Here is a 144,179-nt window from a genome sequence, read left to right as displayed (position 1 = left end):
GACCATAGAGACTAATTGGGTTGAGTTGAGTACTGCCGAAGAGGTCTTGCCTGTGAAGGGAAGCAGAGTATCTGATAGAAACCGGGCTAGTTTGTAAGTAGGAGAGTTTATCGTCGACACGATGGGTTGTAGCGGGGTGCCTTCTTTATGGATCTTGGGAAGGCCATAGAGTCTGGGAGGTCTTGCCGCCGATGGTTTTAGAGAGGGACGTTTGCTTGGTTCGATTAGGGAAGTCGAACTTGTGATGATGCTGTTGGTTTTTGTCGTTAGGCTTTTAGTGGGATCGTTTTTAATTTTGGAGTAACTCCCATCATTAAGTAGGTCCAGGATTTTGTTGTTGTATGAATGTTTATCCATGATGACCGTGGCATTGTCCTTGTCTGCCGAGAGGATGACTATATCATTTCTCTTTTTTAGGTCCGCGAGTTCCGAGCGTTCGTTTTTGCTGATGTTACTAGTGGGTTTCTTAGCATTCTTAAGAATAGTAGCTATTTCAGCTCTTGCTACATCCGCATGGATGTGTCCTATGCCTCTGAGGGCTACATCAATCTGAGAAATCACATCCTCTACTGGTATATATTTAGGGGTGATGGCGAAATTTAGTCCTTTGGCCAGTATCGTTTTTAGATTGTCAGAAATTGGGATGTTACTCTGATTAATCACGGTCTTGTTAACATCCAGCTTTGTAATGTGTGGCTCTGGTTTCTTTTTTGATAGGAGGTTGAATTTAGAAATCAGGTTAGCTTTTCATTTGGCTGACATTGAGTCAGCAGAAGCAGAAGTCATGCTATCAACATGGTTCCAATCGGAAGGTGACATTTTTTGTGTTAACATTAAATGTGTTTGTAAGAGAGTCTTGTCTAAATTATCGAGTTCAGATCGGAGCAACCTTATTCTCTCCGAGATTAGTGATAGGCTAGCTTTAAATAAGATCTGTTTAGAGTTCGGTGAGGACACAGCAGCGGATGTGAGTGTGAAAGCGATGGGTATTACCTTGTTATCTCGGCATCTCTTGAGGAAGGCCAGCGTCTCGAGAAGCTGTGACTTCTTGTCTCGTTGTCTGTGAAGTACCGGTGAAGACGCTTGACGCCGAGGTTGAGGCACACGTATATTTATTTCACAATACGACAGTGGGCATATACACACTCGAGGGGGTATCGGCCCCCTCACCCGTATAACTCGGGATACACCCCTAGCTAACTCTGTCCTAGCCCCGAATCCTCCACTAATGGGCTAGGGTAGGCTAACTGGCCCGACACTGGTAAGTCGGGCCCGGTACCCGGAGTTCCAGACCAGCTCTTACAAGAGCACCGGCTCTGGCTTTCGGGACCACGCCGCTGGCTCAGTCCTGTCCGGCCCTGAAAAGGACATCGAACTAGGGGAGTCCAGGGCTCTATCTAAGACGTCTTCAGTCTTCTTCCCTTAGCTTAAACATAACTGACTCGAGCCCTTTGAACATCCCCTTTTATACCCAACCCCTCCCTGAGGGGTGGGGCCCCGGGGGATCATAACGTTCGAACCAGCCCCCCCCAGGGTGTCTGGCTCGGACGTCGTAGAGGGCACCTCCTCGTGCACTTACGTAGCCCCGCCCACTGTGTTTGTTTTCCATAGGCTGCCATGCATAACGGGCCCTCTCTTTAACACCCCTACATCTGTTAAAAACTCTAACAGATAGGTGGAATTCCTCCCCATAGAGGGCAATAAAACCTTCGCCATTGTGACTATTGTCAGCACTGTATTACAATAGAACGTGTCCAATGCCCACAAACTCAATAGAGCCTCATCATCATCATCACCACGATCCATGGGCAGATCACCGGTAGGTGCCCACTACACATTTCGTCATTTGTTTTCAATCTGCTGTGTCTTGTGCTAATATGCTCAAGTAATGCACACCATTCTGGCACTAATAGTTCATGTCGTCAAGTCATTGTCTGTTTGGTCATCTTTACATTCCACTTTCTTACATTTTTCCGAACAACACACTTTTTAAATTCCTGTTGTTGTCCATCCTACATATGTGTCCAAATAGTGGCAGTTCCTCCCTTCTGGTCACTGCTTTGCATCTTGTCTTCTTCTATGTGCAACCGTTTTTCTTACTACTTACGTTGGTCACTCTTCGGGCCTCATTATCTTGCATTTAAATTCACTCACGAATGAGCACACGGCGCGATGAACGTGACAACCTGAGTCTTGATTCCTAACATCGGTGGCGAGTGATATCGGAACAGGACCCTGGGTAACCCCCTTTGTTCATCACCCTGCAGCGATTGGTCCAGTCTTGTGAAGTATGGTCAAACAATACAACCCCCACGACTGATACGGAATAGGGAGTACTTATTTCACCAGTGGCAAAACAACGAGTTATAAATTAAGATCTCTCCAGAAAAGAAAAATGAATAAATAAACTCTCCATTCCGATGGAAAAACGCCAAGCCCCAACCACTGTCCTTCCCCGCATTCTGATTAGTACGGTGCAAAATAAGTTCAACATACCATTGGAACCTCATTTGCCAGTAAAAATTATGATAATTGGTTTTGTACCCTTTTATCTGGCAATAAAACTGACACCTTATTTTTTTTTAGGTTCCAATGGTGTAAATGCATTTTCTTTGAGTTGTGCGCCTTTTGGCGTCATCTGGTCCAACACCATGTGAAACTAGGCTCTAAGGAAAGCTGTCTCTGGTGTGGACCAATCAACTTCAAGGACAGTGCATACATTATCAGAGTTATGTTTTTTGTTTGCATTATGACTGCAGGCATTGTGGTCTATGCAAACATGACTCCTTGTAAAAAAGGTGTCAGTTTTGTTGCCAGATAAAAGGGTTAAAAAACAATTATCAAGTTCAACATACATACATGATCCTTCAATATGCATACACTGTAAATACATCTGCATTTCGTTAAGATAATCGTACACGTTACTATTTAATTTTCAACAGTCAGCAATCCATGAGCTGAGCAACTGACATTCAGAATCACAAATATGCATTGCGATGGCAATGGTATTCACGTGAAGCAACAACAATAACATACATCGCTTTTGAAATGTTATACCGGCGAACGCGATATCGGCATTGTGTGCAAGATAAACAACGGGAGAAAATGTTTGGTTAATATTGCATTCGAACTAAGTTGTTGACAGTCCTTTAGAGGCAAAGCTATATGGCAAACCATTGGAACCATGTGACCGTGTTCCACAGGAGTCGTTTGTTATTACTGCCTGCGTTGGCTCCCACTACCCCCCTACCAGTCAACATTGCTTCTGGCTCAGTTCGAGTACACGTACGTGATTAAGAGCGGTCCAGTTTCTCTTCCCTGAAGCCTTGGAATGCATTCTTGAAATTGGAAATGCAACGTGCTGTTTAATTATCCACCCTCTGTGCAAGATTAAGATTTCAGAAAAATAAAAGTGTACTCAAGCTTCCCTTCACAATACATCCTCATTCTTGCATCATCATCATCGTCGTCGGATGAAGGCCTCTCCAAGCCGCCACTGTCTCTTACGGTGCTACGATGAAGAAAGCCACCCAGCGCTTGGACACGAGCTGATTTCCTATCCAGCGTTTCCCTTGGGTTTCTGGCCGACGTAAATATGTACGTAGACAAGTTCACAGACTTGCTTACAATTCAAAGTAACCGTTTGCAATTGTAGAAAGGCGTCCGATGTGAGATCGTCTGATACGCTGTGTGACCATGCCTTATATTTATTTGTTTGCATGAAGACGAAATGGGAATAACTGCATTTTTAGTCGGGTAAAATGTGTGTCGTGTAGCATTAATTTCAGCGCTTCCTGCCATCGGAATGGGTTGGGGTTTTCTTCTTCTTCATGGAGAGGCCTTAAGTATGTGGCAAAGCGAGGCAAGGCAGCAGAGAGACATTGGCAAATTGCGAGGCGGCGAGCACAATGAAAACGCACCCCCGTTTCTGCTACATCAGTTCCGATCTGTTGAAAGTATTGGTTTCCCTTTGCCTCGGGCTGCATGGAGTCCGCTTCCCATTGATGACAGCTGATCTGCGTGAACACTTAGTGCGTCTTTAAAAAAAATACCCCGAGAGGAAGAGACAGGCACACAGTTGGTGACTCGCGTTGAAACGCCAAGCCCAAGCCACTGTACAAAGCGTGCCAGGCAGCAGTTTGGTTTCTGAGCGGTGCTGTGGTTAAACCCGACAAGATTCGGCATTAAAATCACTCGGGGCTCACGGTTTAGCATACGTGCTGTTTCTGTATTAAAGTGCATGCAGTACAATAAAATGTAACTATTAATTTTTTTACCAGGTAAGGCCCACTGAGCTATGTAGCTCTTTTCCAGAAGCGACCTGACCACAACTGATAGCTCAACGAAGTGGTTTATCACGTGGAATTTCCAACAGCCAAATACTCTCAATGTAGGTTTCTAAATGTGGAGGGAAAGCCGGACGTCCCGGAGAAATATCCACTCGACCACGAGGAGAACATGCAAAAACTCAAAATATACAGGCGTCAGGAGTCGGTATCCAGCCCTCGCTCTCCTGTATACCAGGCGAGGTAGTTAACATCTCGCCACCGTGGCGCCCATTATTCTATCTCGGTAGCTGCAAGCTAATATCGCTCGGTTGACGCTGCTTTGGAAAAAAAAGTAAGCTACAGGCACTTGCTTAATACACAGTCTTGGTCAGGGTTTATAGGTCACGTCCAGTGTCTCCAGAGACGGTACATAGGAAAGAGTCGGAATTTGAAACATTTAAATATACAAATAGACTTTTAATACGATTCATTGAATATTTAATTTCAATAAATATATATGACCCAACATGCAAATCCGGAAAGTAATCATGCATGCTTTAGTAAAAATAAAAAAATTTGAATTAAAAGCAATAATTAATTGTGAAAGTTTTTACATATTTACAATATTTTCACATTGTTGTCATTATGAGTACAATAGGTCATCCATATACATAAATACTACATTTCCTATGTCATCTTAAAATATATATTGGGATGTTTTTAATTTTATATATTGTCTTTTTCATAAAAGGTATGAAGCTGTCAGTCAGTGATAGCTTGGGCATGGTGCCTGCATTATAAGTTACCTGAGAATTGCTTCATAATGACTCTCCTGCTGTCACTCAAAAGAGATAGAAATAGATTTCAAAATCTAGGTCAGATCCCAAGCGGAATGGCTCAGTCGGATTATCTTACAAAAATAAATAAAGAAGGGGTAAGTCTGAGATAGTTTACTGACCTTTCGGAAGGAGTTTGAAAACTGATCAAATAGTTCGGAATACATTTATTGCCTAAAACTTTCATCGAACTTTAGCACAAGACGGAGGGTTTATGGGGGGTGTTTTTATTGCAAATTTGTTTTATTTCAATCGAGGCAGAACTTTAACCGATGACAAATGAACGTTGCACAATTGTCTTACCATTTGTGATGGGGTGAAATGAACCGTAATGGGATTTGTTTGTCGGAAAACTTATAATATTTGCCCAAAGCTAAATATATGGAAAACACCCGTCTTTAAGTGTTGCTGTTGGATTTAAGCATGGACCTAATGCATCTCAGTGGGACATGTGATTTTTTTCTTGCGAACAGCTTTTCCGTTTTCCGATGGAAATGCCATTTATGTTTGTGCTTACTTGGTGCTTACTCATTCTGCAGAGAGTGGGGGCAACGCACAGAAATGAACCTCTTTACAAAACCTAATGGCTAATATGCGTCACAGAGTAATTAGAACACATGCGATGCCTCTCCCCTCCAGCGATTCAATGAATTGTCACATTCACAACCGTTATTCTATTCAATAAGTATTTCTTTTGTGTGCTTTCCTTTCCATCTCGTTTGTATTGTTATCTCTTGGGCTGTTTTTGTTTGTTTTTGTCTTATTTGTTTAGTGTCATTAGCTCTATTGGCCCATGTGTGATATTAAGTGCCACGGTGGCGAGATGTTAACTGCCTCGCCGGGTATACAGGTGGTCGTGGCTTTGATCACGACACCTTACACCTGCTGTATATTTGTAGTTTGTATGTCTCTCTACCCGTGGTCGCGTGGACCTTTCTCCGGGTCCTCCATTGTGTTTAACCTTCACATTTAGAAACATGCGTTTGGAGTATTTGGTTGCTATAAATTTCAACACCATAAGCCGCTTCATTGAGCCATCATTTGTGGCCAGGTCGCTTCTGAAAATTAGCTATATAGCTCAGTATATAGCTTAGTTTAGTTTATAACAGCATTTACACACAACTCGCATAACTGATGCACAATTTGATGCAAGTGTCATGGACATACAAATCGAGTTTAATCGATGGATTAATTGCTACGTGCCTACTACTTTGCATCTTGTATGTCCACGGCAAAGTTTTGAGGTAAATTTGATCAATCGACGAAAACCTAGTAGAAGTTTCCCTCGGCCTATGCGGGTTCCGTTCGTGCGATTTTGTGCTGTATTACCCGGCTAAGCTCTTCCTAAACACCCCCCCCCCCCTATATTACGCGGTTTGAATTCACTCTACATGCCCCTATGTAGTCGGACGTGGAATAACATTGCGTGTACTGTATACGCACTGTCTACTGTATACGTCGTGTGCACTGCGTGTACTGTACACACTTCGTGTGTGCAGTATGCAAGATGCACTGTTTGTACTGTATGCACTATGTGTACTGTATGCACTGTATATACTGAATGCATCGTGTGTGTACTGTATGCGATATTCGTTCGGTTTCACTTTACGTGCCATTTATTTGTAACACATCTACTCCTACATCTACTACTACCACCGCATCTACTACCACATCTACTACTACTATCACCACATCTATTACCACATCTACTACTACTACCACCGCATAGAGCGAGCAAGGGAAACCTGGAAATAATTTCTGGTTTAAACCGCATGAATGTCCACACTTTGTTGTCCAGCTGCCTAAAGCCATTTTGTTAAATTTTTCTCCATCCTCCTACTCGCCTCATCTTAAGTCAATTCCCTTACCAGAAATTACGTTGTATATATTTATTGTATATTTAAACACCAAAAGGTGCAAATTTACCTCTGTCACTTAGCCTTCCTCGAACTTTGCATTCAATAATTGTTAAACGTAAGTCGAGATTAATGGCACATGTTAATATGTCCCTTGTACTCATAAGGTCTTGATGTGACCTCAGGGGTCGCCCTTGCAACAAGGGGGTCAAACGCTTCACGTGTTTACGCGCGTCTCATCTTCTGGTTAAATAAAGGCACCCGGAATGACTTTAGCTAAAAGGGGGCATCACTCCGTGAGCCCAGTGGCACGGCTTGAAGCTTAGCAAGTGCAGGCGATAATGTGGAAAAATTCACTTTTGCTCCTCGGCTTTGTCAGGCATCAGCTCTGTCGGCTTTCCACATTCTCTCCATTTCACTTTAGGCATCAAGTCCACTGGGTACACCAACACAATGCGCCTCTTGAAATTTGCGTACATATTAGAGGCAAAGCAACTAATTAATTACAGTGCAAAGCAAATGGCTAGAAATGCTTAAACGGAGGCGGAATCCACTTTGCGACGCAACAACGACGTTGGATTTACATAGGCGTCTGAAATTAACCGCCATCACAATGGGCCCATCACAAGGAAGAAACACAAACAAATATACAAAAAAAATGTTTTGCCCGTATTGAAACGGCTATACGCCGTATAGACCTGAAAACTCAATTCCCCTGTACAAGATTACTGTACAGGCAAACCGTATGGGTGGACAGGTATGGGACTCTAACAGAGGCAGTGAGTGGGTAGCAAGGGAAAGGGAATTCCAGACTACACGTAGGTCAGCAGGGAAATACGACATTGCACTAAGTGCACAATTTTGTCTGTTTAACAATGGCAAAAATCCACCGTTGGTTTATGTTTTGTAACGTGCAAGCAATGTCAGGAGACATTGGCAGAACATCCACAACCGCCCTCCACGTACACACTGGAAACCACACTTGTGCGTGCACACCAAATAGAAAGATCCCCGTATAGCCTGGACAGAATGTTGGGGCAATTGCTGTTCGTGAGCACCTATGAAGGCCGGCACGACACACGAGGGGGTGAGTGGCCGACACCACGCGCAGCCGCCTTTGTCTCCCTAGTGGCGATATTTACACACCATACTAGGTACTCATTTTAGGCTGAGTCGACTTAGGGGAGGCCCAGGACCGGTTCAGATAATTTTCAATGGTGTCGTCCGTGAGCAGGAATCTAACTCGGCTCGCCAGGTTCATAGCGCAGCGCGCTAACCGCGACACTACCGCACCACACACACATAGTCAATTACTAGCTGACCAGGATATTTCCAAACAAAAATAATCGCAGTACTAATTAGATGAGATGAGGCGTGTGAAGGACGGGTCTGGTTCATTCATATACCTCACATAAAGCGTGACTAATAATTATTATAATCAGGGCAGAGGATGATGTTTGTCTGTAGTGATATCTGAATAGCATTTTATTTTTATATTCAGTGTATGTGAAAAGTGTCATATATTATTTCGTATGGGGTTGCAATGTTTGACGTGAGTTTTCCTCGTCAAAGTCCATGCAGTAATTTAGAAGTGAGCATTAGATGGATTGATACATGTGTAGTGACTGTGAATGTCACTGTGTGGTGCCGGGCTTGCGAGGCCACGGCAGATAATATGTCATTATGTGCAGCCGGGTTACTGGGCCGTAGTACCAGCCCTAGCGGGGCTTGGGTGAGCGCTGGTTAGCGCAGAGGCACCACGTATAGTGTGCGGTGCGGGCTCCCGGTGAAGGAGCGAGAGAGTGTCAGCAAGCCAGGGTTACGTTGGGGCATGATACACTAGTTGACCTGCCGACACGTGATTGGATGATATTGGAGGGGGGTCACCGGTGGACCGGGCCCACTGGGTGGTCACGTGGTATAGAGGAGCTCTCGGGAGCCTTCGGGAAAGAGCTCGAGAGATCTAGAAGGTGGGCGGGGCGAGGGGCGGAGCCAGCCCCAGCTCAGGCCGACATAACGGGGGCCCCATGAGGGGCTCATGGTTCTTCGGGTTGTTGCTGAAGAAGATCCACGTCGGGTTGAAGAAGCCTCTAGCCATGCGGTCCGGGACTCAGGACCCGGATAGCGAACTGTGTCTAGTTTTGCTGTAGCGTGGTTAGATGAGCGTTCAACACCCGAGTGTAGGTTATGTTATGTTGTGTTGAGTTGATGTCATAAATAGTGTTGCTCCCAAGACAACGTCTGCGACTCAGTTGGACTAACTACACATGGGTAACGACATAAATGGGCCCTTTTATGGCGACAGTGGGTGTACTATACCCAAGGGCTCACTAGAGGGCAGATTCCGGATGTCATGGAGGTCGGGTCAGGATATGACATTCTGGGTGAACCCGTGAGATCACGTGACCGGATGAGGGGGCACGCACGGGGGCCCCCAGAAGGGGGTGAGCGGGCCAGGTGATGTGGACCCAGACTCTTCACGAAGGATCGAGAAGGGAAATATAAGCCGAGCTCTGAGAGGGAGTGTGGCTGTTCAACCCGAGTAAGAAGTCATCTTCTTTGATCTTCGCTCTTCAGTCTCCGTACACGACGACACAACGGCGTGTCAGCTGTTCTAGCTCAACCATTTCGGGATTTCGTTCAAGTGATTAGGAACGGTGGCCACCACCTTACATAGTTAACCTGTAATGTACATAGTCGCTCGGAATGTACATAGTTAACCTTGAAACGTTGAATAGTGTTGGTTGTATTAAAGAATAAAATGTGTTGCCTCCCAGTCTTGGTGTGCGCCTGATTAGAACTACTGTAGTGGCATCGTGGGATGCCACTGCATGTGGTGTGAGCCGGCCTGTGTGAGGTACGAGATATACAGCGTGCACAGTACCGTCAGCCCTGCACTGTGGATGCAGTGCCGGCCCTAGCGGGGGCCAGCTGAGATCAATTGTCAGGGATGGATGGCACTGCACTCCACGTGCAGTGCCAGCCCACAGAGGTTAGGGGGCGGTGCGGGGTTCACAAGGGGCCATGGCACTCTGAGTGAACCCGCGGCACACGTGACCGGAGGTACCGACTGGGGGGGCCTCCAAAGAGGGAGATCCTTCTGGGAGCTTCCAGAAGGTGGGCGTGGCTAGTGGCAGAACGAGCCCGCCACTGACAATGTAAGCCGGAGCCCTGCTGTTGTACGAATGAAGACTCCAAGTCGTCACCCGGGAGAAGAGCCCTAACTACAATACCCGGACCGGGGTCCGGTCTAATATAGCCTCCCCAGTGTGTGTTAGGGTTTGGCTATCCCAGAGGGACTACCTCCCTAGCATATCTGTTAAAGGGGAGCCCTTTGTGTTTAGGGCGGAATTGTTAAATAAACTTGTGCTGCCTCCAAAGAAGCCTTCGTCTCCCTTGTGTGAACCACTACACTACTACACATGTATTTTTTTTTATTTGAAGCTTTCGTGACTATAGGAATCCATATTCTTTGGTTCTTTCGGTAAAGTCACGTAGGTATAAAATGAAATAAAATAAATTACGACGTTTCGGGTGCAACACAAGCGTCCGTCATCAGGTGGGAAAGCATAGTCTGGTGCTGAGGCAGACTGTTTTTAAAGGTATGAAATGGGTGTAGCTGAAGGGTTATAAAGAAGTGGCTGGGGCTAGTGATGTTAATGTGAGAAATTAGCATGTAACTGTAAGAAAGAAGAGCGGCCTCCTAAACGAGGGCACGAAAGTGGATATGTTAATGTGAGGGATTATCATGATGTTAAAGTGAGAAATAAGCATGTAACTGTAGAAATGAAGAAGAAGTAGAGTGGCCTCCTCGACGAGGATTTTGCTGTTTCTCCAACCATGGAGAAACAACCCCTTGAGATTCCGATCAAAACCATCACGTTACCATACATAGCAGGCGTTACCAAAAAAGATTTCCAAAATCCTAAACAAACACAAGATCCTTGTCCGATTCAGTACAGTACACAAAATCCGTGATCTGATCCCATCCGTAAAGGATGTCATTCCTGACTTTCAGTACCCTGGAGTCTACAAACTGAGTTGCATTTGTGGTGATTGTTACATTGGGGAAACGAAACGACATGTATCTGACCGCATTCGCGAGGACAAGTCAGATATGAAACACGGCAGGATGAACTCCTCTGCCGTGGCTGACCACTGCTACAACGCGGTGGGCTCTCATGATATTGTTTTCTCCGATACCAAAGTGCTCTGCAAGCCGTCTGGATACCACCAAAGATTTGTCCATGAAGCCATCCAGATATACAAACATAGACGTAACTTCAACCGAGAAGATGGATTCAAATTGAGCAATCATTGGAAGGATGTTATTAACCAAGTTAAACCTTAGCTGCCTTATAGTTTATATTCATACCCACATCTCCAGTCTTTTACTCCCAGTCTTGCACACTACCATCAATAGGAAATTTGACGTGCAGTGTTTCGATCGTGCAGATTTTCCGCCCCCCCCCCCCACCCAACGTACGAGCACAGCTTTAGTTCGAACATCCTTGCCGCTCTCCCCGCTCCCACACTCACCCTGGCTCCCCCCCCCCCGCCCCCTCAGCTATATAATCTTTTGTTACAGCCATCTCTTTGACATACTTCAGCGATTGTTTTCGCTGTGGTGGTCCCCACCTGATGAAGGACGCTTGTGTTGTGTCCAAAACGTTGTGATTTAATTTAGTTGTTTTCATTTTTATTTTATTATTTTCACCTACGTGACTTTACCGAAAGAACCAAAGAGTATGATTCATGTATCATAGTTTGATTCCTCTCAATATATCCTGATATTCAAATTCAAACGACTAGTTCATTTAAAATTTCCATAGTTGTTGTTGGATAACTGTCTGCGAAAACAACACTGCAACTGTCCAATCTTACCGAAGCTAATGACGACACTTAAATTTCTTTACGTTACACTGTGTAACAAAAAAATGCTTTGTTCCTGGGTAGTAAGTGTTATTTCCTAATTGCTTATGCCTCAAAAGTACAGAACATGGCTATTATTCCTCACAAACTTTGCTTTTGTGACCAGGACAGTGATATTTTGAAATTTACCTAATTTCAATGAGAAAAAACGTATGCATTTGTGTCATTCCTTCACATAAAGTCCTGGTCACAAAAGCAACGTTTGTTGGGAATAATAGCCATTTTCTATACTTTTGAGGCAAAAGCAATGAGAAAATAACACTACTCAAGAACAAAAATCGTGTTACATAGTGAATTATAATCAGCCGTGAATAATCCTGAACAAAGAACTCTGTAAAACGATTGGGCAATGAATGATGAGAAGAATATTATAATAACACCACACAAAAATTACCGAGGTCACCAGGTTTAAAGTGTCATTTGTGTAACCGGGTGAGACATCAAGAGGCCCGGATGAATCTCATATTCGAGAGAGGGCTGGGGTATTATTAGTCCTCTGTGAGTAGGGGGCGATGCCTCGCTGTGCATGATCTCACTTGAGTAACTTGGCGGGACATTTTCGAATTTGTAAAATGTGGAAACTGACTCCGGCACCCAATGGCCTAACTCTTGCGAATGACGCCAGGCGATCTTTAACGCGTAATGCGAAGCGTGGCATTGCACACTGTGTACGTATGTTGTACTTGTAGTGTTAGCACCGTACCTTTGCCATGGTTAACAATCAGGGCGGCCGCTGGATTCGAAGCGTGAGCCTCTGCAACACCAGCGGCGAAAGTGGCGCCGCCGCTACGTCTGATCACTGCCGCAGAAGGGCGATTGATTGGCAATGCAGGCATCAATTCTAGATTTGAAGCTTTCGTGACTGCAAGGATTCATACTGATAATTGTTTTTTTACCCTTCTATCTGGCAACAAAACTGACACCTTTTTACAAGGAGTCATGTTTGCATAGACCGCAATATCTGCAGTCATAATACAAACAAAAGACATAACTCTGATAATATGCACTGTCCTTGAAGTTTATTGGTCCACACCCGAGACAGCTTTCCTTAGTGCCTAGTCTCACATGGGTTGGACCAGATGACGCCAAAAGGCGCACTTTTGGCGTCATCTGGTCGACGACTTGGTGACGCGCAGTTGACAGCCCCCCCCCCCCCAACACCCCCCAACACCACCCTCAACACCACCCCTCCCACCAGCCCTCACCACCCCCCCACCACCCCCCACCACCACCCAACCCCACCACCACCCCACCACCCCCCACCACCACCTTCTAGGCCTCGCGAAGCCTCCCGCACTAAGCCTCGCGAAGCCTGCCGCACTAGGCCTCGCGAAGCCTGCTGCAGTAGGCCTCGCGAAGCCTTCTGCACTAGGCCTCGCGAAGCCTTCTCTGCAGTAGGCCTCGCGAAGCCTTCTCTGCAGTAGGCCTCGCGATGCCTTCTCTGCAGTAGGCCTCGCGAAGCCTGCCGCACTAGGCCTCGCGAAGCCTTCTCTGCAGTAGGCCTCGCGAAGCCTTCCCTGCAGTAGGCATCGCGAAGCCTTCTCTGCAGTAGGCCTCGCGATGCCTTTTCTGCAGTAGGCTTCGCGAAGCCTGCCGCACTAGGCCTCGCGAAGCCTGCTGCACTAGGCCTCGTGCAGCCTTCTGCACTAGGCCTCGCGAAGCCTTCTCTGCACTAGGCCTCGTGAAGCCTTCTCTGCAGTAGGCCTCGCCATGCCTTTTCTGCAGTAGGCCTCGCAAAGCCTTCTCTGCAGTAGACCTAGCGAAGCCTTCTGCACTAGGCCTCGCGAAGCCTTCTCTGCAGTAGGCCTCGCGAAGCCTTCCCTGCAGTAGGCCTCGCGAAGCCTTCTCTGCAGTAGGCCTCGCGATGCCTTTTCTGCAGTAGGCCTCGCAAATAAGGCGATTAAATGTATCTCGTGTCTGTGTTAATATAAATGTATCTTTTCTCTGTGTTAAAAAAACGTGCTGCGTCTCAGTAAAGTAAATTTGAAGCGAAGTTTAAAGTTTCGCCGTGAGGCGCCGGAAGCGACGGCCATCTTGTTTAGTTCACAGATCACAGGGGGAGCGGGCGGCCATCTTGTCGGACAGACGGATGGACAGACGGACGGACGGACACATTAATCTATTGGTGGTCTGGTCCACTTCGTTCCTACCAGTAAAATGTAGCTTCACTGCATTAGCTGCACAGCCAAGAAGGGTTTTGCGCGCGCGCGAGCACATACACAGACACGCGCGCACGCGCGCATTGTTTAATTCGAAATATGTAAAACTATTCAAAATGTACTTACAAGGCTTGCATCCATTCTAGTTTCCCTCCCCTTCCTTCAGCTGTTAACATGTCTCCTTCCCAGAGTGAGCAGTAGCAGTTATAGAAAACGTCCATCTGAAGAGAGGTTCACAGGGGCTGCCTATACATCTAACGCTGTTCCAACTCCTTCCTACCCTTGTTTCAAGCGTTTTAGGTTTTTGACTTCTTACTAATTTAGTTAATTCTATTCTAATTACAGCCCCGGGCAAGTGTATCTGAGGCGCAGGCAAGCCGGCTAGACAGCTATTGTCAGAAGTTTCAGGGCCATGCTCCAGGCAATATTCTTGCATAAGCCTCTGCCATAAGAGATGGGAGTTTCCCAAATTCGCTTTCCTCTCATTAATCGAGAAGCCTGAAAAAGATGGGAAGTTTTTTTTATTCCTTTTAAAAACCCTTCAGCAGCACATTGTTATTTTTATTGCCACCTTGTTCCGTACCATCCATTTTCATAAAAAAGAAAGTTTAACTGTGTGAGCACCGTGTGATTAAATAGTCGCCGTTGCTGTTTTTTCTGATATGATTATCATTGTTGCCATCATCTCAATCGCGCGATGGACATAGCTGGCTACGTGGAAATGGAGCTGGGGTTTTCATTTAATTTCGGTCAACGAAAGTAATATCACAGACGTAATACACGGACTAGAGCACGTTAGTGAGACTTTTGAAATTAAAACGAAACTTTCTGAATAGATATGACTTTCTCTCTATGTTTAGTTTGTCCTTCCACCGCACCACCGATTACCGTGGTTAGCGACGTACGTTGTGAAGGAAGTTCAACATACATACGTACAACTTCATACCATTTTGAAGTTAGGTTGGCTGGCTGGCTGGCCGACTGCCCAGCTGGCAATCGACTAACTGTGGTGTCCACTTACTGTTGGGTGGACGGAGGCGGGCCGGAATTTATTAAACTTGCACTATTTTTTCAACTGCTACGCCACGAGGTCGAAACGAACCGGCGGCGACCTCTAGATCAACTTGTCCATCAGGAACACGTGTGCACAGTATTTAATTCCTTACATCAGACGTGGCATTGCATTAGCTACACAAATATGAAATGCATAACTCTTGAATACTAAACGCATTATTTTACATGTACTGTAACATACATAACAAGACGCATTTTACACGGTTATGTTTATTAAACAGTGATTATGGCTTTTTACTAACAGCTGACCTAGTAAGTCAAGATTAGGTTTGTTACCCTTCATAAAGAGGCCCATGATCAGATTACCCGGAATGCCCCCCCTCCCCGTCTCATCAGATGTCAAAAGCTAAGCTGATCTGAGCCTGGTCCATCCTAAGCCGCATCCGCACAAACCATGGCAGTAGATGCTTAATACCTGATGTACAAATGGAAAATGGAAAACTCTCCATTGTGCGACTGTGCTCATCCAGAACAGAGCGTACCAACATATAACCACGCAATTCCCGATCCACAAATACAAAGGAGACATCACAGCGATGATACACTCCGCTGCTCCTGATACGGTGATCTGGCTTGACCACCTGAATGTGAAATCGTGGTTGTTTCTCTGCATCACATTTCGCCATACGAAAAAAGAAGAATTATACATATTAAAAATAATGGAATGACAAAAGAGGCATCCTATCAATTCATGGAGAAGGGGAAATGTTGAGATGCGTGGCGAACTGCGAATGAAAGGTACAGCTCAGATGTTCCCACTTCATTCCCCATTCATTCATTCATTCCAATCATCATTTACTGTCATCAATTTCGTATTCACCGAATTCACACATCACACATTTGTCCCCATTGCTTCCTCTCATCTATTTCAATCACCTCATCTCCCCACATTACATGCATACGTTGTACCGTTAATGCTTTGGAAAGCGCGCCTTAGTTCAGGCGCTACCTACATTCCGCTAAGATAAGATGGCTCACTTGAGCGTGAGACAAAGCTGCAAACTCCCCCACCACCCTCGTGTTTCGCAAAAAGCATTGATGAAGCCACCAAGCCGTGGCAGGATGAGCGCCGTCAATTTGTTAAGTACGCAGTTAGGGCGAGCAAAAAAGAAAGCGGTGGACAACATTCGAAGTCGTCTGCATTCCTCGTAATAGACCGCACGCTCAGAAAAAAGTCGTTATCAAATGCCATCGATTGCAGAGCCCCCACTCGTTGCCTCAAGCGCTCATTTCTCCCACTCTCTCTCTCTCTGTTTGGGCAAATGGAGCTTGCTTCACGCTGGTTTTAATTTGGATCGGCCCGCACCTAACCCATTGCCGTATTGGCCCGAGTAAATGCTTATTGACCAGCGTTGCGGTGGAATGAGAGGGGAGCAAGGAGGAGGGGGGGCTTTGCCTGCGGGATGTGGAAGCTGCTGTTGCAGTGCACAGGGGTTCTCCTCTGTCTAATGGACTAACAAGTGCTCGCCGTCCTTCGGGCAAATTCTACGTTTGGGAAGGGGGAAAACTAAAAAAGATTGTAACCGAAAAAAAGAGGCGCAAGCTCTGTAGCCAATTACAATTAAAAAAATATTGGTGAAAGCTACTCTTTAACCCTTCTGTGGATGTGCTCTGCCTCGAGCGGTGCGAGTGGCGGTGCTGCTTAAAGAGGTATCTGCGCCGCCGTTCGCTAAGAAACGTCTCCTGGACATCTGTGGGGGGGGGGGGGGGGAAGAGCTTTATAGCTCATCGGATTCCTCCTGTATAAATAAAGATTCAGATGTAACTAACCACTCTCTGATATAACATTCACAAACGTACCAAAATGAGCACGCGCGGTCTGTCTCCAGTCATTCATAATAAAGGTTGCTTTGGTTAGATCGCGTTCTAACCCAAAAACCTTTATTATGAATAATGCTGGTCGCGAAAGCCTCCGTGTTAAACTGCCTCTAGTCAGCACCGGCAGTTGGTGTCGTCGTTGTGTTTGGCAAACGCCAAGAATGAACACGAAAAAATGATACAACAATAGCAATAATAATAATAATACATCCCCGCGCAGGGTTATTCGAGGAAACCGCTTAGGGCCGTGGATGCGCGTAAGTGTCCGTCCACGATGCGGGCCACGCGCCGGGTTAAAGCGGGCGGATGGACGAGCGGGCGAGCGGGTGGGTGGATGAGCGAGCGGGTGGGTGGATGAGCGAGCGGGTGGGTGGATAGACGAGCCAGCGGGCGAGCGAGCGGGCGAGCGGGAAGGTGGACGGGCGAGCGAGCGGTGCTGGGAGTGTACGGGCCCGTCCGTGTCAGCTCGGCTCGCCGTCACCAGCGCACGCCTGCCACATCGTATCTGCGGGCGCTGCCCCACGCCCGCAATCCCGCGTCAGCCCCTGCCACTTTCCGCCCCGTTACTCATGCTGCACGCGCAGTGCGAGTTGAGAGTAGTAGGGTGGCGGTGGGGTGAGCCGGTGTGTGGATCTGTGGGTTCGGGTAAAGGGGTGTGGGGGAGCGGTAGTGTAGTCGCGGTTAGCGCTACGCCTCGCTACGAACCCCGGCGACCCGAATTCGATTCCCGCTCATGGCCAACACCAGTGACGATTATCTGAACCGTTCCTGCGCCTCCCCTCGGACGTCTCAGTCTCGAATGAATACTTGGTGCAGTGTGTAAAATAAAAAAAACATCGCCACTGGAGAGACAAAGGCGGGCGTGGCACTGACTGCTCACCCACCGCCTCGTGTGCCGTGCCGACCTTCATAGGTCATATTCGCTAACAGCACTTGCCCAAACAGTATGTTAAGGCTATACGGGGGATCTTTGTCTTTTTGGGTTCGGGTATAGAAAGGGGGCTGGAGTTGTTTGAGGGGTAGGAGGATGGCAAAGGGGGGTGGGGGACACACACAAAAAGTCACGTGTGTGTTTTGTCGAGCGCATGGTTACAATGTGGGACAAGCGGAATACGCGGCGGTGGCGGTTCCAATTTTTTTTACGTGGGCCACGACTGAAACGGCCGGGGCTTTAAAGTCGTCGTTGCTGCACGCTGCTGTGCGCTGACGCTGACAATTTACCCTCAGGACAGAAGTTACGCTCTGGTGTTAAAGAGTAGCCCAGCTTTACCATGCAAAACAATGTGTGTCTGTGTCTACATATCGAATGCACGATTGTGGGGGAGAGGTAGTGTGGCGGTTAGTGCACTGCGCTTCGAACCCGGCGACCCGAGTTCGATCCCTCGCTCGCGAACCAATACCAGTGGCGAATATTTTAACTGAACATCCTCAAATGGGGTAGCTTCTGAAACATAATCTGTGGGCTCTACCAGGTGAAATAAAATATAGTTTAGTTTCATTTTGTTCGTTATTTTCTTACCTTTCCTATACGTTGCTCTCATATCGTGTTTTGTATTATTTGTTAGTTGTAACTTTATGACCCGCCCCTACTGGACATCGGTGAAAAATAACTTTAGAGCTCAAAGGATTGTTTCAGTATAAACACCGATGATTCTGCTACACATATGATTAGCCAGATTCAGGTATCCTGTGAGGCTCGCGTAACGTGGTTTCGGTTATGGCTCAGCTCTGGAAATAAAAAAAAACATCCGTGCCACTTGACCCCGTGCTGGCACGGCTTGGTTGTGGCAGTGGAAACGCGGTATTAGTGTGCCGAGCGAGCGGTAGAGTGTTGAGACATTTGCAGGCCAACGCAATAGGTGAGACAATCTGTAAGACGAACGACGGCTGCGAGATTCTCCAGGGTACTCTTCGCCCCGCCCCCTCGCATCCTCCAGTGAGCTGGAAGTTAGGGTTTATCCATTATTCGGAGAAGCATTGTGTGCATTGAAATTTAGGCATGTTTAATAAAGTAAAAATGTGTTGTCTGTGGCTTAGTAATTTCATGCAAAACATTATATTAAAACTAGCTTCTTTGCCCATCCTAGGACGGAAGCTGGAATATTTACGAAAAAACTGAGCAGAGTGTCACTGTATCTTGTGTAAATTTAATGGCAGTGAATCTTGCACGAAAGTATGTCATCAAACACTTCACTGCAGTTAACTGTAGCACTGTATTCATGGCAGTGAATCTTCCACGAAACTAATTCATTAAACACTTTACTGCAGTTCACTGTAGCACTGCATTAATGGCAGTGATTCTTGCACAAAACTACTTGACAAAACACTTCACTGCAGTTCACTGTAGCACTTTATATAACTGACCTTCAATTTGTTCAAATTCACTGCTCTGATACTTTCTTCTCTTCTGCTTTCGGTCGCTGGGGTTGAAATAAATTAGAAATCGAACCGAGAAATGTCTATTTTACCATTATGTAGAAGCATAAATTAGACTTATCTTTTGTCTCAAGTGCTGAAGAAATAAATAACGACACCAAATCCACTTTTTTGCTGCGTATAATTATTTATTGGATTCACTTTCAATAAAGAAACGTCAAACTTAAAGCGAATTTGCGAAAAAAAATATTTCCGCTCGACCTTCTGCGTGAGCGTAAAAATCCATCCGCTCATGAATATTAATGACGGGGGGGGGGGGGGTGCGGCATTTGGAGTGACGTCACGCGCGGGACACACAAACATAAATTCTTGGCTCATTATAGTAGTAATATAAAAAGCTGTTTCTAAATAATGCAAACACTTGCATATACTGTATTAATATCTGTGGGTTTTTTTCTTCTCGCTCTGAATAATGTTTTTTTCTCATCCTTTGCTGAGAACTTATTTTTAAGCAGAGGCCTGCTCAGGAATGCTTTATGAGTTCAACTTTGTAGGTTTTGTGGAAGTGCCAGATAACTCGTTGATGTATTTTCAGGTTGCACCGCGTGTTGTTTGGCAAGACGTCACTCACGGCACAACACGAAATCACACCCCCCGAAACAAAAGAAAAATACTAAACATTCCGGCAACCTGTCACAAACCTCTCTACTTTCATGCGTCCGACACCGTTATCTCATTGCCCATTCACGCAGGCCAGTTTGTATGACGCCAGCTCCATCTCTGTGTGATCCACCAATTTCAACCTTCCGAGTTGCTGATTTGAAACCTATTGCAAAACGCATGCAGGGGCCTACGATAATGCCATTGTAGGACGAGGAAAACTCAACGTATATCCACTGCAACCGCGACGCAAGCGGAAGGAAACAGAGGCAAAGGGCGACTCAGGAAAAGATAGACTGATTGCGTTAGGAGGAGGCACCGGAGCAGAGATGGATGACGATGGAAACATCAGCAACAGATGGATTATGATGGCGAAGACCTCCAACAGTTAATCAGGATCAGAATATTTATCAATTCTGGAGGAATCCGATGAGCAAAACAGCTTTTTTTCCACAGATGTCCAGTAGGGACAGGTCAGCAAGTCACAACAACAAACAGTACCAAAAAACACATTAGGAGTGCAAAGTATAGTAAAGGTAAACCAATCGCTTAAAATATATATACAAATACACCTAAACTATGTTTTATGTTACCAGGTAAAGTCCACTGAGCTATTAGCTTATTGTTTTTGCAGACGCGACCTGGCCACTAATGATAGCTCAACGAAGTGCCCTGCTTAGCATGTGGATATTGAATAACTACTGCTGCTGCTGACAGAAGTTAATGGACCCCGGCAACCTCCGTGATGTGGCTGGACGAGGGAGAGAGACATCGACTGCTAGTGCTCCCACAACTTGAGCTCATGTCCACTTTGGAGTCTGACCTGCGTCTGTGGCTATTGCTCGGCCAAATGGGGTGCGTGCGATGTGACTGTCTGGCGAAACCCTGAAAAACCGGTGACCAGTGCCGCAGGGAGGCACCACTCGCACTGGATAAGAGGAGTGTTTTCCCGTGTACCTCTGCCAGAGAAGCAGGTTAATGTCTTGATGTGAGCGATTATTGCTTTACCCATCAGGCTGCCTCTGGCATTCTAGCCAAACCGCTTAGATGTGATGATTTTTTAAATGTACCTCCATCTTTTGGGAGCCCCATAGAGCAAAAGGCAAGGCTGATCCTTCCGCATGCTGACTATCCATGGTCTACCACTTAAGCTGCTTCTTTTAAAAAATTAAGGCTATCATTACGGCTTTTAAAGTTTAGACGAGCGAGTTGGTGTTCTGAGCCATAGCCTTCAGGCCTCTTAACCACTGTGTGGAAGGTCTGGAGGTTTCATTGACCCTGAGTCTGCTGTGAAGCCATAATATAAGCAGGGTTTTTTGGCTTTTTGGTCCTGTTGTTTGCTTGTGAGTTTATATTACGCAGAAGCAACACATTAAATTGCAAACGTGTGCAGCGAGGAAAGGCACATGGAACCGTTACATTTACGGCGACAATAATAACACACAACGGCTTCTGCAAAATAAATTTAGAATTGTATACTCTGCAGAATCCTCTGAATAATGAAGCGAATGATCAAACACATTTGGCTTCAAAGAAATTCCCTTGAAAGAGAGAAGAGAAAAAGCCTGTACCTGGAAGGCTGCAACCTACACTCCCATGTACTGCTCCCATGGGTTGAAAATCCCTCTTTTTTCTCAAAATAGACATTAATTTTCCAAAACGATGGTATACAAAGCACATCAAGAATACCCTTTAACACCATTCATTATGCGCTTTATTTTATCCGGTTTAAGAATGCCGAGGAAATCGACCCAGTTTTTTTATGTTTATAAATATTCGCATATGCCTGCTTCGTAATTTGTGTCGCTAAATAATTAATTTGCATATAATCTATAGCCGAGATGCATAAGTGAGAGATAGGACATGCTTTTCATTTTTATACAGACACGATGAAAAATATAAAACACCTGCAACGGCTCACAGTAAGTGTGAGAACGGCAGTTTTTTTTATTCTGGCAATTACTAAGATTGGTATAAAATATTGGTGCAAAATCTTATTTGGCAATAAAAAAAGCGTTTCCATTACCGGAGGAATGGTTTCCACTCGAGGAAGCTCAAGAGAGGCTCCTGTAGAGGGGAATTTGGCCTACTCTTCCATGCTGGCAGGATATCACACTTCAGAATCAGAAATTGTATTCATACTGGAGAAATCCGATTATCTTATAAGCTTGTTTTCACAGATGTCTAGCAGAGGCAAGTCAGAACGTTGCAACAGCAAACAATAGAAAACACGACAGGAGTGGAAAGTATAGCAAAGGTAAACAAATCACTTAAAAATATACAAATGGAACTAAATGATGTTTTATCTCACCAGCTAAACCCACTGAGCTATCTGCTTATTTTTCCAAAAGCGACCTGGCTATCACAAATTATCGCTCAACTACGTGGATATGTATAGCAACAAAATAATTTAAATAATCTAAACTGCCGATGGAATAACTCAGGCGTACCCACGCATACTGCTGGGTGGACAGAGTTACAGGAGACTCAAGAAAATGTTTCCACTGCCACACGGGAAGATGGAAATGTACCCATTAATCTGCGTTCACTATTAAGATAACAGTCGCTTTGCTTTGTTAAAGAGAGAGTGAGAGGCCAAAGTGGGAGATAATATTTAATGGGGAGCTTTACTTGAAAAGTCTAAAATAATGTCATGGTTTCAGTACGTTGGCTTAAGGCAGTGGTAATATCATACGCACTTGACTATTCCCCTGCTGCCTGCTAAGAACATATTTTGTTTTAAGTAACCATTATTTTCTTCGGGAAAAAAATCCACATCGGCTGGATATGACAGACAAAATTTGTGCAAATTTTATTAATATCTGATTGCTTCGACAAAAATAATGTGTACTTAGTGATCAACATATATGGATTATATATAAGCTTAATGTCCTCCAACCGACAACCGATTAGCATTGCAGGATTGTGAGAGATGACAGCAGCTTGGGGAAAGGCTTTAATCCAGCAGTGCATTGACCATGGCTGATGATGGTGATAATGCCCCAAGTGGAATATTATCTATGCATGATCCCAGCCTGTTTTGTACTTCACAATTAAATCGGGAATTGTTTGCCACTTGTCAGGGATATTTTGATCGATTATTGCATTGATGCAAATTTTTTTTCTCGCTCGGAGGCTTAATTGAGGGGGTAGAAATGCTGAAAAAACTCGCAAATTACTCAAGCTTTCATGCAAACAATGCAAAATCGCTATAATATTGTACACCAACGGGGTTTTCTACCATTATAAATTCAAGATTGATTCGTCGATTTGGTAAATTAGGTTGGGTGAACAGACTTGTAATTTTTTTTAAAACCCTCATTTGTATAAAAAAAACATGCATGTGAGAGATTCCCAGAAGCTCGGAATTAAATAACGTTATTCTTTTTCTTGGTTCTTTCGGTAAAATCACATAGAAGGGAAATAATTAAATAATAAAAATACAACATAATAATAAAATAAATATTTTTAAGAAGATGAATCTCTGCAGTCACGAAAGCTTTAAATCGAAAGTTATTCTTTTTTTCAGCACTTCATCTATCCAGTGTCATCCTCATAACTGTGGCTTGCAATTCAATGACAGACGCGCTGGAGAACCCCATTCAATTGCTCACACTGCCCTACCAGACGAACAAACCATGTCCATCCCTCTTGCCTTCCATCGTATGCTTGTTAATTCCCAAGTATCAAGCCGCCTGTCACTAATTTGACAGCCCTGCCAGGAGAGCGCCGGTCTAAATTAAACAACTGCACTCGTCTGCACACCTTGAATAACCCCCCCCCCTATTGACCCACCCCCACCCCGACCATTTGCTGCAACGTTCTTTGTGCAGCAACGCTTAAAAAAATCTCCGAAACATGCAAAACGATTCCTTTTTCTTATTATCAGATTTGACCAGGGGGCACAATTACGACTTCAGGTATAAATATCTTTGAAGTGAAGTGTGGCGTTCGGCAAAATGGAGGGGCTTATACGTTAGCTTTGTGTCGTGCCTCGGGCACCGTGTGCATTTGAATGCTCTAATTGCGTGGTCTTTGCGTGAGGTTTTAACAAAAAAAATACATCAAGATCCTGACCCTCCCCGAAACGTGTGCGAAGAGCAGCAACAAGAACAACAAAACAAAGACGGACGCATTAACGTTATAAACACGCGCCAATTAAAATGAAGGTGTCTTCCCTCGCCGTGCTCTGACGATGCTTTTGTTTGCTCTGGATTTCATTTATGTGCGATACTCCCTCTGTTGCATCTGCATGCAGTTTCAGCGGAGCGGTCTCATAGGCCCTCAATTATTTCTCACCGATGGCCTGGTAGTTTATATTCAGCACGGATGCCGAGGCATGTTCTTCAATACCGATGCGTTTGTGTTTTTGGTGTCGAGCATGTGGCACAACACTAATGCCATGGTGCAAACCTTGAAGCGCGTCTTGCACAAACCGTGGCCGGGTGCACAAATGGAACAAAAGAAAACGTGCCGGAGTCGCGGTGACTGTGATCACCCAGAATAGAACCATGGGATATAATTTGGAGCGACTCGATGCCCGATTCACAAATACGAAGGTAGTAGGGACGTCATCACGGCGATGATGCACCACTCCCGCTACTCCTGACGCAATTACCTGGCTCAACCACCTCAATGTTAAATTATAGTTGTTGATCTACCTCGATATCAGCCAACCGAAGACGAATGCGATGGATTTTATTCTAAAACCACAACAACCAGCATATACACATTTGGTTATTTATTTACATGCCATGGTTTTACTTACGTAATCGTCATAATCCGTTCCGTTTACGGATTTTCTGCAAGGCCTGACATTTAAATTTGTTTTATCCTACATCCACTTCTGTTGTCTTTTAAACACATTTCTCCATTAGCAGCAACAGTGTAATATAAATAAAAAAGATACACATTTAATTTACGTGAAATGTATTGCGGATGCTTTCCAAAATGTGAATCGTGCATGCTTTAAATGCATTGTAGAAAATAACCACTGTTTTTATTTTAGAACATTAAAGATTTAATTTGTGGATATTAGCCTAGTTGCGTCTCAGTGGCAATTCCCATTGCTGTTTAGTCAGGGTATAAGCCATTGTCTAGCAGCTGCACGTCACACATTTAGGACATTTAATATAGAGTACGGTGGCCATGAATAGTTAAAAGGTTATATTGGATATTAATTTAAAATAGAGGTATTCGTGGCCAATGGAATAATCCGTGTTTGTTTCTGCGTTGGGCCACGTGGTGGTAGTTTTATGCCAACGTTTATGTCATGCACCCTCCACCACCCGACAGGATTATCACGTTTACACAGATATCAGAATTTTGAATTAGCCTGGAGGAATCTGATGAGCTCTGAAGCTCTTTTGCACAGATGTCCAGTAGGGGCGGGTCAGCAAGTTACAACAACCAACAATACAACAAACGATACAGTGAGGGAAAAAAGTATTTGATCCCCTAGTGATTTTGTACGTTTGCCCACTGACAAAAAAATGATCAGTCTATAATATTAATGGTAGGTTTATTTGAACAGTGAGAGACAGAATAACAACAACAAAATCCAGAAAAACGCATGTCAAAAATTAAAAAAATTGATTTGCATTTTAATGAGGGACATACGTATTTGACCCCCTCTCAATCAGAAAGATTTCTGGCTCCAAGGTGTCGTTTATACAGGTAACGAGCTGAGATTAGGAGCACACTCTTAAAGGGAGTGTTCCTAATCTCAGCTTGTTACCTATATAAAAGACACCTGTTCACAGAAGCAATCTATCAATCAATCAGATTACAAACTCTCCACCATGGCCAAGACCAAAGAGCTCTCCAAGGTTGTCAGAGAAAAGATTGTAGACCTACACAAGGCTGGAATGGGCTACAAGACCATCGCCAAGCAGCTTGGTGAGAAGGTGACAACAGTTGGTGCGATTATTCGCAAATGGAAGAAACACAAAAGAACTGTCAATTTCCCTCGGCCTGGGGCTCCATGCAAGATCTCACCTCGTAGAGTTGCAATGATCATGAGAACGGTGAGGAATCAGCCCAGAACTACACGGGAGGATCTTGTCAATGATCTCAAGGCAGCTGGGACCATAGTCACCAAGAAAACAGTTGGTAACACACTACGCCGTGAAGGACTGAAATCCTGCAGCGCCCGCAAGGCCCCCCTGCTCAAGAAAGCACATATACATGCCCGTCTGAAGTTTTCCAATGAACATCTGAATGATTCAGAGGACAACTGGGTGAAAGTGTTGTGGTCAGATGAGACCAAAATGGAGCTCTTTGGCATCAACTCAACTCGCCGTGTTTGGAGGAGGAGGAATGCTGCCTATGACCCCAAGAACACCATCCCCACCGTCAAACATGGAGGTGGAAACATTATGCTTTGGGGGTGTTTTTCTGCTAAGGGGACAGGACAACTTCACCGCATCAAAGGGGCGATGGACGGGGCGATGTACCGTCAAATCTTGGGTGAGAACCTCCTTCCCTCAGCCAGGGCATTGAAAATGGGTCGTGGATGGGTATTCCAGCATGACAATGACCCAAAACACACGGCCAAGGCAACAGAGGAGTGGCTCAAGAAGAATCACATTAAGGTCCTGGAGTGGCCTAGCCAGTCTCCAGACCTTAATCCCATAGAAAATCTGTGGAGGGAGCTGAAGGTTCGAGTTGCCAAACGTCAGCCTCGAAACCTTAATGACGTGCAGAAGATCTGCAAAGAGGAGTGGGACAAAATCCCTCCTGAGATGTGTGCAAACCTGGTGGCCAACTACAAGAAACGTCTGACCTCTGTTATTGGCAACAAGGGGTTTGCCACCAAGTACTAAGTCATGTTTTGCAGACGGGTCAAATACTTATTTCCCTCATTAAAATGCAAATCAACTTATAACATTTTTGACATGCGTTTTTCTGGATTTTTTGTTGTTGCTATTCTCTCTCACTGTTCAAATAAACCTACCATTAACATTATAGACTGATCATTTTTTTGTCAGTGGGCAAACGTACAAAATCAGCAGGGGATCAAATACTTTTTCCTTCAATGTAGGTGTGGAAAATAAGGAAAAGGTAAGTCACTAAGAATAAATAAATACGAATTGCATTCATTGATAGTTCTTGGATGGGTGAAATCCATCCACCGCAGGTGGACTGTACTCTATCTTTGTGCCGTGCATATGTATGTTGAACTTCTTTCGCACTGTACGTAGCTAACCGTGCTAATTGGAAGTACGGGGGAAGGAGAACCAACTAAACACAAAAAGCTGTTCTTTAAAAATTAGTGTGCAATATAAATGATTTAAAAGTATACAGCTCAAGTGGCTTCCTGTACTCTATGCTCCCACGCCTATACCAAACTCACACTGTCCGGCGTGGTGAAGATTGGTCAATTAAGCGTCAAGACCTGCACGGAATGGTGTTCCTCACTCAGCAGAAGATTTACAACTGTCCTGTACACCTACATCAGTACTACTACTACTCTTATGAAATGGTATACTGCCATATGGTATTGGCTTTATTGTGTCTACGGGGATGGTAATATATCATTGTTGCTGCGATTCCTCATATTTTGCATTCCAAACACTGTTTTCTCGTTAGTTGCACACACACGTCTGGGCGGGTGCAGAGAGGGAGGGAGAGAGAGACTTGGCTGCATAGCTAAATACTGCCTGGGAGCAGTAGGGGATTTTAACCAATTCCTGCCCATCTGGCGCTAAACCGTTCCTTGTTTTCTATCTGCCTTAGCACCCACAGTGTGTCTCTCGTGGTGCATTATTAAACAGTGGGCAACATGCTGGGAGAGCTGCATAACAATAATAACAACGTGGGCAGTGAGTGATTCAAGTCGCTAGCCGTAGTTGCGTCTGTATCTTTCGCGGGCACGAAAGCACAAATTATTAATACAATGCCAAATTGAGAAGCGGCGTCGTGAAATACATGCTTATGTAGACGCCAAATTTACGTTTGGACGTATCTCAAACTTTATCTTTATTTACGCTATATTGTGCTGCACCCATTGAATTATAATAATGATTCGCTGTATGCACTGAATTAAATGCCACCTTGACTCCCAAAACAGGGCTTCTCGAATATCTCCTCGTGAGCACTTCGTATAGCGTCCGCCACCCAAAGGCTTCCGCTAAACCTGTTAATTTACCACTCAAGAGTTGAACAAGCTTCGCGGGACCCGGATAAGCTCTCATTTTGCAAAAGAATAAAGGGTTAAATCATTTGCAAAGCATTGCTCCTGAAGGCTGCTTTCACTGCGCAGACAAAGGGTACTCTCGCAATATAAATTCAGGGTTCATCTCCTCTCTCTCCCCCTCCCCTCTTTCTCCCAGCAGATACCCCCCCCCTTCTTCTTAAGCTCAAAACCCCGAGGGGCCGGGGGGTGCATGGGTAGGGGAGGGATGGTTTGGGGGATGAGGGAGCCGCGTGTGAGGGGAGGTGGCTCGGGCTGCAGCACCGTAGATGTTAAGAGGGCGCCGCGCGACTGTGGGGGCCATAAGAATTTCATGAGTTCCACAGATGATCAGAATTTATTTTATTTTTTTACAAAAAAGACAAAAATCCCCCGTGTAGCCTTAACAGACTGTTGGGGAAAGTGCTGTTAGCGAGCACCTATAAAGGCCGACATGGCACACGAGTGGCCAACACCACGGCCGGCCGCCTTTGTCTCCCTAGTGACGATGTTTACACACCGCACCAGGTACTAATTTGAGGCTGAGTCGACCTAGGGGAGGCCCTGGACCGGTTCAGATAATCGTCACTGTTATTGGCCGTGAGCGGGAATCGAACCTGGGTCGCTAGGGTTCGTAGCGCAGCGCCCGTCAGAAGAAGCGCGCAGCTGAGACAGCCGTGGAAGTTGTGGGGGCTGGGTGAGTGAAGGGCCGGTGGGACAATGAGCTCCCCCCCATCACTCTCGTGGAGGATGCCACCGCGGTCACAACCACCTAAAGCCACGGGATGAGACCCGCGGCAGTTGCTGCGGCGGGCACTTGGATCGGGGGACCCGGGACTGGGGCTGGGCACGCGGAATCCGGGGATGAAAGTGTGCGCTTGGAGAGTAGGGGAGAGACGTTGTCGAGCAACACAATCACACATACATCTATAGTGTTGCAGATTATTTGCTTATTTAACAGTATATACACAAATGAATTGCAGCAATGTGTAATCCATTATTTAATAGGTCTGTGCTTGGTTGATTCTGATGGGGGGGGGGGGGGGAGCAGGGGAGGGCGGGGATTTCACAAATATGATTCAAGGTGTTGTTGATGTGTCTGCGTGTGTGTGTGTGTGTCTGTGTGTGTGTACGTGTGTGTGTGTGTGTACGTGCGTGTGTGTCTGTGTGTGTGTGTGTACGTGTGTGTGTGTCTGTGTGTGTGCGTGCGTGTGTGGTGGGGAGCGGTGGTGCAGCGGTAAGCGCCACGCTGCGCTACAGACCCGAGTTCGATTCCCGCTCACGGCCAACAGGTGTGACGATTAACTGAACCGGTCACGAGCCTCCCCAAGGTCGACTCAGCCTCAAATGAGTCACTGGTACGGTGTGTATAAAATCGCGACTCGAAACACAAAAGCGGCCGGACGTGGCACTAGTCACCTACCCCCTCGCGTGCCGTGCCGGCCTTCACAGGTGCTACTCGCTCACAGCACTTGCCTCAACACTCTGTTTAGGGTATACGGGGGATCTTTGCGCAGTGCGCACGTGTGTGTGTGTGTGTAGCGGTGACTTAATAATTAGCGTACTTGCCCTACTAAGGGGCCGTCCATAAATGACGTCACGCGATTTTGGAAGATTTTTGACCCCCCCCTCGTCACACGGCGTCACGAAGTCAGACCCCTCCCCCCTCAAATATGACGTCACAAAGCTCTGCCCCCCCCCAAATAAAATATGCTTCTAATCGCTTTAAACTATTGTCATTGTAGTACGTATGTAATGTGCCGCTGCACTCTGATGTTGTAGGAGAAACATTTATTAAAAAGTCTATTTCATTAAGTAGAACGTGTTGTCTATATTTATTTAAAGTTGCGCATTTTGATGTGACGTCACATTTCTCAAACCGCCCCCCTCGTCACACATCGTCACAAATGACTGCCCCCCCCCCTAGGTGCGTGATTACAGGCCATGACTAACATCAGTGGGGCCTTGCGTAGATTGACTCAGCCTTCAATGAGTGCCTGGTACGATGTGTAAACATTGCGAAGACAAAGGCAGTTGGATGTGGTACTGGACACAATGACCCCTCATGTACCATTACAATGCTACTATGGGCTCAGACCTATCTTATTTTATCTTACTACATATGTCTGCATGATATCTACTTTTAACAATATTACATTTTTAGTGACTGGGAATGTCACTGTGTGGTGCCGGGCCTGCGAGGCCACGGCGGGATGTATACTGCTGTGTGTACACCCCGGACATGGGGTGTAGTACCAGCCCTAGTGGGGGCTTGGGTGAGCACTGGTTAAGCGCGATGGCACCACGCACAGCTCTCGTTGAGAGAGCCAGAGAGTGTCAGCCAGCTAGGGTTATGTTGGGGGCATGATAATCTGGCTGACCTGTGGACATGTGACCGAATGATACTGGAGGGGGACCACCAGTGGAGGGGGCCAATGGGTGGTCACATGGTTCAAGAATAACTCTCGAGAGTCTTTGGGCAAGGACGAGAGAGATCGAGAAGGTGGGCGGGGTGAGAGGTGGAGCCAGCCCCAGCCTTGCCCGAAAAAGGGGGGCCCTGAGAGGGGCTCGGGGTTCTTACTGTTGGAGAGGCAGGAGATCCATGTCAAGCTTGAGAGAAGCCTCCAGCCACGTGGTCCGGGAACCCAGGTTGTGGTCCGGACCGGGATAGCGGAACCGTGTCTAGTTCTGCCGTAGCGTGGTTAGTTGGGTGGTCACCACCCGAGAATATATTGTGTTAATAGCTTGGAGTATGTTGTGCTAAGAGTTTAATAAAACGTGTTGCTCCCAAGACAATGTCTGCGACTTAGTTGGACTTACTACACATGTTATAACTTAAAGCAAACGTTATATAACCCTTATTTAGTATTATAACTTCATATTATACTTACGATGAAAATTCATTATATGTTTCATGTATCTATAGAATGATTGTTTAAAAAAAGATTACATGTGAAAAAGAGCTTTATAGCTCGTCGGATTCCTCCAGTATAAATAAATATTCAGATTTTGAAAAAATTCACAGCATTCATCCAGTATCATCATAAGCCATGATCAATCCACTGCTGCGTGAAGGCCTCCCAAAAGCCACCACCATCATTTATTGCGATCCTGCGATGAATGATTCCACCCAGCACCTTCACGCCAGCTGATTCTATTGCTCCACCTCCCGAGAGTACTTTTTTCTCCAACATTTATGTGTATTGTTTATACCCGTTAGAAATTAGAAAATCAAGTACGCTCGTTACGAGGACGCAGTTGGTTCTATATATCTTCTGGGCTAGGTTCATAATGGGTCTCTCATGCACGTGGTACGTGTGTACACATAGTGACCTATGTATGTTTAGTGACATCAGGGATGTTACTGTATGGTGCCGGCCCGGGAGGGCCGTGGCGTGCGATGTACTTATGTCGCGGACAGCACCGTGTGTGTTCCTGTGTGAGGCCGGCTCTAGCACAGCATGGCGTGCGATGCACCGTCATCGCATACACCTCCTAGGGGGGTGTAGTACCAGCCCTAGCGGGGCTTGGTGAGCGCTGGGATAGCATGGGCACCACGCATGGCGTGTAGTGCGGGCTCCCACAAGGGGGAGCGGGAGAGTGTCCGCCCAGGGACAGGGTTGCCCCAGGCCATGGCACTCTGGTTGACCCCGTAGACACGTGATCTGGAGTGTTCACAGAGAAGGCCTCAGGTGGGGGGGGGCTAGGGAGTGATCACGTGTCCAGGGAGAGCTCTCGAGAGGGATCGAGAGGGAGCTAGAATGCTCGAGAAGGTGGGCGGGGCCAAGGGTGGAGCCGGCCCCGCCCGGGAGGATATAAAGTGGGTCCCTGAGAGGGACCGGGGTCGCTTCGTTCTACAAGCTGGAAGCTCCACATCTACAAGCTGGAAGCTCCACGTCTACAAGCTGGAAGCTCCACGTCTACAAGCTGGAAGCTCCACATCTACAAGCTGGAAGCTCCACATCTACAAGCTGGAAGCTCCACGTCTACAAGCTGGAAGCTCTACGTCTACAAGCTGGAAGCTCCACGTCTACAAGCTGGAAGCTCCACATCTACAAGCTGGAAGCTCCACATCTACAAGCTGGAAGCTCCACGTCTACAAGCTGGAAGCTCCACGTCTACAAGCTGGAAGCTCCACATCTACAAGCTGGAAGCTCCACGTCTACAAGCTGGAAGCTCTACGTCTACAAGCTGGAAGCTCCACGTCTACAAGCTGGAAGCTCCACATCTACAAGCTGGAAGCTCCACATCTACAAGCTGGAAGCTCCACGTCTACAAGCTGGAAGCTCCACGTCTACAAGCTGGAAGCTCTACGTCTACAAGCTGGAAGCTCCACGTCTACAAGCTGGAAGCTCCACATCTACAAGCTGGAAGCTCCACATCTACAAGCTGGAAGCTCCACGTCTACAAGCTGGAAGCTCCACGTCTACAAGCTGGAAGCTCCACATCTACAAGCTGGAAGCTCCACATCTACAAGCTGGAAGCTCCACGTCTACAAGCTGGAAGCTCCACGTCTACAAGCTGGAAGCTCCACATCTACAAGCTGGAAGCTCCACATCTACAAGCTGGAAGCTCTACGTCCTACGAGGCATCAACATGTGGCTGGGAATTCGAGTGAGGGTCTGACCTTTCGTAGCTGTAACTCCTACCTATAGTGTAGTTAGCTGGGTGGTCACCATCCCAGGCTGTATCTGGTAAAGGGGCAGTTACCCCTTTGTATATACGTGTTACAATAAAAGTGTTGCCTCTAAAGAAAAACGTCTGCGACTCAGTTGGACTCACTACATATGCATCGTGTTGCATACAAATTAATGCAGTATGTATGTTGAACTTCCTTTGCACCGTACGTCACCAACCGTGCTAATCGGAGGTGGTGATGATGAAAGTCCCCCATGTTTTCGCCAATCTCATGGCTTTGTCTTTCGTCCCGATGTGCGTACCCAATTACACAATATTAACTATGGGCAGATTAGATATTTATTTGCTTGTGCATACTTTTATTATACAATGTCTTGATAAATAATCATAATCAACGGGGGGGGGGGGCGGTATATATAATATACTTTTTGCTCAGCAGCAGAACTTTTCCCAACAGCCTACTCAGGCTAATGTACCCGCGCCTACGTAAATGTGTGGGTACAAGTACATTTATATATGTATGTTGAACTTCTTTCGCACCGTACGCAGTCAACCATGCTAATCGGAGGTGCGGGGGAAGGACAACAAACTGCATCACATCTACAGTCGTTTGGGCTGAAGGAAATACCAAAAAATGTAAGCATTATTTTCTCCTGTTTCGTTTGCTGTTGTTGTGCTGGTCAACGTCTGCGGTCATGCTCATCGACTGTGAATGGCGCTGCGGTGGCGAGATGTTAACTACTTCGCCTGGTATACAGGAGGTCGTGGGTCCGACCCCGACCCTGACGACGCCTGTATATTTGGAGTTTGCATGTTCTCTCTCTCCCCGTGGTCGCGTGAGATTTTTTTTCTCCGGATCCTCCAGTTGTTATTCCCTCCACATTCAGAATCAACATCAGGCGGTTGGAAAATATGGCTGCTATAAATGTCCACACGATAAGTCACTTCGTTGGGCTGTGGCCAGGTCGCTTCTAAACAGAACAAAACAAATTCTTGCATAGCTCAGTGGGCCTTATACCTCGTCAAATAATAATAATAATACGAAAAAAATAGTTCAGTTGAGTGAATCCGAGCAGTGGGTACTGGGGCCCATGCTGCACGACTCTCTGGGTAACTCCACCAGGTCCGAGCGTCGGACGCCCTTCTCTGCCTGTACCTCCAAACCCAGGCCGCCCTTGCCAGCTCGCATCCTTCACCGCCACCCGCAAAGCCCCGCGCCCTTCCCCTTGGCAAGCCTTCACAACCGATAGGGCCTCCAATGGATTTACTTGAACTGAGCCAAGGCTTTTATACTGGAGGCAAACAGCCCGAGGCGCCGAGCTACCCTGCCGGCCTGTGTTCGGCCCACGCCGCCGAAAATGGGATGTGACAACGCCAGGGGAGGGTACGAGAGGCATGAAAGGATGGAGAAAGAGAGAGGGGGGAGGGGGGTGCTGTCACGTCTTGCTGTCACCGGCTCGGCGGGCCGGGGGTGCCGCGGCATCTCCGCTCAGTCATTTTGAGGATTGATTTCAAAGGCTTATTGGTCCCTACCCAACGCGTTTTAGCCCCCCCTACCCCCCCCCCCCTCAAAGCCGGCTCCTGCTTATTTTTCACAGCCAGATGTTGCGCACACGCTCGGCGAAACAGGCCGCAATTGTAAAAGTTGAGAGGTGACGTTTCGCGGTAACGGCGCAGGCTCCAGCGCGTGGGAGAAGGACCGCGTGCGAGATGGTAGGCAGATAGAGAGAGAGACGACAGCCAAGAGGACTTGTGCTGTTCATCGCTATATGACTTGAGGCCAACGTGAACACTCATTGGGACTCATTTGAGCCGTGCGGATGACAGTGATCGTAAATAGTAAATCTGATAACCGGGCTTAACGGTCGCCGGCGACGTGTCGTGCACAGTGGCTGTTCGTCCGGCATCGTGGCCAGAGCATCGGGGGCGGTGCTCATCTGTTTGCAGCGCCGAGACGTTCGGTGGAAATTCCACATCACTATGCTGAGGACGAGTCCAGCCATATATGCGCAAACTACCGTTCACTCGTGCCGACAAAAGTGATGATTCATTATGTCAATCCTGCAGGAATGATGGGGCTTAGTCAACCGCCAGCGAGGATTTCAACTTCCAACCTACTAACCACTCGAACATTGAGCCACTTGGATAAAACAAACAAAAAACATACACATACAATACATCAAAACATAAACATGGAACCCATGTTCTGCAGGTGTGTTTTGATGAAATGTAACGCTGTTGCCATGTTCCAATGGGCATGCAAGATTGATATTTGAACTTAGAAATAACACAGCTGGAAGTAACTTCCCATTTACATATGCTGCTGATTATACCGCACAGCCACAGTCAAGGTAGACACGCTCTCACAGTTATCAGTGAGAGAGTTCCATCGAACATCGATTAAAAAACGTATGCATGCAGTACTACAGCTGTGTTTATTAGACAAATGTATACGTTTAAAATAAAACTAAATGTTACAACGTGAAGATAAATATTCAAAAACGATAACAAAAACCCATTTGAAAGGCTCTTTGAAGGCAATTAATTTTTTTAATAGTTATACTTGCCTATTTATAATAGTTATACTTGCCTATTTTGTAATAGTTATACTTGCCTATTTATTTTAGCGTTGCTCGAAGACGCAGATGGCCTGGCAAAAGGTTATAACCTCTAATGATTCTTTTGACTAGCCATTTCATGCTTGGAAAGGAAAAGAATAATCACCAGTGCAATATCCCTTTCAAAATGTAAGTCTGGAAAATGCATAGCGAAAACAAAATAAAAACTTTCACCAATGATACAGAAAAAATCTCAGGTTAAAGTTTAATGCTCAGCGCACCTGTAAACCCCAAGCAGAAACAACTTCAAAGAGGAATTGCAGATTCAGAGAACACAAGGAATCGTGAAAAAATATGAATACATTTTGTTACTGACGCTCGGAAAAATACACTACAACGTTGGAGAACGACTCCAACTCTGTTTTTTTACATTCCATGACAACTTCCCTGCCCCAACACGCACCTCCATGTAAACAGAGTCATAATTATGCTAATTTACTGCAATTCTTAAGACATTTACCCCCCCCCCCCAACCTAGCAGCGTGGTTAAATATGGTCAAATATCCCCTGTGACTCACATAACATATGGAGGCCGGTATTCGTTGCTTGCTTAAATTAACGGTTACGTAGATAGGTTCAAAGAAAATAACAAAAAATAACGACGTTTCAATGGCAACACAAGTGGTCGTCATCAGGAAAAGGGAGGGTTTGCTTCTAAAGACAACTGCTTATAAAGGCTTGAAATGGGCGTAGCCCAAATGTTAGTAGCCAATGCCAATGCAAGTGGTGGGCAGCGACCGCAGTGGTGGTGGGCTTTCCACCAATCAAAGGGCTGCCAGGCAACAATTAGCATGTCAATGCAAGATCGCCGAGCATCCTTCATGGCGAGCGTGCCAAGGTGGCTATATTAATGTAAGAGATTAGCATGTTAATGCAAGATTGTGAAGTAGCAGCCTCGAGGATGGCGTGCAAGGTAGCTGTGTTAGTGAGAAATTTAATCTGTAAATGTAAAAAATCAGAGAGCCAAAAATAACAACTAACATCGGAATGTGTTAGGCTGGGAACATCACAGCCAGTTATGATTTAAACTGGTTAATAATGTCATTCCAATGATTGCTCAGTTTGTACCCATCTTATCAGTTGAAATTATGTCTGTGTCTATATATATGTATGGCTTCATGAACGAATCTTTGTTGATAGCCAGTGGGTTTGCAAAGTACCTTCGTCTTAATTTTTTTTTACTTCGTATGAGCCCACCGCATTAAAACAATGATCAGCCACGGCCGAGGTATTGGTCCTACGGTGTTTCAGATGTGCCTTATATTCACAAACACGGTCCGAGACATGTCACTTCATTTCCCAAATGTAACTACTGCCACAGACACAGCTTAGTTTGTAGACGCCGGGGTATTGCATGTCAGGGATCACATCCTTCACAGATGGAATCAGATCACAAATGTTATGTACTGTGTTAAATCGAACCTGGATCTTGTGCTTATTCATGGTTTTGGAAATATTTTGGTGACCCCAGCTATGTATGGAAAGGTGATGGTTTTGATTGGGTCCTCAGATGGTTCTTTCCCACTGGTTGGGGTGATAGCTTTACGGATTGTGTATTCTGAATATCTATTCATCTTGAGAGCTTGGTGTATGCGTTCCAATTCACTGGCTAGGTGATGATGGTCAGAAATACATTGAGCTCTATAGTGTAGAGTTTTGATGAAGGAATTCTTCTGGGATGGATGGTGGTGGGAGTCAGGTTTTAGGTAGGCATCTGTATGGGTGGCTTTCCTGTAGACAGAGTGTTCCATTGTACCATATAATCTCTTTAAGATTAAAACATCCAAGAATGGTAACATGCCATCGTTTTCCACCTCCATGGTGAACTTGATTGCTTGGTGTAAGGAATTAATGTGGTTGAGAAATTGTTTCAGAGCTGGTCGACCATGTGGCCAGATGACGAATGTGTCATCTACGTACCTCTTCCACAAGGACGAACGTAGAGTGGATGCCTGGATGGCATCTGTCTCAAAAATTTCCATTTAAACATTGGCTACAACTGGAGATAAGGGAGAACCCATTGGGGTACCTTCAACTTCTTTGTAGAATGTTGCATTCTATGTTAAGTATGTGTTGGTGAGGCAGTGTCTCACCAGGGCCGTGCATCAGCATTCAGTCCTTGTTGGACCAAATCTTCAATGATTGCAATGGTGTCAGGCACAGGAACTTTGGTAAATAAAAAGACCACATCGAAACTAACGAGCAAATCACCTGAGATAGTGAGATGTTCTTAATTAACGATACCAAGTGATTTGAAGCTTTCGTAACTGCAGGAATTACTCTTTCGTTCTTTCGTTAAAGTCACGTAAAAAGAAAAGAAATTAAATAGTAGGATACGACATTTCGATTGCAACACAAGCCGTCGTCATCAGATAGAAATACATTTGAGAGAGAGACAAAACACAGACACGGAGACACAACAACAACAACTGCCATTCGCCACTAAGTGGCGGTGACGTCACCATGATGCTTGTGCCAGGCTATGTGCACCTTGAGGCCACGTGAAGGGTTGAACGCCCACTGGCAGGAGGTCACGGGACAGACCCAGGTGCCACGGGTCGACTGAATGAGATGACTGGCTGATGCACCACCTGTGCCCCCTATTGTGCCAACTTGCTGTGCTTTAGCCACCCGGCGCTCTGCTCGTTGTTGTGAGCATCGCTCCTCCGCCCTCCGTTGTTGTTTGAGGGCGACTGCCTCCAACTGCCCAGTAGCATCCTTCACAAGCCTCCTCAACAGAGGCCGATTTTGACACCGCTGGCACCAGTCATCAGCAAGTCCACTCAGCTCCACATCCTCCTGTACCACATCACTCCATCTCTTTTTTAGCCCATGCCGCGCCCGTTTAGCCCCCTCGATCCGGCCAAACAAAAGCTGTTTGGGCATGCTGTGATTGGGCATGCGAGCTACATGGCCCAGCCAACGCAGCCTTGTCTGCTGGAGGAGCTCACCGATGGGACTTTGTCTAGATCTTTCGAGTATTTGTTAGCTCTTCACACAATCCAGCCTGGTTAAACCCAGGATTCATTGTAGGCAGGCCAGCCTAAATGTTTCTAACCGACGAAGATGTTCCATTAGGGGGGTTCACGTTTTGCAAGCATAGAAAAGGGAGGGAATGACTGTGGCCGAGAAGACCCGAAGCTTCGTGCGGAGCGACAGACCAGGTAGCTTCCACACAGCGTTACGCAACCGATGAAAAGATAATGCCGCTCGACTGATTCGGAGTGAGACCTCTGCTGTTAAACCGGAGCTGGTCATGAGCACACTTCCAAGGTATGGGAAACTCTCCATTTTCTCCACAACTGCCCTATCACCAATTGGGAGTTGTGGGGGTAGAGTGTCCGATGGTACAAAATACCCAGGCTGGTGCTTAGTTTTGGTGAGGCTGATGGTAAGGCCCCACCTCTTGGTGGCAAGCTCCATGCTCAGCAGCAGCGCCTCCAACTCCTCCTCTGTGTGAGCAGCGATTACCAGATCATCGGCATACATAACGTTGTTGAGCAATAGGGAGCGATCCCTTGCCCACATCCAGGCATCGATTAGCCTCCCATTATATCTGTACCAAATGGAAATTCCTCCAGTACAGCTATTGAAGGCTTCACTAACTACGTGGTCAAAATAGATGTTAAATAATGTGGGAGCCAGAGGACATCCCTGTCGCCCGGGTAGTTTTACCCGGGCTCGCTCACCATCATGAAGGTACTTATAGAGCATGAGCAAAGGTTCAGGGACTCAGAAAGCACGAAGAACAACCCAGAGCACAGGCCTACTGATGGTATCATAGGCCTTGACCAGGTCAATAAAGCAGAGATGTAGGTCTTGTTGGAATTCCCTACACCTGTGCTGTAGCAGACGGATAGAAAATATGGCATCTGTACAGGACCGCCCTTTCCTGAAACCGCATTCGGGCTCCGCAAGCCTCTTCTCAGCGTGCCTATCCTGGCGATGTTGAATAATCCTTGCCAGGACCTTTCCCGGCACACTGAGGAGTGAGATGCCCTTGTAGTTGTTACAGTCTGTGCGGTCCCCCTTCCTAAAGAGGGGGACCACCAGGGCATCCTTCCAATCCTGCGGAACCCGTCCAGTGGCCCAGACTGGTGCTATGATGTCATGTAGGGCAGTCTGCACACAAACGCCACCCTCCCTCAGCATTTTGCTTGGGAGATCATCTCTGCCCTGTGCCTTTCCTGGTCTCAGACTCTGGATCGCCTTCAGTACTTCTTCAACAGATGGCACCTCAGCCAGCCACTCACAGGGGGCGACTTCCTCCTCCAATATTTGAGCCACCGCAGCCCCAGCAGGGTCATCCCCACTTTGTCCCATGATGTTTTCCTGGCTGAGGGATTTCCCCTCCCCCAGGACCTCACAAAATTGCTCAGTAAATCCGTAAACCTGTTCCTGGGGGTCGGAGATTGGATCACCGTTTTTTCTCCTAATGATGGTAATAGGTGTGGCGCTGCAGGTTACTTTTTTGATGGAGTTAAATAGGGATATGTGATCATGGGCCATTGAGGCAGACTCCATCTCCTCAGCAACCCGCTACCACCACCCATCCTGGCAGCGCCTCACAGCTCTCCAAACCTCTGAGCGAAGGCTGCGGTAAGCTTCCTCATTCTCTGATGTGGGATGCTGTAGACGATTAGAGTGGGCCTGTCGCTTTTTTCAACCATCCTGAACACCTCTGTCAGCCAGGGTCTCTGGTGAGGTCTGGGCCGCGTACCCAAAGCAGCCATTGTAGCTGCATGAGTCACAGTCCCAAACCTCGCCCATTTACACTCGACATCAGGAGTAGTGGAGGGACGATGCCAACCCCAGCCGCAAGCGATGATGAAATTCTCACTTGCAACTTTCATCAGCTAGCTGAGACCAGGCCACCGGAGGTTGGAATGGGGTCCTGGGTGTACACCCACCACCGGAGTGGAAGAATGGCAGGTGCATCTTACAGATGACAAGACGATGGTCAGAGGGCAGATCAGCTCCACGGTAGGTCCTGGTGTCAAAGGCATTGGCTCGCATCCGCTGGTCCGTCACTATGTAGTCCAGTAGATGTTCTTGCTTGGACCCAGCATGCATCCATGATGTTGTGTGAATGTGCCGATGCCGGAACAGCATGTTGGTAATTACAAGCCCATGGGCTGCACAAAAATCTAGCAGCCTCCTACCGTTGTTATTTAGCTGATCTGGCCCATGCCTTCCAATCACTCCAGACCAGGTGCCAGCATCATGACCAACTCGGGCATTGAAGTCACCCAACAAGATGACTCTATTCCAAGGGGCCACTTTAGCCAGTACCTGTGACAGGAGGTCATATAATCCATCTGACTCATCGGCTTTGCCTGCATCCCTCCACAGATGTTCGTCTTCAGTGGGGTCATAAGTAACCATGACCACTACTCCTCGCCTCTGGTTGATGGGAAGGCGAGCCCAAAGTAGCCTGGGGCTTACAGCTTGCCACACCTCACCGCCATGCTCCCACGCCCCCTTCATTCTTTTGTTCAGAAAAAGAGCCACACCCTGTTGTTTGGCAGTCTCCTGCCCTGAGTAGAGGACTGTCCACTCCTCATGGTGGCAGGAGCCAGAACCGGTCCACCGGACCTCCTGAATGCCACAGAGATCCAGGCGGTACTGGTCCAGCTCCTGACAGAGGAGTGGCAGCCTCTCATCCACAGTGAGCGTTCGAATATTACCAAAAGAACCAACGAGTATGGATCCTTGCAGTCACGAAAACTTCAAATCTAGAATTAAGGACTGAATGCTAATGTACCGGCCCTGGTGAGACACTGCCTCCCCAACACTTACTTCACCTGGAATGGAACATTCTACAAACAAGTTGAAGGTACCCCAATGGGTTCTCCCTTATCTCCAGTTGGAGCCAATGTTTTCATGGACATTTTTTAGACAAATGCCATCCAGGCATCCACTCTACGTCCGTCCTTGTGGAAGAGGTACGTAGATGACACATTCGTCATCTGGCCACATGGCCGACCAGCTCTAAACCAATTCCTCAACCACATCAATTCCATACACCCAGTCATCAAATTCACCATGGAGGTGGAAAAGGATGGCAAGTTACCATTCATGGATGTTTTAATCTTAAAGAGACTATATAGCACAATGGAACACTCTGTCTACAGGAAAGCCACCCATACAGATGCCTACCTAAAACCTGACTCCCACCACCATCCATCCCAGAAGAATTCCTTCATCAAAACTTTACACTATAGAGCTCGATGTATGTCTGACCATCATCACCTAGCCCGTGAACTGGAACACGTACGCCAAGCTCTCAAGATGAATGGATATTAAGACTACATAATCCATAAAGCTATCACCCCAACCAATGGGAAAGAACCATCTGAGGACCCAATCAAAACCATCACCTTGCCATACATAACAGGGGTCACCAAAAGATTTCCAAAATCATGAACAAGCACAAGATCCAGGTTCGATTTAATACAGTACATAAAATTTGTGATCTGATCCCATCTGTGAAGGATGTGATCCCTGACATGCAATACCCCGGTGTCTACAAACTAAGCTGTGTCTGTGGCAGTAGTTACATCGGGGAAATGAAGTTACATGTCTCGGACCGTGTTCATGAAAATAAGGCACATCTGTAACACGGTAGGACCAATTCCTCGGCCATGGCTGATCATTGTTTTAATGCGGTGCGCTCACACGAAATAGATTTCTCTATGACGAAGGTACTTTGCAAACCCACTGGCTGTCAACAAATATTCGTTCATGAAGCCATCCATATATATAGACACAGACACAATTTCAACCGAGAAGGGTACAAACTGAGCAATCATTGGAAGGATGTTATTAACCAGTTTAAGTCATAACTGGCTGTGATGTTCCCAGCCTAACACCTTCCTATGTTAGTAGTTATTTTCGGCTCTCTGATTTTTTTACATTAACAGATTAAATTTCTCACTAACACAGCTACCTCGCGCGCCATTCTCGAGGCTGCTGTTTCACGATCTCCCATTAACATGCTAATCTCTTACATTAACATAGCCACCTTGGCATGCTCGCCCCGGAGGATGGTCGGCGATCTGCCATTAACATGCTAATCTGTCACATTAACATAGCCACGTTGGCGCACTCTGCGCGGCGATCTTGCATTGATATGCTATTTTTTGCCTGCCAGCCCTTTGATTGGTGGAAAGCCCACCACCTGCTGCGGTCCCTGCCCACCACTTGCATTGGCATTGGCTGTTGACATTTGGGCTACGCCCATATGAAACCTTTATAAGCAGTTGGCTTTAGAAACTAACCCCCCCTTTTTCTGATGACGACCGCTTGTGCTATGATCGAAACGTCATAGTTTTTTGTTATTTTGTTTGAACCTATCTACGTGAATTTACCGAAAGACCCAATAATACACCATTATCGTGATTAATACATCATCGTCTTTGCGTTGTTTGAGATGCCATCCAATAGTGATAGTGATGGGGGTGTCCTGCAGAGTACCCATAGGCTGTATCCTGATTGTGGCTTCTTGGAGGTCTCAGACCTCAGTGTATTGAGACAAAAGTTACGTTTTCTGAGTACATATTTCCATATTATAAATAACTGACATAGCATACGCCTTTCATTTTGTCACAGACAATATGAGATCGTCTCAACCCTGCAGTGATTTGGAAAATATCATGTATTGTTATCTTGTCCACCCTGAGACCGAGGGCCCAAGATCTTGGTCGTGGTGGCTCAGTACTCATTGTCTGGAGAGCCACAAAACCACCACCGTTACGATGTGCCACGTGGGACTGCCCTGAACTGATGAAATTCTCCACGAGTGTGAAGAGCAAGGTCAAACTAATTTGAGATTTCACAAAAGATGTGCCAGATATCTGCACACACTTAATTCCCCCAAAACCTGCCGAATTCACACCATTATTCTGACAATGTGCAGGTTATTTTATGTAGGTCGGCTGGATTTTGATTGACAATTTCAACAAAAAAATCTATGCAAAGATACCCTCCCCCCACACACACATATTGATTCAGAGAAGAACTGTGCATATGCCAACTGGGATTAAATGCTGGGTTTTTATTCTACAAAAGCCATAGTGCTAAGATGTTCGTTTGCAGCTGATGCCCAGAGGGATCATCCTGCTCTCCGTGTCATCCTGTACAATATGAGACGCTGCAAATTAAATAACCGGTACCTGCCCGCCTGAAGAAATAAGGCAGAGAACAGGGGTCACCGATGCTGTGGTTAAAGCAAAATAAATTAAGTGGGACTGGGCAGGACGCGTCGCAAGAACAACTGACAAAGAGATGAGAGAGGGAATTAACTCCGACAGACGAAAACCAACGGAGGTCAGCGCAGCACTGGCCGAGAGCAAACTACAGCGAAGGAAGGAAGCCGAAAAAAATTAGGGAGGCATTTGCCCAGCGGTGGAAAGTGGCAGACTGACAACAACCCGCCTGCATAAAGCAGCACACGGCGGCGCATGTGTGGGATATTTAATTTAGTGTGCTGCGTGTCACGCAGGGCGGCTACAACAGGATCTCAGTCCTCCCCCCCTCTGGGTACGTACGGGGTTGCTTTTCCATGCAACCTCCATGCGTTCACACTGCCCGTCACTTGTCAACGGTTACTTATCGAAGCCCGCGGGTTGCGGGCGCATTGCCGCGGCGTCACAGCGCCCGCGACATTGATGAACGGTCACCACAAACACTGTATTTACTTGGAACAATACGTTTTGAACAAATAATGTCTACTTATTTATGCAGGGAGACACACTGAGTTGTCGGATTCTTTTTCATCAGGTCCCTCTTGCATTGCGGTTTAAAACATGTTCATGGGGTTGTAAGACTGTATAGTTTTGATTATTACTGGTAGGCGTACCTTTGTACTCTGGTGGTAGTGCCTTACGCTGACAATCCATACTCCAAGCTGACTTAGTCGCGTTCCGGGACATATCGAGCGAGAACTTTACTTAGTACTTCTTTATCCAGGATAGCCACGCCCAGTAGGGTCATGTATTCGATTTTTTTAAATATTTTAAAATGTTCTCAGCCAATTAATGAGCATTTACACCACATGAGAGGAAAGCTGAACAGCCGGATAAACCCCACCCATACAGAGGGAAACAGATGACGATTAGTCCACTTGAGAATAGGGTTCCCCCTCTTTTCTGGCAACAAAACAGGTGTTAAGATGTTAAAACACCAAAATGAAACCTTTTACAAGGAATCATGTCTGCATTAACCACGATACATACTCTGATAGTATACTATCATATCGTATACTATCAGAGTATGCTTTTTTTGCATTTTGACCACAAGTATTGTGGTTAATGCAGACATGATTCCTTGTAAAAGATTTCAGATTGGTGTTTTAACATCTTAACACCTGTTTTGTTGCCAGAAAAAAGGGGAAAACCTATTATCATATTTTGGTACTGGCAAAGGAGGTCCTATGATTAGTCAACTTGCTATACTACCTTCTCCTGGCTTATATCTTTTGAACACCATCATAGTCAGCAAAAGCAGCAGACGTGGTCAATCCACTGGTGGATCAAGGCCTTCGCAAGCCGTCACCGCCTCTCACGATTCTGCCATGTAATAATAATGCACCCTGCACCTGCACACTGAATTATATATTTACTCTATGTCCTCCACGGACGTAATCTTGGACACGTTCCCACTGCTTGCATATTTTGTTGGTACCCTTAATTCTGTGCATCGTGATGTTAGGGAAACCTGGCAACAGCAGCGAGTGAATCGTGCACAGTAATAATTGACATTGTCATTGTGAGCCCTCTATCAATCCACTGCTGGGTGGTAGCCTTCTGACACCATGTCGTTTGGCCATACTTCACCCGGCTGGTCAGTATAGGTTGGTGAACGAAGGAGAGCTCAATCCCGGGTTCATCCAGATACCCGCCTACTCGCCGCTGATGTTAACTGTGGCCGGGAAATCACACTCAGGTTCGTCAAGCTCATAGAGCCTTCGCATTGTAACTCTACATTCACGCTGGAGGCAAGGCTTGGTGTCAAGTCAATGAGCCGATCAATCACTGACCCTTTTACAGACTTTAGTGTTAGCCCAATGAGACAAGCATCCTTTGTTTCACCAGAACCTCCAGCTACAGCGTATCATTGCTGAATAAAACGATGACATGATGCATATAATATGTGAAGTTTCTCCCGTGGCAAAAAAACACGTTTAAACGCGATCATTATTTGATACGATGTTCGGCCAGCCTCTGTGTGTTCCTGTAAAAGCGGGTTAGGGTGCCCCCGTGTGGCTGCGACGGGACGTGCGCGGCCTGGCGTCGACTCCCCGGCCCCCCCATCAAGCAGTTGCAATGAATTGGCTCAAACCCTCGGGGCAACAACATCTGAATTTGGTTTGTTGTGGATATGTGTGACAACTCCGATTAAGATGCTAAATGATGGTAATGTACGCACATTTATATTTTTTGAGAGTACATGTTTTCATTTGTGGACCTTGTTTTTTTTTAGTTAATAATAATAAGTATTCGTCAAAATCCACTTTTATTAGATTACGGCCCTTTTTTGGGCGTGGGAATGTATAAAACCCCAAGGTGATGGCCTTCCCAGGCCTCATTTGAAAATGAACTAGGTCGTACCGATTGGTATAAACATATAAAAGAAAAATATAAAATAAAAACAAGAGGATTTCACGCTCCGATGCTGTACAAATTTGGACAAATCTTGAAATAAAAATAAGCATGGGAATTGCATAATCCCTTATTAACTGCTTTAATTTATGTAAAGCACAATAACGTATCAGAATAGAATATAATTTAGATTAATGAGGCGTCTAAATGTAAACACGTTAAGACGCTGATGCGAAACAATGGGAATATTTATTTGATAAAAAAAAACAGGCAGAGGAGAAGAGGAAGGTTCTGGCCGTGGACCTGAACAGGGGCAGGTAGTCGACAGCACAGATGCCTTTCTTTGCCAGCGCAATGTCAAACATTCAGGAGGTGCAAACAAGCACTGGAGCTTTATGGATGCTGTAAGGGGTTTTTTTTGCTGACGAGGACTTCCGTTTTTGTCAACATTTCGCCGGAGGAAGGCATAACCAGTGTAAGAAGAGACCAGATCAAGCCAGGATGTGAGAGTGGACAGCGATGTTGGGTTCTTGGAGTCGATGGTATGTCAATCAACAACATATAACTGAGGTTCGGCGTTCAAACTGCAAATTATCTTGCCAGGAGAAGATATGTTGAGAAAAGCAGGAAGGGGGGGGGGGTGTAATGATGAAGTCTTGCATGACACCATAGCATAGGGGTTTCTGAGCTGATGGCGACTCCGGTTATCTTTTTAGCAGCGGTTTTCGGCTGGCCATCGAACAAAGACGGTCACCGCACGCTTTTAGATGCGCTTCTGTGGCCGTCTGGAAGGCTCTTCCTTTTGATATTAGGAAGCCACTGGATGACTTTTAAATCTATATTGAAAACTCGTTTCTTTAGAAGTATTTTTTGTGTTTAGTTTGTTGTCCTTCCCCCGCACTTCCGATTAGCACGGTTAACTACGTACAGTGCGAAAGAAGTTCAACAGTCCTAGTATGACAATGTGGAAGCAACTGGTTGAGAGAAAAACTGTGTTGGAGACGACTACACAGTCACAGAGAAGCTCACGAAGGATGGAGTGACTGCTTTTTGATTCTGAGTTGTGTCAGTGACTCGCTGCATACATTTTCTGTCGGTTATAAATCCAACATTATTATAATTGTTATGGTGTTAACAGCAATGGAAAGGTCTACGATAATTAAATGGCTGATGATCAAGACTGACCAGCCCCTACTGGGCATCTGTGAAAAACAGCTTCATAGCTCATCGGATTCCTCTTACAGCCTAAATAAAGATTCTGACTCTTAATAACGGAAGTGGCAGCTGAGGGAGGTAACGCGCCTGAAAGGAGTGACTGCCGCGGAGATGGAGCCACACCATCAGCCTATATGATGGTGCCGGGTGGAGTGTTACACCGCAGGGTACGTGACAGATGGCGGTGGCTTGGGGAGGCCTTCATCCGCAGCAGTGGACCGATGATGGCTGATGATGATTATTATTAATATTAGATTCATTCGTGTCGTAGGAATGTGGAGAGGAACATTATTCCATGATCAGTTGAACCAGAAACCACTTTGAACGAGTTTGAATGTTTTTTTAAGCCCACAAGGCAATGAGCCACTATGTACGCAGGATAACGCAGCACACAACTTGTGCATTTGTTTTCGCCCAATTGCAAAATGCGCGAGTTGCGCATGAAAAACCACCCGCTTTTTTCAAGCACTTGTGTGCTGCTCTTTTGAGCGCTTCAAAGAAAGGACAAAGTGAATGCACTTAAAGGCATGGCTTATGTTTAATGAAGTACTATAGAGCTATTGGGAAACTCTTGCTGGCATGAGAACAGTTGATATACATTTACAGTATATCCATTTACTCAGTGAACGCGACAATCCATCGAGTTTGTCCTTTTAAATATATATTTTAAAAACATGTTCCATAGGTTTATGGGAATATAGGGTAAACGTATTATTGATAGGCATACCATGTACTTTCGTGTTAGTGCCTTACACTGCTAATCTCTACTCCAAGCCAGCCTAGTGGCGTTACGGAAAATATCGAGTGAGAACTTCACTTTTTATTGTTTATCCAGAAGAGCCACGCTGGCAGTTTTCGAGGAGGGTCCTGCTACGTTTGTTGTGTTTGTTGTGTTTGTTGTGTTTGTTTCATGTTTGAGAGATGTTCTCAGCCAATCAGTGCTGAGTTGTGTTCATTATTCAAGTCGGAGGAAACCGGAGCAGGTGGGGGAAAAACCCACGCCTTGCGCAAAGAGGGCAACAACACTCTATTCCAGTACGGATGGAAACAAGAAGGCGATTTGGCCACTTGCTGTACTGCCTTCTGCTGGGCGAGCCAGGGTATGGCACCACCTCCTCCACGCCTATGGGAAGGTAGCTTCACCACATTTCTGCGATTATCCACCAAAGCCTCACCGCCTCCTCTACGCAGTGCTGGATTACAGGCCATGTGCATACCCACCACCACCAGAAAAATCGAACCCTGGCTAGCCCACTAAACTAATGTCTCCTACTAATGTCAATATGCGTGCTAAAATCTTCAAACACTCTCCTCTGCGAACTGTGGGGCAGACGCTGTTATAACATTATTTCACAAGAGGGCCACTTTGAAATGATCTGGGTATCTATAGCCGGCAGTGGCTTTCTTGTGTGTACTGTATGTTTGCTGAACTTCTTTCGCACCGTACGTAGCCAACCATGCTAATCGGAGGGGCGAGAGGACAACAAACTAAGCATAAAAACGCAGTTCTAAATAAATGAGTTTAAATCTGTGCTAAAACACATGGAGGGTACTCGTAGGGAACCTATGGGGAAGAAACACGAAATATTGTTCTCGAGTAAGGCTGCCAATTTGGCACAGAGGTCACTGTAGTCACGGATATCGTGAACTTCAACTAAGTTTGGGAAATCTTGGAAATGTGTTGGGGGAGGAGGCGGGGAGCATACCCCCACCATATTTCGTGATCATTCTGTGAATGATTTTTCCCACACCTTGACCATGAAGTTTACGAGCAACACAAAAATTCGTTAAGTTGATTTATCTTATTCATGAGCATAGCTGAGAATGTTACCTAGGTTCACTGGAAATCGACAGATATTACTCTATTCTTCGAGTCGGACATTCATGCCAATCTGAATGGAGGCCATCTCACACCATGTCTGGCATGAAGGAAGGAGGGGGGGTTGACCATACTTCACCATATTGATCAGTGTGAGTATGTTAAGTTGGGAGCCAGGACCGGTTTAGAAATCACCCACCATTGATGTTAGCCGTGACTGATATCAAACTCAAGTTTTTTCTTATGTAACAGGTGAGGCCCACTGAGCTGCTATGTAGCTCATTTTCAGAAGCGACATGGCCACAAATGATAGCTCATCGAAGTGGCTTATCACGGGGAAATCTTCGCAGCCAGAGACTCTAAATGCGTCTTTTTAAATGTGTAGGAAAACACTGGAGTTTAATCCACGCCACCACAATCAAGTTGACAGGTGCAGCGCACTTACCATTGTGCCACCACTGCATGTATGTAGGGCCTGAACCACTATATTTCACCTTCTTGTTTTATATAGCATTTGGCAAACATTTCACTTCGGTTTCATGTTTTTAAGGCGTATTATTATAAATATCTGAACTTTAGGAAAGGGGTAAGAATGTGCCCAAAATCTTGACTGCTGCAGAGATGGAGAGATTAGATTGGTAGATGTGCAGGAGTGAGATGGAGTATGGCATTACAGGATCATGATCGGTGGCAATTGTGTAGGGAGACTTACATCTAGCAGTGGATAAACAATGGTGGATGATGACGATGTTTTGCATTACGTTTTTGTAACGAAATTAAAGCTTACAGCGAAAAATACAATTTGACTTGGCTGAATAATAATAAAAAGTGCATAATATTATATGGTAATACTGTAATTGAGATACACAAGGAATGAATAACTTAAACCAGCTGCTTGTTGAAACTCACTTTTATGGTTTAAACTGTAAAAAATTAATCCGTAAAAACAAAGTTTTTCACTATAAATCCTTTATATGCGTGCATCGGTTTTATTTTATTATTCTTTTCTGTTTTTCTTGAGTAAGAGTTTCATTTTTATCACATTGGTATTTCAAATTAAATATGAAAAAAAATTCCCTAAAAAGTGGAATTTTTTTATCACGAAAATAAATTGTCACGCACGAGTCTGTGTGCAAAATGTCAGCTCGATTGGATCACGGGAAGTGGGTTAAAAAACGACCAAAAGATTTGCACAGTCAAAAGTGCGCAAGCAAGCAAGCAAGTGAACTTAATATAAAGGATTTAATAAATTACAGTACGTGTTCAATGGGCCACAACCCAGCCCACATTGGTCTTTGAAACGGGCGGCTAGAGTCCTCTCGTCCTCTGGCTTGAGATGGCTGCCACCTATGGGTCAGATGATTGCCTGCCACCATTAAGCAATTGGTAATTAAATATAAAAATAAATTTCCTAAAATGTTGAAAATTTTGGAAAAAAAATTCACGAAAAGAAATTGTAACGCACAACGAGTCTGTGTGCAAAATGTCAGCTCGATTGGATCACGGGAAGTGGGTTAAAAAACGACCGAAAGATTTGCACGGTCGTAAGCGCGCAAGCAAGTGAACTTAATATAAAGGATTTAAAAATATCCACTACTGACTTAAAACTTTCGTGACTGCAGGAATTAATATTCTTTGGTTCTTTCAGTAAAGTCACCTAGATAGGAAAATAAAAAAAAATTAACCTATAAAAACAAAGTTTTTCACTATAAATCCTTTATATGCGTGGCGGCTAGAGTCCTCTCGTCCTCTGGCTTGAGATGGCTGCCACCTATGGGTCAGATGATTGCCTGCCACCATTAAGCAATTGGTAATTAAATATAAAAAAAAATCCTAAAAAGTGTAAAATTTAGGAATTTTTTTTTCACGAAAATACATTGTCACGCACAACGAGTCTGTGTGCAAAATGTCAGCTCGATTGGATCACGGGAAGTGGGTTAAAAAACGACCGAAAGATTTGCACGGTCGTAAGCGCGCAAGCAAGTGGACTTAATATAAAGGATTTAATAACAAAGCACATGCTGCTGACACACTTAGGCTACGCCCATCCCTAAACCTTCATAAACAGTTTGCCTTTAGAGGCTAACCCCCTTTTTCCTGATGACGACCGCTTGTGTTGCGATCGAAACGTCGTGGTTTTTCTTTTTACTTTTATTCTTCTTTTTATTACTGAAAGAACCAGAATAAGTCTACATTATAGACTTCCAGTGCGCTCACTCAGGTTAAGAACCAGGCTCCAGTCGACATTATAGACTGACAATACGCTCACCAGCTTAAAAAAAACAGGCTACAGTCTACATTATAGACTGCCAGTACATTCACCAAACTTAATAACCAGGCTACAGTCCACACGAGAGATTGCCAGTGCACCCACTCCGATTAAGAACCAGGCTGTAGTCTACAGTGTTTTTAAAAAATATATATTTTATTGTTTTTTATTAACTTAATAAAACAAAAAATTGCTATCTACATGTACGTGACTTTACCGAAAGAACCAAAGAATATATCCATAACTGGGCCTCTGCAGAATATATTATTCGCTTCCAAAATAATGATCTTCCACAAACATTGTTCAGTTGGCACTCATTCACATGCCCATATATATAGGTGACATAAACAGGTCCGTTCGCTCGAACCCATGCTGGTACGAAACCCAGTGCCTGGATAACACGCACCCGTGGAAAGTAACGTCATTCGCCAACGCTTCTGGCCATTGCTCAGCGCTGTAATGTGATAAACTTGAAAAAAAAATGGGATTTGCGGCCGTGGAACATAAAACACCTTTTGTACTCCACCACAAGCTGGCCATAAACCGCCCGCGCAGTCTGGCCGGCGATGGCCGCGAACACCGCAGGTTTTTTTTTATTGAAGTCCACTCTCGTGAATGCGCATATAAATGCGGCTCGGGAGAAGCCGAACGGAAGAAAGTGAAGGAGCGGGCAGAGTGAATGGGAGCTCTCTCCTGCAGCAGTAGGCGAAATAATGGGATTAAAATGTAGCGGCTTAGCAGATCTGGTCACATCAGAGATTTGTCAGATTTCCACGGGCTTCACACTTGAACGTGAGTCTGAGCCCCTGGACGGTATTTCAATGGGGCTTGTCACGGTCAATTTAGGAGACAGTGCAGATTAAAACAAAAAAAATAATGAGGGAAGGAGTGGCCAATCTGGCTTCCCCCCCCCCCCCCCAGCTCTCTGATTAACGCTTAACGCGTCGCCTGAAATGAAAGGCCTGTAATCCTCCCCAGGTGCCGAGGCCAAGGCCGGCCGGGTAAACGGGAGGCCATTGTGTGGGACGCGTCTGCCCGTCTCTTTGTTGCCCACTCGGCCCCGTCGTCTGGCGGTCAGGCCCGAGAGGTCTCCAGCACGCTTAGGGTCAGCGGTAGGCCCAGGCGAATTAGCTTTGTAACAAACGACAACAAAATACAAAAAAAATCTTGACACACTTCTGTTGGCTCAAACTTTGGCGGAGGGTTTTTTTCTTTGCAGGCCGCCTCGCGTGGGGCACGATTAGCTTTCCGCCGCGCTCGTTTTTTTGCTTTTGTGGCCGTGGGTGGCGTTAAGCCAATCTGTCACGGAGCAAAGTAGGAAACGCTTCCAATGGGGGGGAAGAAAAGTGGCCCTCTGTCGCTGGAGAATGACCGCGTGCGCGCCATGCCGGCTCGCGCTGCAGTAGCAGCAGCAGCGACTATCGACGTTGTCACGTGACACAGGACAACGACGACGAGACCGTCGCCGTCACGTGACACAGGACAACGACGACGAGATCGTCACGTGACACGCGGGTGCGTGGCCGGGTGCGTGCGCGCGGCCCAAGTTGAGAGATGTGTCGGTTTCTCTTCTTCTCGGGCAAAATCTCTCAAGGTGGGGGGGGGGGATTCAGGTGCAGAGATTTATTTATTTATTTGGCGAACGCCTTTTTTTTGTTACGCGTGACTTCTGGACAGTTAAAGCATCCGATGCAACAAGGGAGAGACGTAATTAAAGGAATGCATATGTATGTATGGGTGCTGTAGTTGTCGTGGTTAGCGCGCTGCGCTACGAACCCGGCGACCCGAGTTCGATTCACATTCACGGCCAACGCCAGTGACGATTATATTTATTTAAACCGGTCATGGGCTTCCCCTAGATCAACTCCGTCTCAAATGAGTACCTGGTGCGGTGTGTAAACATCGCCACTAGGGAGTTAAAGGCCGCCAGGCGTGGTGTTGGCCACCAGCCCCCTCGTGTCCCGTGCCTGCCGTCATAGGTGCTCGCTAACAGCACTTGCCCCCGACAGTCTGTTCAGGCTACACGGGGGACCTTTGTATTTTGTCTTTGTTACGCGAGTGGACGTGAAGCTCACGTAGCCACAGAGCCAGGTACAGCGATACCGAACGTGTTACACAACTTGGAAATTATGTTTGGATTGTATTTTGTGTGTGCGTTGTATTTACTCTGGCGTAGCACGTGTAGAAATGCGTAACAATTAATTGCAGCTCCGTCAAAAACTTGACCAACAACGCTGACAATGCACCCCCCTTTGCCGTTGACCTATTGAGTGGCCGTCCTAATAGCTTTGCACCAGACGAGAAAGTCGTGTGGGTTAAACTTTTATCGAAGCTCTCTTTTTAAATCCTTTATATTAAGTTTGCTTGCTTGCTTGCTTACGACCGCGTAAATCTTGCGGTCGTTTTTTAACCCACTTCCCGTGATCCAATCGAGCTGACATTTTCCACACAGACTCGTGCGTGACAATGTTCGTGAATTTTTTTTTCCAAAATTTAACACTTTTTAGGCAAAAAAATTTTATTTGACATTTATTCAAATAACAGGACCCTGCAGGGTGGGCTGGTAGGAATAATACTTAGTACCGGTACAGGGATATCGACCGGGTATAGAGGAGTTAAATAAAAAATTACTGTATTCTAGTGTAACGTTAATTAAAAGTGTTTGTTTTGACAAGAAACGCTGTGAGATTTAAAGACCCCCCAACACCACCCTCAACACCACCCCTCCCACCAGCCCTCACCACCCCCCACCACCACCCCCACCACCACCCCACCACCCCCCACCACCACCTTCTGCACTAGGCCTCGCGAAGCCTGCCGCACTAGGCCTCGCGAAGCCTGCCGCACTAGGCCTCGCGAAGCCTGCCGCACTAGGCCTCGCGCCGTGCTTTTCGTGCACAAATAAGGCGATTAAATGTATCTCGTCTCTGTGTTAATAAATGTTTCTTGTCTCTGTGTTAAAAAAACGTGCTGCGTTTCAGTAAAGTAATTTTTTTTTAATAAACGTGCTTCGTTTCATCGCTGTGTTAATAAGCCTGCCGCACTAGGCCTCGTGAAACCTGCCGCACTAGGCCTCGCGCCGTGCTTTTCGTGCACAAATAAGGCGATTAAATGCATCTCGTCTCTGTGTTAATAAATGTTTCTTGTCTCTGTGTTAAAAAAACGTGCTGCGTTTCAGTAAAGTAATTTTTTTAAAAAACGTGCTGCGTTTCAGTAAAGTAATTTTGAAGCGAAGTTTAAAGTTTTGCCGTGATGCGCCGGAAGCGACGGCCATCTTGTTTAATTCACAGATCGCAGGGGGAGCGGGCGGCCATCTTGTCGGACAGGGTCATGCCAAGTGTTTGCAGTAGGGGGCGATGTTGATACACGGACGGACGGACGGACAGTCGGACGGACGGACGGACACATTAATCTATTGGTGGTCTGGTCCACTTCGTTCCTACCAGTATAACTCATTCATGGCTTTGGCTGAACGTCACAGTGTAGGAGCCCAGAGCGTTACACCTCCACAGGCCCTGGCGGAGTAGCGCAGTTGGTAGCGCCCTCGCTTCCCATGCCAAAGGTCGCGGGATCGATCCCCGCATCCTCCACAGGCGAATATATTTTTAAATCCTTTATATTAAGTTAACTTGCTTGCTTGCTTAGGACCGTGCAAATCTTTCGGTCGTTTTTAACCCACTTCCCGTGATCCAATCGAGCTGACATTTTCCACACAGACTCGTTGTGCGTGACAATGTTCGTGAAATTTTTTTTCCAAAATTTTACTTTTAGGACAAAAATATTATATTTAATTACCAATTGCTTAATGCTGCCATGCAATCATCTGACCCATAGGTGGCAGCCATCTCAAGCCAGAGGACGAGAGGACTCTAGCCGCCACGCATATAAAGGATTTATAGTGAAAAACTTTGTTTTTACGGGTTACATTTTTTTTTATTTCTGATTATAATTCACGCAACCGCTTTTTTATATCCAACTTCCTTTGGCAAACGTTCAACGCGTAGAATGATCTAAGTTGTTATACGTGTACGTTACGTGCTGGGTGCCTTTGTCTGCGTCTCCGCATGTCCTGCAGGTCGTTGGGGCACGCTGTCACACGCACTGCTTGGCCACGGCGACTGTGCATTGAAGGCACCAAGCCACATCACGTGTCCTGTTGTTGTTATTTTTCTCTCTCATATCACTGTTTGTTATTGTTTGGGGATGTCACGGTGGCGAGATGTTAACTGCCTCGCCTGGTATGCAAGAGGTCGTCGGTCCTGATCCTTACCCTGACGATGTCTTTGATATTTGGAGTTTGCATTTGACCATACTTCAGTGCGGGTCGGTGAAGGCGGGCAGCGTGGGCACATGGATGTAGAGTACAACGATGGACTTTGCTGCACTGCCATCTCCTGCCCACAACTATTTGCACGTATTTTCTGTTTCATATTTTGTTTTTGTATTTAAATAGGAGCCCGGTACAGAGCACAAATCGCGACGTAGGAGGCGGAGGGGGGGGTACTGACACTCCGCGAACACAAAGTCCCAAACGCAGTGCACCTGAATGAGACAACTGGGTGGGTGGTGGGGTGGTGATTGGGCTCGCTGCCCCGTCGAGTGGGGACGGCGAGCGGGCGATGTGAACTTTTGTACGTGGGAAGTGGAGGGCGAGGGTTACAAACTACTTTAGAAAGAAAGAGGGAGTGGGGGGAAGAAAAAAACAATCCATCTCTTCTCACTCGCCCATCATCCCGATACTCCCTGCCCCCGACCCCCAGCTACAAACAGAACTACCACTACCCCTATCACTACCACTACCCCATCACTACCCCTATCACTACCCCTACCACTACCCCAATCCCTATCACTACCCCTACCACTACTCTTATCACTACCACTACCCCTATCACTACCCCTACCACTACCCGAATCCCTATCCCTACCCCAACACCTCCTAAACCACTCCCACCTGTCCCCCTGTCACCATAACTACAACCATCACTTTGAATAACCACAAACTCTTTATTTTAACCACTGTCATCTTATGTACAATGTTATAATTGTTGTAAAGCGGCTTGGATTAAGGCGCTACATAAATCTATATAAGATCAAGTTCGACAATGCCTCATGGCCAAAGTGGTAGATGCCACCACACCTCGCTACCTATGCGTTTCACCCTCTTTCAGATCCCGCAGCTTCTGCACTGTCAATGCCACACAATGAAGATTACTTAACGTAATACCGTACTGTTAAAATATGGATAGCATTTTAATGTACATTCCATAGGCCCCTGGCTTGCACGTATGGTATATAGATACAATAAATGTACATTATTATTATTTTATATAGGTGAGGACTGTGGATTTAATTCCCTGCATCGGACAACTTAAGACTTCAAGGTGGTGATTGAATAACATTTTGCTGAATGGTGGCACTTTCAGTGGGTGTCGGGGTCACGTGAACCCATCGCAATACATTTACGAATCGAAAAATATTGATTGTTTCGGATATTTGATGCGTGCATTATCTTGAGAATGAACATTAATTGATGTAAATATATGCATTGTTCCACCGCTACCTCGAATATCCATGAGGGGTGAGATTAGCACTGCCTTATTACTCATTGCACATGGGGATAAGACGAAGCGACCTGGCCACATAAGATATCTCTCACGAAGTGGCTCATCACGTGAAAATGGATAGCAGCCAAATACACTGAACGCGTGTTTCTAAATGCGGAGGGGAAAAACCGGAGGATCCAGGAGAAAAGACATCCACGCGACCACGGGGAGAGAGAGAGAACATGCAAACTCCAAATATACAGCAGGCGTCAGGATCGTGGATCGAACGAAGGACCTCCCTGCATACAAGCCGAGGTCGGTCACATTTCGCCACTGCGGCGCCCGAAGACGAGGAGGACGCGAAGCGCGCACGCAGAGCCCCGCGTGTTCCGCCTGCGGCGCGCAAACGGCTACCGCTTCTACCGCTGCCGGTCGGACGGACAGATCAGAGGTGCCAAGGTGGCAGGCTTCTTGCGACGTCTGCATGCATCGGCGAGCTCCACAGCTCGCTTCCGGGTCCGTGACAAGCGGGGCGACCGGCGTTGCCTCCCTCGCCCCAGCCCTCCTCTCTCGCAGCTGTCAACGCTACGAGGCAGTTTGTTGCGCGGCTTGGAGCACCGCCCGCTCGCATCAGCGCACTCGGGCAAAAAAACCCATCGCTTTGCGAGGATCAGGCACGCTGTCACATGCACTGCTTGGCCACGGCGACTGTGCATTGAAGGCACCAAGCAGCATCACGTGCCCTGTTTGTTGTCGTTATTTTTTTTCTCATATCACTGTTTGTTACTGTTTGGCAATGCCACGGTGGCGAGATGTTAATTGCCTCGCCTGGTATGCAAGAGGTCGTCGGTCCGATCCCTACCCTGACGATGTTTGTCATATTTGGAGTTTGCATGTTCTCTCTCCCCCGTGGTCGCGTGGATTTTCTCCGGATCCTCCGACTTTTCCCTCCACATTTACAAGCACGCACTTAAGAGTATATGTACATTTCCACGTGACAGGCCACTTCGTTGAGCTATCATGTGTGGCCAAGTCGCTTCTGAAAAAGAGAGTTATCTTGATCATCAGCCATTCAATTCTCCCATGTTGCTGTTGACACCATAACAACGATGATAATAATAAAATGTTGGATTTATAACAGAAACAAAATGTACGCGGCGAGTCACTAGCTTACAAGTCAGAATCATAGAGCACTCACTCCATCCTCCGTGAGCTTCTCTCTGACTGTGTAGTCGTCTCCGGCACAGATCCGTCCTCATTCCGCTCTTTCCTCTCAACCCGCTGCTTCCACGTTGACATACACGGACTGTTTGTATGCCCGTACGTTGAACTTCTTTCGCACCGTACGTAGCCAACCGTGCTCATCAGAGGTGCGTGGTAAGGACAACATACTAAACGCAAAAAGCAGTTCAGAAGAAATTATATTTAAATCTGGATTGTGTGTGTGACCTCAAAGTGCACCCAGCATGGCACAAGCGTCGTGGTTGACGTCACGGCCACTTCGTGATGAACGACGGCTGCCGTCGTTGTTGTTGTGTGCGCGCTGCACTACGAAGCCGGTGACCCGAGGTCGATTCCCGCGCACGGTCACCACCAGTGATGATTACATGAACCGGTCCTGGTCCTCCCCTAGGTCGACTCAGCTTCAAATTAGTACCTGGTGTCACTGGGGAGACAAAGGCGGCTGGGCGTGATATTGGCCACCCACCCTTTCATGTACCATGCTGGCCTTCATAGGTGCTCGCTAACAGCACTTGCCCCAACAGCCTGTTTAAGCTATATGGGGGATCTTTGACTTGTCTTCATCTTTTTATTGCAAATTAAAGCACAAACCACATGGATTCCTTCCTAGAAACACCCAAATTAATAATTGTCTCCTCCATATTTAGCTCGATTTTATTTAATCGTTGAAAAAAAGTAAAACCAATCGTTTTCTTTCCCTGTAAATGAGTTTCTCACTCTGCTGCAATAAAGACGAAGGGGAAAGATGAATGCGTTGGTGAAACTTGCTAAAATGCATCATCCCATCGGCAACTTTGCTCCACTGTTGCAGCTAATGGAGAGGTTGAGAATAGTTTTTGGGGCCAAATTCAGACATATAAGGACGAATTCTTCCAACACGTTTAATCGCACCCTCGACACACACACATATATAGACACACTTGACGTTTGGTGCCTACTTGGCATTGTTACTTTACATTGTTACTGGCTAATCAAAGGAACAATATAGTCGGGTGCTGTGAAAACGACGTGAGGATTTGTTCCATGTTGCTCAAACCTGCGAGTGAGCAGATGGAAAACATCACCAATAAAGATTTTTGTGTTCAGTGAGGCTAAAGATATGCCCCTTGTAGCGAGACTCTCACAACTTGTGTTGTGCTCTGTGTGTTGGGAGAAATTTACGAGTTGCCTGCAATTGTAGACAACGCAACTATTTTAGGTGTGTCTTGATGGAAAACAATTTGCCAAGTGTTTTAAGTCAGATTCAATATGATTCAATATCATCCTCCGAGCTCATGGCTTTTAAAAGCCATGCAAGAATTCTCACGATTTAATTTGTAGTTCAGAATCACCTTTCGGCAAGACCAGCGCTCTGAAACTTTGTTGTGCTTAAATGTTTAAAATAAATACATATTGTATAGTTTAAGACAACACTGCATCATCAAGTTCCGATATATTATACTCAATCAAAAACATGTTTGCAATGAAATTAGCTTCCGTTTAAAGATAGGTGTATGTTGGTGCCTAGTAATACATTCATTTACAACTTTTTCAAACTACAGCGGTTTGTACACTATTAGTTACACCCAGGGCTTAACGTCTCACAAAGTATTTTCAGTGGCGACAAAGGGAATGGGGAAGCGAGAGGCAGCAGTGGCAGGAAGGCGGTGGGGGGGGGGGGGCAGCGCGGGAGGGCACTAACCAGCGTGGTGAAGTATGGCCAAACACCCCCACGAACACTGCCGACACGGCGTGGGCTAGAGAGGCCTTTGTTCGGTATTGTGGCCCAAAGACAACGCGTATATCATTGTAGGGGCACGCGTGTTTGCATGTTTTGCCACAAGTACGTGAGTTTAATGCAGACTAGATGCCTAGCAAAAAGGTATCTATTTGGTGTTTGAATATCTTTAACAGTTCCTGTCTTATTTACAGGAAGGGTAAAGCCTATTATTATTGTAATGTAGCTCTCAGAGACACCGTCTTGTCTTTCTGTATATTTATTCTGAATAAAGTCCACTGACAACTCAACGAGTAACCACGAGTGACTATATACACTTGGGAAGTTAGACGACTCTATTCTGACACAACATAGCTTCTAGTCTCAAGAATTCTCGAAGACGACGAAGACGACGGCGATTCCCCACACCAACAGCCCCCAGGTCCGGTTCGCGCCGCCTCTTATACCTCGCCCGCTCCGGTCACGCCCCTTTTCTCGAACTCTCCTCGCCCACCTGCCTCGGTCACTCATCTCCCTTTCCCGTGCTCCCCCTCACGTGACCCTGTCAACGCTTGTTCCGTCAATCATCATCAGCACGTCCATTAGTAACTAACCATGGTCCCGGGGAACCAGACTGTCCCGCTATCGCTCCGGGCTGTCTTTACGTCATTGTTGTTGGTGTTGTTTCACCATTGTGGCCCAGGTAGCCGGTGAGCGACCCGGACACGAGTTCAGCCCCGGGACAGTTACAAGGTAAATTAATCTCTGGTTTCGCAAATAATGGATTACTTACTGTTGCTGCTGCTGCAGGTAGCCTGCTGCTGCTGCTGCAAGTAGCCTGCTGCTACTGCTGCAAGTAGCCTGCTGCTGCTGCTGCTGCAGGTAGCCTGCTGCTGCTGTTGCTGCAAGTAGCCTGCTGCTGCTGTTGCTGCAAGTAGCCTGCTGCTGCTGTTGCTGCAGGTAGCCTGCTGCTGCTGCAGGTAGCCTGCTGCTGCAGGTAGCCTGCTGCTGCAGGTAGCCTGCTGCTGCTGCAGGTAGCCTGCTGCTGCTACAAGTAGCCTGCTGCTGCTGCAGGTAGCCTGCTGTTGCTGCAAGTAGCCTGCTGCTGCTGCAAGTAGCCTGCTGTTGCTGCAAGTAGCCTGCTGCTGCTGCAAGTAGCCTGCTGTTGCTGCAAGTAGCCTGCTGCTGCAGGTAGCCTGCTGCTGCAGGTAGCCTGCTGCTGCTGCAGGTAGCCTGCTGCTGCAGGTAGCCTGCTGCTGCTGCAGGTAGCCTGCTGCTGCTGCAAGTAGCCTGCTACTGCTGCTGCTGCAGGTAGCCTGCTGCTGCTGCAGGTAGCCTGCTGCTGAAGGTAGCCTGCTGCTGCTGCAGGTAGCCTGCTGCTGCAGGTAGCCTGCTGCTGCTGCAGGTAGCCTGCTGCTGCTGCAAGTAGCCTGCTACTGCTGCTGCTGCAGGTAGCCTGCTGCTGCTGCAGGTAGCCTGCTGCTGCAGGTAGCCTGCTGCTGCTGCAGGTAGCCTGCTGCTGCTGCAGGTAGCCTGCTGCTGCTGCAGGTAGCCTGCTGCTGCAGGTAGCCTGCTGCTGCTGCTGCAAGTAGCCTGCTACTGCTGCTGCTGCAGGTAGCCTGCTGCTGCTGCAGGTAGCCTGCTGCTGCAGGTAGCCTGCTGCTGCAGGTAGCCTGCTGCTGCTGCAGGTAGCCTGCTGCTGCTGCAAGTAGCCTGCTACTGCTGCTGCTGCAGGTAGCCTGCTGCTGCTGCAAGTAGCCTGCTGCTGCAGGTAGCCTGCTGCTGCTACAAGTAGCCTGCTGCTGTTGCTGCAAGTAGCCCGCTGCTGCTGCAAGTAGCCTGCTGCTGCTGAAAGTAGCCTGCTGCTGCTGTTGCTGCAAGTAGCCTGCTACTGCTGCTGCTGCAGGTAGCCTGCTGCTACTGCTGTTGCTGCAAGTAGCCTGCTGCTGCTGCAGGTAGCCTGCTGCTGCTGCTGCAGGTAGCCTGCTGCTGCTGCTGCTGCAGGTAGCTCGCTGCAGCTGCCGTGGCTGCTAGTTCGGACTGTGCGCGCTCTGCTGTGCATGCAGTCTGATGCACTCGTCCGATGTCGATCCCGTCACCCCGAAACAACCACACAATTAATTTACTTTAACCCGCACAAAAGTTGAGCAATCGTTGAAAAATGGCCCACAGCATTCTTCGGCATCGTCATTGATTTTCCTTTCCGTTGTGATTTGTTTCGATGTACGGTTATTGGACACTTGGATATGAACGGTTCCGCCAATACACGGCTATCAAAAAAATAAAGACTCGTCCATCGCGTTTCTTGTCAGCCAATTAACTATTGCCCAGAGTGGTGAAGTTGCGGTTCCTCTTTGTATAACCACAACACAATGCGGATTCTCTCACGGCGTCTGGCAAGAAGCGAGACGATCGTACACATACAGTCGCGTTTTCCATGCCCACTGTTGTATGACGGCCTCCTTTTTGAGCATACTTCACCAGGCTGGTAAGTGCGGGTTTATGAACGGAGCGTAGACGTAGTATGCAAGTGCAGCACAACTTGAGATTGTGCTCCAATGCCCTCTGCTGCCCACAAAATTGCCCGTAGTCCTGCACCATACAATATTTATATTCTATCCAGATCACGTGGAATGTGCACACTATCACAAATATCCAACGCAGGTATATATATATATGTGTGCATTGTACACACATTGCGATGTGCAGAATAATCACATTCCTGCGGAGGGAGCTGGTAGGAACGTTGGTCAATGGCCAGGGTCAACGGCGGCGTGGAGTATTCCGCAAATATGGCCGACTGTGAGGGCGGGCACAAGCCGGCGTGAGTAGGTTAAACGTTGAGTTTTATAAGGGCACCACGGGGTGACCAGCCCCTCTCCACCCTCCCCACCCAGCCCCTCCCCACCCTCCCCACCCAGCCGCTCCCCACCCAGCCCCTGCACGACGGACGGACACAATAATTCCCTGTCGGCTGGTGTAACCAGGAGGTTCCTACCAGTACAATTGTGATGACCTACGTAAGACGTCTGTATGGGTGTGCCAACCCTTAGGGGCCGTCCATAAATGACGTCACGCACCTAGGGGGGGGGGTCAGACATTTGTGACGATGTGTGATGAGGAGGGGGGGGTTTGAGAAATGTGACGTCACATCAAAATGCGCAACTTTAAATAAATATAGATAACACGTTCTACTTAATTAAATAGACTTTTGAATACATGTTTTCTCCTACAACATCAGAGTACAGCGTCACATAAAATACACACTACAATGACAATAGTTTAAAGCGATTTGAAGCATGTGTTTTTTTTTTGGGGGGGGGGGCGCACAGCTTTGTGACGTCATATGTGAGGGGGGGTCTGACTTTTTGTGACGCCGTGTGACGAGTGAGGGGTCAAAAATTGTCCAAAATCGCGTGACGTCATTTATGGACGGTCCCTTAGTAAAACAAAGCAAACGCGTTGGAGTTAGGGGGTGACAGTTGCAAGTTTGAGCACGTGTGCTTGGGAGCGGTGGCACAGTGGTTAGGTGCCGCACTGCGCTGCGAAACCGCCGACCCCCGAGTTCGATTGCCGCTCACGGCCAATGGCAGTGGCGAATATATGAACCGGTCCTTAGGCCTCTCCTTGGTCGACTCAGCCTTAAATGGGTACGTGCTGGACACGGCGCATGAACATCAGTACTGTGGAGACAAAGGCGGACGGGGCGTTGTGCTGGTCACCCACCCCCTTGAGTGCCGTGTCGGCTTTCACAAGTGCTCGGTAAACAGGACTTGTCCCAACAGTATGTTAACGCTATACGGGGTATCTTAGTATTTTGTGTGCGTGATTAATATTTACCTGCACACTAGCTCGTGTAGTATATGTAGTCTAGAATGCACGACAGTGGGTTTAAATAATGCGCGGTGTTTAAACTGTTTGCGATGTTGACAAAGATCGGGGGTATGCTTGTATCACGAAAACAAATGTGGAGCGGTGGCGCAGTGGTTAGGGGCCGTCCATAAATGACGTCACGCACCTAGGGGGGGGGGGGGTCAGACATTTGTGACGATGTGTGACGAGGGGAGGGGGGGTTGAGAAATGTGACGTCACATCAAAATGCGCAACTTTAAATGGATATCGACAACACGTTCTACTTTATTAAATATACTTTTTTAAATAAATGTTTTCTCCTACAACATCAGAGTGCAGCGCCACATTAAATACGCACTACAATGACAATAGTTTCAAGCGATTTGAAGCATATTTCGATTTAAAGCTTTCGTGACTGCAGGGATTCATCTTCTTGGTTCTTTCGGTAAAGTCGCGTAGAAGGGAAGTAATAAAATAATAAAAATAAGATGAAACCAGGTCACCTGAGGACGGCTGTTTGCGTTGTGGCCGAAACGTCGTGAGAATTATTTTATTATTTTTATTATTTTATTACTTCCCTTCTACGTGACTTTACCGAAAGAACCAAGAAGATCGATTTGAAGCATGTTTAAAAAAAAATTTTGGGGGGGGGGGGGGGCAGAGCTTTCTGACGTCATATTTCAGGGGGGGGGTCTGACTTTTCGTGACGCCGTGTGACGAGGGGGGTGGGGTAAAAAATCGTGTGACGTCATTTATGGACGGCCCCTTAACGCACTGCGTTCGGAGTGTCACAGCGCACTGCGTTCCCGCTGCGCGCTGTTCAACTCGGCGACATGAGTACAGCAGTTGCAGAGCACGGCTGGAATTGTCCAAAATGTTACGTCCCGCGAAATGAGGTGGCGTCAGAGGTATTTATCACCGATACGTTAACTGGCGTAATTTTGCACAATGCGTTACGTCACTGTTGTTTACATTATTTTTTTATGTGAATTTTTTGTAGCATTAAACATTTTACATTTACCGATTTAATATTCAGTTCCAAATGTCAAAAAAGAACATCACAACGAGTTATTCCAATTTCATGAAAGTGCGTTTAGTAAATAAATACGGAGTAAAATCCGAAATGAGTCCTAACAGTCCGACGAAGTTATATCCGAAGTCATCCCTAGAGTAGGATACTATTGTGTTGTATATTGCGTGCATACATTCCAAATGTTTGTATGTGCATCCAAAAGTCCCCTTGGGCGCTCTTGGCATGTCACATTTGTGTCCTTACAATTGTAATATACAACCGCATTACAGCACGGCGTATTCCCCGCAACTTTTAGTTGTTTATATTGTGAATTATTTAGCCTTAATTACAACCACGTATTAAACATTTATTGGGACAATTTAACGTATATATGTAAAATAAAAGGAAATTGCATATAATGCAAACGACAGGAGCTACAAATATGCATACGGTTCATATAATTGAGGCGGTGTTAACTTAATAGAATGTCAATAGCAATGCCATCAATGTATGCATGGAGGCTGATACAGTACTATGGATGGTTTGCAGTACACCGTGGCCGATAAGGCAAACTCATCACGAAGCGTCGTTGTGGAAGTGTTAATATCAAGAACAAATAACGGCTTCGCACGTACAACGGAGAATAATCGCCCAACCCATTGGCCACACAGCATTCTGCGATGTTCATCTCGGTGCATTTCATCAGCAGCATTGGTTCAATGCAAGCAACACTGCGGACCTCGGCTGCAACGTTCAGCATATCGTCACAAGCATCGGGCTTGTTTCGACCACATCTCCGGTGAACTGCGCGATGTTTATAGACGAAGGCATTTTTCTGTGATAAATGGGCCCTAGGTCGAGGCATGTTGCACAACAAGTACGTTGAACTTCCTTCACACCGTACGTAGCCAACCGTGCTAATTAGAGATGCGGGGGAAGGACAACAAACTAGACACGAAAATGATGTTCTAAAGCAATGAGTGTTCACTATAATCATTGCAGCGTCGTTGCGGAGATTGTTAATAGCAAAAATAAATAGCGGAGCCTTCGTGTATCCCCGCGTCTCGCCACGGTTGACTGAGCAGTAGGTACAGAACCATAACGGGGTGGGGAAAAAATACCCATTGGCCAATGTGAACAGTTCACACGTTCAGTGTGTCATTGCTTTCTTCAGAATAGAACACGGGTCATTATAATTATCTTTATATATAATACAGCCCTTTCTCAATCCACTGCTGGCATTATATTCTGCACTGTAAATCATGCAAATTTGTTGTGATGTTTAAGAGATAAACAATGAGGAGATTCTGGTAGAGCGATTTTATCACTCCACTGCTGGACGACGGCTTCCCCAAGCTGTATAGATCGAGGGGCTTGTTTGACCATACTTCACCACACTGGTAACGTGCGAGATGGCGGCACATTGGGGTGGGATCTTCACTCCGCTCGATACCAGAAATCTTCCAGAGCAAGGTCGGTCACCTGTGGCTCCAGAGCCGCATGCGGCTCTTTAAGCGACTCTGCTTCGTGACACCGTTATTTATTTATTTAAGCCCCACCGTCTCGTATTGACGCGCATTGCGGCTCTTGGAATATTGGTGGTTGTTTTGCCGAAATCGACAAACACATATCTTCTTGTTATTTTGGCTGTCGACCGCTGTTCTAAAGCGTTTATCTTTCGAGCGTGACAAGTGCCGTATCTTCACATGAACTTCCGATTAGCGCGGTTGGTTACGGACGGTGCGAAAGAAGTTCAATATACGTATATACATGAGTTATAACCCAGCATAAACTCATCATAATCCCAGCCATGGTCTATCCACTGCTGGATGAGGAGGGCCTTCCTCCAAGCCGTCGCCACCATCCCGTTAGGATTCTCCCACCGACCCAGCCTCCCACCTCCCACCCAAGCCACTACATATGTCGCCGTCTCGACACATGTCGCCGTCTCGACATATGTAGCCGTCCGTTCGCTGCGGGCGTGTGCGTGCTCGCGAGTGAGTGCGTGCGTGCGTATGTGTTGGCCACCCGCCCCCTCGTGTACCGTGCCGGCCTTCGTTGGTGCTCGCTCACAGCATTTGCCACCCCCCTGTAGTCTGTTAAGCTATAAGGGGGATCTTTGCCTTTGTGTATGTACACACACACTCTCCTCTCTGTACACGTGTGATTGTGCCACTGCAGCAACAGCTTGAAGGGCGCGCGCCACGCCAAACCCCTCTGTTTTCGCCCTCTTCCGAAATGAAGCAATTCCCACAACCAGACAGAACCACGAGTCCGTTGATCAACTGACTCTCTCGCCCCCCCCCCCCCCCCGCGTCTCCTGAGCGGAGTTTTCTTGTGTGACGCGCGACAGACCGCCTGCCCTGCGCCGGTATAGACGATGTTAATGATTGACCGTTGCTGCTGCTGCTACTTGTTTCTCTTACAGATTGACAGCGATGGGCAGACGGCATTTTTCCCGAGTAACTCCGTTGTTATTAACGATAACGGCGCTTCATAATCATCATCGTCATTATCATCATCATCTATTGCTTTGTCGGTCGACAATCGTCCAATCTTATAATAGTAGTTAAATATATCTATATATTAATATGCAGAGTCTCAATTCTTACATATGACAAAGGCCTCCAAGTGTAATGTGGGTTAATCAGGGATTTGTTTTTTCTATCCATACTTCACCACGCCGGTCAGAGCGGATTGCCAAAAAGGATAACCCAAGGGCAGGTGTTGACATAGCTTGCTCAGCGGTGTTGGCCGTGGTCAGGAGTCGAACTCAGGTAGCCGGGCTTATAGCACAGCGCGCTAACCACGGTACCACCGATCCATCTCCATCCAGTCACATATACAGTCTATACTATACATATACTGTATTTAGTCAGTGAAAATAATTGAATTAATTGCATCACCCACGTGAGCGCATTATGTCACAGTACAGGAATCTATTAATTGTAATTCATTACAGCTGCGTGCCTTGAGAAGGGATGAGGTGATGTTTTGTATTCAATATTTAATGTGACGGTTCGAGCGGTGGTGCTGCGGTTAGCGTACTGCGCTACGAACCCGGCCTAATCCGAGTTCGATTCCAGGCCACGGCTCGCATAAGCCGCGAGTGAAATGTGAACCGACCCCGGTCCTGGGTAACCAGATTAACCAATAACCCACAATGACCGGCGTGGTGAAGTATGTTCAAACAATCCACACAGGTTGACACGGCGTGAGTGGGGGGGGGGATTTCAAGCGGTGAATTTACACAGGTCTGTAAATTATATTATCATTGATATCACTGTATAAATATCTAACTTTGTAGACAAATCATTGTGAATATTCTGAATCATGATTTGTAAATGTATATACAAACGAAAACAATTCAGATATACATTTGGCCATTATAGTAGCGTTATTGCATTGCGCTTATGAAACTTTATGAAATGACATACGTGCATGAATGAAATTATATCTCACTTTAAATACACTACTCGTGCCAATAGTATACAACTGTTGTAATATACAGACAATATGGATGTGTATACGACGTTTAAATAAACATAAGCGCAGACAACCCTATTGTATCGTTATAAGCAAATGACCCATCAAGTGTGTAAATGGACTGTAATTAAATAGAGTGAAAACAGAATAATACACATTAACATTAGCTGCGAGAACGTACAGTTAAAATGTATGTTCAGAGCTAATCTGGTGGGTTATTATTTTCTTTCGTAGGCGACACGATGCGTTTTTGCGTATAAGCTACATCAGATGAGGAACTTCACTCAGGTAATTAACTACAGGCTGAGCTCGCTGTTGCTCCTAATTAGGAACGTAGCAAGCACGTGGCGCGAAGAGAAGCGATGCTTAAACATCATACCGTTTATACCAATTAACATGATTGCATTTGCGCAAATGCTTTGCTCTTATACAGAATATATATAGAGATTTCCCATATCTGCATTGCAAACGATCTTTTAAAATTGCGTTATTGCATAGTTGGTGCATACAAAAAAAATCTGCAGTACAATACAATATACAATGAATCACTGGAAATTGAAGGCCTTCGCTCCAAAAGCGTGTCCGGCTATGTTGCGTCATCTATTTCGATTCCTGATCTTTGAGCGTCGAAGCTACTACGCAATCGCCCCCCCGAAATGGAAGTAACATTTGTTTAATTAATGTAGAGGGGTATTTGGAAAAGTCCAGCCTAATGATAAGATCATAGTTTTAACTTGCGCAGTATTCGCTCGCTCGGAAACATAAGGGTTCGTAGGCGTGAGGAACCACAGACAAGCCGGCGCAGACGATTGCCCAAGCTCAGAAGATGTTTTCAGCCAATGCGTGGCGACTAGAGGTAATCTTGCGTGTTATATACAATTGTAAGCGTCGCTGTGGGAAAATGTAAGCAGAACTGCGTTCTGCCGTGCACACAACTAAAAGTCCATCAGATGATCGGCCTTCAGGACCAATACTATGAAAGTAACATTTATCCGAGCAAGTAACATTCTGGACCGGTTTGGATCCACTGGATCTCATCGGCTTATAGTCAGGCTCGTTATAAACAAATGCTGCTGAATTAGAAAAAAAAATATGGTAGTGGTAAGAGCACTCCGTTTAAAATATACCGGGGGAGGGGACGTGACCGTGGGTGGATCGCGTCTCGCCCCCCTCCTCGTTTACCATCGCGGCGTTGAACGCAAGTGCACACAATGATACCTACCCTCGCTGCTACGATACCACGCACCCACAACTGTCTACGACCGCACAGTGAAATGCCATTGGCAATGTAGCGTGGTAAATGTGCCCCCCCTCCTACTTGCCTTGCTGCACTTATTCCTTCGCCCCCATCCCTCGCCACACTTGTGTACCCCAGGTTGCCCGTGGCATCATCCACCACCACCACCCACCCACTTATAACCCAACCGGCTCTCAATGCGTGGCGTGCGGGCACGGCAAAACAGCGCACATCATCCAACGTAACACATGCACCACGGCTTGGTAAAAGCGTGTGCCGTGTATCGTGTACGTATGCTGTGTTTTTAGTGGAATTCGCTTAGAATGCTGTACTGTGTACACGTTGTGTTATCAGTTGGGATATGTGGATCGGTGGGCCTCGGCAACAACGTGTATGGGTGCCCGTGGTCACTTCAATGACACACAGGCGTGATCGCGCAGTATATGTATATATACATACGCACGCATATGTACGGCTAATCTCGTATAACTCGGCGCTAATGTTTTTTTGTTTTTGAGAAAGAAAGCAATGTATTTAACGAAATTATTGACCACAGCGTATTCTTCGTAATGCTCTTCGGCTGCCAAAATGTGTTTTGCTCGTCCGAGTGAATGCGACGCCCGATGCTGCACAAATAATCCACAGCGATGCTACGGGGATGTGCGGAGCTTTTGCCGAATGCTTCGTTGACGTTGCGGTTTGTAAACGAAAGATGTTCCCTTCGTTAACGCGTTGTCTTGGCCGAACGCGTTAAAAACAACTCGTTCCGATAACGATACACGTGGACAAATACCACAATCCGGCGAAAGCCTCTATCGACTAAGAAGACGGCACGCTGCAACGCATGTGGGCATTTGGAGAGCAATCGTTCATAAATAGCTCACCCCCCACCCCTCTCGCACGTGCTTTTATAACAAACGAAACAAGCCGGAACAATCTTTTAAAAAAATAGAATCAACACAAACACCGTCAAAAATCCACGAGCGGCGGACGTGGCAACGGCTCGCTGGCTCTCTGGCTCGCTGGCTCTCTCGGCTCTCTCGGCTCGCTGGCTCTCTCGGCTCTCTGGCTCTGGCTCTCTCGGCTCGCTTGCTCGCTGGCTCTCTCGGCTCGCTTGCTCGCTGGCTCTCTGCTCGCTGGCTCGCTGGCTCGCTGGTTCTCTGGCTCGCTGGCTCTCTGGCTCTCTGGCTCTCTGGCTCTCTGGCTCGCTGGCTCGCTGGCTCGCTGGCTCGCTGGCTCGCTGGCTCGCTGGCTCTCTAGCTCGCTGGCTCTCTGGCTCGCTGGTTCTCTGGCTCGCTGGCTCGCTGGCTCGCTGGCTCGCTGGCTCGCTGGCTCGCTGGCTCGCTGGCTCTCTAGCTCGCTGGTTCTCTAGCTCGCTGGCTCGCTGGCTCGCTGGCTCTCTGGCTCTCTGGCTCGCTGGCTCGCTAGCTCTCTAGCTCGCTGCCCCTCTTCTTTATTCCGAGCGGGGAGCTCCGGAGCGCCGCTATTGCCAAGGGACCTCGCGCATCACAAGACGCCTCCCCGACAGGTGCAGCCGCGAGCGCAGAAGAGGCTCGGCACGGGCAGAGCAACAGACACGACCGCGGCTGCGCAGGCCACTCCCGAATACAAAACAACACAAAGCCTCCTCCTCCTCCAACCTCCTCCTCCTCCTCAATTTGTTCTTTCCTCCCCTTCGCATCTCGTCCCCTGCAGGCACGCGTGAGGCGGCAGGCAGGCCACGATGTCAGCGCCTTTTCCGGGGCTCATGCATGAGGCTGAGGTAGGCGAGAGCAATTGCTCGGTGCTTTTGTGGTTGTGGAGGGGTTTTATTATTTTGGAGCGATGCGGAGGGCGAGTGTTGCGAGGAGAGAGAGAGAGAGTAGGGGGGGGGGGTGTTTGACCGTCAGAGTTGACGAGATGGGCTCGGGCTTGTGCTCTCGTGCATCGTGAGACGTCTGTCGCCCGCGGGAGGAGTCCGTTGCGCCGACTCCCGCACCGCAACAACACAAAACCACCCGAGTCGCTGCTAACATCTTGGGTCTTTATTTTCCCTGACAAACCCATCCTCCAATTACCTCCCAGATTAACGCAAACTGCGAGTTTTCATTAAGCTCTCGTGCACCGGCTGAACGAGCCACTGACGCGGATGTCTGTTAGTAATTTATTTTTCTTCTTCTTCTTGTTCTTCACAGTTTCCACTTTTGAGCCGAGTCATTTTGTTTAAAAGCTCCCCTCCCAATTGCCCCTCTAGGCGAGGCGTTTAATGTGGCGGGCGCGGCGGCAGCGGCTCCAAGTCTCTCCCCCCCCCACCACCAGCACCACCGCAACCTCACGAACACCACCATCACCTCCCCCCACCACCACCACCTCTTTTAACCCCCCCACCACCACCGCTCGCAACCCCGACCCAGATGCGAGCTGACGGCTCCAACAGCTACCGACTGATGCAGCTGGGCTGCCTCGAGTCATCGCCGTCTCCCCTCGCCTATCCGGCCGCGGCGGCGGCGGCGGCGGCGCCTGACTTCGGATCGGCCTACTTCTCGGGCACGCCGCAGTACAATGCCCTGCACCACCACCACCACGCGCAAGCCTTCCACTACGACTTCCACCACCAGGGCGCCGCGGCGCACACGGCGGCCGTGGCTGCCGACGCGTACCCGCTCACGCCTCTGCATCCGTCGCAGCAGTACTACCCCCAGTTACACCACGGGCACTCGTCGAGCGAGCAGGCGACGGAGCTCCACGCGGGTCTCCACGCCGGGCTGGCCGGGGCGTGCAGGGCCCTCAAGCCCGCGTCGGGGCTCGAGGAGCAGCAGAGGCGCGACCTGGCATGCTTCGAGGCGTACCACCGCCGCCACGACATCTCGCTCATGGGCCACGCGGGAGGACAGTTCGGGGTGCACCCCGATCAGCTGTTTCTGCCGGGTCCCCCCCTCGGCCTGGCCGCGCACGGAGGAGAAGACAGCCCGGTAAGATGCCTCCACTGGCGATCGGAACTTCCTTCCCCTCCACGCGACTCCCACCGCCCCTCAACAACAGCAGCAGCAGCCCCCCATCCTCGTGCCCACAACTTCCTCTAGCCCTCCTTGTACTTGGCGATGGGGGGAATGTTCTTGTGAAGTGTGGCGAGTTGAGCGGGCGAGGTTGTTGTTGTTGTTGTAGATCGTGTAAATTGTATTGAGAGTTTAGACGACCACCGAGTTGAGCCGTCTGACCAATGCGGCGTCACTATTTGTTAAGTGGCCAATTAGCAAAGCAGTAATTGTGATCGCTGAACTGTGTCCTGAAAGTGAGCCCGGAAAACAATATAGCGTAAAGTGTGTACGTGAAGTATTATGTACAGGTAAAATAAAAACTAGAGCGATTGTTGAAGGAAACGTTCCTTGAAGGCTAGTTAACTGAAACGTCGAACGTTTTTTCTTTCTCAATACCAGGAAAAAACCCGTATTTAAATGGACTTATGTTGTGTATAGAGCAATTTCAATAAAGCAGCAACTTGATAATCTAGTGTTAAATATTGAGATTATTATCGGGAGTAGGTTTTGATTGTTTAGTTTTATCGGTAATGACATTGAACTTATTTTTACACACCTACATCAATGGGGGACTGCATATAGCATAGTTTTTATGCAAAGTGTCCAATGTAATACAACGCTATCAAAATCACAATACAACACAAATATGTTTTGCATTGAACAGCTATAATTCGGATGTAAAGTGGAGCAGATACGACACATTCGGCAAACTGGTCTTATTCAGAAAATATTTAGGCTTACAAGGAGAGATAATTTTGTAGTTTGGTACATATTTGCATTGGTCTATTGCATTTTTGAATCTGTATATCGGTGACCGCAATATTTTATTCGCTTATAATGTTATAAATATTGTACAGTTTTAACGTAACGATACAAATCCATAATTTGTAACGGAATGAACCAATTTAGAAAAAAAATTAACTACGTTTGACATTGCGTTGGCACATGGTGCATAAGCACAAATGACAAACTCAACATTAGTCAAAATTGTCCAACGTTTCGGGAAATCACCCTTCAAATTTGCATTTCTTCGTGATCTCTCGTACGAGGAGTTATTGCTTGAATATATCGTCTTTAAGAGAAGCGTCGAGTTTTTATAATGAATTTAGCAATCGCTAGCAGTTCATTTTGAAGTAAATGCATTTGTTGAACAACTTGCAACGTGAAGATTCAACGAGCATTTAGGTACACGCGCAAGTTAACAGATCGTGATTTAATTTAGTGCTAGCGAAGCATTCAGCAGAAATCAATGTAAAGGGTTGCCTCGCTTTACGCGGTAGTAGATGCGTTCCAAAAAAGGGGGGGGGGCGCACAAAGCGAAATCGCACGAGCAGCGCACACAGTACACGAACAATGTTCTCCCACGTCTGACCACAAAAGCCGCATATGAGAGAATTCACACCGCATATAGCGATTTTTTGGTATAAAAGGGTTAGCCGCATATATGGGGCGAAATTGTTCAAACGGAACCCGCATAGTGCGAGGGAAACCTGCAATCCGTATCTGTGACCCGCGCCTCTGCAATCGCACAGATTTAACGACGAGTTAAATTATCACGCTAACTGAGCAATTGGGTTAAATCGTGTTTGTCTGTGTAACTCGATTTGCACGAGTCCTCTGTGAATGCATCCAGCAGCAGTAACATTGACTCGCATTATTAGAGTAACATTAACTCCGACGCGTGATTGCCACAGCTTGTGAACAACACAATGTGAGTACTCTGTGTCCTAACACACACACACGCGTTGTGTATTTTCAATGCTGCAAGCAATGTTGTGTAGTAATCAGTACTGTAATACAGTATGCATTTCTCCGTAGTATATTCATCGTAATTAAATCACGAGCAAAATGTGTTTTTTTTCTTCAAATTAATTAATGCGAGGATTTATTTTTAATTTGTCGAGCGCTAAGATAAAGTACAAAGGTAGCCGATCGTTAATTTGGTACAAATGCGGCGCATTGTTAATTGTTTACAGTTAAACATTTGAATCGCTCACGACTCGAGGTGGGGTGGTTTGGAATTAAAATGCAATAAAGCATTATAATTGTCGTGTTTTGCCTCGCATGCAAAGCGGCACATTTTGTAATGCGAAATATTTAATGTGCACTCGACAATTCACGCAATAATTTAGTTCATTACAACACGAGCAAAATAAACGAGCGTTAATTATAGCGCGATGCATGAGAGAGCTGACGACCCCACTCGCTCTATATTACGTGTGTGTGTGATACTCTCTCTGTACGCGCATGCCGTGGGTGATGTACGTGCATACAATGGTGCTGTTGTAATTAATTAACCTAATTTAACTGCAGACTCGGTTCTCACAGGTGTGTAGATTTTATCCAAAGAGAAACCGAAAAACACAATTAGATCTTGCTCACAAAAAAACACAAATACTGTACGGACTTTTTTATGGCTCTCAATCTTGTGGGTCATCTGATCTGCATTAGAGTATGTAGTCAGCTCGGCAGACTACAACAACTACTACTACCACGTGGTACGTGTGTACACGTTCAGACTACAACTACCACGTGGTACGTGTGTACATTTTCAGACTACAACTACCACGTGGTACGTGTGTACACGTTCAGACGACAACTACTACTACCACCACGTGGTACGTGTGTACACGTTCAGAGTCCAAACGATTTGATTCTCTGGTAGGCGGGTGGAAATGCTTTGAACTATTTCGTGGGCAGCCTGTCGTACGAACGGGGTGACGTGCCACTCGTAATATATAGACACACACAAAATACGTTTAATAATTTCATTTCAAAGCCGTGTTAAAGCACATCGGCGTGTAACACTCCGTTATATCGCACAGGCTGAACGCTGCTGTCCCACCGCAGCTGACGCGTGCGGAGCGGCCCTACGATGCGGCTATGCCCGCTGATCATGGCAGCGACTCGCGTGCCATGTAAACACGCGCCACTTACACTTCCTAAACAATGCGAACGGGATCATATTCGCAAAGATATCAGGATGCAAAGAACCCCCCTCCCCCGTAGAGCCTTAACTGTCTGTAGAAGTAAGTGCTGTTCGCGAACACCTATCAAGGGCGGAACAGCACACGATGAGATGGGCCGCCAGCGCCGGGCCGCCTTTGTCTCCCTAGTGGCGATGTTTACACACCACACCAAGTACTCATTTGAGGCCGAGTCGACCTAGGGGAGACCCAGGACCGGTTCAGATAATCGTCACTGGCGTGGACCGTGAGTGAGAATCGAACCTGGGTCGCTGGGACCGTGGCGCAGTGCGCTAACCGTGACGCCACCGCTCCCCGACAATAGACAATCGTCAACACACGAAATAGGCCCCGTGATAGCTGATTACCAGGCTGGTGGGACACCCTTTATTAAATTGTGTAGCTATGAATGCCGGAACGACGCACGTTGGTGCGAGTGGTGTGGAAAGCTCCGCGGCCGGCCGTCTTTGTCTTCCCAGTGCTGCTGTTTACACACCGTGCACACACAACATATACGCGCGCGTATGTTGCTGACGTAACTTCATCGATCTGAATTTGTTCAATATTTTGTGTAATTGCATATACAGTATTTAATACAATGAAACAATTCAAATGAGTACACAATTTGAACTGTCGAGATTAGTAATTGGGTTTGGGCAGTTTAACACGTCGGCTTTCGCGACCAATATTATCCATAATAAAGGTATTTTTTGGGGTTAGATCGCGTAAATATAAATTGCGTCGTTAAAACCGCCACCACCCGACGCAGGCAATTGCTTGGTTTGTCACGTAAAACAAAAGATGACAATTGAGTTATTACTTCAGCACATCGCTTGTGTGTTGGAGAGTAAACCCACGCTGGAAGGGACGATGATGATGGTGGTGATGGTCGAGAGTAGTGCGGAGTGGCAGCGCAAGGAATGGAAGGAATGTGGCCGTGGGGGAAATCACCACGCGTTACACCAACAACAACCACAACAACAACAACCACAGATGATGCTGCTGCTGCGTGGATCGTTACTACATCGCGTGGGATGGCGGTGGATATGGAAATTCGTTTTCATCCAGCAGTGGATTGACCATGACGGTGAAAATAACTTTTTTTTTAAACAACGATACAGTATATCGTACTGTGTATAGAATTAAATTCCGAGGAGGATACTTCGACGCATCCGCAAACCGAATAGCCTGTGTTGGTGATGGACATACGCGAACTATGAGGATGCCTTCAATATATTTTTTGAGTGCAGTATTTATTTTAATAAAAATATGTATGTACTTATGCTGCGATAGGATTATTGTTTGTATCGGTGTCACAATCTGGAACGTGTCTCCAGAAACGTATAATAATTATTATGATTATCAATGTCTGCAACCGTCTTACTGTTGCTTGTAAAAAAATCCACAATTAACCATTATTCAGAGGCTCATTAAAAAAAGGCCACTATACACGCAGGAGAAATCGAACCACTGTTTGCTTGCTTAGACGAATGCTGTTGAATGATATTGATCTCGAAAGCCGTTGGAATAAAACTAAGTTTGTATTTATAGATGGGGATTATAGAACGGAGTTCTACATATATATTATAATGAACCTTTAAAACAGGGTCACAATTCGACATCGAAAATGTTACCTTCCGTCCAGTTTTATTCAAATACCGCAACAATGTTTATATCAAACTCCGCTTATCAACAACGACAAAAAACATTATCATTTAAATAAGTCACAATAAAAAAAACGGAGGAGTGGGGGGATTTGGTGGGTCGAAACATAAAACAAGAATAGTTGAGAACATTATTCGGTGGTGACCTTTCGCATCTGCCACGAGTGACTCTGGCTCAACCACTCGATCGCATTGACGCCGTGAAGTCCACACAGATGTGGGGGGAGTGGCGCGTATGGGGGTTGGGGGGCACATCTTTTACGCCCCCCACCCCCCAAAATCTAGCGACCAGCCGCTGCTTGTGATTGCGTGCGAGTGCAGTCTGATTAATCTGGGTCGAGCCGAATGTACCACTGACACACACATATACTGCACGTGCCAGAGAGTGCGTGTGGTCGTATGTGTGCCATGCCGGCCTTCATCGGTGCTCGCTAGCAGCACTTTCCCCAACACTCTGTTGAGGCTTTCGGGGAGATATTTGTATTTGCTTGTGCAGCAGTTGGCACGCTGCGATTCGAACTCGGCGATTCGAATTCCGATTTTCGTTGTCCGTCCTGGGCCTCCCCTAGGTCGACTCAGCCTAAGTTGAGCACCTGGTGCGATGTGTGAACATCAGCACTGGGGGGGGATACAAAGGCGGCCGGGCATGGTGCTGACCACCTACCCCCTCGTGTGCTCGCAAACAGCACGCGCTCCAACAGTCTGTTAAAGGCTATAAGGGGGGGGGGGTCTTTGTGTGTGTTACTTACAATTAGCATCAAGTGTGCAAAATCGTGCGTGAGCACGCCCGTAGGTTGACACCTCGCACACACGCGTACTGTGCGTCTGTCGGCAATGTCGTTTGAAAAGGCTTCAATATCTCGGTGTGACCTTATGTGATTTTATATCTGTGCGTAATTATACTTTTCGCGGTGAAGTATGGTCAAACAACCCTCACCCCATGATAATTTTTCAGTGTGGAGGGGGGGAGACTTAAAACCCAATCCAGCAGTGGGTTTATGAAAGGTTGTGAATTATTACTACTGTAACAATTATTAGCCGACGTAAGAGTCAAGGAATGGGAACGCGTTCGAGGATGAAATCGATCCGTTATCGGTGCAAGGTGCCAATGTGGATTCTTCTTATCACATCGCAGGATCGTGCAGGTGGTGACGTGGTGGGGTAAGGGAGTGGTGGGAGGGCGGGAGGACGGGGGCTTCATCCAGCAGTGGAATTACAAGGCCCTTGTAAAGCATTAACATTTTACATTGTGTTGCTATTAAAATGATGATGACGATGATGGAGTGCTCGCGCACACTCCCAACTGGTCCAGCATTGTCCGTGGAGCTGATCCCTCTTGGAACAAAACTAGGGGGTGGGGGGGGGGGCTCTCGGACGAGCCGATCAGCCTCGCCGATTAAAAGTAACGCTTCAGAGTTTATCCAATTGTGCGACTTTAACGCCGTTATTGTACAGCGACACCAGCAGCAACAGACGCCGTCGGGGTTTTTTTGTTTTCTTCTTCGTCTTCCTCTTCCTCCTCCTCCTCCTTTAACTCTTCCCGCATTTCGTAAGGCCACCACCGACAAAAGGCGGACTGGGGGCGGCAGACGACGGATTTAAGTGCTTCAGAGCTTATAAAATTAGCGGCAGAGAAAGGGCGAGTTAAAACACGAACAAAAAAACCCCGGCGAGCTCGCCTGGCTCAATAAAGAAATAAATTAATAGGCAGCTCGCTAAAAACGGGGGCACCTCAAAGCAAACACTTTGTTGGGATAATGGATATGTTAAGGAAGGGGAAAACGTGGTGGTGGGTTGGCGCTTTACTTTAAACGCTTTATTCACCTTCCACCCTGCAGTCTACTTCGCGTGGTGGGTGTTTAAAAGATATATAAAGCTTTCTTGGCACTGGCAGATGGATGCGAGAGGAGGAAGCGGCCTCCTCCCCCCCCCCCATTTTTTTGTACAGCCACAGCACCTACGGAGCAGCGGCTCTGGCGCTGAAACTCCTCGAGAGCGTGCGGCCCTATGAAGAGATTTGCCGTGGCGGATAATGGGAGCTGTCACAACCTCTGCTCGCCGTCACGCGCCCACAGCCTCGAGTGTCAGTCACCGGGCACCCACCCACCCCGGTCCCTGCTTAAAAGCCCGAATCACAGGAGGCGGCGCTGACAAGGCTGACGGAGAGAGGCGCACTTTCATTTTGCTTACAACAGTTGCCCCCCACCCCCCACACACATTTCGCTCGCTCGCTAGATCGTGCTAAAAAAAAAATCCCATCCCACTGGCGTGTCTTTTAACCGTGTCACGCACCGACAAAAATAGAAAGATCTCTCCCGTGTGTAGCCTTTAACATACTTTTTGGGGCAAGTGCTGCTGTTAGCGAAGGCCTGCACGACACACTCACACTTCAGACAACTGTACCATACACACATATATATATATACGCCCACGTACACCTATATAGTCCACGCATACGTGTGTTTATATGTAAATTCGTCATTTATTGTGAGTCTTGGTCAATCCAAAGTTGGTCGAAGGCCTCTCCCCGATGCCGCCGCTACCTGCGACGATCCTGTGAAAGTAATAACAACGATCCCATCGATCGCCACCTTGCACGCGAGCTGATTTCATTGTTCCGTTTGCCCGGTGGATGCTGGATAATGCAGATTATAAATTCGTATTGTGCTTAGCCCCATTACCTTCACCATGAAACAAAACGAGGCCTTGCCTCTGAATGCGCATCCTTCGTGTGTACCAGCTAATGTGCTCACAGAAGGACATTTACTTAGATCCTACAGATTCGCCTCTACCGATGGATGTGCATTCATTGTGTTCAGCTTCACGGGCTCAAACAATTAATTTGTGTCAATTAGGTTTCACATGTTTTCCCCCCTACACATTTGCAACGTGGGCATGTGTTTTTTTGTTGTAATTTTAGTCCAATCATCAAATCGTGGTTGTAAATTGCGCGCGCTCGTTTGGTGTAATGTGGATAACACGTGGTGGTGGCGACGATGATTTATTACGCTAATGGGATGCAGAGGAATCGTGAAAAGGCCCTTAATCTTTGCATAAAGGGATCGCATAAGGCGACGCAACCGCTGTGCACAATGTGTTTTTTGTAAAAAAAAAAAATCTCCCTTCGTGTTTCCATTTGCCCAGGGCTGCCTTGAAGGACCAAGTGGATTGCTCATCAATGGCCCAGGCGGTGTCATAAGGAGGGGTAAGACATTCGGGACCATGGCTGTGCACACATTGCCAAAGTGTGTCACGTCTGCACACGAGTTTTGTTTGTTTGTTTATACAGCTGCTTGACTGCTTAAAATGTATACGCATATATATAGCGTGCAGGCATACAGCAGCATACAAGCCCTACACATATGCACACACAAGCAACAAAGTACATGTACTGCATATACTGTAGGCTATACACAATGCAGTAGTGGTGAGCTTCGACCAGCGGTGGGATCGCTGCATGTTTTGTTGAGCTCAGGACACAGTAAAAACACCTCGGTCATAAACAAATAGGTTTCCTTCTTGGCTGATGGTAAACATTGTCGTTCATAATGGAGCAATGACCAAAGTGTAGCCGAGGGTTGTTGTTGGTCACTGCTGACTTTGATCATAGTTCGTGCACTGAGCGATCGATTTGTAAGGTACCTCGCTTTAAATCGTATGGAGGAATTGGAGAGAAACGAAACATTTTATTTTGAATCTCCACACGTCGACCCACCGATCTCAATACACGTATTATGATTGTTACTGTTGTTTCAACACGTTGTAAGATAAGGAGCCATCACTTCCACAGTAATTAAATCGTCTGAGGAAAGTAAATGGTGGTTAGATGTCCGTGGGGAATTTCTAAATGCATCACCCTCTATATAACGAGGCTGACTGTCGTGTATTAAGTATGAATTAATCATTAAATGCTTGCAGTGATTTACTGCGTCAGTGTAACCATCCAATTGTACAATTTCTTTGACTGCCACCTATCATGCACTGAATAATAATACGATGTGAATTATCGAGAATACATTTGTGTACCAGTTGTTATGTACATGACCTTACACTATGGGAAAAATATATTAATTGCTTGATATTGTTAATGTAATCCACGTGCCCAACCCATTGACAATCCACTATTGTGCAAGGTTAATTGATATAAATAAGTACACATATTTTTACAGATACTATACATCTTTAAACACTGCCTTGCACCGTCGTTCCGTTACGATACCATTGGGTCTTTAATGTCCCATTTTAGAGATAGTTGCGCACTTTGGTAATCACCATGGAAAATCACGTGGCATAGGTGCGCTGTGCCGTATATTAATTAAGCGCAATGCCAAAAACGTTAAGATTCGCATTCCTGTCATAATCCATTGGCGCATGTATTTGTTTAAATGTTATTAAATTTATAAACTTGTAGCAATCATTAATTTACAATTGATGATTTTTTTATGAATGTGAAATAATTACAGTAACGATCTACGGTACTTTGCAAGAGAGATGTGCAGACCTGCTACGTGTATGCAAAGAATAACAAAACACATTCTTGTTTTTTTTCAATCTCAATTCAGTTGTGGATATATTAGGGACTTGGCATTTGGGCCACGTAATCTGTGTAACTGATTCTTTAAAACCCACTTTGTCTGGCTAATAATAATACAATCTTAAAACCCCTGCTGAAACAGGCAGCATGTTCTGTCTAATACCCAGTAGCGTTTTTTTTTACGGAGCCCAGGTGAGAATCATTCAAATACAGCATAAAATGGCCCAGAGGCAAACATGCAGGAGTGAACGTGTACCAATCCTGCATTGTATAATCTGAATATGTGTACATATATACACACTGAGCAATCGCTTTCACAGGAGTCAATCGCCTGTTGAGGGCAATTATGGTCATTCGAAATCGGTGGGGGTATCCGTTGGCCCACGTGATTTCCTGTATAGGTATTCAAGCCTCCCGTTAGTCCATTAATAGTCTATCGTGACAGAAGATCTCACTGCTGAGCTCGGTTGTACTGTAAACCGATGGTTCGATTTCGGCTTAGAGCTATCACCAGCTGCAGTATTGTATTCGTCAAATTATAGCGGGCGCTGTAGATTGTAGTGTAGTTTGTAAGAGCAAGATAATGGTGTGCCATTATCACAAACCTCTAACCCGCTTTCAGAAACTTTACCCCGTGTGTCGAAGTAAGTGTTTGCTAAATGTGACTAGAGTACCGGTACATTCTATCTACAACGGGAGTAATCAGAGTGGCGGAGCGGTGGCCCAGTGGTTAGTGCACTGCACACTAAAAACCCGACGACAGGATTTTGATTCACGGCAACAGCTGCTCACATCAGTGGCGACTGATATCTGAACCGATCTCAAGTACCTCTACCCCCACACTTCTTCCCGGTCTTGACCAACCTGCATTGGCCAAAGCAACGTGGTGAAGTTTGTTAAAACAGCTCCCACGACCCGTGTGGAAACGGCTTGGTTGATGCCTTTCATCAAGCAGTGGATTGACCATGGACTGTTATTCTGCGAAATAACACATTTCAATTTACAATGGAGAAACAAAGGCAGTTTGACGTGGCGGTGGATTCCCCCGCCGGTGAATGTCCGGTGTCTATTGGACATCTGTGAAAAAGAGCTTTACAGTCCATCGGATTCCTCCAGCATGAATACATATTCTGATTGGTGCTCGCTAACAGCACTTGCCCCAACAGTGTGATGAGGCTATATGGGGGATATTTGTATCTGTGTATTGCGTGTGTGGGGAGCGGTAGTGTAGCTGTTAGCGCGGCGAACCTGAGTTCGAGTCCCGCTTACGGCCAACAACAGTTACGATTGATTGAATCTGTCCTGGGCCTCCCCTAGGTCGACTCGGCCTCAAATGAGTACCTGGTGCACTGGGGAGACAAAGGACGGGCGGACGTGATGCTGGCCACAGACCCCCTCGTGTGCCGTGATGGCCTTTATAGGTGCTGGCTTTATTGCACTTTTGCCAAAACATGATATACGGGTGGGGGGGGGGAGATTTTTGTCTTTCTGTGTGTACGAGTGAGAGATTGTTAAAGTCCTTTCCCTGCACCTTCGATTATTATCACGGTTGGCTATGTACGGTGCTAAAGAAGTTAAACATACATACAAAGTGTTTGAGTTATAATCTCACATTCGCGCACACCCCAAGACAAAGATTCGGCCCATATATCCAGAACAGACTGGTGGGGCAAGTGCCGTTAGCGAGCACCTATGAAGGCTACCATGGCACACGAAGGGGTGGGTGGCCAACACCACGCCCGGCCGCCTTTGTCTCCCGAGTGGCGATGTTTACACACACACATCGCCACCAGGTACTCCATTGAAGCCGAACTCGAACAGGCTCATGACCGGTTCAGATAATCGTCACTGGTGTTGGCCGTGAGCGGCAATCGAACCCGGATTGCCGGGTTCGGAGCGCAGTGCGCTGACCGCTATATTACCACTACCTCACACACACACAACACACTATCATACTCTCACTTAACACACGGCCAAGCGCTATCGACACGCGTGGTCTGTGAGCGGTGGAGAAGGCGGAGGCGGCGCGCGCGCGCGCGCATCGCTGCTCGCTCAGCGCGTCGCCGTCTGACGTTGCGTGTGATCCGCTCCTCCGCTCGCCGCGGGCGACCCCCACAGCCTAACCGAGACTTTCGCCCAGGGCGCAAAAAAAGAGGGGAGGAGGAGGGGGGAGAGAAGTATAGCTGGGGGAGGGATGGTGGGGTGGTGGGTGGAGGGGAGGGTGTATTGTAGACGGGCGCTCTCTCTCTTTTTTTTTGCGGATTCCACCCTCGCTTTTTTTTTGCCGTCGGCGACAGAAACTACAAACTGCTTTTGAATCAAAACATTTTCAACATTAATATGAACGAAACGGCACCGCACATATCGCTTTGCTTGTAACGTTGCCTGCCCCCCCCCCAACCGATCTCGGCGCGTCGAGAGGCGCCTTCATGAGATAATTTGTATATGTCACAACCCTAAAAGGGCTAGAGCCCCTCTCGCCAATCGTAGCCAAAGCCCCAATTAGCATCTTTTATAGCGAATTCTCTCCCTACCCCACCACACCACCAAACAAAAGCCACGTGGCACGGAGGAGATGCGTGCCATCGTGCGAAGCGTGCGCGCCTAGGTATTCGCCGAATCGGAATTCTTTTTTTTGTTGTCCTGGAGAAATCCGACGGGCTACGAAGCTCTTCGTAGCCCGTGTCCAGTAAACGGCAGTTCGCATTGACGCAAGAACGCCCACCGTATTGCCACCTATTATCAGCGCCCTGTGTGTCGTGTATTACCATGCATGTGTCGGTAGTTAGAAGGAGAACGGTGGTTAGCGCACTGCGGCTGACAAACCCCAGGTGGCGATTGCAGCTTGCGGACGACACCACTAACGTATAAATGAATCAGCCTTGGGCCTTCCCCTAGGTGGACTAAGCCTGAAATGAGTACCTGATGTATGCATAAGCAGTGGGGAGACAAAGGCAGCCGGGCGTGGTCTCTTGTCACTCGGCCCCTCGTGTGTCGCGTCGGCTTTAATTTGTTTTCACTAACAGCATTTGCCCAAACAGTCTGCTGGCTATATCGGGGGGTCTTTGTTATACAGTGATCCCTCGTTTATCGCGGTTAATGGGGACCGGAACCCCTCGCGATAGGTGAAAATCCGCGAAGTAGGATTGGCCCCCTAGGAATTTCCGTATATGTGTGTGTGGGTACCAGAATGTTTAAAATATGTATATTTATACTTTATATATATATTTTGCTTAAATCTATTTAATTATAAAACCTTAATATTATACATTCACTCTCTCTCATACAATACGTATTATGGTGTTCTACACTCACCAATGACAGTAGTATCTTGAGACTTGACTCCAGTAATGACGACGACGACGATAACAATGATGATGACAATGACGACGATGACAGACCTGTGCAGTTCGATGAATGTGATGATGAATGATGATGATGATGGTGTTACTGCACAGGTATAATGAGGCCTTTAAATCAGTTCAAAAAATCCGCGATACACTGAGGCCGCGAAACTTGAACCGCGAAGTGGCGAGGGATTACTGTATATCTCTTACCCATAAAATGAAATTTTTGTCTGTCTGTCTGTCCGTCTGTCTCTGTCTGCGCAATTGCGCTTGCGAGTGATTTGGCTCTCAAATGGTGGGGTTTACGTTAAATAAAATTTGCCTGGTACCACGCCGCAAGCATCGCGGTGGGCAAGCACTATTCAGTTTTCCCGTCACTCACCTTTAAAATAGTTAAAATAACGTATTTTCTGCGATTTATTTTTATGAAAAGATGTAGTTCCGCTATTATATATTTATTTCCCTTCGCCGGTCGGGGCGGGACAACGCGCACAGCTGCACATGTGCACAACGCTCATCACGGTTAGCCCCCACAAACTCTCACGCACCATCGCCGGAGGTGTGCCGGCTTTTTTATTCTCCTTCACACTCTACAAGGTACGTTGCACACATTACTATTATATGCATTTGTAAAATTACACTTTGCACTGCTGACAGGGGTTGCCCCTAGCAACGCACACACGATCGGCACACATTGGCATTCGCGTTAAAAATGCAACAAAACACACAACGCTGAGCTTAATTCTTCATAGTGAGATGTCTTCTTCTCCCCACTCCACCCCAATGTGTCCTGTTGCTACTATAGAGTCCGTAGATATTAATATTACTGCGCTTAGATAGTATTATTGTAGCACGGCCGGGGGGAGCGGCCCAGCCCACACCCTGCCAAGGTGACACCTCGCTGGCTGGGCAATCTAGGTGAGGCCAGGGGCCACAGGTCGCAATCGGGCAACCGATACCCATACCCTACCCGATACCCGGCTACCCGGCTACCCATACCCGGCCGGGTACGGGTACGGGTAGCCGTTCGCGACCCTGGTACGGCCAGGTACGGGTACCCATTTGCGACCCTGGTGCGGCCGGGTACGGGTAAGGAATCAAAACCCGTTTGCGACGTCTGCAAGGGGCTCTGCATGGGACTAGGCCTCACCACGGCAATGTTAAGTACTATTTCCTTGCTTCTTTACTTATATTCACGTTTATAGAAACCCATTTTTTATATTCACCTTGCTAATATTACATTAACTATGTTTGTGTGCAGACAACTATTTTTTTTGTCTGCTCACAACTAATATTTTTAAATTACCATGGTCATTTATAATATTATTATTATTGTGTCAACTCACGCTGATAGAAACCTGATTTTTAAAGACTTACCTTGCAAATATTACATTCATAATGTTTGTGTGTTCACAACAAAGATTTCTAAATTTACTTGGTGAATGTTATTATCTTTTTTATTGTGTCTACGGCCTTGTGTGCGTGCGAGTCCATGTGTGTGTCTTCCACTATGTGTGGGTGTCTACGTCCATGTGTGTGTGTGTATCAGTCCATGTGTGTGCGAGTCGATGTGTGTGTGCATGAGTTGATATATCTGTGTGTCCGTCGATGTGTGTGCGTGGTCTGTGTCTGTAGACAACTAATTATTTTTAAAAAAATTTGACATTTCCTAATATATATGTGTGTGTCTAAGTCCATGTGTGCGTGTGAGTTGATGTGTCTGTGTGTGTGAGTCGATGTGTGTGTGTGAGTCCATGTGTGAGTCCATGTGTGTGTGTCAGTCGATGTGTGTGCATGTCTCCATGTGAGTGTGTACGTCCATTTCTTTGTGTGTGTAGGTGCATGTGTCTGTGTGAGTCGATGTATGTATGTGTGTAAGTGCAACTAAAAAATCTATTGCGTGTGCGTGCAAATCTATGTGTGTGAGTCTATGTATGTGTGTAAGTCCACGTGTGTGTGTGTGTGAGTCGCTGTGTCTTTGTAATTCGATATGTGTGGGTGTAAGTCTTTGTGCGTGTGTGTAAGTCGATATGTGTGTGTGTGAGTCCGTTCGTGTGTGTATATGAGTCGATATGTGTATTTGTCCGTCGATGCGTGTGTGTTAGTCAATGTGTGTGCATAGTCTGTGTGTGTGCATAGACAACTAAAATTTGGAAATTAAGTTAGTATTTTTTAATTTATTTACGTGTGTGTCTAAGTCCATGTGTGCATGTGATTTTATGTGCCTGTCTGTGTCGATGTGTGTGTGTGAGTCGACGTGTTTGTGTGTGTGAGTCGATGTATGTGTGAGTCGATATGTGTGTGTTAGTCAATGTGTGTGCGTGGTGTGTGTGCATACACAACTAACATTGTACAAATCAGTACATTTCTAAATTTTATGTCTGTGTCTAACTACATGTGTGCGTGCGAGTCGATGTGCGTGTCTGCATCGATTTGTGTGCAAGTCGATGTATGTGTGTGTGAGGGTACCTGTCTGTGTGTGTGAGTCGATGTGTGTGTGTGTGTATGTGGCTCCATGTGAGTGTGTAAGTCAATTTCTTTGTGTGTGTGTGTAGGTGCATGTGTGTGTGTGTGGCCACGTGGAATGTTCGAATGCTCCCTGCGGAGGAGAGGCTGCCACTCCTCTGTCGGGAGCTGGCCCGGTACCGCCTGGATCTCTGTGGCATTCAGGAGGTCCGGTGGACCGGTTCTGGCTCCTGCCACCATGAGGGGTGGACAGTCCTCTACTCGGGGCAGGAGACTGCCAAACAACAGGGTGTGGCTCTTCTTCTGAACAAAATAATGAAGGGGGCGTGGGAGCGTGGTGGTGAGGTGTGAGAAGCTTTAAGCCCCAGGCTACTTTGGGCTCGCCTTCTCATCAACCGGAGGCGAGGAGTGGTGGTCATTGTTACTTATGCCCCCACCGAAGACGAACATCTGTGGAGGGATGCAGGCAACGCCGATGAGTCAGATGCCTTCTATGACCTCCTGTCACAGGTGCTGGCTAAAGTGGCCACTCGGGATAGAGTCATCTTGTTGGGTGACTTCAATTCCCGAGTTGGTCATGATGCTGGCACCTGGTCTGGAGTGATTGGAGGGCATGGGCCAGATCAGCTCAATAACAACGGTAGGAGGCTGCTAGATTTTTGTGCAGCCCATGGGCTTGTAATTACCAACACGCTCTTCTGGCATCAGAGCATCCACACAACATCATGGATGCATGCCGGGTCCAAGCAAGAACATCTTCTGGACTACATAGTGACGGACCAGCGGATGCGAGCCCATGTCCTTGACACCAAGACCTACCGTGGAGTTGATCTGCCCTCTGACCATCGACTAGTCATCTGTAAGATGCGCCTGCCATTCTTCTACTCCGGTGGTGGGTGTACACCCAGGACCCCATTCCAACCTAAAGTGGCCTAGTCTCAGTTAGCTGATGAAAGTTGCAAGCGAGAATTTCATCATCGCTTGCGGCTGGGGTTGGCATCGTCCCCCACTCCTCCTGATGTCGAGGGTAAACGGGCGAGGTTTAGGACTGTGACTCATGTAGTTGCAATGGCTGCTTTGGGTATGCGGTCCAGACCTCCCCAGAGACCCTGGCTGACAGAGGAGGTGTTCAGGATAGTTGAGAAAAAGCGACAGGCCCACTCTCATCGGCTACAGCATCCCACGTCAGAGAATGAAGTGGCTTACCGCAGCCTTCGCTCGGAGGTTCGGAGAGCCGTAAGGCGCTGCAAGGATGGGTGGTGGTCGCGGGTTGCTGAGGAGATGGAGTCTGCCTCAGTGGACAACTATTTAACTCCATCAAAAAAGTAACCTGCAGCGCCACACCTATTACCATCATTAGGGGAAAAAACGGTGATCCAATCTCCGACCCCCAGGAACAGGTTTGCAGATTTGCTGAGCATATCTGTGAGGTCCTGGGGGAGGGGAAATCCCTCAGCCAGGAAAACATCATGGCACAAAGTGGTGATGACCCTGCTGAGGCTGCGGTGCCTCATATATTGGAAGAAGTCACCCCCTGTGAGTGGCTGGCTGAGGTGCCATCTGTTGAGGAAGTACTGAAAGCGATCCAGAGTCTGAGACCAGAAAAGGCACCGGGCAGAGATGATCTCCCAAGCGAAATGCTCAGGGAGGGTGGCGTTTGTGCACAAACTGCCCTATATGACATCATAACAACAGTCTGGACCACTGGACGGGTTCCGCAGGATTGGAAGGATGCTCTGGTGGTCCCCCTCTTTAAGAAGGGGGACCGCACAGACTGTAACAACTACAGGGGCATCTCACTCCTCAGTGTGCCGGGAAAGGTCCTGGCAAGGATTATTCAACATCACCTTGCTAGGCACGCTGAGGAGCGGCTTGCGGAGCCCCAATGCGGTTTCAGGAAAGGGCGGTCCTGCACAGATGCCATATTTTCTGTACGTCTGCTATAGCAGAGGTGTAGGGAATTCCTACAAGACCTACATCTCTGCTTTATTGACCTGGTCAAGGCCGATGATACCATCAGTAGGCCTGGGCTCTGGGTTGTTCTTCGTGCTTTCAGAGTCCCTGACCATCTGCTCACGATCATTAAGGGCCTTCATGATGGTAAGCGGGCCCGGGTAAAACTACGTGGCCGGGAGTCGGAGCCATTCCCTGTACACCTTGGGGTGCAACAGAGATGTCCTCTGGCTCCCACATTATTTAACATCTATTTTGACCACGTAGTTCGTGAAGCCTTCAATAGCTGTACCGGGGAGAATTTCCATTTGGTACAGATATAATGGGAGGCTGATCGATGCCCGGGTGCGATTAAGGGATGGCTCTCTATTGGTCAACCACGTTATGTATGCCGATGATTTGGTAATATCTGCTCATTCAGAGGAGGAGTTGGAGATGCTGCTAAGAACTGGAGCGTGCCACTAAGAGGGTGGGGCCTTACCATCAGCCCCACTAAAACTAAGCACCTGCCTGGGTATTTTGTGCCATTGAACACTCCACCCCCACAACTCCCAATCGGTGATGGGGCAATTGTGGAGACAGTGGAGAGTTTCCCATACCTGGGCAGTGTGCTTATGACCGGCTCCAGTTTAACAGCAGAGGTCTCACTCCGAATCAGTCGAGCGGCAATATCTTTTCATTGGTTGCGTAACGCTGTGTGGGCGCTACCTGGTCTGTCGCTCCACACGAAGCTGCAGGTCTTCTTGGCCATAGTCATTCCCTCCCTTCTCTACGCTTGCGAAACGTGTACCCCCCTAATGGAGCATCTTCGCCGGTTAGATACATTTAGGCTGGCCTGCCTACAATCCATCCTGGGTTTAACCAGGCTGGATTGTGTGAGGAGCTCACAAATCCTTGAAAGATCTGGGCAAGTCCCATCGGTGAGCTTCTCCGGCAGGCAAGGCTGCGTTGGCTGGGTCATGTAGCCCGCATGCCCAGCCACCGCATGCCTAAACAGCTTTTGTTCGGCCAGATCGAGGGGGCTAAACGCGCGCAGTATGGGCTAGAGAAGAGATGGAGTGATGTGGTACAGGAGGACGTGGAGCTGAGTGGACTTGCCGATGACTGGTACCAGCGGTGTCAAGATCGGCCTCTGTGGAGGAGGCTCGTGAAGGACGCTACTGGGCAGTTGGAGGCAGTCACCCTCCAACAACAACGGAGGGCGGAGGAGCGATGCTCACAACAACGAGCGGAGCACCGGCTGGCTAAAGCACAGCAAGTTGGCACAGTAGGGGGCACAGGTGGTGCATCAGCCGGTCATCTCGGTCATCTCAGTCAGTCGACCCGTGGCACCTGGGTCTGCCCCGTCACCTCCTGCCAGCGGGCGTTCGCCACTTTACGTGGCCTCAAGGTGCACATGGCCTGGCACAAGCGTCGTGGTGACGTCACCGCCACTTAGTGGTGAATGGCGGTTGTTGTGAGTCGATGTGTCTGTCTGTGTCAGTCGATGTGTTTTGTGTGGGGGTCCATGTGCGTGTGTGTCAGAGTCGATATGTCTGTGTGTGGCTCCATGTGTGTGTATCTAAAGTCGATGTCTGTGTGTGTGAGTCCATATGTGTGTGTGTGTAAGTCGATGTCTTTGTGTGTGTGTGGGTCAATGTCTGTAAGTGTGTATAGGTCGATGTGTGTGTCTGTATTTTTTTCCCGGGAAACGCCGGGTACTTCCCGCTAGTACAGTATATTTAGCAGGATACATATGTAATAAAGGACTCTTTAGGCGATGTAGGTCTCCGTTTGTCCTTTATTGGGTTCTTGTCTCGCACCCCGCGATGTCCGCGTGTTGGACCCGTGCGCCTCGGGCACGCATCGTGTGCTCCGCACACACCCCGCAGCCACACCGCTGTTCCGTGTGCCCCACACACCCTGCAGCCACACCACTACTCCGTGTGCCCCGCACACTCTGCAGCCACACCGCTGCCCCCTGTGTGCCCCGCACACGCTTCTATCTCCTCACACCCCGCTAGCTCCACACACTCCGCTAGCTACTGCTATCCCACGTACACCGCTGGCCGACGGTGCCATGACTCCGACCACGTGGCAAATGGCGCCACTCTTCCGCCACCACCCAGCGTGGCTCTCCCCTATTTCCACGCTCTCCCAACTCCCAGATCTCTTCCGGCTCTCTCCCTATATCTTTCTTCTCACGTGACCCTGACTCCTCCTTCCCGCACTGCCCCTGTCTCCGCCCCCACTCACCCCGACTCCCATTGGAGCCGAGGTGAGCAGTGGCTCCTCCCACACGCCCCGTCGACCAGGCTCCGCCTCTCCAATACTCCGGCCCGTGTGAGTGGTGCGGAGGCAGCGCCCACCCTGTCCTTGCTCGCATTACACATACAAACGAACCTCAATTAGTTTACTGCACACCTAAGCACCCTTATTGTTTTACTCAAGGGAGTAGACATACTCTCAAATTTCGTCCTACAACCCGCACTGACCAGCATGGTTAAGTATGGCCAAATAACCGCCACGACCCTGCACGACAGAGGCAGGCCATCATCCAGCAGCAGATTGACATGCCACACGATATTATACAATCCTCTGATATTCTTTGGGTCTTTCGTTAAAGTCACGTAGATAGGTTCAAATTAATAAAAATAACATAAACAAAAACCACGACGTTTCTATCACAACACGAGCGATCGTCATCATTATTAATTTGAACCTATCTACATGACTTTACGTCACGAAAGCTTTAAGTCAAAATCCTCTGATAATTAGCATCTGTTGAGAATAATTCCAACCAATGGCTGCAATTGTTCACACACAATGTGATCACGATTTGCATCATCTTGGAATATTGCTCCATCGCAGAACATGCACGTGGGGAAAAAAAAGAAACCACTTTACAAACTCGCGGTCAACAACACACTGCCTTAACAGAAAATGTATAATAATCGTTGGCAACGTTTCGGGCAATGGACCTACTTTCATAGCACATGTTGCGGCAGTGTGAGTGCGGTTCTTGTTTTTGGTAATTGTGCTTGTGCACGACTGGCAACGAATCGTCGTAATAATCAAATCCTGTTTTTTAACTTGGAATTTCAGACACGGGTAGACGCAGGTGATGACAATTGGAAATATTTTGGCACTGGGAGCAAATATTCACCTTCATCCTCCTCCCCGAGAATTGATGAAATCGTGATGCCAGGCCGCGATTATTTTATATATATTTATAAATGGAATTTTTTTGGCCTCGCTTTATCCGCCTCCTTTAGCCCATTTTGCATTGCAAACTGTTTCGCTTGAGCAGTGTTTTGTACATTTCTCTCTCACACTTACCTTCAAAGTAACTTTGGCATGTTTGCTCGCATCGATCAAATATTATCGATTCTTACACACTTAAGTGATTCGGTGCTTGATGCAGGCCTCACATATATGAAAATATATCTGACTAGCTGTACTACCCGGCTTCGCCCGGGACTTGTATCTACCACGGCCGGCCGCCTTTGTCTCCCCAGTGGCGATGTTAATACGCTACAGTAGTTAAGTTACTCGTTTGAGGCAGAGTCGACCTAGGGGAGGTTCAAATAATCGTCACCGGTGGTGGCCGTGAGCGGGAATCGAACTGGGTTTGCCGGGTTGGTAGCGCAGCGTAGCGTTAAGCACTACACCCACCGCTCCTCACACACCACACACGCACAGACACACACACAGACACACACACAGACACACGCAGACACACACAGACAGAAACACACACACAGACAGCACGCTAACCACTACACTACCGCTCCCCACACACCACACACGCACACACACAGACACACACACAGACACACACACACAGACACAGGCAGCACGCTAAGCACTACACTACCGTTCCCCCTACACAACACACGCGCGCGCGTCCATTGCTGCAGACACACACGACTTTCAGGGTGCATACGGCAGTAAACGACTGAAATAATAAAGCGGCAATGCTGTGTAAGGAACGCCTTAGACCCGCATTATACATTTGTGTAATGCGAGCGTAAACACACAAACACACACAAACACATACACAATACACACACACATACATGCAGACACACAGACAGACACATAACACACATACACATGACCCGGCTTCGCCCGGGACTTGGATCCACCACGGCGGCAAAACCGACATACATACACACACAGACATACACACAAACACATACACACACATACATACACACATGCATACAGACACACAGACATACACATAAACACATACACATGACCCGGCTTCGCCCGGGACTTGGATCTACCACGCCCAGCCGCCTTTGTCTCCCAAGTGCCGATGTTAATACGCCACACCAGTTACTCGTTTGAGGCTGAGTGGACCTAGGGGAGGTTCAAATAATCGTCACCGGTGGTGGCCGTGAGCGGGAATGGAACTGGGTTCGCCGGGTTGGTAGCGCAGCGTAGCGTTAAGCACTACACCCACCGCTCCTCACACACCACACACGCACAGACACACACACAGACACACGCAGACACACACAGACAGACACAGACAGACACACACACACACAGACACACAGACAGCACGCTAAGCACTACACTACCGCTCCCCACACACCACACACGCACACACACAGACACACACACAGACACACGCAGACACACACAGACAGACACAGACAGACACACACACACACACACAGACACAGACAGCACGCTAAGCACTACACTACCGTTCCCCCTACACAACACACGCGCGCGCGTCCATAGGTACACATACACGCGCTTGCTGCAGACACACACGACTTTCAGGGTGCGTAAGGCAGTAAACGACTGAAATAATAAAGTGGCAATGCTGTGCGAGGAACGCCTTAGACCAGCAACACATTTGTGTAATGCGAGCGTAAACACACAAACACATACAAACACATACACACACATACATACACACACATACACACACATACACACAAACACATACACACAGACATACACATACACACAAACACACACATACATGCACACAAACACATACACAATACACACACACATACATGCAGACACAGACAGACACATAACACACATACATACACACACATACACACACATACATAGACACACACATACATAGACACACACATACATACACACAAACACATGCACACACGTACATACACACATACATAGAGACACGCAGACATACACATAAAGACATAAAAAAAACCCACATACATACAGACACACATACACACAAACACATACATACACATACATACACACATACATAGAGACACACAGACATACACATAAACACAAACACACATACACATGACCCGGCTTCGCCCGGGACTTGGATCCACGATGCCCCGCCGCCTTTGTCTCCCCAGTGACGATGTTCACACACGACAGCAGTTACGCTTTTGAGGCTGAGTGGACCTAGGGGAGGGCCAGGTCCGTTTCAAATAATCGTCAGCGGTGGTGGGCGTGAGTTGGAATCGAACTGGGGTCGCTCAAGCAGCTTAATGACTGTTTGTACAAAGAACATATAAAGAATCGATTATAATAACCAGGCAAGAGTCCACATTATAGACTGCCAGTACACGCACTCAGCTTCATAAGCAGGCTAGAGTGTACATGATAGAGTGGCAGTACGCTCACCGAGCTTAATAAGCAGGCTACAGTGTACATGATAGACTGGCAGTACGCTCACCCAGCTTAATGAGTATTTGTACAGTGAACATTAAAGTAATCGATTGTTGGCGCGTTGGGTTTAAAAGTAATATTAATAGCACACATTGTGGTGGGGGTATAGTGAAGAGTAGGAAAAACTTTGATGAATTTACCTCAGAGTGGCGTTGTGGGTGTCGAGGCCTAGTAGCGTGCAAAGCCTGCGGCCTCGCCTAAAATTGTCGGCTTGGAAGAGGCAGGGTACGGGTGGCGTTTCTTCCCCCCCCCCTAGCGCTCCAACAATACTGTGTAATGGCTATTATTTAATTAAATACGGAGCTTATGAAAGTGGCGAAGGCGTGGCTAGCCGTTGGCAGGGGCAACCGCCGTCCAATGAAACTGCAGCCCTTGGCGAAGGCGTGGCTAGCCGTTGCCAGGTCCAATGAAAGCGGCGAAGGCGTGGCTAGCCGTTGCCAGGGGCAACCGCCGTCCAATGAAAGTGCGTATGGGCCAAAGTCCACACACACACACACACAGACAGACAGACATGAACGATTTTATATATATAGATTACACGCATATTTTTTGCTCACGCTGCATTTATATTATACTTCAGTAAATTCAGTCATTAACATACCAAATATAGTGTTAGTCGTATATGCTCAGTCAACGCTTTGTTCATCCAGTGCTGAATAAAACGCCTCCCCCCCGACTCCATGCGGGTCTTACGGAGTATTCGACCATACTTCACCACATTGGTCAGTGGGGGGAAATTAAGGTGGGGAGCATATACGTTGAAGCATAGTAGAGTTCAACAAAGCAATGAAGCCAACACGTAAATATGCAGGTTAAATACATGCTTCGAATTGTACAAAAGAAGTGGATTTATAGGCAGAACACACCACTCAGGAATAATGGTCGGTGTGCACAAGTGTTAGAGGTGGTTTGTTGAGAGATGCAACGACTTGGGGGGAGGCCTTCATCCAGCAGTGGATTGATTATGCCTCGTAATGATATGGAAATATCGAACCTGTTTGATTGAAGATCCCGATAACAATGTTAGAGGAATCAAAGGCGATACTAGTTGGTTCTATAATATATATCTGCACTATGTTAGGGGCACAGCTGACCGATATCGCTTGGGCTTAGCATCAGAGCGCTCCGGAGGCTTTCTCCATGCTCATTGTCTCTAAAGGCCCTCAACCTCGCTCATTAGGGTTACAACCGAGCGCGCGAGCCACTTGGCAGACGAACCGCGCGACCCCCCCCCCCCCCCCCCGTGTGCACTCCATCAACGAGTGCGGCGGATGAATCCCTTCCCCGTGCGAGTGACGCGTCAGAACCAGGTGGCTGGGCGCTCTCCCACTCCGTGCGGTTCACCGCGGGTCAAATCTTACCTCGCGGTGGGGGGCGGTGGTGGGGGGGAGCGATGGCACAGTGGTAGGCGCGCTATGCCACGGAACAGAACAATTTAGAAGAGTTTCTTTAGAAATGCCCTGTGAGCTAAACCGGTCCTGGGCCCTCTCCTAGGACAACTCGGCCGCAAAATGAGTGCCCGGTGTGGTGTGTAAGCATCGCTACTGGGGAGGGCAAAGGCGGCCGGGCGTGGTACTGGCCACCCACCCGCCCTCCTCGTTTGCCGTGGCGGTGCTGCGCCGGCCTTCATAGGTGCTGCTCTCTTACAGCACTTGCCCCTATAGTCTGTTACGGGTGGTTCTTTGTAGCCTCATGCCAGTCGTGCTATGAAGAAGGGCCCATTGGCAGACACGTTGCCTATTTATATGTTTAAATTCTTAGGTAAGGGTTATTGATGCATGGTCAATATTTTGATAAGCGTGCCTATTCACCACTGCCAACACAGTATCACAAAAAAGAGTTTAACCTTAGAGTACTCAGTGCATCTTCCCTTAAAGAACGTTATTAATACTTATTTTATGGGCCTTTGTCAATCCACTGCTGGATGAGTTTCTCCCGACTCCGAGCGCGATAGCCTCCTCTCACGATCCTGCAAAGTAAAACACCCACCTCTAGCTCCTGCACAACAGCCGATTTCGCTCCATGTCCTTGAACGTACTCTTGGACAATGTTCCGTTCCTCGGCTGCCATTCCGCCATCCTGCTTGATCAATCGGCCATCGTTCATCCCTTCCAGCGACGTTTCTTACCCTCGCTTTACATTTCGGGAGCCGATAAGATCGTTCTAACAATTGCCACATTCTCTAGTCCAGTGTTCTTCACTAATTTTCAGAGGGGGCACTTTCACCGATAAGATAGCATCGGTGCGAGGGCCGCCACAGACTTTTAAACCATTGTGGGGTTTGACAGCAGCACGACGACGATGATGATGATGGGTGGAGTGTTTTTACGTGCCGTGTATTGACGGGGGCTGGACATCAGGGGCCGCACGGAATGCCAGCAGGGGCCGCCAGTGGCCCGCGGGCCTTGCAATGAAGGACACTGCTCTAGTCCAGTGTTAATTTTGATCTCACTTTTCAATAATAGGATTAATACTAATAGTTGACGTCCCATTGCCATCCCCATGCTGACTGAACACCTCCCCACGTGGCAATCGTGGGGGTTTGTTTGACCATACTTCACCAGGCTGGTCAGTGCGGGTTTATGAAGATGGGGAGCATAGCTGTGGGTGCATACAAGTACAGTACAGTATACAGTACAACAATGGCTTTTGCTGCGCTCTCCTCTGCTGTAAAACAAAGCCCACTGCAGTAACCTATTATAGCACCTGTTATATACCGTGGTTTCCTACCCAAGCATGATCTATATATATTACACGTGTAATTAATTACCTGGTAGTGTAGGCTTTTTAAATGAGTGGCTTAACGCATTTGACACGTGGTTTAGAGAACAAACAAAAGTTAGGGACGTCATATTGACAAATCATTCGCTAGAAGGGAAAGAGTGATGGTCTGTAGTCAAACTTACCGCCGGAGTGGCAGCCAAATGTACCGTTTTAGACGTTCAGCGAATATCGAGTGAGCCTCTTTTCTCTCCACCTGAAGAAGACCGCTTGTGTTGCGATCGAAACGTCGTGGTGTTTTTTGCTTTTAATTTAGATTTTTGTTTTCTATCTACGTGACTTTACTGAAAGAACCAAGAATATGAATTCTTGCAGTCACGAAAGTTTTAAGTCTAAATTTGAGCCTGTTTGCGTTGAACTAGGACTCGTGTCTTTGTCTCTAAACATTTGGTAGTTCACCAGCAAGCCTCTTACACCGCTGATGAGACACTGACCAGAATCGTCAAAATCTTTATTTATCCTGAAGAAATCTGACGAGTTGTGAACCTCTTCCCCCCCCCCCCACACGTCCAGTAAGGGGGACAGGTCATAAAGGTACGACAACAAACAAACAAAAACGATAGGAGTGCAAAGTTTCGGAAAGCCCAAAACCGGTCCAGAGTTTGCTTCTGTTGAACCAATGCTGCAGTGGTGTGTGTGTGTGCGTGTGGCCGATGGGACGTGCATTAACGTGGAGGGTCAGATGCGTGAAGGAGGCGCGTGTGCGGGCCCAGCTTTTGCAGCGCCTAATCGTGCGCCGTGCCTCCCCATGCGGTTTGCAGGTGGATCCGCAGCGGTCAACCCCACTGACCTCTTCTGCTCGGTGCCCGGCCGGCTGTCCCTCCTCAGCTCGACGTCCAAGTACAAGGTGACCATCGCAGAGGTGAAGCGGCGTCTGTCTCCCCCAGAATGTCTCAACGCGTCCCTCCTGGGCGGCATCCTCAGGAGGTGAGCGACTTCGCCCGCTACTGCTGCGCTTTGTCAAGGGGTGCCGTGGTGGCGAGATATTAACTACCTCGCCTGGTGTACATAGAGGTCGTGGGGTTCGATCCCGACCCTGATGGCTGTATACAGTAGTCCCTCGGTTAACGTTTTTTTATCCGTTCCACAAAAAAAAAACTACTGTTAATCGAAATAACTGTTAATAGAATATAGGAATTCCATTTTAAAAGCATTAATCCAAAACAGAAAACGTAATGTAAACAAAGCCAGTTGAGGTCTTAACGGCTCATAAATGGGCGTCCCTGATTGGCTGAGGGCATGGCTCAGCCTCACTTACGAGTACTCGGATTGGCCGAAATTGCATAACATAAATGTACCGTTAATAAAAATGTTAACGTTAGTCAAAACAATGGGGGTCCTATTGGAGGCGGAACGTTAACCGAAAAATCGTTAACCGATGTCACTGTTAACCGAGGAACTACTGTATTTGGAGTTTGCATGTTTTTCCCGTGGTCGCGTGGATTTTTATCCGGGTCTCCGGTTTTTCCTTTTTACATTTAGAATCAACATACCTTTAGAGAATTTGGCTGCTGTACATTTCCACGTGATAAGCTACTTCGTTCTGCTATCATTTGTGGCCTGGTCGCTTCTGAAAAAGAGCTATGTAGCTCAGTGGGCCTTACCTGGTAAATAAAAATAATTTTATAGAAGGTGAGGTGTGGTGTGAGGGGAGGCAGGGGGTAGATGCTGAGGTGGAACCATGGATTAATTTCAGCTGGGGCTCAGCCCGTAGCTGGAGGGTGTCCTGGTAAATATTGTCCCACCTGGTACACTGCATCAACCATTATACCTGAATACATAGCACGGAATTATGATGAGCGTCGTTGTGGAGAAGATAAATAAGCAGACTCTACCTCGTTAACTACTTTATATATCTGTCCCTCTACGTCAACAAAATGAAAGTATGTTTGTTTGTGCTCCCCGTGTTCAAATATATGAAGGGGATATGGTGTTCGCTTATTTATTTTGTTGCTTGCGTCCTCCACAACTACGCTAATTAATACTTAGCGGTATGCATTTTTATGACGTTGCATAAAAAAGGATCCATATATTAAAGAGAGGGCCCTTGCCTAAAATATCTGGAAAGTTCTGCAGCATTAGTTCAAGCAAGTCTGAATCTGTTGATGGGACATTGTATGTCGAAACCGGTCCAGAGTTTGATTGCATTGAGCCAATGCTGTTGAAATCATGCACTCCCACGAGAAGTTCTTGTAATTGACGGGAAGTCTCATACATACCACGAGAAGGGCTTGTAATTGACGGGAAGTCTCATACATACCTGTGTTGTTTTACGTGGAGGGATAGATATTGACACCAGTCAGCATTGATTTATGATCCAGCACTCAGTGATTGACTCCAGTCACTGACTTACTGGTGGTCAGTCTCCTCATCACTCTTAAATCGCTACTACTATGGCTACTATTCCTATGAATTTCCCTCATTGATTTCTTCTAAAAGCATCGATGAGATTAAACTGATCCATTTCATCTCATCCACCCTGGGTTCAACCACCACATTGCAGGTCACAACACTAAACTAAAATATATATTTTTTTAACAGGTAAGGCCCACTGAACTACACAGCTTTTTTTCAGAAGCGACCTGGCCTCACGTGATGGTAGCTGGACGAAGTGGCTTATCACGTGGGCATTTCTAGTAGCCAAATATGCTAAACACGTGCCGATTGAAAATGTGGGGAGATAAAAATGGAGGACCCGGAGGGAAATTCCACGTGACCACGGGGAGCGAACACGTGAACTCCAAATATACAGGTGTCAGGGTCAAGATCGAACCCACGACCTCCTTGTATACCGGGCGAGCTAGTTGACATCTCGCCACTATGGCACCCCCCTACTTTCCTCTGTCTTCTCACATTACTCGACACTGTCATTCTCTCCCACCGTCTCGTTTTCCCAAAACCTTATATCATTGCCCAATTAAAGAAACATGGACTTTGGTCTATTACACATTCTTCAACAGTGCGGTCTGTTAAAGTCCACTTGGCTACTCAGGTTTTGAATGTAAGCCTATATACATGCCTATTCAACAAAACATATGCTATTTTAGGTACCACATTTCCAAAGCTATATGTGAAACATACATTCACGTTAAATGAACCAAACCTGACATGGCACTTAACCCAAAACCAACTGTAAACTAATCTTAATCCTAACCTAATCTTAACCTTAACCTCACAATAACCTAATGGTATCTCTTACCATACCACTAGCCTACCTAACCCTCCAACTTACCGAATCAAAACCGTAACCTAACCCAACGCGAACCTTAATCATCAATCTAACCATGCTTGCTGGTTAGAACAACAATCCATTATCCCTGTGGGTACCAATATTCAGGGGAACAAAGGAGGTGTTTTACAATGTCTCGTCGTTCTGGTATTAGTCCCCCCCCCCCCCACCGGAGCCGGCTGGCTGTGCCTGTGTAGCGCAAGTTTGTCGTGTCTCTTGGGAGGTCGTCGCAGCGCACGTTGCGTAACGGCACGCGTTTGTCCGCTCCGTCGCCACATCTCGCACCGGGCCGTGACGAGTGGCGTGCAGCCCCGTGGACTGCGTGCAGCTACACGCACACACACACGCGCGGAGGCTAATGTGACATCCCCATTCAAGTTGTAACTGTGGGAAGCTTAAAATACATTTCCACATCGCCTAGAGGAGCAATTACACGATTTTATTGTCGACTTGTGCAGTAATTACCGTATTAGAACATCGAACACACACAAAAATAATCACACTGATAATGCTGACATTTTGTGTCACAATGTGTTGCTCATATTCCCTCTACAGAGTTGTTTGTTTCGTGGAAGTCAAACGTTTGTTTTATACTGGGTAGCTTTAATAAGTAAAATAAATTACGAATGGAGTTTAATACTAAGATTTTTTCAAACGAAATCTCTTTTTTTTACCAGGTAAGGCCCATTGAGCTATATAGCTCTTTTATCAGAAGTGACCTGGCCACAAATGATTGCTCAATGAGAAGTGGCTTTTCGCGTGGAAATCCATATCAGCCAAATACTCAACTCATGCGTGCAGTCGTTGGTGACTCTACTGAGACCATCAATACATGGCACTTGAGAACCCGCTTAAAATCATGAGTGGCTCTCAAACCTGAATTTGAACCTCGGATCTCAACAGCGCAGGCATGAGGACCGTGAGAGATGAGAACGTTTCAGGGTGGCCTTCATCCAGCAGTGGCTTGATCATGGCTGACGATGACGATGATGGACAGCGCATTGCGTAAAGCAGCATTTGTCCCCAAAATGTGTGACCATATTTACAGTGTGGGGAAAGAAAAAAACGATTTGTGAAAACCTGTTGTTTTATTTAGCTGCAGGGATGTTAAGTAGCATATTTGAGTTTGACATTTCTGACATCGCTAAACCCGCAGTCTACACGCGCGGTCAACTCGCTCACCGCTGAACGTGTTTGTGCAGAGCCACTGCACGGAATCTCTTGCCCACCTGGTAATTTTTTTCTTGTTGGGTATAAACAAAGCGCATGAAGTAAAAATGTTGAAGACCCTTTGGCACTATTCGCAAGATGGAAGGTTTTTTTTTTGCGTGTCATCGGCAAAATCTCAAATTAGATTTCACTTTGACAGAGTGCCCTGCTTTTTTAGTGGGCCTCCAACTGACCATAAAGGTCACCTGTCTACTGGTCCAGAAATTTTAACTCATGTCACTAACAACAACAGCAATGACACCAATGTCCCTAGCTAAGGAAATAATGCAAAGATACTGTAATTGCTTCTCACCCTACTTTAATCACAGGTTTAAGGATTGATTCGGTTGATAGAGCTTTGCAAATAGCGGCCGTGTTTATTTTTTTGACAACTAGGCTCGCGACCGGGCGTGCTGAGCACAATTAGTCCAACACCTTTTCTTAAATAGGTCACGCCGGCGAAATGCGTGCGGCATCCCGCGCACTCTCACGCGGAGCGGCGTTTGACGGTAACGTCGGTAGAATGCTTGCCGTCTTGTTAATGGTATTGTCTTGTAACTCTTTACATATTTATATGTTAATCACTCGTAAAAAGCCGCACATTTCGGCGCAAGAATGCGCTTGCGTTCAGACTTTGCTCAGCACATTTTACTGAAGGCTACGATCAAATTAAACACGCGTACATATTTCGGATGGGTTGGGTGTCTCGGGGAGGGAAAGGCAAGGATGAGCAGAGAAGTTCAGACTCTTATAGAAGGGGGGACCATGCGCGGGGGAGAGATATACAGGGTGTTTTAAAAAGATGGACCCGATTTGAAATCGCTATATCTCTGCAACCACGAACCGCCCATGAATGAAACTCTTAACACTTGAAAGGGCAGGGAATAACGTTTCAAATGATTACTGCTAGATGCCTCTCCCAGCGCACAAACAGCCCCTAGCCTCAGTCATTCGCAAGATGGCAACCCCGCAACACAAGGCGTTTTGCGTTCTGCAGCTCAGCAAGACTGAATCCGTAATTACGGTGCAGCATGCGTTTCAACGGAGTTTTGGCATTGATCATCCAATGTCAAAGAGCATTCGTCGTTGGTACCGACAATTTGAGGAAACAGGCTGTTTATATAAGGGGAAGAGAACAGGGCGACCACACACCTCAGAGGAAAACGTGAGAAGAGAGGCGTTTGGGACGAACTCAACTATCGTCTCGATGTTGTCCGTACAGCAGGTGGAGGACACATAGAGCATTTTTCAAATGGTTAGTAAAACTTGAGAACTCATTAAACCGTTTGTAACTTTTCGTGTAATTGTAACATGTGCCATCGTTAAGTATACTGCTTAAAAATTGGGTCCATTATTTTAAAACTTCCTGTATATTTGAATGGTAATTCATGCGAGATGAGGGTGCTCCATCTGACATTCATTCCTTTGTAAAGTTCACGTGGTATCGCAGTAATACGCCTGACCTTCTTCTACACATCGCTGTTGAAGCTCTGCAGCCCTTAGCTTGTTGCTAATGCCGGTGAGGCTAAGTGACTGTGAGAGTGTTTGTTTTGCTTGGGATGCGCTTGTTCTCGCTGTGGTTTAGGCGAGATGTTAACTACCTCGCCTGGTATGCAGGAGTTGCAGGCGTTCGATCCTGACCCTGATGCCAATATATTTTCTCCTCGTGGTCACGTATAATTTTTCTCCGGGGCATTCGGTTTTTCCCTCCACATTTAGAAAGTGCAGTTAGAGTATTTGGCTGCTGAATATTTCCATGTGATAAGCCACTTCGTTGAGTTATCATTTGTGGCGAGGTCACTACTGAAAAGAGCTATAATGCTCAGTCGACCTTACCTGGTAAATAGGTTTAATTTTAGTTTAGTAAATAGGTTAACATCTCACTCGATATTTTCCGCAACGCGGCTAGGCCAGCTTGGAGCAGGTTTTGTTGGTGGAAAGCACTACCACTAGAGCACAAAGTACTATCCATAATCATTATTTACTACATTCCTATAACTCTATGAACAGGATTATACAAATTAAATGGTGGTGGCTCACGGTTGTCGTAAAAAAATCTAGGCGAGATGGATGGATGGATGGATGTAGGATAGCCAAAATAATTTTCGGAACTGCGTTCTCGATGGTTCCAGCACAAAGTTAAGCAAGGGGAATCGATACGGCATAGTGAGTAGTGCACGTTTGTGGTTGTTGTTGGTCAGAGAGTGGCTTTCCGTTTCACTTAAACATTTTTTTTAACAAGTAGTGTGTATTCAAATAAAAGTTGTTGTGGAAAAATCAATAGGATAGGTATGAATGTATCTACATATACACATCCCACATGGCAATCTAGTGCTGGATGAGGGCCTCTCCACACCACGCAGGCCATGAGGGTTACCTGCCCATGCCTCACCACATTGGTCAGATTGGTGAAGGTTGCAGGGAATACAGAATCACGGTGGATTTTGCCACAATGCCCTCTGTTTCTCACTGCCTAGTTATGCTCTTTTTTTGGACAAGGTGGCCACCCATCTAAGGTACTCTCTAGGCCCAAATCAGCTTAACTAGCAAGGCCCAACAGAATCAAGTGCATTATGGGTGATTTGGTCATAGGCAAAAAATGTATGTCCTTCCAACAATGTTATCCTTCTCACAAGCGCTGTAATGAATCCTTGATGAAGCCTATGATAACCTGACTGAAATGAATCCCTGATGATGATGATGATAATGATGACCCAACTGAAATTAATCCCTGATGATGATGATTATGATGACCTAGCTGAAATGAATCTTTGCTGACGATGATTATGATGACCTTGCTGAAATGAATCTTTGCTGATGATGATCATCATCATCATCGTGAACTCATCGATTGAGTGGAACTCACCAGTGCGCACGCCTTGTGTTGTTTCCCATACTTCCGATCGTGACCGCCACCACCACCGCTCAGAGCCAAGTCGAAGAACGGTGGCCGGTGCCTGCGCGAGAAACTCGACCGGCTGGGGTTAAACCTCCCCGCGGGGCGCAGGAAAGCAGCCAACGTCACCTTGCTCACCTCGCTGGTGGAAGGTAAAGGCCATTAGTTCCGCTCACTCGCCACGCCGTCGCGTGAGCCCCGGCCCCTTGCTGCCTTACGGCGGGGGGGGGGGGGGGGATGCGCGGCAGCATGAGGCGAAGTCTGTGTGTGTGTGTGCGGTGGAGCGGTAGTGCAGCGGTTAGCGCGCTGCCCTAAAAACCCGGCGACCCGAGTTTGTTTGCCGCTCACGGCCAACGCCGGTGACAATTAACTGAACAAGCCATGGGCCTCCTCGAGGTCGACCCGGCCTCAAATGTGTACCTGGTCTGGTGTGTAAACATCACCTTTAGGGAGACAAAGGTGGCTGGGCGTGGTGCTCGCAACCTGCCCCCCTCGTGTGCCGGTTTTCATAGGTTGCTCGCTACCAGCACTTGCGCCAAAAGTGTATTAGGGCTATGGGGGGGATCTTTGTCTTTGCGTGTGTGTGCGTGTGCGAGCAAATAAAAAAGAAAAAAAAACCTGGTCCTAATCTGGCGTAGTATTCGTCGTAGATGTATTATTATAAGTGCTTTGTTTGCCTCCATTGGGCAATCAGCCACATCCGCTCCAACCGTTCTGTGTTCGGAGCCCGTTTCAAACCAAGGCGAAAGGTTAAATGACTTTGGGGGCAGGGCAGCGAGTGTACAGCAGGCAATCGAGCAGTGGTTGTATCCGAGGATTTTGAACGCAGAGTTGCGTGGTATCCGGGGGCAAACGCAGTGCACGTTGGAGTTCACTGTGCGTGCTGTTCAATTCCTACATCCCAATGTCACAGCTGGATGGGAACTTTTTGAGCGTATATCACAGCGCTGATCAGTGTGAGTTAGTGAAGGGGGGGGGGGATTGGGATGGGTAAGGGACTGATTAAGATATCGCCCACAACTGAAGCCAGTCATGGCCAGGAATCAAACTTTGGTCACTGGGTTCACCGCCATGCCCTGTATCACCGTATTTTTTGTGTGTATGTACGTATGTATGTCGAACTTCTTTCGCACTGTACATAGCCAACTATACTAATCGCAGGTGCGGAGGAAGGCTGGCATGGCACACGAGGGGTGGGTGGCCAGCACCACGCTCGGGCACCTTTGTCTCCCTGTTGGCGATGTTTACACACTACACCAGGTACTCAATTGAGGCCGAGTCGACCTAGGAGAGGCCCAGGAGTGGTTCAGATATTCGTCACCCGATGTTGGCCGTGAGCAGGAATTGAACTCGGATCGCCGGGTTCATTGCACATCGCGCTAACTGTTACTACGCTCCCGCTCCCCATAAAATAAAAATACGTGAGGATGGTTGAGCAAAACAATGACTCCGGAAAATCGACGAGCCAGCTAGTCTACCAGCGACCAGGGAAATATTATGTGAGAAATGAATTGGGTAAGAGTTGGCTAGATCGGAGCAAGGTTAGACCAAACCTACAACTTATCCAACATCTACTTGGGCAGCCATCACGTGAGTCGAGATCGCATGCGTCAGGCATGGATGTTTTGTAATGTTTTTTTATGTTGCAAACATTGGTGTGAGAAAATGCAGTACTGAATTAATAATAATGATGCCATTTGTTTTGTTTTTTTCCTAGAGAAGCCTCGAGCCTTGAGGCAAAATTCACGAGGGCTTTGCCATTGGAATCTTTTGGCCATTTCCACCGTCGAGTGTTTGGCGTGTAGGAGGGGATATAACAGTCGAAGGTCGACACAGATGGATTCAAGAATACATTTGTTGTACTGCCATCTCATGGCCACAGCCCGAGACTGAAATGTCTCGTATTTCCATCCATTCTCATCTTTGAGCACTGACCACACTCACTTCTCTTAGAAGTGCTTTTTTGTGTTTAGTTTGTTGTCCTTCCCCCGGACCTCCGATTAGCACGGTCGGCAACATACGGTGCGAAGGATGTTCTACACAATATGTGACCTTTCATGCCAGTATCAAAATATAAAAATTGGTTTTACCCTTTTTGGCAATAAAACAGCTGTGTTAAGATGTTAAAACACCAAACAGAATCCTTTTTCAAGGAATCCTGTCTGCATTAACCACACGTACTTGTGGTGAACATGCAAACAAAAAACATGTACATACTCAACTCAAGCTTTCAGTTTCTGAAGAAGCTCCCGGCATGTGGAACGAAAAGTTGGACACCGCGCCGAACAACGTGCGGCATGTACTGTACGTCGAACTTCTATCGCACCGTAGGTAGCCAACTGCGCTAATCCAAAGAAAATGCATCGGGAGATCCTGTAGGGCACAACCGTGAGAACCTACGTGACCGGACCACCAACACTGCTTGGATACTGAAATCGGATGAGATAAGGCACAGTTTGGGCAATTTGATCAAAGGCCAGTAATGTATGTACGAGCTTCGCAGCCACAAAAACGTTGCTGCTGCCGCCACAAAAACGTTGCTGCTGCCGTCTCAAAAACAGGAAATATTTCTGGGCAGTGGCAGCCACGGAAAGGGGGACTCCATGATGCAGTGGAGAGAGATCACAAACGAGAAAGTATCCCCATCTATGTGCGTAATCGCTTTTAAAAAATCTAATAAAAACTCCCCGCGAATGCCGGTGCCTGCATCGCCCTTGAAAGTGATTCCGTCGCTGCGTTAACGTAATTTATTTACACTCGCTCGCGTTCGCGGCAAATGAATAAAGCGAGCACGACATCACCCTGGACCACATCCACCGTCGGTTTGTCGACGCGTACGGATCGACCCTGTGGCCCGTGGTTGACTAATTGGCGGTGTTCTAAAAAACACCGTCCGATTAGCGCGGTTGGCTACTTAATCGTGCGAAAGACGTTTTGCATACACACAAAGCAATTCCACGGTCCACGGGTAGAGACATTCTTTCTTTTTTTATTTTTGTTGAACAAGAGCCTCTTCTTACAAGGCACGAGTGGTAGGGGATAGGTGTACAGTTATTCCGCAGATGGCAAGCCCGAGGCCAGGTGCCCACGGGTAAGGGGAAAGGGAAGGTGGTTGAGACCACTATGCCCCCCCTACTCACGTAGGGGCAATGATCAGGAACGTGGTGTTTTTGGGGAAGGAGAGGGAAGGGGTGGGCTAAAGACTTGTGTTGTAGCAATCTATATATATAAAATCGTGCATGTCTGTCTGTCCGTCTGTGTGTGTGTGTGTGGATTTCGGACCATACGCACTTTCATTGGACGGCGGTTGCCCCTGGCAACGGCTAGCGACGCCTTCTCCGCTTTCATTGGACCTGCCAACGGCTAGCGACGCCTTCGCCAAGGGCTGCAGTTTCATTGGACGGCGGTTGCCCCTGCCAACGGCTAGCCACGCCTTCGCCACTTTAATAGGCTCCGTAAATAATTAAATAATAGCCATTACACAGTATTGTTGGAGCGCTGAGGGGGGGGGGAAGGCACGCCACCCGTACTTTGCCTCTGCCGGGTGGACAATTTTGGCGAGGCCGCAGGCTCTGCACGCTACTAGGCCTCGACACCCACCACGCCACTCTGAGGTAAATTCATCAAAGTTTTTCCTACTCTTCACTCCACCCCCAACACAATGTGTGCAATTAATATTACTTTTAAACCCAACGCGCCAACAATCGATTACTTAAATGTTCACTGTACAAATAGTCATTAAGCTGGGTCAGCGTACTGCCAGTCTATCATGTAGACTGTAGCCTGCTTATTAAGCTCGGTGAGCGTACTGCCACTCTATCATCTACACTCTAGCCTGCTTATGATGCTGACTGCGTGTACTGGCAGTCTATAATGTGGACTGTAGCCTGCTTATTATAATCGATTCTTTATATGTTCTTTGTACAAATAGTCATTAAGCTGGTTGAGCGACCCCAGTTCGATTCCATCTCACGCCCACCACCGCTGACGATTATTTGAAACGGACCTGGCCCTCCCCTAGGTCCACTCAGCCTCAAACGCGTAACTGCTGTCGTGTGTGAACATCGTCACTGGGGAGACAAAGGCGGCCGGGCATCGTGGATCCAAGTCCCGGGCGAAGCCGGGTCATGTGTATGTGTGTATGTGTTTATGTGTATGTCTGTGTGTATGTATGTGTGTGTATATGTATGTGTGTATGTATGTGTGTGTATGTGTTTGTGTGTATGTATGTGTGTGTGTATGTATGTGGGTTTTTTTCTATGTCTTTATGTGTATGTCTGCGTGTCTGTATGTATGTGTGTATGGACGTGTGTGCATGTGCTTGTGTGTATGTATGTGTGTGTCTATGTATGTGTGTGTATGTGTTTCTGTGTATGTATGTGTGTGTATGTATGTATGTGTGTTATGTGTCTGTCTGTGTGTCTGCATGTATGTGTGTGTGTATTGTGTATGTGTTTGTATGTATTTGTGTGTTTACGCTCGCATTACACAAATGTGTTGCAGGTCTAAGGCGTTCCTTGCGCAGCATTGCCGCTTTATTATTTCAGTCGTTTACTGCCGTACGCACCCTGAAAGTCGTGTGTGTCTGCAGCAAGCGCGTGTATGTGTACCTATGGACGCGCGTGTGTTGTGTAGGGGGAACGGTAGTGTAGTGCTTAGCGTGCTGCCTGTGTGTGTGTGTCTGTGTGTGTGTGTCTGTGTGTGTGTCTGTGTGTGTGTCTGTGTGTGTGCGTGTGTGGTGTGTGGGGAGCGGTAGTGTAGTGGTTAGCGTGCTGTCTGTGTGTGTGTCTGTCTGTGTGTGTCTGCGTGTGTCTGTGTGTGTGTCTGTGTGTGTGTCTGTGCGTGTGTGGTGTGTGAGGAGCGGTGGGTGTAGTGCTTAACGCTACGCTGCGCTACCAACCCGGCGAACCCAGTTCCATTCCCGCTCACGACCACCACCGGTGACGATTATTTGAACCTCTCCTAGGTCGACTCTGCCTCAAACGAGTAACCGCTGTAGCGTATTGACATCGCCACTGGGGAGACAAAGGCGGCCGGCCGTGGTGGATACAAGTCCCGGGCGAAGCCGGGTAGTACAGCTAGTAAGGCATAAAGCAACATTTGTTTATAGTTTACTTCACAGTTTATTTTGATTTGTTACACGGATGATCCAGTCTTGCCAGCTGTTGACTATTTTACAAGGGAGATCTGTGGTGTGTTGGGCACAGCAGCTTCAACAACGCAAACAAAAACATCAACACTGCAGAGAAACCGGTACAGAAGGGTCCTGAAGGAATAGCGAACGAGGCGTTTAATGGTTGTGAACTAAACACCTGGGAATCGTCCAAATGGTGGAAATATAATGTGAGAGCAAAGAGGCGCCAGGGAAATTGAGGTACAGATGCAACTAAGACCCTACACGTCAGTCTAACGGTGACATAAACACGCACAGATCGAAAAGGGACGGTGAAAACATGTGGGAGCAAAAGTTTAGGTGCAGGTGCAAGTTACGGTCTTTGTTTTGGCCTTATGGGGAAAGAAAGAATGGGGTGGAGTGAAGGGTTGGGAACTAAGCTGTAGATGAGTGCATCAACCTATGCCCAGGAACATACAGATGTAGGGGTTATTACGGGGAGAAAGGCGGACAGAAACACAAGGGTGTCTGCACCCACACACGGGTGTCTACATCCACGTCCGCATCGGTTAACCCTGGAGGGCCATGGGGGGCGCTGTGATCCCCCATAGCCCTACCCCTCGGAGAGGATTCCTATAAAAGGCGGGGAGCCAGAGGGCTCGGGGGTCAGTGTGTTAGAAGCTTATCAGAGAAGACTGAAGACAGGCAGAATAGGCCCTGGGGACTCCCCTGGCTCGCTGTCCTTCTCAGGGCCGGGCAGGGCAAGCCAGTGGCACGGCCCCAAGAGCTTCAGGACCGCTGCTGTTGTAAGAGCACGGTCTGGTTAGCTGGGTGCCGGGATCCGTGCTTGACCAGGGATGGATCAGATAGCCTCCCCTAGCACTCATAGTGGAGGACTGGGAATAGGACAGTCAGGGAATAGTGCTAGGGGTGTTTCCCATTGAGTACCGCCTTTGGTTAAATAAAAGAGTGTGCCTCAACTACGTCGTCTGACTCACTGAGAACTTACTATATCTGGGGTCAGAAGTGGTAGAAAGAATTGATACGAGACGGACAACTCATACCCAAGACCCTGGAGAGGATGACAGCTTGGAAGAAGGGGTGCTAGAAGTTGCCGCCGACGTACTCCCGATTGGCGGAGCTCCTATATGCAGCGGCCGCCATGCTGAAGCAGATAACCCGCCTGGGGCTGGGAGGAGCGGCGCGCCGTGAAGACGGACAGAACCCGGCCGAAACTCCCGCCGTTACGACGGGCCACGGCTCGAATTTCCCGCTACGAGTACAGTAGGAGCCGAGGGAGGGGCCCCAGCACATCACGCGGGCGACGGGGGCCAACCAGCGAGCAGTGGCTACCTATCAGCGGTCGCCGCGTCATCAACAGCGGACAAAGACACTGAGCACCAAGCCGTAGCCAGCGCGTCACAGACGGCACGACCTCCATTTGGGTCCGCCATTGCTCTCCATACTGTCCATGGAGACGGGACCGGTGCTGGGCGATAGTCGGGGGATGGAGCCGACATTTCAGCAACGCCTGCCGGTTCTGCAAGAATTCATATCAAGCGGCGGCGATTGGGGAGCGTTTGAGCGCCGTTACCTCGCCCACCAAGAGATGGCTGGGTGGACGGACAATGATGCACTGCGTGCTCTCCCAGCGACGCTGGATAGCGACGCCCTCGGCACCCTCACAGCTTCACCCAAGTCGGCGCGCTCCACACTTAGGTCGGCGCTTCAACTGCTGGCCACGGTTTATGGCCCGCCTTCCGACTGTCGCCAGCTTTTCTACGAGCGGCAGAGGTGCGACAAGGAGTCACCACTCGCATACCGCATGGCCCTGTTGGCGTTGGCGAAGGCGGCCTTCCCGCGCATGGACGAGGAAGGGGTGGACGCGATTGTGGCCGAGAAGATCCTGCTGTTGGCTGACGACTTGAACATCGTCATCCTGGCGCAGGATGATGCAGACATGTCTTCGTTGCGGGCTGCGAGGCACATCCATGCCAACCTGCTGTCCCAACGGAGGAAGGCCAACAAGGCAGCTGCGGGGCACACCGTGGCGGCAACCACCTCCGCATCCGAGGAGGTCTTCGCTGCGGGCCGTCCTGCAGGAATGGCGGTCTGGCGGCCGACTGGCTCGGGACACACCGAGCCACCGAGAGTAGCCCAAGTCTTCAGGAGCGCTCATCGTGTGCTACAACTGTGGCCTCGGGATACCGGGCTCCCCGACAGTGCGGGGCGGGAACTCGGGCTGAGGACGGCCTTCTTCCAAAGCCTCCACAACAACCTCCGGCAAGTCGTGGCACCCCACATGTTCGGCCTGCACGCACACCCACTTCTCTCTCACATACCCCTACACACGATTCTGGGGTTCGGGTGCTGGTGCGTCGGGTCGCGGCTTGATGGGGAGTGTGCTCCAACCGGGCCAATGATCCGAGTTGGCTCACCGGGTTGTGGCTGCGTCGGCGGGGCCGTCCGTTGTCATGGGGCACATTGATGGGGTGTGGAGGTATGGATATTGATCGACACGGGAGCATCGGCCACGATTGTTTCAAATTTGATCTATAATATCCTGCCCGTTCAGAGTCGCCCGTTGCTCCCTGTCCACATACCGTGTTACGCTGCAAATGGGGGCTCATTAGGTATCATCGGCCAAATTCGAGCGCAAATTTCTATCGGGGATATTAAATTATCTGGGCCGGTGTTGGTCTCCTCCTCTCTGGCAGTTCCGTGCCTGTTGGGGACAGACTTTTTGGCCAAAATGCCTGTTAAAATTTTGATTGACCAGGGATGCATCGAACTTCCCTCAGGCCGACGTATGATGTTCTTGCCCTCCACCCCTGCCTTGCGTACAGCCTGTGCAACAGTACAGGCGCTCGTTGCTCGAACGGTGTGCGTACCCCCAGGGGCACAGATGCTCGTGCCCCTGCAGTTGCGTCGACCATTCTCTAAGGGGGTTTTGGACCAGGGCATTTTGCTGGGACCGTCTAGGGCCGGGGTGACACGGACGGCTGTGGTTTCCCATGGAACCGTGTTCGCACACGCGATTCCGGTACCTGCGGAAATGCCGATCATTGGCCAGGTGGCCACCGCTGGTTGGCGTGGAATATTTCACGCGATGGCCTATGGCTTGGCCCCTCGCCAACCAGTCGGCAGCAGCCGTTGCGGAGGCTTTTGTCCAGGGCTATGTCCTCGACAAGGGTGCTCCGGAACGGTTGTTGACCGATCAGGGAAAGAACTTCACTAGTTCCCTTTTACACGAGGTGTGCGAGCTTCTTGGTACGAAGAAAATTCGTACCTCCCCATACCACCCACAAACGTATGGGATGGTAGAACGCCTGCATAGGACTATTACGTCCATGCTGTCCCACCAGGTATCTGAGTCCCAAACCAATTGGGACCTTCAGATCCCAGGGGTTCTGGCAGCCTACAGGATGGCTCCTCACGCGGCGACCGGATTCTCGCCATTTTTTTTATGTATGGCCGCAAAGTTGACCCACCTGTCGCGACCCAGCTGCGCATTTCCACACTGCATGCTAAGTCCAAATTGGCTGACCATGTTAAATTTAATAACCTCAAGTTGGCTGAGGCACGGGAGGCAGCTATTCAAAACTTTGACTCTCGCCAGAAGGCGAATGAAAGGTTGAGATTGCGCCGGTCGCACACGTGGCTACACTGTCCCCAGGTACCATTGGCTACCTCGTCTAAGCAGTTGCGACCATGGAGGGGCCCCGTGGAAATTGTGCAGGTTCTGCGGCCCCAATGTGTTCGCATTAAGTGGGGGAAGCACCGGTGGTTCGTCCATCCTTCATGGTTGAAGCCGTTCTTTGCGCCACATGCTTCCTCTCCTCACAACTATGGCCGAACATGTGTGGGGTCCATTGACTCCTGGAGGGCGGGTTCACCGCCAGCCTCTGATCCGCTGCTAACTGTTCCGCCTTCAGGGGTCCAGAGACTGACGCCCTCTCTGCCGCCAGCCTCCCCCGAGGGGGTCAGCGCAAGCTCGTCCGAGAAGCCGGAGGGCCGTGCACCTGAACTTTCAACACCCACCGCCAGCCCGACCGGGTCAGGCCCTTGTGACGGGCCCGCTGCACGGACACGCGCCAAGACGCGCCGGTTGTTGTGAGTTGCTTCCGGTGCGTGTTCCGCTGCCGAGGGGCTCACTCACCTTTTGGGAGGGGCTGGGAAATCGCACTCTGTACATATGTTTTTGCATGTTGGGGTTGGGGTATTTATAGGGGACCGTCAGTTGTTTTTGTTACCCTTGTTATTGTTACGAGGCACACACATGTTGTGACTGTGTTACGTCTTTAAAGTTGTTGGCTTTTGGATTTTTTTTTTTTGCAGCCGGGACGGCTGCGGGCTGTACAGGGGGGGGGGTAATGTAGGGGTTATTACGGGGAGAAAGGTGGACAGAAACACAAGGGTGTCTGCACCCACAAACGGGTGTCTACATCCACGTCCGCATCGGTTAACCCTGGGGGGCCATGGGGGGCGCTGTGATCCCCCATAGTCCCACCCCTCGGAGAGGATTCCTATAAAAGGCGGGGAGCCAGAGGGCTCAGGGCCAGTGTGTTAGAAGCTTACCAGAGAAGACTGAAGACCGGCAGAATAGGCCCTGGGACTCCCCTGGCTCGCTGTCCTTCTCAGGGCCGAGCAGGGCAAGCCAGTGGCGCGGCCCCAAGAGCTTCAGGACCGCTGCTCTTGTAAGAGCACGGTCTGGTTAGCTGGGTGCCGGGATCCGTGCTTGACCAGGGCCGGATCAGATAGTCTCCCCTAGCACTCATAGCGGAGGACTGGGAATAGGACAGTCAGGGAATAGTGCTAGGGGTGTTTCCCATTGAGTACGGGTGAAGGGGCCGTTACCCCTTCGAGTATTGTTACCGCCTTTGGTTAAATTAAAGAGTGTGCCTCAACTACGTCGTCTGACTCACTGAGAACTCACTACACAAATGTCAAAGCACCCCCGCCTCCCCGTCCCAATGCTGAAATGAGTATTGGATCGCCTTCATCTCGATTTGCTCGGTACGCAGCCGGTGTTGGAAAAAATAATCGCTTATGTTTAGGGAGAACCAGTTTGTGAATGATTTGGGGCACAGTCAATGCAGTTGGATTTTAAAGAAAGAAAAAAGTGAGGGAAAGAGGAGGAAGACCTATAGAGACTTGGGGAGACAACTACCTCGACTACTTTGAAATAATGCAATTTTCCTGGTGTAAAAAAAATGCCAGTTTAGTTCATTGAAACGATGTAGGATGAATCAGGCAAAATGGCAAGAAGATCAGAAGTTGTGGAGAAGCTGCGATGCCCTGTGTTCTGTTGACGCATGGGAAGGACTAAGTAACAAGTGAGTAGTCTGTGAATAGGACAACCACTGGTAGCTTGAACCCAACTGCTGGATAGGCCCCTCTGGGCGATGCTGCGACCCTCGACGGGACGGTGGTTGTCGAGTGACGCCTGTGTGAGGTTTTAATTCACAATCTCACGATTGTGATTGCGATAGTTTCAATGTATCTCTGCTTGTCTCCCAGCTGAGTTGTGTCTGTCCATGGAGGGATATTTTTGCATCACTGTTATCATCATCTTCATCATGATTCTAGATTGAAAACTCATTTATTTCAAACTGATTGTTTAGTTTATTTGTCCTTCCCCCGCATCTCCGAATAGCACGGTTGTCTATGTACAATGTAAAATAACTTCTCCATGCATACACACATCATCATCAGCAGTAGTAGCCATGATTTATCCAATGCGCGACGAAGGCATCGGCAAAGTTGCCGCAGTCGCCCATGACCTCGTAACACAACAATTCAACCGGTCTCATTCTCACAAGTCGATCCTAAAGGCTCCATCTCCCCGGAGGTCGTCCACTCGAGGCGTTGTACACTCCTTTGGCTGACACGGCTTCACTAGTCTCCACCGGCGGCCACCATGTCCTCTTGCAACGTTTCCTGCCCGAGGCTGCTTCAGCATCAGAATCTTTATTAAGAGTGGAGGAATCAATGTGCTATGAAGCTTTTTTTCACAGACGTGTCCGGAAGGGTCGGGGTTGGGTGTCAGAAAGTGGTACATCAACAGACAAAAGGAAAAACGATGTAAGGACTTAGTAAGATAGAGAAAAGGTGAGAAAGTCACAAATCAATAAACATAAATAACGCATAGGAGTACTAATTTCACTCTTAGATGAATTCATGTCAATTTATCAACACCAAATGGAAGCTTGGGCAAGGTATAAAAACAACAACAGTCCTAGACCACACCAAGACAAGTCCCTCGATTGCATTGCACTTATTTTTCTTAACTAATTTTTTTTCCGTCTGTCAGTGTAAATACAATTACGCATCTCTCCACGTTCCGTTGCATACTCTTTTTTGTTAAATTTTCTTTGGGACTCTCCATGTTTCTGATCCATTATTTATTCCGTTCTCAATGATCTTCGTGATTAATTGCATTCATGTTATAGGAGGCAGATGGGTTTGTAGCTTTTCAAATTCAGTTCGAGGCATCATTCAGTGACTAAAAATACAGTGCTACATTTCTGTATAAATATTTAGTAAATACTTCTGGCAATTTTTTTCCAGCAGCTGGTACAATTTTTTTCATTCTGTCCATAGTTATTTCATCTGGTCCATCTCTTTCACACTGCGAAGGGCAGTGTTTACTTCTTCAAGTTTGACATCTGGAACTTGCTCCCTTGTTTGCAAAACAATATGGTTTGATTCCTGGCATAGGAGTGTTTGCTAGACAGAAGCCTTCATCATGGGGATGCCTTTATACAAGAAGTGCATTCACAAAAGGGCTTTAACTATGTACACTTGTAAATATTATTCTTTGATCATGGTCAATATGTTTAATAATATACAGGGCGCCGCGTTGGCGAGATCTTGACTACCTCGTCTGGTATACAGGAGGTCGTGGGATCTATCGAGACCCCTGGCATCTGCTGTATATTTGGAGTTCGAATGTCTTCTCCCCGTGGTCACGTGGATTTTCCCCTCCATGTTTAAAAGCATGCGTTTAGAGCATTTGGCTGCTATACATTTCCACGTGATAAGCCACTTCGTTGGGCTATCATTTGTGGGCAGGTCGCTCTGGAAAAAGAGCTACAGAGCTCAGGACGGTCTTACCTGGTAAAATAAAAAGTTTAGTTTTAGTTTCATTTCAAAAGGGTACTGAGATGCAACTGAAGGTTATAGGGATGTTGGGTGCCACGTGCAATATTTAGCTGCGGTCACCCATTGGCTGTATCCTGATGATCCTATTTACTTGAATGGCCAATATGACGCCGCGTGTAGCCAGGTGCGCGTATATTTCCTCCGCGCACGTATAAGTGTTTTCTATTTCGGCAGCAAGATCCCATTTTTGCGCATCGCCGAGCGCACCGTCAAACGATGACGCTCTCAATAAGACAACTCAATTTGGCTTTTAACGTCACCGTGTCGTGAAGTTGCTGCCTCGCCAGCAGCCCTGCCACTGTGGATTTACGGTGCTGTTAGTTCTTGCGTGATGCCGACCCACTAAGGAGAACGGACTGCGCAACATGCCCGTAATTAAATAATAGAAACGGAGGGTGCATGTTTTGGCTTTAGATGGAAGTATGATTTATATATATGCCGTATATATTGTTTTAGTTTGAGGTAGAATTGGGGTGCTGCAATGGTGTAACGGTTAGCTCACCCGACCTGCATGGCAATTGAAACGATGGGGGCAGGTTTCTTAAATCAATTCCCCTCCCGGTGCCCTCTGTCCACCCCAGCGGCGTCATTGGGTTTCGCCGCAGTCGATCGGCAAGTTGCGTGTGGTGGGGTAAAGTCTGGCCGCCATGGAAGAGTATGTCCAACTACCTTCCTCAGGGGCTCTGGGAGAGGAGGGAGAGGCTCTTCTGCCGGCAGTTGCACGAGTAAACAATCGCAGGGCGGCTGCACCGTTGGTTACCATCTATTCCCTATGGTAATTACCGATTTCCTCTGCACAAAGTCTCTTGATTTTGTAATTTTATTCCTTACTTTCATCCATCCATGTATGGATAGTTCCAAATTTGTACGTGAAATTTTATTGTGTTTTGTCTTGGTGTGGTCTCGGGCTGTTTTTAACGTTGTTTTTCTGCCTTGCCCAAGCCTGAGGAATTGGTGTACTTATACAATTCAAACTTACGTACTTAAAAAAGATATAATATTTAGTAATTTGCTAACCTTTACTTTACTTTGCACTTCTATGGTTTTTGTATTGTTTGTTTTTGTAACTTTCTCACCCCCCCCCCCTTATTGGACATCTGCAAAAAAAAGAGCTTCATCGCTCATCGGAATTTTCTCCATGATAAATAAAAAGATTGAGGAGTGCCACGGTGGTGAGATGTTGACTACCTCGCCTTGTATACAGGAGGTCGTGCGTTAGATCCCAACCCTGACGCTTGCTGTATATTTGCAGTTTGCGTGTCTCTCTCCCCGTGGTCGCGTGGATTTTTCTCTGGGTCCTCTGGTTTCCCCTTCCACATTTAGAAACGTGCTTTGAGACTACTTGGCTGTTATAAATTTCCACGTGATGAGCCACTTCGTTGAGCTATCATTTATGGCCAGGCCGCTTCTTAAAAGCAGCTACACAGCTCATTGGGCCTTCCCTGTTAAAATAAAAACTAGTTTATTATGATTCTGTGGCGGCGAAGCTTTAAAATACAAAAACACGGCACATTGTCGCGTAGGAAGAAAAAATTGGATCCTCTGTGCAACAAACCAGTCTCTGACTTGTGACACACAAGCACGGCTAAGCCAGCCCCTAATCCCCTTGTCGTGTCCTGGTGACCTGTTTCGTTGGGAAGCGGAAACAAGGGCTCTTTACGCTGCGCTCCCGTCCCCCCCCCCCAAAAAAAGTCAAGCGCACTGGAAAGTCCTTCTCAAAGAGATTTTTAATGACGTTATGTCTGTTCTCAGATGATACCATTCATGCCCCCCAGCCCCAAGCACCCCCCCCCCCCGCCTATTTACCACAGAATAGCCTCGCCGAATCCTGAGACACTTTGTCTCAAGAGGGTGCCTGCATTTGGATGTTTCTGTTTGGTCACTTTTCTTCCTAAGTCCACTGCCGAAAGAAGCTCCCCCCCACAATGTTGCGTCTCACGGGCATCTGACCATACTTCACCACTCTGGTCCGTACGGGTTGGTGAATGTGCTGCTTAAGACTATATGATGCACATATCACGTGCCACTGATAATGGCTGTGGCTGGGGAACCAACCTCGGCCGCCGTGTTCACAGCACCCACCACTCTCTTTAAAGCAAATAATTTACGCATGCAGTGTTTGTGAAATAACAACGACTTTATTCTAAGTCACGACGAACGTTCGAGCACAATAAAACAACGGAATGCGTTTTCATTTACCGTGTTGTCACTGCATGTGAAAATCGAAAATGAGTGTGAATTGTATCCAGTGCTTTGCATGATATGCAGGGCTTAATTTCTCTGGTAGACTGCAGGAGGCACCTGGCTAGCATTAGGCAAGGGGTATACTGGATGCAGTGTGCCGGGTGGGGAAATATTTGCCTGGGTCGGCGACCCGGACAGACCCAGCGGAAATTAATCCCCGATTGTTTCATACAAAGCACTGTTGATCCCGATCTCCCTGGGGCTTTAGATCGAAGGTGTCCCGCTGCTTGCTGGTGGTTTGGAGTGACAATGCCTTCGCCAGACATTTGTGCGTTGTCGCTCTCTGCTGACACCCCGTTGAACTGCACGACGGACAAAGAGAATCCACTGCGTCGGCACCTCCGTGCCTCTCCCCGAACACGTGACAGGCGTAGTAGGGCACGCACAAAGATGAAGATGCCGCGTGTAGCCTTCACAGGCTGTTGGGGCAAGTGCCGTTAGCGAGTGCCGTTAGCGAGCACCTAATGAAGGCCGGCACGGCAGACGAGGGGGTAGGTAGCCAACAACCACGCCCGGCCGCCTTTGTCTCCCCAGCGGCGATGTTTACACATGGCACCACGTGCTCGTTTGAGGCCGAGTCGACCTAGAGGGGAGGCCCAGCACCGGTTCAGATAATCGTCACTGTGGTTGGTAGTGCAGCGTGCTAACCGTTGCACTCCCGCTTCCCCCACACAGGGCCGGAGCATGGTCCCGTGAGGCCCCTGGGCATAAGTGACAATGAGCTGAGACATGTTTGGCAACATGCTACTCCGCAGCTCATTTTTTATTCTGCCTAAAAGGGAAAATGTCCGTGAACCCTGGCAGTTTGTCACTGGCAAAGTTAGAAAAATCCGAAGTGCCACGAAAACATTGTGGAACACTGACTGCAGATTAAGTGCCTGCAACGAACGTCTCTAGCAATTTAGTTTGGCACTTCTCACCCTTAGAGTCAGACATAAAAGACTTGAATTGGATGAGTTCGTTGGAAAAGTTAATGTCCAGGTCTGATGGATATGCAGCAGAGTGCATTTACCTTTTCCACTATGACATCACTGTTAGACACCTGATCTGACAAACAGAACTCCAAAGAGACTGGTCAAACGCTTGTAAGCGTCCAAGCGATGTTCAAGGCATGCCACGAGCTTATCAATGACCACATAAAATGTATCTATTTTGAACTTCTCCTTCCCCTCAAGTGTGACACCTGGCTCTGATTTCTCATCTACAAATGTTTTGTGTTTCCTCTGCTTATATGACTGAGAGACACCTGTCACATTTAAGGCTGCCCTTTTAAAAGCCTCAAACTGGTCTCGCTGTCCCACCACAAAATCATTTAACGAAGACGAAAGCTATGCTGCTACAGATATGTCAATGTCACTTTTCTGTAGGTGCATGCTTGTAGCGTGGAACCGGTCAAGTATGACGTCCCAGAAATGTGCCATGAACACCATCTCTAAGGTGTCAAATTTAGCACATAGTCCAGCGGCCTCAATTCGAGTATCTCTTTTCTCATTATAATCATTGCACACACCACCGAAGGCCTCTCTAATGTGGGTGTAATTTCTCCAGTGCCTTGGTTGATTCTGTCTGAGCACTCCACCGAGTACTGGACAGCGATTTTAATGTCAGTCTGACATCTGTCTTCCGAAAGACTTTCCCCCATCTCTGTGTGGATGAAGAGCAAAGCTGGCTTTTTAGTGCAGCTAATTTGGTTTTAAGGGCAGCTATCTGGCAAAAATGGCAGCTAGCTAACTAATTTCTGTTAACAAGCTGAATCATCTGGGCAACTATCTAGGGAAAATGGGCAGATAGCTAAAATAAATGGATAGCGAGTTACGGTAAATCAAATAACGAACAGCTTGCCATAATATGACCACCTTTAAACTGTCCTGTTATGTAGAATGAACTGACTATGTTGGTGAATATTGTATCATGTCACAGCATATTATAGCATGCCAACCAGTGGCTCAGTTGTACAGAAGCACTGCACTCTCCTAGAGGCTCTCGTTTTAAACATGCACTGTATGTACCAAGGGGCCCAGGTGTTACGCTCAATGTAAGCACCGAGAGGCCTGGGGGCCCTAGTAGTCAACTCACACTGTAAGCACCTAGGGGCCTCACACTGGAAGCGCTGCGGTGCCCGGGGGCCCTAGTGGTTAGCTCACGTTTTAAACACCAAGGGGTCTAGGGGCCCTCACATTGTAAGCGCTGAGGGGTCTGGAGAGCCCTAGTGGTGAGCTCACGTTTTAAACACCAAGGGGTCTGGGGACCCTCACATTGTAAGCGCTGAGGGGTCTGGGGGGCCCTAGTGGTTAGCTCACGTTTTAAACACCAAGGGGTCTGGGGTCCTCACATTGTAAGAGCTGAGGGGTTTGGGGGGCCCTAGTGGTTAGCTCACATTTTAAACACCAAGAGGCCTTAGGAAGTCTTGGGCCACGCACCGCGTGCGGCCTGAGGCTTGGAGGCCCCCTGCCAGTCCGAGGCCCTGGGGCACTGGGCCCACTAGCCCGGTCCATAATCCAGCCTTGCCCCCCCCCCACACTAATCTCTGACATGCACAGCAATTGCATACATTGCACCAACAGCGAATAGAGCACCGTGCGCTTTTTAAGAACAATGGAATTGGTAATTAACACATTTTCAGTCCTTTGTCAATCCAATCAATCATTATTTTACATGCCAATATCGCCCTCTATAAAGTAGACAGCAGTGCCGCACGTGACAACAGAATGGGAATGGTACAAGAGGGTTGACCATACTTCACCACGCCGGTCAGTGCAGGGCGCAGAGGAACACTTAGCATATACATCTAGAGTTTATCATTTAAATACCAAACAAAAACCTACTCTGATGAAGGGTCTTTTCCCAAAGCGTTGGCATATTCGATATTGTTTGTTGTGTCACAATGTTAATTATGCATGTGCAGAGTTGTTTTCCAATAGTTTTTGCCAGCACAGTCGCTTACCGCCAACGCATTCCTGATGATGAGCTTAAAGATGTAAATACAGATAGTCCCCGAGTTACGATGGTCCGACTTAGGATATTTCGATCTTACGATGGCCATAGCGATACGACAAAATTGTAAAATATTTTTTAATTTCGCACCGTTCAATTAGGTAGGCTAAGATTTTATCTTGTTGTTTAACATTACATTTTACTGTGCAATACAGTATTGTAATTAATAAATACATATGTAACGGGTTCCGGAGACACTTGTAGAGTTAACTTCTTTATTACAATCCAACACTCCAACAGTCCTGATACTCTGTTACAGCCTAGGTACACAGCCTAGGTACACAGCCTAGATACACTACTCTGGCTACGCTCTGGAACTCGCCCTCACAAGGTCGTAGAGCCGGGAGTTCCAGAGTCCCACCACTAGCCCTCACATCGTCCCAGGGTCCTGAGATGGCTGGTCTTGGGTCTTGAGCTACAACTGGCCTCGATCGTCCAGGGAGCTGTCCTTTTATGCCTCGTCCCCAACGAGGGGTGGGGTTGTGTGCGCCCCCAGACATCCCACAGAGCACACACAGCCCCCCCCCCCCCCCGTTGGTGGCGCCAAGGGGCTTAAGCGTCTGGGTTGCCTGGGAACCTAGCGCCTGGCGCCAAGGGGCTTACGCGTCTGGGTTGCCTGGGAACCCAGAGCCCCCAGCAGCCCCTCCCCTCTTATGTCACTACACATACAGTAAATAGTGTATACAGTACGGTACTCATCTACAAATGTTTTGTGTTTCCTTTGCTTATATGACTGAGAGACACCTGTCACATTTAAGGCTGCCCTTTTAAAAGCCTCAAACGAGATTAGTACGAGTGCACTGTCATTAAAATATACATTAATAAAGCATGTCATTCTATCAGATATGATGTGCTTGTGCTAAAACTAATGTAGCTAGTTGAGATTATCCTTCGGTAACGTATGAGAAATATTAGATATGTGAATGAGAAATGTCTCAGAAATTCCGTACGAAATTATGACACTGCAATTATTAACCTCCAACGCCTTTCTCTTCTTCCACAATAATGTATAACTCCCTAGTTTCGAATGTAGCCCCAGTCTAATCAGTTTCGCTATTAACCGTGTGATGATGACAATAATTTTCGATTTAAAACTTTCGTGACTGCAGGGATTCATCTTCTTGGTTCTTTCGGTAAAGTCACGTAGAAGGGAAGTAATAAAATAATAAAAATAAAACATAATAAAACAATTCTCACGACCTTAAATTTGGAGCTTTCGTGACTGCAGGAATTACTCTTTGGTTCTTTCTGTAAAGTCACGTATAAAGATAAAATAATAAATTAAATAATAGCATACGACGTTTCGATTGCAACACAAGCAATCATCATCAGGTATAAATGAAATAGCAACAAAAATCTAACCAGAAAACTATAGACAGACATATAAGCAGACAGATATCACCAAGATACATAGAGAGAGTAACACAGGCACAGAGAGGGAGATCGTCTCTGTGGCGAGGTCTTAAATAGACAGAGGGGGGCGGGGGTGGAGAGAGGGAGGGGTTAGAGAAAAATGTACATGTCAATGAGTGCGGCGACGCGTGGTCAATTACGCAAGCTTGAACATTAGGAAAGAGGGAGAAAGAACACACTAAATTAAATAACCTAGCAAAATCTCGAAATGTTATGTAATACAACACAGAGAGTCGGTCAACACACAATAAACGCATAGCCTGGTCGATTACGTATTTCAAAGATTGCTAAGTTAGAATTTAAGTGTGAAAATTCCAAAGAGAGACAAAACATAAAACAAGAGGAACGGAGACACACAGACAGAGCAGAACATAAGAACGACAAAAAACGAGTGGAGACAGAAAAAATACACTAAATACACAGGCAGAGAGAGAAAACAAAAAACCCAGAGAGAGAGAAAAAGATAAACTTGAAACTTCTCCGTAGAAGTGGTTCGATCTTAAATTTGGAGCTTTCGTGACTGCAGGAATTACTCTTTGGTTCTTTCGGTAAAGTCACGTATAAAGATAAAATAATAAATTAAATAATAGCATACGACGTTTTGATTGCAACACAAGCAAGAATTTTCACACTTAAATTCTAACTTAGCAATCTTTGAAATACGTAATCGACCAGGCTATGCGTTAATTGTGTGTTGACCGACTCTCTGTGTTGTATTACATAACATTTCGATATTTTGCTAGGTTATTTAATTTAGTGTGTTCTTTCTCCCTCTTTCCTAATGTTCAAGCTTGCGTAATTGACCACGCATCGCCGCACTCATTGACATGTTAATTTTTTCTCTAACCCCTCCCTCTCTCCGCCCTCCCCACTCTGTCTATTTAAGGCCTCGCCACAGAGATGATCTCCCTCTCTGTGCCTGTGTTACTCTCTCTATGTATCTTGGTGATATCTGTCTGCTTATATGTCTGTCTATAGTTTGTTGCTATTTCATTTTTACCTGATCATGATTGCTTGTGTTGCAATCGAAACGTTGTATGCTATTATTTAATTTATTATTTTATCTTTATACGTGATTTTACTGAAAGAACCAAAGGGTAATTCTCACGACGTTTCGGCCACAACGCAAGCAGCCGTCCTCAGGTGAAAACCAGGTCTGTCGAGGTGACAGCGTCTGAATGAAACAGCACACGTGCTTGGAGCATTTATATAAGCTGGGTTGGAAGGGGGGAAAAGGGCGCCTTGACAAAAGAATATGCATATCAAGACGAATTTAGCATATTTATGGTAAATGCAGGTATGTGAATAGTTCTAATTATGCCCGTACATTATGCAGGATTAGCAGCATCAAAGGGAGGGGATATGGGAAATGCAGGTATGTGAATAGTACTACTTATGCCCGTGCATTATGCAGGATTAGCAGCATCAAAGGGAGGGGATAGGGGTAGCATTAATAAAGGGAAGGAGTGTTAATAGTATGTAGCTGCAGTAACTAAAACCACCATGTAAACAACTAAAGTATAAACTACATAGTATCATCAGTATACTAAATATACTCTACAATAAGCTGAGTTACTAACAGTAAGTAATACATTACAATTCTATGTCGTAACACATATAATATTCTTCCATCTACACTTTATTCTCTTACATCACACGAGTCTACACCGTACTATATACTGCCATAGACAAACCCAACATTAAATTACATACTGTACTGTATTGCTATAAACCACCCTTATACATTGTAATATAACACTATGTATTATTCTACCCACCCTAATGTATATCACACTGCTATATATTCACTATACAATTCATCATGGCTTGGCTTCGCGAACGAAGATCTAGGAAGGACATCCACGTCTTCTGCAGGCACGCTGGTGGCTGAAGAGGCCTATGCGGGACAGGCAGGTCCTGCCACAACAGCTGCAAGTGAAGGTCTCATCTGGGATGGGTGCTGAGGGATCATGGTTCTTCCTCCTTCTCCTTTTGTTCTCCATACGGGCCCTGCGGGTATCTTCGAAGAAGGAGGTGGCCTGGTGGACTGTGTGCCGCCAGGAGTTGCGATCAGCTGCTTGTGTTGCCCACTGACGGTGATCGATGCAGCAAGCAGTGAGGGACTTCTTCAGGGAGTCTTTGTATCGCTTTCGTGGTGCCCCTATGTCGCGATGGCCAGAGGACAGTTCCCCATACAGCACAATCTTAGGCAAGCGGTGGTTCTCCATCCTGGCGATGTGCCCTGCCCAACGAAGCTGTGTCTTGAGGACCATGGCCTCGATGCTGATGACCTTCGCTGACTTGAGGACTTCAGTGTTGGCGATGAAGTCACTCCAGTGAATATTGAAGATTGTGCGGAGGCAGCGCTGATGGAAACGCTCGAGGAGACTCAGGTGACGACGGTACGTGACCCATGACTCAGCGCCATACAGGAGAGTGGTCAGCACAACAGCTTTGTAGACGTTGACCTTTGTGGCTCTTTTAAGGTTTCTGTTGTTCCAGACACGTTTGTATAGTCTGCCAAATGCACTGTTTGCCTTGGCCAGCCTGTTGTCGACTTCGTTGTCGATCTTGGCGTCAGACGAGATGACGCACCCCAAGTAGCTGAACTGGTGGACAGCTTTCAGTTCTGTTTGTTCAATGAAGATGCTTGGTGGATGGTGCTCCTCATGGGGTGCGGACTGATGAAGAACTTCAGTCTTCCTCAGGCTGACTTCAAGGCCGAAGATCTGAGCTGTTTTCGCGAAACAGGACGTAATTCGCTGCATAGCTGCCTCTGTATGAGCAAGGAGGGCGGCATCGTCAGCAAAAAGCAGCTCCCTGATCAGTTGCTCCATGGTCTTTGTGTGGGCCTGCAAACGCCTCAGGTTGAACACGCTCCCGTCGAGACGAAAACGGATGTATACGCCATCAGCGTCGTCGAGGTCCTCTGTGACCTGCTGGAGCATCATGCTGAACAAAATGGTGAACAGCGTGGGAGCAAGAACACAGCCCTGTTTCACGCCGTTTGCAATAGGGAAGGGCTGCGAGAGATTGTTGCTATGTCTGACTTGTCCAAGCTGGTCTTCATGAAGCTGGACGATCATGGTGAGGAACTTCGGTGGGCAGCCTAGCTTGTCCAGGATTTTCCAAAGTCCCTGCCTGCTCACGGTGTCAAACGCTTTTGTCAGGTCCACAAAGGTGATGTACAGTGCTTTGTTTTGCTCCCGGCACTTTTCCTGAATCTGCCTCAGGACAAACACCATGTCTGTGGTTCCCCGGTTGGCTCTAAAGCCACACTGGGTCTCTGGGAGGTGATCTTCAGCTATTGCGGGTACCAGTCTATTCAGCAGTACTCTTGCAAGGATTTTGCCGGTGACAGACAGAAGTGTTATGCCACGATAATTGGAACAGTCTGATTTCTCCCCTTTGTTCTTGTACAGGGTGATGATGACTGCATCTTTGAGATCTTGAGGGAGTTTACCCTGCTCCCAGCAGCAGACGAAGAATTCATGGAGTTTGGTGTGCAGTGCTGGGCCTCCGTTCTTCCATACTTCAGGAGGGATGCCATCGACTCCTGCAGCTTTACCACTCTTCAGCTGTTTAATGGCTTCCTCAGTCTCTTGTAATGTTGGTGCCACATCCAGTTCGGTTTTCACTGGTTGTTGTGGGATGCGGTCAATCGCTGGTTCTTGGACTGAGCGGCTAGCATTGAAGAGCGTGTAGAAGTGCTCAGACCAGCGGTTCAGGATTGAGTCCTTTTCAGTGAGCAGTTTGTTCCCGTCTGCACTCCGCAGGGGGCTCAGGATTTGGTACGAGGGGCCATATACCGCTTTTAGGGCTTCGTAGAATCCCCTGTAGTCGCCAGTATCAGCGCAAACCTGAGTTTTTACTGCGAGGTTGGTCCACCACTCGTTCTGAATCTCTCGAAGCTTGCGCTGGATGGTGCTGCATTCCAGGCGGAAGGCTGCTTTTTTGTGCGGGCAGGATGGTCGGGCCAGGTGGGCCTGGTGTGCTGATCTCTTCTTTGACAGCAGCTCCTGGACTTCTAAGTTGTTCTCATCGAACCAATCTCTGTTTTTCTTCGTGGAGAATCCGAAGGTATCTTCAGATGTTTGCAGAACAACAGTTTTGATGCGGTCCCACAGCACTTCAGGAATCGGAGGCGAGTCTCCTAGGCAGCTCGGTTCCTCTAGCCTAGATCGTAGGCTTTTCTGGAAAGCTGCTTTGACCGCGGCAGACTGAAGGCTGCAGACTTTGAGCTTCTTCCTCGGGGCGCCACCGTTTCTTGGTCTGGGTTTAAAGTGAAAGCTGAGTTTGCAGCGGACAAGACGGTGGTCTGTGTGACACTCGGCGCTGGGCATTACCCTGGTGTGAAAGACATCTTTTAGGTCACGCTGGCGCACAAGGATGTAGTCTATGAGATGCCAATGTTTTGACCGAGGGTGCATCCAGGTTGTTTTCAGACTGTCTTTCTGCTGGAAGATGGTGTTGGTAATGGAAAGCTGCTGTTCCGCACAGAGTTCAAGTAACAAGCGTCCATTGTCGTTGCAGCTGCCCACACCGTGCCTTCCAAGTACGCCTTTCCAGGTTTCCGAGTCTCTGCCCACTCTGGCGTTGAAGTCGCCAAGGATGACAATCTTGTCGTCAGCTGGGATATCCTGCAGAAGGCTGCGTAGGTCGGAGTAAAACTTGTCTTTATCAGCGGGATCTGCCTGGAGAGTTGGAGGGTACACACTGAGCAGCGTTGCGTGTTGTTGGTCATGAAGTGGTAGACGCATTGAGATGATGCGGTCAGAGTGACCAGTTGGCAGGCTTGCAAGCTTGGTAGCGATAGAGTCCCTGATCATGAAGCCGACACCTGAACGGCGTCTCTCTGTCGCTGGTTTGCCTGACCAGTAGAGAGTGTAGCCTGCGCCATGCTCCCTCAGACTGCCTTCCTCTGAAAAGCGGATTTCGCTGAGGGCGGCGATGTCAACATCCAGCAGAGCGAGTTCGTGTGCAATTAGAGCAGATCGTCGCTCAGGTCGAGTGCTGTCAGCTGAGTCTAGCATGGTTCTGATGTTCCAGCATGCGAGTTTGAGTCCTTTCCCACCTTTTAAGGCGAGTGGGATGCGCCGTCGATTCTTTGATGTAATTCGACCGCATATGAAGATGCCCGTTGACCGCGGTAAGCCAACTGAGGGAGGAGGAGACGAGCTTTGTTTAGGCCACCTTTTCTAGGCCCCTCTCCGTGTGGAGCAAGCAGTGCTGTCCCTAGAAAAGGCTGCTTGGTCGCTCAGGGTGCTGCCGGGTGATGATGTCGTTTCCAGGTCATCATCAGACGACCACTTGCGCCTGAGCCGCCTGCATGCAGGATTGAGACTGCGGCTGCCAGTGTCATCTTACACCTGCCGAGTTCGCCCCTTTCCCATCGCTACAGGACTTAGTGAGACCGGGGGGGGGGGGTAGACGTGAAGATTTCCTTCTTGCCTGCGCAAAGGAGCTTTCAAGTGGAGTGCAGTGTGCGCAGAACTGACCCCACCCTTTAAACCCGGGGTTCGTCTGCCATGGCCTAGCAAGCTGGGACGGTGACAGCGAGGTCCTCGGGCCGTAGGTTTTACATCAGAGTTTCCTTCTCCTAGGTAGACGGCCTTCCAAGGCTGAAGAGATCCACCTTCCCTGCTATTTCAAACCATAGCTGGTAGGCCACAGCCGCAGTCCACAGTAACGAAGTGGCGCGCCTTAGTCCCGAACACTTGGCCGTTGGGTCCTAACGAGACCCTTCTGCCCTGGCCGGTGACTCCGTCGTGGGAGTTCATTCGCCCAGTGATGCAGTGTTGACATCACCCCCTCACGTCGTTTAGCCCGCCAGCTGAAGCGGTTTACCGGGGTGTGGCACTAGGAGCCAGACGTCAGAGATTTAGGAGATGGATGAGGACCAGTGTTTCCGTCCACTCAAAAATTGAGTGCAGCTACCAGAAAACAAAGGTACTACCTCTACCCAGAGCTCCCTACACCCCATACAATTACGATACTATATATTACTTTGTACATTGTATTAAGTATATAAATGTTATACTATTTGTTATTATACACTGTACCATTGACCGTCGTGTGAAAGATACTAAGAGGAAGCAACGAAATATGTCAATGGGTGAGTAGTGGTGTAAACTTGCAGTTGACAAAGAATCCATTCCCTGCAGAGAATACAATGCCAGTGAGTGGAACGCGGTCTGAAAGTCACCGTAAACGTGAACACAATCAGTTAAGATCCGAAATGGTTTATTACGTCCTTCCAATGATTGCTAAGCCAGAATCCATCTTCTCGGTTGAAATTGTCTCTGTGTTTGTATATGTGGATCGCCTCATGAACGAATCTCTCATGGTAGCCAGATGGCTTGCAGAGAACCTCTGTCTTGCTCCACTGCAAGTTTCCTCTCACTACTCACCCATTGACATATTTCGTTGCTTCCTCTTAGTATCTTTCACACGACGGTCAATGGTACAGTGTATAATAACAAATAGTATAACTTTTATATGCTTAATACAATGTACAAAGTAATATATAGTATCGTAATTGTATAGTCAATATACAGCAGTGTGATATACATTAGGGTGGGTAGAATAATACATAGTGTAATATTACAATGTATAAGGTATAGGGGTGGTTTATAGCAATACAGTATGTAATTTAATGTTGGGTTTGTCTATGGCAGTATATAGTACGGTGTAGACTCGTGTGATGTAAGAGAATAAAGTTTAGATGGAAGCATATTATATAATTTTTACGACGTAGAATTGTAATGTATTACTTACTGTTAATAACTCAGCTTATTGTAGAGTATATTTAGTATACTGATGATACTATGTAGTTTATACTTTAGTTGTTTACGTGGTGGTTTTAGTTACTGCAGCTACATACTATTAACACTCCTTCCCTTTATTAATGTTACCCCTACCCCCTTCCTTTGATGCTGCTAATCCTGCATAATGCACGGGCATAAGTAGTACTAATCACATACCTGCATTTCCCATAAATATGCTAAATGCCTCTTGATATGCATATTATTTTGTCAAGGCCCCCCTTTCTCCCCCTTCCAACCCAGCTTATATATATGCTCCAAGCACGTGTGCTGTTTCATTCAGACGCTGTCGCCTCGACAGACCTGGTTTTTACCTGAGGACGGCTGCTTGCGTTGTGGCCGAAACGTCGTGAGAATTGTTTTATTATGTTTTATTTTTATTATTTTATTACTTCCCTTCTACGTGACTTTACCGAAAGAACCAAGAAGATGACAATAATAACAATACTGTACTGTGATGCCAATTAGGGCAGTGATTCATTATAAGTGTGAATTCCAGGCAAGTGTAATACTGCTGTACAAAGCCATGTGTCTGTAACCTGTATGATTGGATTTGTTTTCTTGTTTTTCGTTTTAAATGTTTTGCCAAAGTGTTGAGTTCACCTTAATACGCTTTCACGCGCTGAAACTGTCGATGCAATTTAACGCCATTGCCTTTCCCGAAGAAGATTATTTACTTCCCGCTCTTTTGTTTCAAAACACAAAACACACAACTCTGGGAGGCCTGAATTAGGACAATTGACCAGGGCATTGTCAATTTATTAGGATCAGTGAATGTAAAAAAGGGTTAGCACCTGAGTACGAGCTGATTCCATCACTCCATCTCCGTGGTGGATGCCTTCTGGGGTGCCTTCACTCCATTTGGGGTGCCACGGTGGCGAGATGTTAACTACCTCGCCAGTTATACACGAGGTCGTGGGCTCAATCCCGACCACCACCAACCGCTTAGTGCACCGTGCCGACCTTTGTAGGTGCTTGCTTTGATATCAAGTAGACCCAGCAGCCCGTTAAGGCCACACGGCTACCTGGGGGTGCCTTTGTCGTCCGCTCTCCCGCAGGCGAGGCCCTTCACCTGGCGCGTGACTTTGGCTACACGTGCGAGACGGAGTTCCCCGGCAAGGCGGTGGGCGAGCACCTGGCGAAGCAGCACGCAGAGCCCAAAGAGCAGCAGACACGACGCAAGATGATACTCGCCACCAAGTAAGATGATACTCACCACCAAGTAAGATGATACTCACCACCAAGTAAGATGATATCACCAAGTGAGATGATACTCACCACCAAGTAAGATGATACTCACCACCAAGTAAGATGATACTCACCACCAAGTAAGATGATACCACCAAGTGAGATGATACCACCAAGTAAGATGATACTCACCACCAAGTGAGATGATACTCACCACCAAGTGAGATGATACCACCAAGTGCGATAATACTCACCACCAAGTAAGATGATACTCACCACCAAGTAAGATGATATGACCACCAAGTAAGATGATACTCACCAAGTAAGATGATACTCACCAAGTAAGATGATACTCACCAAGTAAGATGATACTCACCAAGTAAGATGATACCACCAAGATGATACCACCAAGTGCGATGATACTCACCACCAAGTGAGATGATACCACCAAGTGAGATGATACTCACCAAGTAAAATGATACCACCAAGATGATACTCACCACCAAGTGCGATGATACCACCAAGTGAGATGATACCACCAAGTGAGATGATACTCGCGACCAAGTAAGATGATACCACCAAGTGAGATGATACTCACCACCAAGTGAGATAATACCACCAAGTAAGATGATACCACCAAGTGAGATGATACTCACCACCAAGTGAGATGATACTCACCACCAAGTGAGATGATACTCACAACCAAGTGAGATGATACCACCAAGTAAGATGATACCACCAAGTGAGATGATACCACCAAGTGAGATGATACCACCAAGTGAGATGATACCACCAAGTGAGATGATACCACCAAGTGAGACGATACTCACCACCAAGTAAGATGATACCACCAAGTGAGATGATACCACCACCAAGTGAGATGATACCACCAAGTAAGATGATACTCACCACCAAGTGAGATGATACCACCAAGTGAGATGATACTCACCACCAAGTTAGCGATAAAATATAAGTAAGCGATACAAGATGAAGTATTTATCACAAAATATTGTCATTCGCCAAAGTGATTATCATGCAAGATGATAAGTAAAATAATCATAATCATAAGTAAGATAATCATGATAAGTAAGGTAATCATACAAGATTAATTATGATAAGTGAAATTACTGATGCAATAATGAAAAGTAAGCGATGCAAGATGATAAGTAACAGCAGCCCCAACAACACCGCCCTGGATTGGCGTCAGGGTAGCAGTTTCACATCCTTGTTGTGGGGATTCACTCGGCCCGTGTCATCTTCTCTGCTGTTGATGAAGTGAGCAGCGCTCTGGGAAAGGCGCTTGTCACAGTTGAACCACAATACCTGGCTGATCTCGTTGAGGAACCTAAATCTCTGGCCATCCTCGCAGCAGCGGCTTTTGGCTAGCCATCGAACAAAGACGGTCACCGCATCGTGCGCCTTCAGGCGCGCTTTTGCGGCCATCTGGAACGCTCTTCCTTCCGACAACAACAACCAGTGTTGTATGTATGTAGAACTTATTTTGCACCGATGTAGCCAACTACGCTCATCATCGGAGGTGTGGAGGAAGACCAAACTAAACACAGAAAAAACTGTTCTAAAGAAATTCGTTTTTATCTAGATTTGATGGTGCAAAGCTCCAATGGCTTCCTAATATCGAAGAATGCAGCAATGGCCGTTCTTCGCTTCTCTGAGGAAGGGCAATTGCCCTTGACAGCTGGGGTCTTTCATGTAGTTGTGATCACACAGTCAATGTGTATACCGTCTCGGTGTGATCATGGTGTTGACTAAAGTGTGGCAGCCAGGCATTTGACAGTCCTATCCGCCCCTCAGTAAGGAAATAATTCCCCCGTCCACGTACTACAGATTCTGCACATGCCACGACTGCGAAATAAACAAAGCGATTCCTGAATTTGGCCATCACTCTTTAATTGAATCGCGGAGCAGTGAATAGTCACATGTGTCCAATAAGCAAAGAGCTTAACGCCCTATGCAATACGTTCACTTGACCGTCCCAGGATGGTTCCTGGTATGTATGTACTTATGTTGAACTTCCTTCGCACCGTGCTTGGCCAACCATTTTAATCGGAGGTGTGGGGGAAGGACAACAAACAAAACACAAAAATAAGTTATAAAATAATTTTGTTTATAATCTAGATGATTTAAAAGTGCATAGCTGCAGTGGCTTCCTAATATAGAAAGGAAGAGCGTTCCAGACGGCCATAGAAGCACATTTGAAAGCGTGCACGATGTGGTAACCGTCTTTGTTCGAAGGCCGGCCAGGAGCCACTGCCGTGAGGCTGACTGGAGCTCACGCGATGGTGCATGCTCTCTGATGAGATCAGCAAGGTGGCATGGCCCATTTGTGATTCGTGGCAAGAACTTTGTGTGATGAGTGGGACCTTGTAAGGTCGCACTTGTGAGTGCGCCCAGGTGTTGAGGTACCGTGGTGCTCCATACCCACCCACCCACCCACCATGCTCTCGACAGACAGATCTGCAAGGAGTTCCAGGACTTCCTGAGCCAGGACCGCTCTCCCCTTGGCAGCTCACGGCCAACACCTGTGCTGGACCCAGAGGTTCAGCGTCACCTCACGCACTTCAGGTACATGTGTAGGACTCGTACTCTCGTTGTCTTTCTCGTCTCGTTTATTCACGCGTAGAGTTCACACCTCCTCATCATCGCTCCGTGTCTCTCCGTTCGCTCCGATGCACAACTCGCCATTAACAACACTCCATGTCTCTCCGTTCCTACTGTACGCTGTATTGTCTCTATCCACTACTACCGTACACTGTGTTCTCTCTATCCACTACTACCGTACACTGTGTTCTCTCTATCCACTGCTACCGTACACTGTGTTCTCTCTATCCACTGCTACTGTACACTGTGTTCTCTCTATCTACTGCTAACCGTACACTGTGTTCTCTCTATCCACTCTACCGTACCTATCCCTGCTCACTGCTGCTCCGTCTCTCTCCTGGGCACCAACCACTCCAGCTCCAATCCCAACCAAGACTCCCGTCTCTCCGTTACGCTGTGCCCTATATCCCCGCACCAATCAGTCCCAATCAATTATCTCATCCCCCGCTTTGCTACTCGCCCCCAGGCCCCCAGCCTCACGTGATCATGTTATTGCCGCCAGGCCGGCGTCGGTCATTAACCACTCACCCTCCTGACCAATCACCGGCCTGCGTCCTCAGTCACCCCTAACACCTGTCGTGTCTCTTAACGACCCCCCCCTTAATGCCACGACAACAACCGTGTCCTCAGATGCTCCCACTGTACTCTGCTCGCTTGCCGAGCAACAGAACGCGTGGCGCATGATTTCAAGTCCTACACATGTACACGTACAGTCCTCTTGGCCAGTCAGTTCACTGTCAGTTGGGCTACTATGGTGGTGAGATGCTAACTACACCGCCTGGTATACAGTCATACCTCGGTGTACGACCGCTTTGGAATATGTAGAATTTGGTATACGTCGTGTTTTGACGAGAAAAAAATGTCTTGGGATACGATGTCTTGCTTGGGATATGACGCGCTTGCTAGAACTTGTATGGGTCGGGATGAGTCACCGCGTACCCGCCGCGTAGACCCCGTTCACGACTCCTCCCCTTCCTCACCACCATCCTCGTAGGCTATCAACTCCTCTCAGCAAGGTAAAGTGATGTTACATTTTATTTCAATTTATTTAAATGTATTTATTTTAATTTATGTATGCATTTTAGTAATACGTAGTCTAAATTATTTTATACAACCCTATTAATGTATAATATGCCATATTAAATATAATTTCTTATACTCTGGAACGTATTATTTCCTTTCCTTTTATTTCTTATGGGAAAAATTTGTTTGGTATACGTCATTTTCGGTATAAGTCCTACCTTCTGGAACGAATTAACGACGTATACCGAGGTACCGCTGTATATATTTTGGGCTCGATCCTGACCCTGACGCCCGCTGTATATTTGGAGTTGGCATGTTCTCTCTCCCCGTAGTCATGTAGATTTTTTTCCTCAGGATCCTCCGTTTTTTTCCCTCCATATTTAGAATCAACATGTTTTTAGAGTATATTTGCATGCTATACTTGCCCACGTGATAAGCCACTTCGTTGAGCTATCATTTGTGGCCAGGTCTCTTCTGAAAAAGAGATTTCTAGCTCAATGGGCCTTACACATGTACGTAGAACTTCATTTTCTTTGGTTCTTTCGGTAAAGTCACATAGATGGAAAAATAATAATGAAGTGAATACAAATAATAAAAATGACATTTCGATCGCAACACAAGCGGTCGTCATCAGGTAAGGGCAGCCTCGCAGGAAAAGCCCCTTTTCCTGATGACGACCGCTTGTGTTGCGATCGAAACGTCGTGGTTCTTATTTTATTTGTATTCATTTTATTATTATTTTTCTATCTACGTGACTTTACCACATAGCTCAGCACTCTGGCCAGTACGGGTTGGCGAATTGAAGGAGCGTAGAAGTGAAGTACAATTTTATGGATTTTGCTGCAATGCGCTCTGCTGGACACAACATACACCCCCCCCACCACCAGCAGCCTATAGCAGCTGTGACCACCTATGGCCAGATCCCCTGTAATGTGCCCGATGTCATCCATAACTCTGCAACAAAGTAGGAATGAAACCCCTGACAGTGTTTGGGTGGACAACCAGCATGCATAACAGGTGTTATAGACTCAAGATTACAGATACTTATTTAAGACTATTTATCACACTTTTCAATAGATACTACATGAACACGTGTTTTTTCAGTAGGGTCTTGCCACGTGTTTCACTGTCGGGGGAAGTTTGGTTCAGAATCAATGTTTATTTATCTTGGAGGAATCCGAAGAACTATGAAGCTCTTTTTCACAGACGTCCAGTCGGGGTGGGTTGGCAAGTTACAAGCTATATACAATACGATAGGAGTGCAACATAGAGAAAGGGTAACCAAGTTACTAAAATAAAGACACAAAGCATATTAGTACTTAATTGCATAAGTAGATAAATTCCTGCCGACCCTTCAACACCAAATGCAAGCTTGGGCAAGGCAACAAAACAACAGGCCACACCAAGACAATAAACAGTCCCTCAATAAAGTATCTCACAGAAATTGTTACTATCGATACTCAATGGGTGTGTGTTGCTGCTATGTGTAATCCCAAATCGACTAATTTGCAGGTATTGTTTTTCAGCATTGGGAGACTTGGCCAATACCGGTTACGATGTTTGGTGTTTTCTTTTCTTGTTCTGTATGAAGAGAATACGGCAATCGGGGAACGGTTGGACGGGGAGATGTGTGCACGATCGCCTGTGTGAAGAGTTTGCATTTCGAGTGTTTTTATGAGTGGTGGGGGTTGTGGTGTGTGGGGAGCGGTAGTGTAGCAGTTAGTGGGCTGCGCTACGAACCAGGCGACCCAAGTTCCAGTCCTGCTCACGGCCAAAACCAGTGAAGAATATCTGAACCGGTCCTGGGCCTCCCCTAGGTCGACTGAGCCTCAATTGAGTACCTGTTGCGGTATGTAAAAACATCGCCACTGGGAGACAAAAGCGGCCGGGCGTGGTGCTGGCCACCAAACCCCTTGTGTGCCTTGCCGGCCTTCATAGGTGCTCGCTAACAGCACTTGCCCTGACAGTCTGTTGCAGAATGATGTTTGTCTTTGGTGTCGTGTGATGAGGATGGCGAAGACGTTGCTGGGTGGTTAGAAGTTGTTAACGCTCGTGGCGCGGTGATTTTCAGCCTCATTACCCACGGCTTCGGCACGCCCGCCCTCTGTGCAGCCTTGAGCACGTTCCAGACGGTGCTGGGTGAGATGCTGGCTTACCAAGAGAAGCACCTGCAGAGCAAAGCCGCCAGCCTTGCGTCGACGCCAGCTCCCGCCCTCCCTATCGACAAGGGCTCACTTAGGAAGGCGGGAGACGCCAGCGAAAAGGACAATCGTGGTGGCAAGGCCGACTAGCCGCCTGCCCCACGTACGCACACAGTTACGGGGCGGGGGGGTGTTGAGGGGTGGGCCCTCTCTGTCGCCGATTCATTTAACGAGTGCGCGTCCACGATACAAAAAAAACCCCGTGTTCTGCATCGACCGTCGCTGTTTTGGCATCGTTTTTTTTAACAACGAGCCAAACCGGAGAGGAAAATGCTGATCGGGATGGGTGAAGTCAAAAAATATATATATCTAAAGATCAGCAAGTGTGTTCCTTGCAGACGCTTTTATGTGGAGTAAAAGCTGGATAAAGGGGCGGGGGGAAGGTGCAGCCCTGCAATTGCTTGATCACGTCACTGCTGGCGGAAGGACCTCCCACGAAATGGAACTATAGAGGGTATTTTGTCCTGCTGTTCTACTTTGGCCAGATGTCTTGAAAACGATGGGAGTAAAACCTGCACATTGCACCACCACACGGTGTAACTTACATGTAACCCGCGTGTCGTTTCATTTTTTATCGAACACAAGTGGGACTGGCGCTCCGCCAACGGGGGAGTAACGTGCGAAGCAGCTAGGAATCGGATGCCCAAGACACGCGCGACAATTGCCTTTGGAACCACGAGCAATGCCTTTCCCACCGTTCAGTCGTGGACATTCCATGGTTGAGTGGGAACACAGTGGGGCAGCAACAGAAAATGTCATGGCCACAATGCAAACGCAAACAAAACAAATGGATCACATCGTTTTGTTTACGAAACAAGTTCATTTAGAAGGGTTTTCTTTTCGTTTCATGTTCAGGCAAATTGTTGTCCGTCAACAACTCCGCGTAGATTCAACATCCTCCGTGATTGTGTTTTTCGAGGTCGAGTGATGAAAGGTGTGACGTTACTAACGTTCATAACGTTTTTATAAACCCAAGCGATATACAGTTTATGGAAAATGCCCCATGTAAAACGTCGTTCAATAGCACCATCACGAGCAGAAATACATTCTGCAGTTGCATAATATATGAACTAGCAGCAGTGTTTGTGAAGGGCGATCGGTCCTTTTTTTCCAGTGTGTTTGTCCTTAATTTAATCTTGCAAAATTAATTCAACCGTGGATAAGGCACGTGAATTGATGTCCAGGCTTACGCTGTTTAGAACAAAACATGTGAGTTTGTGTGTGTATGTTTGTTGAACTTCTTTAGCACGGTACGGAGCCAACCATGCTAATTGGAGGTGCGGGCAAAGGACAACAAACAACCTGTTCCGAATATTTGAGTATCACTTATAATGTACAAAGCAAGACAAACATAGTGGCTGTTCATGTATTAAAAATATATGAATATAAAATAAATAGATTAATGGAGCACTCTTTCAAATCCATTGATGGATTAAGGCCTAATTAAACAGTATCGGCCATCAGGGTTATTTGTCGATACCTCACCACGCTGGTCAGTGTGGGTTAGTGGATGGATGGGTGGGCAGGACCGGTGGAGAAAATTTAATTATCTGGATTATTTAGATGAATTGGCTCTGATAAATTTCTGCATGTGATGCCACTTCCATGAGCTATCAGGTGTGACCAGGTCACCTCTGAATCGGAGCTTAATAGCTCTGTGGGCTTTACCTGTTGAATAAAAATATTATATTGTTTTCTTTTGACTGATGTGTATTCGTGGCTGGGAATCGAACTGAGGTTGCTGGGTTGGAAGTGCGGTGTGCCAACCACTGTGCCACCGTTTCCCCAACTGGTCCTGTATATGTGTGCATATATTATTGTATATACTCGCTTTCGAAATATGAACCAATGATGTAACAAAACATAGTGTGGACATATATCCATTACACAGTGTATGTACAGTGAGGGAAAAAAGTATTTGATCCCCTGCTGATTTTGTACGTTTGCCCACTGACAAAGAAATGATCAGTCTATAATTTTAATGGTAGGTTAATTTAAACAGTGAGAGACAGAATAACAACACAAAATCCAGAAAAACGCATGTCAAAAATGTTATAAATAGATTTGCATTTTAATGAGGGAAATAAGTATTTGACCCCTCTCAATCAGAAAGATTTCTGGCTCCCAGGTGTCTTTTATACAGGTAACAAGCTGAGATTAGGAGCACTCCCTTTAAGAGTGTGCTCCTAATCTCAGCTCGTTACCTGTATAAAAGACACCTGTTCACAGAAGAAATAAATCAATAATTTTCCTAACTCTCCACCATGGCCAGGACCAAAGAGCTCTCCAAGGATGTCAGGGACAAGATTGTAGACCTACACAAGGCTGGAATGGGCTACAAGACCATCGCCAAGCAGCTTGGTGAGAAGGTGACAACAGTTGGTGCGATTATTCGCAAATTGAAGAAACACAAAAGAACTGTCAATCTCCCTCGGCCTGGGGCTCCATGCAAGATCTCACCTCGTGGAGTTGCAATGATCATGAGAACGGTGAGGAATCAGCCCAGAACTACACGGAAGGATCTTGTCAATGATCTCAAGGCAGCTGGGACCATAGTCACCAAGAAAAAGTTGGTAACACACTACGCCGTGAAGGACTGAAATCCTGCAGCGCCCGCAAGGTCCCCCTGCTCAAGAAAGCCGATATACATGCCCGTCTGAAGTTTGCCAATGAACATCTGAATGATTCCGAGGACAACTGGGTGAAAGAAAGTGTTGTCAGATGAGACCAAAATGGAGCTCTTTGGCATCAACTCAACTCGCGGTGTTTGGAGGAGGAATGCTGCCTATGACCCCAAGAACACTATCCCCACCATCAAACATGGAGGTGGAAACATTATGCTTTGGGAGTGTTTTTCTGCTAAGGGGACAGGACAACTTCACCGCATCAAAGGGACGATGGACGGGGCCATGTACTGTCAAATCTTGGGTGAGAACCTTCTTCCCTCAGCCAGGGCATTGAAAATGGGTCGTGGATGGGTATTCCAGCATGATAATGACCCAAAACACACGGCCAAGGCAACAAAGGAGTGGCTCAAGAAGAAGCACATTAAGGTCCTGGAGTAGCCTAGCCAGTCTCCAGACCTTAATCCCATAGAAAATCCGTGGAGGGAGCTGAAGGTTCGAGTTGCCAAACGTCAGCCTCGAAACCTTAATGACTTGGAGAAGATCTGCAAAGAGGAGTGGGACAAAATCCTTCCTAAGATGTGTGCAAACCTGGTGGCCAACTACAAGAAACGTCTGACCTCTGTGATTGCCAAGGGTTTTGCCACCAAGTACTAAGTCATGTTTTGCAGAGGGGTCAAATACTTATTTCCCTCATTAAAATGCAAATCAATTTATAACATTTTTGACATGCGTTTTTCTGGATTTTGTTGTTATTCTGTCTCTCACTGTTCAAATAAACCTACCATTAAAATTATAGACTGATCATTTCTTTGTCAGTGGGCATACGTACAAAATCAGCAGGGGATCAAATACTTTTTTCCCTCACTGTAGCCTTTACGTACCAACACACATGACGGTAGATATAAAATGCTTTTAAGGATGCATTATACTTGTACATTGTTAATTTTAATACTGGCTAGCAAACATTTTGTGCATAATATGCTGTCGTTACAGGGTCAGTCTTAGTCGTTTGCGTTATTTATCTGCTTGTATTTTACTTTTAAATGTTCACCAAAGACTACTTTTAACTCACAAATCACATCATTCCAGTTGCTCTGTGTCTCTCACTTTGCATTTTTTTTTCTCCTGAAGGATTTCGTTATTTATCGTGAGTTGAATACAATAAAATAAACGGGACCGTTTTAAACAGATGCTTTTAATGTAAGCATACAACGCATGTAGCAACCCGTTGCTTGTAAAAAATATCCTACACTTGCTCGAGTTGTTTTTTTCTTCTTCTTCCTGTCAACAAAAGAGTTTGATCGGTAATGTTGGTCTCTGGTCATTGCCAACGCCGTTGCACCTGGTACAAGTTGCAGAGGCCTGGTACAAGTTGCAGAGGTCTCGCCAAAGCCTCTAGAGCACAGGAGGATAAAGCTCTCGCTTGTGCCACGATTGTGAGGCATGACGAATTGTGAAGAGTGGCCTTCCAAGTCAAATGCAAACAGCAAATCATAATTTCAGAAACTCAAATTCCTCTGTCTTAGGCTTCGCCTGAATGCTCATAACCCGCTGGCATTTGAAATCTGGCATGGTTTAAATATACAGTATATAGACTTGGATTCACCACGCCCAGCCTTTGTCTCCCCAGTGGCGATGTTCACACCACACCAGTTACTCGTTTGAGGCTGAGTCGACCTAGGGGAGGCCCAGGACCGGTTCAAATAATCGTCACCGGTGGTGGCCGTGAGCGGGAATCGAACTCGGATCGCCGGGTTCGTATCGCAGCGCGCTAACCACTACACTACTGCTCCCTCCACACACACGCGCTTGCTGCAGACAACTTTCAGGGTGCGTACGGCAGTAAACGACTGAAATAAAGCAATGCTGCGCAAATAACGCTTGAGACCTGCAACACATTTGTATTTCACTTTACCCGCGAACAGCAGGCACACTCCGTTACGCTTCCGCACACGGATCACATGACAGATGTGACGTCACAGCTCACTTGCCGTGCAAAATATCTGCAATATTGCATGGTGTACAGTCTGGGAAGTACCCACATGGCAAATTTCAAGTTTGTTGCATGTCGGGAAGTACGCTAAACATTTTGAACAGACACGATCACAAATTTACCTTTTATAGATATGAGAATAGATGACACGGATGTGAAACGTATTAATCTGGAATGGCATCAACCGTTTACAAGTTCCCCATAATATATTTTTTTGGGGTTAGATCGCGTATAAATATAAATGTATCGTTAAACCTGCCACCACCCGACACAGCCAATTAGTAAGGTTTGTCACGTAAACAAAACATGCCTATTTGTTACTAGTACAGTACACCGGTGTGTTGGAGAGTAAACCCTGGGAGTTAAACGGTTGGTGGCAGGTTCAACTAAACATTTATATTGACGCGATATAACCCAAACACCTCATGTATAATATTGGTCGCGATAGCCTATGTGTTTACAAGTTTCGTTCGACATCTTTGCGTCTTCATCATTGTGATCATCATCGACAGCCATTGTCAGTCAACTGCTGGATGAAGGCCTCCCCAAGCCGCCACCACTCCTCACGCAGTCCTCATCAATTGTCAGTCCTCGTCAATCGATGTGGCATCCACGCGGACAACTTCTTTTTCTCCTGTGTCGCTTTTTATTGAACAGAACTCCTCGCGTTCAACACCACGTGACTCCGTCGCAACTCTCCCGCTTGCGCTGCTCGCCCGCTTCGCTCATTCCGCTTTCTCTCAACCTCTCCACTGCTAGCCTGCTCTCTCTCACTCTTCTAGCCTCTCCACTGCTAGCCTGTTACCGTACACTCTGCTAGCCTCTCACTATATCTTCTGCTAGCTTCTCTACTGCTAGCCTTCCGCTATACACTCTGCTAGCTTCTCCACTGCTATAGCCTTCCGCTATATACTCTGCTATCTTCTCCACTGCTAGCCTTCCGCTATGTACACTGCTTGCCTATCTACGGCTAGTCTTCGCGCACTTACGCTTAGGATTCCACTAGCCTCTACCACTAGCTTGTCTGCCCTCACTTTTCCAATCTCACCCTTGCCTCCAGTGGGGGATCAGCCATCACCGCTGGAGAGGGCGAGGTGTGGGGAGCGCGGCCCCGAACTTCTCGTGTTCACTCTTCTCTTCACTCCAACCAACTCAACTCCCTGCCTCACCCGTTCCGTATTTATCCTGCTCCTCATTAAACGCCCTAATTAAGCTGGCATCCTCCCGTTGCCTCTCGCACGTGGCGTCCGCTGCTATCGCCTCAATCTGCAGACTCAGAGGCGCCTACTCCACGCCTGCATTTGCAGCCAACCAATCACGGCTATACATCTTAATTGTCCGTCTCTCTCGCGTTGCTTTCTTTCGCAGCACCTCTTCGCCCTGATGTGACCTCACTGTCCGCGGCTCACACGTGCATGCACACTGTTGGCAAAACCCCACGTGCGTTACTCCACTACACATACATCGAGTGGATTAAACCGATTTTAATGCTCGTGACATAGACTTCTAAATGTAATTGCGAATTAAAGCTTGCTTGGCAGCATCAAATTTTTTTTTTTCCCAGACCACAACCTGAAAACCAATACCCAACTCCGTGAGCGATACGAACCGCCAGCTGATTCAAGTGCGTTTTCACGGCTTTGCCAGCACTCACTCTTCAAGGT

General features: G+C 47.3%; 1 protein-coding gene across 4 annotated transcripts; it reads left to right on the top strand.

Moving 5' to 3' along the window:
* The first annotated feature begins 65,345 nt into the window (after positions 1 to 65,345).
* TFAP2D (transcription factor AP-2 delta) lies at positions 65,346 to 139,995 on the top strand. Of its 4 annotated transcripts, none has more exons than XM_061562660.1 (9): positions 65,346 to 65,456; positions 71,076 to 71,142; positions 71,774 to 72,331; positions 80,172 to 80,232; positions 98,540 to 98,705; positions 105,146 to 105,264; positions 131,923 to 132,064; positions 134,522 to 134,635; positions 137,766 to 139,995. In XM_061562660.1, exons 2-9 carry the CDS (start codon positions 71,104 to 71,106, stop codon positions 137,983 to 137,985), a joined length of 1,419 nt encoding a protein of 472 aa, XP_061418644.1. In that variant the 5' UTR covers positions 65,346 to 65,456; positions 71,076 to 71,103; the 3' UTR covers positions 137,986 to 139,995. The 4 variants fall into 4 exon arrangements, with proteins under 4 accessions (XP_061418644.1, XP_061418646.1, XP_061418643.1 ...); XM_061562662.1 differs by lacking the exon at positions 65,346 to 65,456 and adding an exon at positions 69,599 to 69,643 and having other exon boundaries at positions 138,481 to 139,995; XM_061562659.1 differs by lacking the exon at positions 65,346 to 65,456 and adding an exon at positions 69,599 to 69,643.
* Positions 139,996 to 144,179: the final 4,184 nt, after the last annotated feature.

Source organism: Lethenteron reissneri, chromosome 29 (assembly GCF_015708825.2).
Source record: "Lethenteron reissneri isolate LAM-NWPU_2019-01 chromosome 29, ASM1570882v1, whole genome shotgun sequence".
Taxonomy (NCBI): Eukaryota; Metazoa; Chordata; class Hyperoartia; order Petromyzontiformes; family Petromyzontidae; genus Lethenteron; species Lethenteron reissneri.
This window is presented reverse-complemented; position numbering and strand designations above follow the sequence as displayed.

Bases quoted from the DNA above. Each gene is read 5' to 3' on its own strand.
- TFAP2D (XM_061562660.1), top strand. From the start codon at position 71,104: ATGTCAGCGCCTTTTCCGGGGCTCATGCATGAGGCTGAG. The intron at 80,233-98,539 runs GTAAGACATTCG...TGCGGTTTGCAG, and splicing joins AGGCGGTGTCATAAGGAGGG to GTGGATCCGCAGCGGTCAAC. The intron at 134,636-137,765 runs GTACATGTGTAG...GGTGATTTTCAG, and splicing joins CGTCACCTCACGCACTTCAG to CCTCATTACCCACGGCTTCG.